At 41.9% G+C, this 143,529-nt stretch overlaps 6 protein-coding genes and 1 long non-coding RNA gene across 10 annotated transcripts in view; 4 read left to right on the forward strand and 3 right to left on the reverse strand.

The window, feature by feature from the left end:
* The window catches only part of rec8b (REC8 meiotic recombination protein b), a 13,914-nt gene extending 3,212 nt beyond the window's left edge, over positions 1-10,702 (reverse strand). The window contains exons 1-14 of one of the 2 annotated variants that reach the window (XM_037079661.1): positions 10,519-10,702; positions 10,291-10,359; positions 9,308-9,450; positions 7,998-8,073; positions 7,371-7,488; positions 5,854-5,929; positions 4,920-4,987; positions 3,874-3,955; positions 3,214-3,271; positions 2,359-2,551; positions 1,716-1,841; positions 1,165-1,240; positions 267-436; positions 1-4 (exon numbers count right to left, since the gene is read on the reverse strand). The exon at positions 1-4 is cut by the window's left edge and continues 36 nt beyond it. In XM_037079661.1, coding sequence (XP_036935556.1) covers positions 1-4; positions 267-436; positions 1,165-1,240; positions 1,716-1,841; positions 2,359-2,551; positions 3,214-3,271; positions 3,874-3,955; positions 4,920-4,987; positions 5,854-5,929; positions 7,371-7,488; positions 7,998-8,073; positions 9,308-9,450; positions 10,291-10,359; positions 10,519-10,574 — 1,315 coding nt within the window. In that variant the 5' untranslated portion in view covers positions 10,575-10,702. The remainder of the gene's footprint in view (positions 5-266; positions 437-1,164; positions 1,241-1,715; positions 1,842-2,358; positions 2,552-3,213; positions 3,272-3,873; positions 3,956-4,919; positions 4,988-5,853; positions 5,930-7,370; positions 7,489-7,997; positions 8,074-9,307; positions 9,451-10,290; positions 10,360-10,518) is intronic. The other variant, XM_037079662.1, reaches the window with a different exon arrangement.
* A 1,279-nt stretch (positions 10,703-11,981) lies between these two features.
* pdcd6 (programmed cell death 6) lies at positions 11,982-29,933 on the forward strand. Its single transcript, XM_037079713.1, has 6 exons — positions 11,982-12,218; positions 16,719-16,780; positions 25,841-25,885; positions 26,775-26,933; positions 28,345-28,454; positions 29,046-29,933. The coding sequence occupies exons 1-6, from the start codon at positions 12,136-12,138 to the stop codon at positions 29,142-29,144; spliced, it is 558 nt and encodes a 185-aa protein (XP_036935608.1). The 5' UTR covers positions 11,982-12,135; the 3' UTR covers positions 29,145-29,933.
* Positions 29,934-30,073: 140 nt separating this feature from the next.
* On the forward strand, positions 30,074-48,639 carry zgc:101569 (uncharacterized protein LOC449822 homolog). Of its 2 annotated transcripts, XM_037080140.1 has the most exons (7): positions 30,088-30,455; positions 32,386-32,556; positions 37,108-37,205; positions 37,969-38,113; positions 46,010-46,159; positions 47,388-47,503; positions 48,219-48,639. In XM_037080140.1, the coding sequence occupies exons 1-7, from the start codon at positions 30,314-30,316 to the stop codon at positions 48,324-48,326; spliced, it is 930 nt and encodes a 309-aa protein (XP_036936035.1). In that variant the 5' UTR covers positions 30,088-30,313; the 3' UTR covers positions 48,327-48,639. The 2 variants fall into 2 exon arrangements, with proteins under 2 accessions (XP_036936036.1, XP_036936035.1); XM_037080141.1 differs by lacking the exons at positions 46,010-46,159; positions 47,388-47,503; positions 48,219-48,639 and adding exons at positions 39,819-39,927; positions 41,068-41,341 and having other exon boundaries at positions 30,074-30,455.
* A 2,054-nt stretch (positions 48,640-50,693) lies between these two features.
* bmp6 (bone morphogenetic protein 6) lies at positions 50,694-101,206 on the forward strand. Of its 2 annotated transcripts, XM_037078828.1 has the most exons (8): positions 50,694-50,815; positions 52,413-52,881; positions 80,906-81,098; positions 85,351-85,499; positions 85,636-85,833; positions 97,172-97,248; positions 98,289-98,399; positions 99,355-101,206. In XM_037078828.1, the coding sequence occupies exons 2-8, from the start codon at positions 52,473-52,475 to the stop codon at positions 99,502-99,504; spliced, it is 1,287 nt and encodes a 428-aa protein (XP_036934723.1). In that variant the 5' UTR covers positions 50,694-50,815; positions 52,413-52,472; the 3' UTR covers positions 99,505-101,206. The 2 variants fall into 2 exon arrangements, with proteins under 2 accessions (XP_036934723.1, XP_036934722.1); XM_037078827.1 differs by lacking the exon at positions 50,694-50,815 and having other exon boundaries at positions 51,838-52,881.
* Positions 101,030-110,308, reverse strand: txndc5 (thioredoxin domain containing 5). The gene is made up of 10 exons (XM_037078826.1): positions 109,850-110,308; positions 108,376-108,528; positions 107,773-107,878; positions 107,008-107,104; positions 106,081-106,196; positions 105,272-105,358; positions 104,793-104,951; positions 104,452-104,534; positions 104,043-104,172; positions 101,030-103,106 (listed from the first exon to the last, which is right to left on the reverse strand). Exons 1-10 carry the CDS (start codon positions 110,158-110,160, stop codon positions 102,984-102,986), a joined length of 1,365 nt encoding a protein of 454 aa, XP_036934721.1. The 5' UTR covers positions 110,161-110,308; the 3' UTR covers positions 101,030-102,983.
* Positions 110,309-111,975: 1,667 nt separating this feature from the next.
* Positions 111,976-117,342, forward strand: LOC119008482. The gene is made up of 2 exons (XR_005071437.1): positions 111,976-112,102; positions 116,320-117,342. It is a non-coding gene; the product is annotated as an uncharacterized LOC119008482 (long non-coding RNA).
* A 9,477-nt stretch (positions 117,343-126,819) lies between these two features.
* bloc1s5 (biogenesis of lysosomal organelles complex-1, subunit 5, muted) lies at positions 126,820-130,540 on the reverse strand. Its single transcript, XM_037079712.1, has 5 exons — positions 130,212-130,540; positions 129,721-129,803; positions 128,908-129,037; positions 128,490-128,548; positions 126,820-128,245 (listed from the first exon to the last, which is right to left on the reverse strand). Exons 1-5 carry the CDS (start codon positions 130,228-130,230, stop codon positions 128,072-128,074), a joined length of 465 nt encoding a protein of 154 aa, XP_036935607.1. The 5' UTR covers positions 130,231-130,540; the 3' UTR covers positions 126,820-128,071.
* Between the last annotated feature and the right edge of the window lie 12,989 nt (positions 130,541-143,529).

A 143,529-nucleotide genomic window follows, 5' to 3' on the forward strand; every position in this document is an offset into this window, starting at 1 on the left:
ACATCTGAGAGAGAGAGAGAGGGAGAGCGAGGCAGGGTTTCATGAAATAGAAACAAGGTTTGTAATCTAATTTGTCTCACCACTGAACTGAACACTGAGTTGGCAGTCTACCACCGCAGGCTAGCTGGCTAATGGATAACCTGTATTAGTATAGCCACAGTTTCATAAATTCCTCCTCAGATTTTAACATGACCTGAAACTGGAGTTTGGTAAATACATCTCAATATAAGAAGAATATCTCTTAATATACCTCCACACAAACCCACCTCCTTCATGCTTGAGTATTTCCTCTTCCTCTCCGTCCTCAGTATTTCTCTGTCCTGCTCTGACTCCTCTTCATCTTCCTCCTCCCCTCTCTGTTCATCCCCGTGTCCAGGCGGGACAGCAAGCAAGGCATGCTGCTTCCATAGTGCCTGGAGTTCCGCATCAATATGGGCTGTGGACGGGTCAAACGGTGGGTTCTGTTATATCTTTGCTCTTCGAAGGAGGACCCAAATGCAGGACACCAGCTGAAAGCTGAATCCAGACAACGAAGCAGACAAAAATGGAGGGAGCAAGCTGACAGAAGAGAATACATAAAGTACAAGCAGTGATACTGACAAGTGACACGAGCAACAAACTCAGACAACCAGACAGCTGAAAGAGGGAAAACACACCCACTAAGTATAAAACAGACTAAAGAACTAATGAAACACGGAGGGAGGAGGAAGGAAAAAGAGACACATGGACATGTTTTTTTTAAACATAAAACAGGAGATAAGTAAACTAAAACCCAAAACCATTACAGGTTCCAGTTGGTATTTTGTATTTTCCTCCCCACAGCTGATGTGAAGGGTTTTTGGAAATCTGGTACAACTCAAATGCTCCTGTAAAGTGCTGTGATCAATAATAATAAAGGTGGTTGCTGCTAGCCTCTGTAATATGTGTCTTTCAGCACTATACTTTCTGTTTAACTCTGCTTCAAGTTTGTCTGTTTTTATTTATCAATCACACACATATCAAGCACATTTTGTTGATTAGCTTTCTGTTTCTTTTTGTTTTCCCTCTTATGTACTTTTTACTAATACTTCAGAATTGTTACATCCGACTGTATTTTCAGCTGCGAGATAACTGTTAATGATCAGTAAATAGATGCATGAGTGAAGTGTAGCACTTGGCACTGACATCCACAGGGGGCATTGAAGAGCTGAGCAGGAATAGCACGCTTAGTCAAGGAGGGCAAGTCCAGCAACACTTCGGACTGAAAGGAAGAACAAAATATTAGCTTGATGGTACAGCTTACGCATTGTTTAGTACACAGAGAGAGAGAGAAGGGGTAAAAGCCAATGTCAGTGTCTAAATGGAAATTAAAGACACATGGAAAGAGGGAGGGAGGAAGAAGAAAAGAAGGAAGGAAATAAAATCAATGAGAACTCTCCCATTGGGCTTTGAGAGCAGGGAGAGAAGTGGAGAGCTGGAGTTGAATTAACTGAAACCCTGGTGAATATATACTTTGACTGAAGGACTTTGATTACCGAATGGCAAATACTGAATTCAATTGGTAGTATATACATCCATTGGTTTAGTGTGTGTGGTTGAGAGAGAGAAAGGGGCTGATATATGTGAGATCAAAGAAAAATAACCCCAGGGTGCAATACTGAAATATTTAAATAATGTAAATATTGAATTTTAAGTCAGTGGATCTACTTCAACACATAAATTGTGTGCTCCTGTACCAGGTTGAGCGTCTCGGCCAACGGGTTTCCGATCTGTTCCTTCATCACTCTGTCAGATATCTGGACCTCAGGGTCTGCAAAGACCAGCTGACGCCTGCGACCCCCACCAGGTTTCCTAACAGCCACCTGATGGAGAAGAAACAGTGAGAAACACACAGCTTTAATGTAGACAGGACTGGATCTATAAAAGGGACATCACATTCCAGCACACTGGAAAATATGAATCTATGTGTTGACACACCCATGTGTCCTTTCCATTAGATGTTTCCAAAACGAAACAAGCTACTCATGACTCACTTTGTGGAATGTAAATTAAAGTTGACAACAAGTGTCACACCAGTAAAATGCTTTGTCACTGTCACCTGTGAGTTTCCTACAGGTCAGAATTTGGACAATAGGTTTTAGTTTCATAATGGATGTAGAAATACACCAAACTTGGGTGTGATGGTTTGTATTTCCATTCAGGCGAGCAGGGATGTAATTAAGGAACTAAGGTTAGTGAAAATGTTTGTCTCTGGTAATGACCATGTTTAGTTCATCTCAATTACTTGTTGCTAGTACCACCAGTCGACACATACTACTACTTTTACTACAAACTACTTCTGATCAAATTAGTGAATAGGCGGCATCACCTATGTCTCACCTCCTCATAGGGACTTTCTGTTGCTCTGTCTCCCTCTTTCACAGATTCCCCGGAGGGTGGAGTTGGCATGGCAACCTGCAGCGGAGTCAACTCTGGGGCAACAGCAGCCAGAGGAACCTCCAAAGGCTGACCCGTCTCTTCACCTAGCAGCCACAAACTGTCCCGATCTGCTCCCAGCACCGTCTCCTTCAGCCTGGAAACAATGACATACACACACATGCCTACTGTACACAACACCAAATGTATCTGCATCTGTTGTGTTACACAACTTGTCTGAGCTAAATATACAGACTGACTGAGCATAAAATATTAAGTCTCTGCAGTATGTTTTCACTCTTTCTTGAAATTACAGGATGAAACAGTTCTTTTGTCAAAATCTGTCTGCTTGTTAACTTGCTGTAATATACAGTGCGCAAAGACGGGCTGGTAGCCTCACTACTACTCTTTACATACATGCACTGCTACCTTGAAATTGTCTGAATGTTACCTGGAGGAACTGTATGTGAGTATCAGTTGAACCAGACTTTATTCTGCATGCTCCCTAGTATAAAGTCCAGGTAATGTCAGATTGAGCCGAAATAAAGCACGTCATTGTCTGGAGTGGACCGTGGAGATCAGAGCCAGGGTTGTAACAATTCAAATATATGAAGTGATAGCATCAATGTAAAACAGTCATCATTACATATGGGCGCTCCTCCTCCTGACATCCAAGCATCAGCCCTTGTCTAAACCAAACAGAGTCTTTCCAGTAGGTACAACATGTCTAGACCCGAGTTCATATGTGAGAATGACATATGACATTTACGTTACGTTTACGTGTTCTGAGCTGTCTAATTCATTTTCTACCAGACTCACTGGTCAATAGAGGACATGGCTCCTTCAAGTTCCCCTGCTGACCGCTGCATCTCCACCTCTATGTAAGACAAATGTACATAACAGAGAAACATTTACACAACACAAGGAAAGTACGCACATCATCCCCATAAAGATGTCCTCTGTAAAAGGCTTATTACAATTAAATGACTTACATTTTTAAAGAAAAAGTTTTCATTTTACCAAACCTCTGAACACGTTTCGACTCTTTTTTCTCTCTCACTAACGTTTTATTCCAGGTGAGATAACTAAACAAAACTGAACAAATGCTTCTGATATATTGTCTTGCTGCTGTCTTTGCCAATAAGTAGGCAGCCATGTTTTCTTTCTCAATTTCTATTAAAGCAGGGCAGGCTCTCCCAAATTTGAAATGATACCTCTCTATTCTCCTCCAAAATGAAACAGTCTCCTGAAAATAAGCTTTTTCTCACTTGTAGGAGCGAGAGCACTCAGAGAGACAGAATTGCTTTTTTTCAATTATAGCAGTAGCACAAAGGATTTGACCTGGCTGACTGGTGCAACACACAGAGAAACACACGGTGGGACAGCAAAACTTGCCAGATCCTTCAGGTACAAACCTGCAGAATGATATCTAAACATAAAGATATGTACAGTATGTGATACTTATACACAAAGACAGACCTCTACGGAACTGGTCTGGTTGATCCATCAACAAATCAATCTCTCTGGCAGTGGCTTCAGGGAGGTCATCTCCTTCAAAATACTGATACGTGAAAGAGAGAAGCCATACAAGGACAAGATGAAATAATAAAGAGATGGGGATACGAAACAAACAGAGACTATGAGGTTTGGACTGTTTGGTGTCCACAGTGTTAAATAATGTAAGGAAAGTGATATAAACACTGCAGGGATTCCACAGCAACAACCAAAACAGAGGGATAAACAAAGATGTGACTAAATGTTCGCATGCAAAGCAAAAGTCAACCCTAGGGGCTGACGAGGGGGGATGGAGGACAACCAAAAGTGAGCCACACATCTCTGCAAACAAACTGTGATTGCAAGATGATGTAATTAAGTCAGATCTTATCAAGCCAAAATGGACCTCATCAGCTGATCATGCTTTTGAGGGAGGAGCATTATCAGTCCCTAAGTGACAGAATGAGGAGGCTAATAGTGTGTGGAGGTACTGCTCACTGTAGTGAAACCTGGCTGCATTTTATGACAAAGAGAATAAAGCTTTGCCTTCCTTTAAGTACTGTGGACGTTGAAAGGTGAATTCAGGACAGTCACTGAGGCAGCAAGTATTTCATGTCTACTGCCTTCCCCACACCATTAACTTCAGTGTATTTAGAAATGTAAAGGATTTCTTTCAAGGGAAAAAATGTTTCTCATAAATTTGTTCTTTTTTGGCAAAAACCTCACATAGGCCCCACAGGATTTAGTTCAATTAAATAATAAAAAAAAACAACAAAACATCATTGCCACATACAGACTGGACAATATACAATCTGCACTGGCTTTAATGCCACTTCATCATCACACAGCGTGCTGCAAAGAGTGACAGGAGAGACAAACAACCAATCAGCTAGATTGTGACAAAGACCTTAACCAAAGCAGTTGTGGGCACACGGTCCACATCCCAGCTTAATGAATCACCAGGATGCCTGTTGTGCCTAAAAATGATGACTGGGATGTTTACTCTGACTGGACTGCAGCAAAGAGTTTACCTCAGCAGCGGTGATGAGCAACTGCTCCTTTTCTGTCATGGTGATGGCAGCTGGTCGTGACCTGAGACCTGGTTTAATACAGCAGGATAAATTAGGGGCCATAAACATTTGTGGCACATGAAGGGTGTGGGATGTGTTTGTGGCACTTGAATTATGGCTTTAGGGAGAAAAACAGCCAGAATCTGGATCTAGACTTGGCCTTAGACTGAGTGATGCGTTTTTAATTCAATACGTGTGAATAAAATGAGATTAACTCACTGATGACAGAGCATTTATTTATGATTTTCCTAACGGAGGGAATAGCAGCCTTACTGTGCCAATTATTAAAATCTGGAACAAAATCCACTTATGGAGTTAATTAACTGACCCATTTGTAAAACCTCTAAAGATAAATTATCTTGGCAAACATGAAAAATCTTACCAAGATAGCTATTATGAATCCGGATCAGAAAAATCTAAAGTGCATGATCACAGATGTCACAAAGAAATGTAGAAGTATACTGAAAAATCATTTATGAATTGCACAATTATAAACAATCTTAGGGAGGAAGTTGTGTCACATTTCAGATGAGGACTTATTCAAGAGAAAGTAATTACACAGGCGTAGCTTTTAGAGGATTAAAGGCTAGTGAGCTGAACCTGCACATCCTCCCTAAAATCTTTGCTCTTGGTATCACAGACAAGTTGGCAGTGGGAAACACATTTTAAGAACATAAACACAAAAAGGAATCTATGAACTTCAAAGTTCACAGTTCTGCTGGAAAGATTTTATCTTCTAGCTTATCATTATTATTATTATTATTTCAAGCCTTTGAAATGGGGCAGCATTATGAACCCATAATGACATGTTAGTTCTTAAATTGTGGACTTGTAGCAGCTGACCCTGAAATTGGACACAGGTACAATTTTTCAAATGTCAAAGTATCAGTGTTACCCTCTCTGTCAAGTGTGGTGTTGGGACTGGGCACCAGGGAGTGCTGTGAACCTGCCTCTTCAGTCACCATCACTGGCTAGAAATGCACATGACAAATATTATGCAAGACAGAACACTGAAACAGATTTATTTTCATTTCTTGGATGAGTGTGAACCTAATGAAAAAAACGTGGGCAAAATGTGTTCAAACATGAGGTTGGGATTGTTATAAACCAGACTGATTCATAAATAATATGTTTGCTTATTTTTTCTTTTGCCTCTGTGTACCAAAAGGATGATGTTGGTTCGCTTTGGTTTCATGTAGACCTGTGGTGAAAATTTTGGGTCATATGGGTGACATGTGACGGACCTCCGAATATGCTACTGATATTCAAAACAGAATCTAAATATACAGCTAATTTGCATTGTGAAAACCACAATCCACTGAAGAGATAGCACCCAATAAAATATTTTCATGTTACTGTCATCATGCAATTAACACTCACACATGTTTGCCCTGTTTGTGATTTAAGTCACACCTTGTATTTCCACATGGCAATATTACAATGAGGACAAAGTTCAGCCATGTCCGCTAGATTTACAGCACACAGAGTAAGAGTTATATACTATGATTTACTCTGAGAATACAAATGATTGTGTGGAGGGATGTTGCATACCCGCTGTGTTAGAATAGGAGTGACCTCACTTCTAATAAGAAAGGATTCACTTGTATGCTCTTGACCGGGAACACCGGGATAGTGAAGATTTGTTATTTATGAGGTATGTGACAAAAAATACTATGTTGGAGAACCCGGAAAAGTAACATCATAGTTAACATCAACCTACAGTATGTGGCTGTGTAGAGGATACAGGTGTGACTGTGTGTACATAAGCTCTATATTTGGACTGTGTGGCACTTGTAGCAGCTGAGCAGTTGTGCGGAATGTGGACACATTAACCTACTTACTATTTTAAGTATGTAATTTGAATATTTGATCTGTTCAATGCTGCATTGGACACAAAGTGTTAAATTGTTAGCATTACCAAAAGAGAAAAACCAAAGTCACAGACAGTCTTAGAGAAGAGGTCTTAATTACATGTTTTTCAGATGTGGGGCTATATCAAACTGCAGTTTGTTTGAGACATCTTCATAAACAAATGTAATATATTGTTGGTATTGGTTTTGTCTTGTATATTGAATACTGAGCATCTTGGGTGATGTTTCCTGGCTATATATATTTCTTGGCCTATTATGAGTCATGTTGACTGTTATCATAACAGTTGTATTATTGTGTCTACTGCTGCTCCTGACAACAACATCCATCCAGCCTGCTCCTATTTACAGAGTGAATAGTTGCTATAAAGTGCAGGCTACCTGGGGATGGTGAGTGTGCAAAAACAAATTTGATATTAGCTGACTTTTGTTGTGCTGCAAAGCAGAGACATTACATGTACGTTACACCCCATGTTTAGATATTCAAGAGCCACACATACAGATACAGTACATAGCTGCACTGGTAGTTGTATTGTTAATGTACCTGGTGTATATTATAAGGGCTGGGTAATTGGTGTGACTCCATAAGACCGAAGAAAGGGTCCTGAGCTCCCTCGGCCTCCTCCATCACGTACAGGTTGTCAGGAACATCCAAGGCCAGCCTAACAAGAAAGTGACACACACTGATGTTACCAACCACAGTATTCCTCACACACTTTGCGTGCTGTGCTGGCTAATGAAACACTACACACACTTAAACATGCTGTTGGTGTCATGGAGTTATAAAGTAATAAAATATTAGTGAAATAAGATCAATGTACACTGTCTCTAGAACGCAGTACGTGTTAAGATATATGGCATCTGCGGGAGCACAAGCACATACATTACCACTGTTCCATAACACTGCCTATCAAACATTTATGAAGTCATTCACATGAAAGTAGCTCAATTTGTCCATCACTCACTCAATAAAATGCAACCCTCTCCTTTTCACAGTCTTTACTGCCCCAAACAATCTGCCTCATAAATATTCCACCAGATGCTTCTGAGCTCAGACTTACTCAAACACATATAACCTCAGCAGAGTTCAGCTTCAAATCATAGGCCTGAGGATGCAAAACACTCTTCCACTGCGCATGATCCAATTGTGTGTGTGTGTGTCTGTTCAGACCTGTCACACTCAGCCATGTCAATGCGGATGTGTCTTTTACAGCGCAGCAGGCGGTCAATGGTCTGTTGAATTTCCTCTGAAAAACAGAGAAGGGTTCAAAGTTTCCAAACACACAACTTTTATTGTAGCAGTGCAGTAATGACTTGCAGAAACAGAAGCAGAGATGTCACATTTCAGGTTAAAAGATCTGACATGAAGGTAATGAATGTTAACATATAACCATTCTTCCTTGTATCCACAAGAGGAGGAGAAAATGAAGGAAACAAGATATCCTAGAAATAAATATTACTTTTTTAAGCATAAACTCTGGGTTTACTGAAATTCTTTATTTCTTTATTTTGAAAATTCACACTGTTGTCTGGACTGACAAAATATGTTCGCCGGGGTGCATCTATCTTATCCAAGCTGTAAACGCCACAGAAGGTTTCACATTTTAAAAGACCACATTATGAAACCAAGAAGACAAACAGCATAAACTTTATGCACTCTCAATTGTATGTGACAGCTTTGGGATTCTATTATTTTCCTATATGAGCAAATGCAGACAACAAACAGTGGTTGCTGTCTTGGCATTGCCTTCTGCTTTTCGTCCTGCATTCAATTTCACCATTTTCAATAACCATGACGACGGCATGATTGTGAATCTGTCGGATGCAATATCAGTGTCAGGGTGTAATTTAAGACTAGATGAATAGAGACTCTTGAGCTGCGTTTGATGATATTGCATTCATCAGCTCTATAGTGGCTTCTAAATCAGACTCGTCAGGGTGATTTGCAGATGTGTGACGAAAAGCACTGTTTTGCTTTTATAATGAAACTGCATTTCTGAGATGACTACATTTTGCAACTGACAGAGACAGTTTGTCTCCTGTGTTTTGCATAAGATGAACAAACAGCATTTTCACATTTCACCTGACCTTGCCTTGTAGGGCTGCCCACAAGACAATGAAGTTTCTTGTTGAACTGAAAATCCTGCTTACTGAATGCATTTCTGCAAATCCTATATCAGAAAGTGCCTGAAATATCATTCCCTTGTATATCTCCAACTAACTCATTCGACATTCCTTCTAATTTCTGTTGCCACAGTGAATGAATGCATAGTATATGAGCTTTATACAGCACAGAGCAGAGAAAGTCTCAATTTTGTGTGTTGTCCACTCATTTTATTTCCATTCTTTTCTTTCAGCTAGCAGGAATTTACAGTCTATTGTGTGCAGACAATGTAGCTTGGAGGAGAGTTATGGCTGATCATAATTTTCAGTTTCTGGTCTCTCTACTCTTGCTCGTTCCACTTTGTCCGTTCCACTTACCAAGCAGGAAGCCACACTGCCTGTGGTAGACTACAACCACTCCATACTGCAGCTGGGACGACAGGTAGAGAGAAAACCGAGGCTTCGGTAGGCTGGGCTGGGGTGGAGGAACCTGAGCTGTTATATAGTCCAAAATGTCGTTGCTGTAAACATTTGACAAAGTGTATTATTAAAATGTACATTGTATTCAATCTTAAATAAGCTGCAGGGGATCCCTAAAAATAACATACAACATGTTTAAATTCAAAGAGGAAATAACACATATATTCTATTTCATACTATTTTAGGTAGAAATGCAATGAAAGATTATATATTCAACTGTTTTTACTTTAAACTCTGTAGGTGACAATGCCTTTACACTCTGGGTCAATCAATGTGTTTTCAGGGCTGATACTGAGTATCATTCGTCAAGGAGACTGACAAGTGATATTTTGAACTGCTATGCATTTGCGGTAAAATATAAAATCTTAGTGTCAGATCTTTTAAGTATAATTAGAATTTATTCAAATACTGTACTTTAGTAGAATTTTGAGGTACTTGAGTATTTCCATGCTACTTTATACTTCCTCTCTACTACAGTTATATGATGACTTAAGTCACCAGTAACTTTGCAGGTTCAGATTATTCAGTGTTGCTATGCTATCACCTGTCATGTGTAACCAATCAGATAGTGTTGTGGTTGGGACACTGAGTGAGACCAAAGAATGGTGACTAGTAACAGAGAAAGGATGATGCCTCAGCACAGATTGCCTGAAAGCATAGTGCTGAATATGGACCCAAACACACTGGTAAAATTAAAAATAAAATTAAAATGCAGTTGTTAAAAGGAGATAGGGTGGTTGATGGTTACAGAAAGTACTATAAAATCATAAAAACATACAACTGATTTGGCTTAACTTACTTTAATCAAATTGAGCAGTCCTGGGAGTGACAAAAACAGACAGATAAGCTAACTTTAGCCAACCCTGTGAGCGTATTCTTACCATGTTAGCTTGACATTGACTTTGAGAAACTCTCTGCGAGTGACCCTGATACCTCTGGTGGCTGCTAACCTGAAAAACAAAACAATTACAAACAAAACTTAGCTGACAGGCTTATCTGTCATGTAACTAGGCAAAGGCACCTTGTCACACTAGCTGGCAAGCTATGTTAACACAAAGGCTTGCCAGCTTCATAGATAAAAGTTAATGAGTTGGCTTTTTTAAACTCACCAAATTGTGGAAAAACATCCTGTTTGGCGCTGGAGGACATTTGGGTAGTAAAACATATTTACTGCTTCTCTACAAAGAAGATAAGTTGCGGAAAATTGTTAAAGTTTAGGAATTTCTTCACTGGCAAATTGATAAAACCTTATCCCTGCCACAGTTTTCCCGCGACAAGTCAGGCTGACCAATCAGGACAAGGATCTCTAATTGAAACTAAACAATAGTGATGCATTTATGTAACTCAGGAAAATTGGAATACTGAGCTTTGTGTAATCCCGTTTTAGGTAGAAGGGAGACTAATGAAAATGAAACAAGTACAGTACATAATTACTGTACAGTCATTATTTGACAGTTATGTTCATAAATGGAAGTATCACTTACTCTGATTGTTGTATTTTCTTACAACTGGGAGTAAATACGTTTAATCAAATAGACTACTGCAGTATCTTTTTGAGTCAGGTGACTTGTGATTGTATTCAGTATTTCCATTATTGTGACTTTACACTTTTCAGTACTGTACTTTTTATGCCAGTGTATTGCCTTAATTTTCAGACATACAGTATTAAAATCAGTTTATTAAGCGTGGCTATGGAAAAATTCATCCTGCAATATAATAAAGAATTTAAAATGAAGTCCATATCAGCCAGACATCCACATTGCCACGGTTGTTTTAATGAGCAGCTCTACCTGGTCGCTGCTTGGAAGTTAATGCATTAAGGATAATCATTCCATAACATAACATTTATACTTGCTAAGTGATGGCCGTTACTGACACTGTGTTGCTATTACTTGTTGCAAAAGAGGTCTTGTTTGTCACCGTCATTGTCCGTTCATTGGTTGGTTGGTAGATGGAGATTATGTTTCCATCTGGATTTTTGTGATGTCCCACTGGTTGGCTGTTGCAGATCTAATAATCTCAAATAATGGTTAAGCAGTTAAGGGTAACTGAGTTAATTGGGGTGTTGGCAAAGATATGCAATCTATTGGGTGTCTTTCTAGAGTGCTAAGAAAAACTTGTAATGCAGTAATTTGCTGACATGGTTTTAATCTCCCACTGCTACAAATCAGTTCTAAACAAAAAGTGCAAAAATGACAGTAGATATCCCTTTACGTTTACAATTCAAGATCTGTCACTTTTACACTTTAGAGGACGAGAAAAGATTTTGATTTAAAAATACTCCAAAATTATTTTAGCACCTAATAGAAGATAAATTAGCAATTAACACAACAAGGTCTGAACTTGAATGCATATTTTTGTTTTATTACACTATGTCTTCAAACTTCTGGTGAGGGAATGTATTTATTTATTTATTTATTTGAATTAATTGTTTTCTTAATCGATTCAAAACACTTTCGTTTCTCTATTTCTAATCTTATAAAACAGGTTTAGCAGCATAACTATCACAGCTTCTATTTTTATGCCGTTGAAAGAAGAGGACCATGTGACGTCACCCTCCTTATGGGAAGTGGTGAATGATTGGCCACGCCTCTGTGTGCGCGAGGAGGCAGAGGCAGGTCGGGTGGTGGAGTCTGATTGAAGCCGTTCAGTGAAGAAACTACAGCGGGAGGAAGAGCGGTCCGTCGGCGTTACTTGCACATTTTTGACAGAGCACTCCCTTTAAAATGGCGTACCACAGTCCGTACAAGGCGCCGCCACATATCAACGCTCCTCCGGACCAGGGCTTCCTGTGGAATATCTTCCAGAGGTGAGTGGCCGAGAGAGGCGGTTTGTCTCGCTGCTGTGCGCCTGCCGCTCACTCCGCTCCGCAGTGGAAACTGCTGTCGTTAGAGGCGCGGAGAGGAACAGAGTGGGGCTGGGTGCTGGTGTTTTTTTTCTTGACAGCTTTCTCTTCACTATTGCTTCATTTCAAACTATTTCTAGGTTACGGAAGTGCCCCGCAGTGAAAATAGTGATTTGTCAGGTCTGAGGTTACCTCAGTTGTGGAGCTTCCTGGAAATACTACTAGACATAGGAAATAGCTGCTACACGTCCCACAGCTGGTCGCATTACAGTATATTGCATTACACAGGTAGTTTTATGTAGCTTTTAGTAGTGGTGTTAAATTGTGTTGAAATGAAGTCACAGGCAACCAGCTGGCTCAACCAGTGAGCGGGCTTCTATAGAATCGAGAGTTTACAAACTGGACCCAAGGACCTCCAGGAGTCCTTGAAGGCTTTTGTTCTGGTTTCTCCCAGTAATACAGAGGCACCTCAGTTTAATTCATTTGAAAGCAGAGATATTAGGGGGTGTTTTGTGAATGAATTCTTGTCAATGTCTGTATCAGCACTGAGCCACCGGGGTTAAATCGCCTCAAGATGTGGTCCCCTAAAGATTTCTGACAGTTGTGAGTCTAGATGACGCAGTGTGTATTTATCTATGGGACCCTTACATTAATTTATTGGTAAGCTCAGACCATAACAACAAAAAACTATATTATTATTAATATTATTATTATTTTTATCCTGAGCTGATTCCAAATGCTGATCGTCATCAATTTCACCATAGCCTGAGTCAAAAGTGTGTCAGCAGCTGAGAAGGTCACGGTTGTAGGCAGAGAGGGAAATAGTTGATATGTTTTGGCCCCCGGTAGTAGTAAGCTATAGAGTTATGTAATACTGCAGAGGATTTTTTTCCCTGCTGCTTTGCTTTCTCACAACATTGAGATGCTGCACGCATTGCAAGGCTCGAAACACCCGTAACGAATTATTTATGTGTGGCGCAAACCCCCCCCCAGAAATGAGGTTGGATCATGTACACACTTTGTCTCATCTATGTGTATTTATTTCTCTTCATCTCTCTCACACACTGTTGATAATTCATGACTGCGTCCACATGCTACTTTACGTCATACAGATATGATAACGTGACTGTCATGAGAACACACACAGTCATCCTCACTCACAGGGGCATGGTGCTGCAACATCTGCCGCCTCTTGGTGAATATCTGGCAGAGTGAGCGCTGGAATTCCCTCAGTCATGTGACCAGAGTCAATAGAGCATAGTTGACGCGGGAGGCCTCTCAATCTGTGTGACTTCCATACTATGACTCACCCACTGTTGCACCGCCTTTTGCTAATCCATTCAGCTTAAGTCACACTTTGTAACTGTCTTTATCCTCCTGTGTGATCATGGCTGGAGAAGAAGTGAAGTCACATTGGTTACTGAAGCTGTCCCATGTTTTTAGATCAGTTCAATTTTATGACTCGACATGAGTCATGAGGAAGCCATTGTCTTGTTTTGACTGCGTTCTAAAGAATGACATTGGCATGACAAATATTTCACCCAACCTAAGAACAACATAAGGCTTTGACTTGGATTTAGATCAGCAGTGCAGATTTGTTGCTATGCAAGCACAACAACATGTCTGCTGCCAGTATGCTACTGCTTGGCGATCTCAGGACATTTTGGAATGACAGCATATTCAAACTTGAAAGTAACAAATTAGAACATGTAGGGGAGGGAATTTGAATGATGTGAAATGAATTAATAGGAGTGAGTCAGATTTTTACAGACAGTTAAAGCAGATGTGATCACTGAAACATGCGGAAACAGACCAAAAATAATAAGACAACCAGCAATGGAAACTGACTGTTGGACACCAAGTTTTGTGAATCTAGCTTTTAGCTGGGAGTTTCTCTTCTCCTCTATGGGAGCCACAGTGACATCACCTCACTTTTGGACCATTTATGTGGAAAGTAGGGCAGCCTTTGTTCCACAAGCCATATTCCAACCGTATTGCTTAATAGGAAACAGTGAAACATGGGAAAATCTGAGCAGGATAACCGACTCAACCATGATGTTTTATGTTGTCCGGCTGTTTCACATAGAAAGATCTTTATTTGACAGCGTGAAAGATGGAAACGCCAGATGCTCGACAGTCTGTGCTGCAGGCAAGAGGGCGCTTTAATGAAGTTTTCAACTTTTCAGCTCGCTTCACGTGAAAGTGTGGTGTGGTAACTTTCCCTGAGGTTAAATGAGCGAGGCAGTAAGAGGGAGGTGGGAGAGAAAAATACACACAAACGTCTTTGAGTTAATCTGTGTTTGTGTAATTGGTGTTTGGTAAAGGTGGTTCCCCCACTCCCTGAACCAGCCTACCACTCCTCACTTTTACTGTGACAAAGCTCTCATTTATAGGGGTTGTTTTCTTTTTCTCCAAGGAGACCACCTTATGTTTATTTTTCTTTATTTAGGTAGGGGGAAGGTAAACGGCATATAGCTGATCGCCGTGTAGAAAGCCTTGAAAGCTGCAGACATGGAGGGATGATGGCACATACAGCGTCCCAGCTGGGAGCGGAAACCCAGCCCTCAAAGTCAGTACTGGGCTGGGCCTGTGCGTGTGTGGGGGGGGTTCCCCTGTCATCTCCCCTGCCTCCTCCCCTCTGCTGGTATTCACAGCGCGATTGTCGAGCATGCTCTGTGTCGACAGGTTGGGCCAGGAAGGTTGCTAAGGAACAACTGAGTCACTGGATGTTTGACTAATGTTCAAACTGTGAGGTCCGTTATGTATGTGTCACAGTCCAGCCTGTTAATGTTTGTATGTATTTGCATCTTAGAGAAAGATGGCTCTTGGCTTGGAGTTGGGCTTCAAATGCCTCGTAATAGTCCTCAGCTTTAGGGAGATGGTTTAACAATCAAAACAATCCTCTTAAGGTTTTCAGATTTTTATGTCGTATCATGCCTTTTAATCTGAAAGGGTTTCCCTCGTGACCTGTTATTGCAAATTACCAGTTTGTTGGTTTCATGACCTAAAACGGTTCGATGTTGGTAGAGGAGATGATGACCAGATAAAGATAAATGATCCAGAAAATATACTAGTCCATAGAAGTTTATTGGCATTAATTAAACCTATCCATACAGGAGTTATTAAAAGATCCTCTTGGAACGAAAGGACCAAACCTTTTACTCTCACTGCTAAGTATTTTTCCTTGATAAGTTGACAACCTGCTTATGATCATGTCTTCTTATGTTTTCTTTATTTTATGTCAGTCTGTGAGCCAGCTCCTCCAAAGAGTGGGTGTGTATTTCAGCTTCTTTAGTTCTAGGTTTAAATTTGGACACAGAATTTGAAAATAATCTCTGTACTTGCAGAAGAGGAGACCAACCCAGTACCACTTATTATTTTAAAACTAAACTGAATACCTTAGGGTTTTTGATTGTTGGTTTGACAAAAAAAGCAGATGGATTATAAATACGTATAAAACACACCAAACCTTTTGGAAAATGTCCTTTTATTCAAGAACAAATTACAATATAAACAACAATGCTAGAGGATAGCGAGCTATGCTGTCCATCAGGGAAATGTCTGGCCAAGTCCTTCACATGTAATGGTCAGGACTCCATCCTCCCCCAACTGAATTTCCAATATTCACTGTTGATTACTACATTAGCTCCGGAGCCCAAATAATGGTATTTGGGATAGCTGTACCCAAAACTGACAGATTAATCAATAATGCAAATAATCTGTAGGTGCAGCTCTGTTATTGATTAAACTGCCATTTATTTTCTCTATTAACTGATTAATCATTTGGTCCAAAAAATCATAATTTTTCAAAGTCTAAATTGACATTTGGAAGTATGTTTGGCATTTTTGCTCTGATCATGTTGATTAGTTGTGATTAAACAACTAATTGTTTTAGATCAAACTCATTGTGTCTGTATTTGATATAGTGATTCAGGATACTGGCAGGAATCTCAATACTTTCTGGTTGTATGGTCTTAACCGCTAAGCCACCGGACGCAGCTGTAACCTCTTTCATTTATTAATTTTTTTTTATTTGGTTTCACTCCTCCCTTTAAAAGCATGCTACACTGTCTGAGGTTGTCACAATCTGACACTATGCTGGTCGCGCTGCAAGTTACTTGAACAGTTGCCAACATTCACTTTCACTTTGCTGTCTCAGGCTCAACAAACACACACACACACACACACACACACACACACACACACACACACACACACACACACACACACTCACAGCTTGTCTGGCCCGTCTCAGGGGAGCTGCCAGCGTAAAGGCTGCCTTGTGTGTCCTAATCTTAGAACTCCATTCATTCTCAGTGAACTGTTGAAATACTGTCGACACGCGCTCCGAAGGATCAAGTTTCAGCTGGCGAGTGTTGATGCCCGCTCCCATTGTGTGTCAGAGCATGTGGGTGTGTGAGGTGGTTAATACAGGCATTATCTAATCTGCGTTTTCCTCCCCAGGGTCGACAAGGACCGGAGTGGAGTGATATCAGACTCAGAGCTTCAGCAGGCTTTATCGAACGGTATGTATCAGTCTGACGGTTCAGCCACTCCCTTTTGGGTGTCTTTCTGACCATTTGTGCTCTGTTCTCATCTTCCTCCTCTCCTCTTCAGTCTCCTTCCCTCTCAAACTTTTTCACACTTTTATTACTCCCTCTCTGCCTCTTTTTTGATGCATCCGTCTCCCTCCTGTCTCTGAGGTTACACACCATTGCTCCCCGACACTCTTTGATTTAAGCAACTGCCAAGCCTTAAGCAGGAAATGGATTGTGATTTTATTTTTATCCCGGAGTGGCAGGCGAGCTGTATAAAACATGAATGGAGTTTTATTTTTGTCCCAGGACAACAGGGAAGCAGGTGAGAAGTTCATCAGTTTAGCATCAAAGAGAACGGTTCGATGTGCCTCAGTGTCCCTTTGATGACAGCCTACTCAAAACTGTAACCACTGTTGGTTAGAATTGTAGAACAGACTCATCACTCCTTTTTTAGAGCCCTGCCATGATGAAAAGTAAGGAGGGTGAGAACAGAAATATTTTTTTTCTTGTATGTATCAGTTACCCTTTGTGGAGAAATTAGAATTAGAGTCAGAGATCTAGCAAGGTTTATCATGCAAGTAGTTGAATTGAATAGATGAACAAGAGCAATGCTTTGCATTGGATGGTGGCTTTCTTACCTTTAATGATAACATTAGATGCTCTGTCCTGCTAGTTAACTTTTTACTGGATTGAATTAACCTCTAACCTCAACCAAACCCATGTTCTGAGACAGCATTACTGTGCATACGATGAACACATCAGTTAGTCCTCGATGTAAAGTCTTTCCTCTAGTACTGTTTAAAGTTGTTCAGCCACGGTCTGGGTGAATGCTGAATTCTGACTGGACGCAGGTTGTCAATTAATTCCTGATTAAGAGGCACCTATACTGTCATGTGCCATAGCTTATATCTAAAATGAGTGACAAAACCTTCAGGCTGCTGCTGACAGTACACATGGACTATTGTTTGTTTAATAAAATCTTTATATTGATGTGTGGACGATGATGTGGGCTTTCTGGTTAATTGGCTGATAGCAGAGCAGACTAGTATAGGAACAACTTGGGTCTTTGAATCATTTGTAGTTTAGACCAGTTTCAGATTTTAAGCAAATCTTCCCCTGTTACTACTGTAAACTGCATATACACACTGTGCAAGAATGGAAAGCTTGACAGGCGTAGCTGCAGTTACTAAAGGGGTGCGGAATTGCAAAGTTGTAACCCAACAAGGTTTGTTCCTTTGGCTGCAGAAAGGGAGTTCATCTGAGAAAGATAGAAGACTGAGAGGAAATAACTCACAAACTGGAACATGAGAATTAGAGCTGCTAGTGATGGAAGTGTACTCGCTCTGGTCCTGTGAAGCTCAGGAGGAGGAGGAGGAGGAGGATTCGAACAGGATCAAGGCTTTAGTTCCCACCGGGGCCCTCTAAACAAAAAGAAAACCTTGTGATTCTGAGAGGCAGTTCTGAGAGCGCTGTTGAATAAATGATACAGCAGGTCATCTTCTCTGCTCCAATCCTGGCAAGTAAAGTCAGTTTTACTCCTGCTTGGACTGAGAAGAGCATCAGGCTGGTAAATTATCTGTTTTCATGCCAACGCACACAACACCGCACCAGCATTACTTCTTGACCTTCCTCACAATGAGACAGCGGGGTCGAAACATGGCACTGATGAATGGAAAGCTCAGTGAGTAGGAGCACATGAGGCCCAGAAAATGTAGCACTGGTTGATGTTTGTCTTCTCATTAAAATATAATACGTTCCCCATCAAGTTTATGGCTGAATCGCTCAGGCAGCTTTTCAAAGACTTCTGAACAGATTACTCTCTTTGGGAACCCATTTTTCTGGGCACTTCAGAGGGAAAGCAAAAAAAAGAGAAGTGTCGGAGCCAGCAGCAGTGAAAGAAGCTGTTATCAGGCTGCGCAGTGGCTCTGGCTCAGCATACTGATTAGTGTGTGAGTTTTTGCAAGCACGCATGAGCGCTTGTGTTTAGGCTACAATATGTATGTGTGTGTTGCTCATTTCGTCCGCAATCATTCCAAGGGTCAGTAAGTAGCCTTTTTGTTTTTACAGACTTGGCGTGTGTCTTTTCTTTAGTGTTGCGTGCATGTGTACCTTGCTGTGTGCGTGCTTGTGGTGAACGGCAGGTTTTGCCGGTCTGGTCTGCGCCAGTTCATTAGGCTCGCCGTGATATGAAACAGAGCCAGCGAGGCTGAACACACGCTGCATCTCATCCTGTCCCGCAGTTAAAGCGAGAGCCACCGAACCTGCCACAGTCTGTCTGTCGTCTAGGGCTGCAACTAACGATTATTTTCACTGACCATTAATTTGTTGATTATTTTCTCAATTAGTTGATCAGTGTTTTGGTCATGAATATCATTTCCTAAAGCCCACAATGTCACAGACAAGTAACAAAAAGTATTCACATTTAAAAAACTAGAATCAGATCATTTTGACCGATAGATACATTATCAAAATAATGATGATTTATTTAACAGCTGATTTAACAATAAATAATAATAAAGAGGTAAGACATAGAAATAGATAATAATCGTCGCTCTACTGTCGCCATGGCCCCGCTGACCTGCCACATGCTTCTTTTATCTATATCAGTTTCATACCATCAAACAACCTTTGCCTGCCATGTAGTTCCTCCTCCCTCAGGAGAGCAGAGTGCAGAGAGTATCAGGGCCCTGGAGGCAGGAGAGGTGAGGCAGGGGTTGTTGGTGCTTTGCTGATTACACTCCTCCATCCTCTGCTGTTTCTGCACCTCATACTCTTACTCTCATCTCTCCTTTCAGTACGCTGCCTTCAATAGCTGTCTTTTTGCAATTCTAAAATTTGTCAGCCATGTTTCAGTGATTTTTACTTTTGTTTTTTCAAACAATGCTTCTAAAGCTTTGTGCTCACTGTGAAGATGCTGTAATTTTGTCTTGTGTTACAAACTGCATTATCAGCTTGACACTGTCTCCTGCTGGCACATCATCCTTTTGCTTGCATTAAATGAGAAACTAACAAAATTAGAGACTGAGAGTGGATGGGTTTGTTTTGTGGCATCTACTCCTCCTCCTTTATCTTCTCTCATCTTTTATCTCTTTGTCAACTTGTCTCCTCTCTTCTATCCTCTCCGCCCCCTCTCCTCTCTTATTTCAACACCCCACAGTCCTCAGGAGGCTATGGCACCAGCTCAGTGCCCGCTGTGTCCTCTGTCTGTTTATCCTCTCTCTCTCTAACTTTCTCTCTGTGTCTCTCGCCCATGCTACCTTACTTAGTCTCCACTTTCTCTCTCTTCTCTTCCCTCTCTCCATCCCTCTATCGGTTCTTGGTTTGAAAACGTATCATCCCTGATGAGACGCGGATTGGCTTTGTGCCGCTCAAATGTATGTGCATGTTTGTGTTGTGTGTAGCAGCGCCATTTGCTATAAATATGGAATATTTTGGCCTCCCTTCGCTCAGCGGTGAGTAGACATCATACCAACTTGCCATCATGTTCCCCCTCTCTCCCGCGCACACAGATTTATACTCCTCCTCCTTGAGTTATTTATTTAAGTGTGTAGGAGCAGTAATAGCCTCGAAAATTGCTGATCCAATTGAGAGAGCACAAGCTTGCTGTGCAGATTGCAGAGTTGGCTGAATGGCTTGACTCAAGGAGCTCCTTCAACAACTCTCTTATATCCGTAGCATTTTGTAAAACTCTGCTACACTGGCGTTAGGAGGCAGCGAGCATTGATTTTTGTCAGCCAACTTTGCAAAAAATCTTCTCCCTGTTATCAATCTTCAGTCTTGCTCAGCCATTTCTGTTACAGCTGAGCAGTGGATGAGACGCTTCATGCGCTCATTGACTCTGTGTTTCACCCTGTGATTCTTATCTAATGCTTCGAGGCACCAGAGCTGATTATGAGTGACTGGATTCCTTGAGGCCAGCCGGCTGCTGTGTGTCTCACACATCACGAGTATTGTCTGGCAAAATGCACAAAAACAAACAGAAACTGAGAACGACTTGCTGCGTGACCCATTGGCCAGTGACTGTTTCTAATATTCCATGACGCATCCACGATGATTTGGCTGAGTCCTGGAGGTGTTTTTAAATCTTGCATGCCTCACAATCTCAGCTTTCAAAAATAGCACTTTTAGATCTGGAAACTGGAATTGTGACTGATCCAATACTGCTTATGGTCCAGTATTGTGTTCTGATACTGGCATAGTTAACTTATTCGATATTGGAGTGACCTCGCCAATTCATGCCGATCCGGAGGCCACCGTCTGATTGATTCCCAATTTCCCACTGGATTCTTTGAAATTCTCTCATCACTTTTGACCTCGTGCTTAGAAATCCACTTGGAAGTAGTGATATGCATCAAATTCAAATGTATTCCAAAGCAATTTATTTGTACTGTAGGTTAAGTATGCGTCACATACAAACAGGTTTAGGAGAGCAGATTGCTATGGCAGCGCCTTGTTTTGAGAAGCTTAAACAAGTCGAGTGCACATTTGTACAGTGTTTGCTTTCAAGAAATGCTGTGTGGTTTACTTAAGCAATATTACCCAAGAGGGTGTGCTTTAACGTCATTTGAGCAGAACAGTGATGTGGTCAGGCAGGCAGCACTGAAGTGCTCAAATGACGTTAAAGCACACCCTTGAGGTTAATATTGCAATTATACAACTAATACCAACAAAAATAAAATGTATAATCAAAATATATCCAGTTTGATTCACAATTTGCTCTCAAATTGTAAAGGTTTTTGCGAGTGTGCATCGTGAAATTATCTGTTTAATTTATCACATTTAAGAAGCTGGAATTGCAAAGAAAGTACTCAAACTGACAAACTGATGATCAATTGTTCTAATACAATGTTTGCCAAAGTTTTTACACCTTGTTCCACCTCAGAAAATATAAGGCTCTCCAAGTACAACCATTAGGATCAACATTAAAATAGTGTGTGTCACTGTTTAGTGCAGTTTGCTGCTAAGATATGCCGGCACCATGGACGCTTCCATAGCCACTAGCACTGGTGCTCATTCGCTGTTGTCAACTTCAGTTTCAACAGAGCTAGTTGAAATATTCTCCTCCAAGTTCCAGTTTGGTTCTAAAACCGGTCAAGTCAGAATAAACCTCATGTTGCTCATATGTGAAATGGCTCAAGTCTATAAAATGACTCTGCAGAGTGTATATAGCTGAAAATTCTGGCCTCTGGTCAAAGTTGATGCCCACGTGTGCTCACACATGTTGAGTGTGTGTGTCCAAGTGTCTCACTGAGCTCCAGCCCTACCGTTACATGCATGTGTACACGCTGTGGTCACCTCACTCTGTTTTTCCACCAGCCTCACCTCTCTTTTCACCTCCCAGCCTCTCTCTCTCTCGCTCTAGCTCCCTTCTCCACCTCACCACTGGCGGTTGGGCTCCCCAGTGAGAGAGCCCAGTGTGTGGACTGGACAGAGAGTGTATTGTACCAGTTAGGCTGTCAGACGCACACACAGATGCACACAAACATCTTGACCATACTGACCAGCTCACATTGGGCTGCCGCAGTCTGTCTGGCTTACATTGGTGACCTCGCAGCCAGCTACTGGTGTGAAAAGTGTGTGTGTGTGTGTGTGTGTGTGACTGTGTGTGACTGTGTGTGACTGTGTGTGACTGTGTGTGTGACTGTGTGTGACTGTGAGTGTGTGAGTGGGTAGAGGAATCAGTTTGGCAGTAAAGGTCAAAACTTGTTCTTCTTCTCACTGCCTTTGGTCATGTTTGTGACGGCTCTAATGATGGAGCAACATTGATTGCAACAGGCGCTAGAAAAAGATTTCTGATCCCTCTGTCTGTCTGACGGGCTGGACATCTTGCAGATTTAACTTGAAATGTAACTTTTTGAGATGAGTAATTCAGATGGAATACCAAGATCCTATTATGAGTTAAGAGGAAAGAAAGTCTGTGCATACTTTTGACTTTTTAATGATTTTTGTGGTGAGAGGGCAATGGTCAGATCTCAGCAGTGGGGATGTAACAGTAAGTTAATTTATGCAAGGGCTTCACTGATGTAAAAATATGAGAAACTTGTACTTTACTTGAGTTACCAGTTACTTTTACGTATCCAGATGTGAAACATCAACACCAGTACTTGGTTAATCTCGGTTTCTTTCACTTTCCTTCTTCACCTTCTTTGCCTCCTACATCATCAAGGTTCTTTTTCTTTTGCAGTAAAGAGTTTCCACAGTTATTTCAATCATTCCATCATGACTCGTGGATCCCGCGTGGTGAAAACAGTGCATCTTCCTGTTTTGTTTGTGCAATGGCAGTATGCTTTTGTTGTGCTGTAATATGATCTTCTGTGAATTATCCAACCTGGTGGCAGACCAAATAGCATAGTGAATGCGAGGTTTGTAGTGAACCAATCCTTACCCTGATGGTGTCCTTTTTCTACAGCCATTACAACGTACAGTCAATATTTACTACAGAATGATGCGTAGAAGCAGAGCTCAGCCGACACATCAGTCAGGCCTGTATATTGGCCGATATTACTTAATTGCAGACAGTAGAAAGATATTAGTAATTAGTCAGAGGTAATTTACAAACAGTTTGTCCATTGTACAGTTTTGGGTTTCACCAGACTGCACTGCAGCAAATAAACACACACTCTGATTTAGCTCTACAAATTAGTGTTGCATCAGTACGTTTATGATATTTTATGTTTGTTGCTTTCAATCAGGATTCCAATAAAAGCACAATATAAGAATATAGATTCTGGCCCAGACGCCAGTTCCAGCAAGAGCCTCAGGCCTGGTCCCAGACCAGCTCTACCCACAGTCCCAGACAGACACACATCAATAAAACAAACCTGAAGAGGAAGGAATGGTCGAGTATCTTGTTTTGAATACTAAAGTAAAATCTTTCCAAAATGTCTTGAAGTCCTAAACTCATCCATTTCCCATTTATTTGGACACTTTTATGGACATTTAAAGATGAAATCTAGGTAGAAATATATAAAATATAAAAAATGAAAAAATAAAAATTTGCCTACAACCTTTTTATTTAAATGAGGTTCTCGATTTCAAAGGGCTCCTATCTAAGCTCTAATGGCTTGCGCTGCAAACCTGCTTAATGCTGGCAAAGCTAAAGTGTGGAAAGAAATCAGAAACAAGCTGGAACAGCACAGCGTGAAAAAAGCTCCACACTACGCCGAGGTTAAAATCTTGCAGATGCTGTTTAAAGGTCTGTAGATAGAGTTTCAGGGAGATTTCTTAGGTCAGCAAAAGTAGGCGAGAGTTCAGGTTACTGCAACACAAACTAAACTGCAAATCTTTTGTGCACCTTCTCATCTCCCCTGGTCAATTTTCCTTTGTTGCTTCTGTTCATCTGGTTATCTCTCTTCTTTCTTCTCTTTTATGGGTTCTTTTGGTCTCTCTCATCTTGTCTCCTCCGCACCCTCCCATGCTCTCTCCTCTTTATTTCTGGTCCTGAACTGTTGGGCCTCTTGGTGATAAAGTGAGATGGTGAGTCAGCAAGGATTTAGATACCCTGATAAATCTCAGAGAGGTTGAAGTAGACTATAAAGTATAACCGCCCTGCTGAACTAAAGCACAATCAGTCTTATTCTGAGTGTTACAAGTGACAGGTGGATTCACATATGATTGAAGAGTTTGTCTTGTAGGTGAGAAATGACCGTTTTATGTGTTTAGGGGGATGAAAGGCCATAAGATGTCAAGATGACCAAACTTTCAAGTCTTTTTTTTGAAAACGATGCTAACTTAGTTTTACGCCTGCTGTGATGATTCGTCATCTACTCCTTCCTTAATGTCATTTCTTCTATCTGGTCAATGCTTTTATCCGCCTCTCTTGTGAGTGCATTATCAGTGTGGGTGGCTGCCCTGGGAGCTGAACATAACCCCTGCCTGTCATTTGTCTACACACAGATTGTTACTACTTCACCAACGAAATGCCAACCAATATAACAGACAGAGGTGGCCGCCTACTACCATTATTGCTCTATTAGGGGGGGAATCACCAGAGCCCCAGTATATCAAAATACTTGAGTCACAATATGATATTAGTGTGATTTTAAAGGCCCCCTTTTTTTAAGGTTCATACTTTTATTTTCGATGTCAGAAAATGTTTTCATTAGTGCTTTAATTTTCAAAAAACACATTATTTTCCTCAAAATTTCTATTCCAGTGGCATCTCTTTTCACCCTCCTTCAACGCTCTATTTTAGTGCGTGTCTCTTTAAGGCCCTCTTCCCAAAAAGCCCAGTCTTGCTCTGATTGGTCAGCTCTCACAGGCCTGAGCGCTTTGATACTTTTTTATGTCACCCAGCCCTGCTAAATAAATAAGACATGGAAATCTCACTTTGTACAAATGGGACCTGTAAAGATTTTGCTATTTGCTGAGTACATACACTTTATTGTTATATCCTGCAGTTGATAACCTTTTCCAGTTGTAAATTATGTAATTACATTTTCAGTCCGTTCATCTCACTTAAGTCATTCAGACAGTCAGACAGAGGCTATGCCATTTTTTTCGCCCCTCCTCACACATCTATGCAAAACAATGACTTTTTGTAAACAACATAAAAGATCCCACACACATTTATAATATTTGTCCTTGGATTAAGATTAACAATATCATCATCTTTTATAATGAAATGATTAATCCAAGAGCAAATGATATATCTTGAGAAAACAAGATCCTTTAATTGGTATCAGCAGTGGTCTTAGAAATAAATATGGGCGTCTTGAGAAAATGTTGTGATTAAGCCAAAATAATGAAATCTTAACCATCTGAGGATGATGGTCCTAAAAAAATATTAGCAGCTGCTCTTAGCTGCTGTATTTGGCAATCTAACAAATCTCTACTGAAAACTTACATAATGAGGTTTGCCTCATAATTGTGCTCTGTGGAGCTGGATTATCTGTCGTGTTTTATCACAATATCTTCTCCATCTTTATCTCTGCAATACAAGTGAAGTGGTACATGTTTTAATGTTGTTGTTCTTATAATAGATTCTAAAATAGCCCAGGTATCTCACTGGGTCGGTATGTATTTAACTGGTTTTGTTCTGTCTCACAGGCACATGGACTCCTTTCAACCCAGTGACGGTACGCTCCATCATATGTAAGTAGCTGCTAACAAAGACATGCTTGTTGTTTATTTGCCTGCTCTCCATGATGGCCCGATAAATAAATTCTGTTTTGAGCGGTCTGAGAGCAGAAATAAACTCATCTTGGCTTCAGTAAGTGCTTCTCTAGTGGAAACCTGCAGCCATCAATAAAAGGAGGAGGAGGGGAGAGCATCTGGAGGAAATGGGAAAGTTTGTGTCAAAAGGCAGCAGCCGATTGCCTCCGACTCCAAATAACGATCTGTTTACACTCGAGTTGTTATATACAGCTGAGGTTGAAAACTTTAAACTCTGCTGTGTGGTCAAGGGCTACAGCTTTTTAATTTTACTACTGTAAGTCAGACCACGTCAACACAAATAAAGCTGGCTTTGTACTTAGAGTTTTTAGGTGTACCTCTCTTTTTGATCTGAAAGAATGTGGCTGATCTGTTTTTTTAACTTGAACTCACATTTTGCAAAAATGATGCCAAAGATATCGTTCCCCAGGTCTCATGTGTACTTTGTTCCATTTTTGTTGTGCAACCTGCAGAGTAAATCCCTCTAATTCCATCGCCTCACTATCCCACTGTACCATACTCTGTAAATCTATTGTTTAATAGTCCCCTTAGCAAGAATCCTGTGATAACACTCCTTTTGTTGGGAGGTAATTGGATTGAACCGCACAGGGGTGAGTACTGGAGTACTGTTTGGGGGGATCAAGCCGTCTTATGGCAGGAGTCAGTCAAGTTTGAGACTTGCAGTTTACACTTCTCTGCTCTCTGACAGCCATTTAAAACTGTTCAGTGTTGTTGTTGTCACAGGATTGGTCCCAACTATGTGCTGGAGTCCAACATGTGAAGAGTTGTGTGTATAAACGTCTCTAACCTCATCCGCCTCTCTCTTCAGCCATGTTCGACAGGGAAAATAAAGGTGGAGTCAACTTCAACGAGTTCGCCGGTGTGTGGAAGTACATCACAGACTGGCAGAACATCTTCAGGACCTACGACAGAGACAACTCCGGCTTCATCGATAAGAACGAGCTCAGGCAGGCGCTAACTGGATTCGGTGAGCAGCAAAGTATGCTTATTTATTTCAGTCTGGTGACTGTGGTGGAGGGCTCCATTGCTGTCTGTAGAAGGGTCCTTTCTCTGGGTCAAAAGGTCAGGTTTTGTCTTTTCATCAGCTGTTTGTTTTTGGAAATTGTTTATTAAAGGAATAGTTTGGAATTTCAGTCACCACTCATGTTTTAAACACTTGATAGGTTTGCAAACATTCATTGTTATTTTGTGCAAAAACACGCTAATAGAGATGTACTGATGAGACAGAAGACAGATATTGGCAACTATTTTGAAACAAACGTAAGGATTTGCTGCTTTCTTTGCCATGTACGATAGTTGAATCTACTTGAAGATGTAAATTATTTCACATTTTATAGACTAAATGATTTATCAGTTATTCCTGAAAAACATCTGCAGATTAATCTATAATGAAAATAAACGTTAGTTGCAGCCTCTCACGTTATGTTTCAGACAGAAAACAGAATTTTCCACAAAAAAACAAAAAACAAAACGTAATTGTCAGAATTTGTTGCACTATTGTTATTGTTGTGAACCAGAATTTACAGATGAATACTTGCAACATAGAGTTTGAGGAGAAACTGCACAAATTTGAAATTCAGTTACTGTAAAAGTTGAAATTGTCATTTAAAGGTTGCTGTGGCCTCATTGTATTTTGCTCAGTTCACTGTATGATTTCCAAAATAACTGTACAAGACACATAACACACTTTTGTCCACTAGCACAGCATGCATAAAACAGGAGCAGGAAGAAGAGAAACTCATGTTACCTGCTGCTCTCTTAATGATAATAATAATAATAATAATGATAATGATAATGATAATGATAATAATAATAATAATAATAATAATAATAATAATGATAATAATAATAATGTAGAAATAACATAGATACAGATGGCCAAACCTTCTTTGTTTGTCTTAGTGTCACGTGTTTTTACTGTGGAAAAGCGCCTACAGCAAAATCCCTAAAGACTTCTGTTTAAGTTCGGTAAATGCCAGAGGAGCCATAATCAATATGTTGTTGAAACTGAGAGGTCGCTGACAATATATGTTGGTTAAAACTTCAGTAAAGTCTGAGTGATAAGGACGTATTGTACTGATGGAGGAAGTACTGTGAAGAAATCCTTTCATTTGACCTTACCATTCTTAACTACTGTCACAAGCTGTTCATTTGCTGCAGCCAGTGTGCACCAGCACAGCTCCAAGTCATGACATGGACAAGCTTTTTTCCACTTATGACTTGTTCCCTTCCACTACTGAGGAGCCTCATTTGCTCAGAGCAGAAATTTGGACACAAGGGTCACGTTTGATTCTGGAAAGCCGTTTGAGTGATCATACTGGAGAAGTTAAAATTTATGTCCAGTATATTGTTAATGTGTTAATTCCTGTTTTGTGCAGGGTATCGTCTATCAGACCAGTTCTACGGCACACTGATAGAAAAGTTCGACCGCCAGAGGAAGGGACAGGTTGCCTTTGATGACTTCATCCAGTGCTGTATTGTACTACAGGTAACAGATTCACACTGAATAAAAGAAAAACAAAACAAACTGAATGCACATATATGAATATATGATGTCCTTGGGTTTTGCACTTGAATCACAACAAGGCTACTCTTGTATTCATAAGATTCAAAGGGAGGGTTTAATTATGCAAACGCATTACAGTCCTCCCTTTTAGATTATTAATCTCTTGTTGGAGCTCCACTTGAGCCTGCTGCTTGTTCTGTTCCAGTAGTTTCACACGCACACACAGCTGAGTGGAAGCTGCCAAGTGTGACTATAACCTTTCATTAATACAGTAGCTGAAGCAGCTCTTTCAGGTACAAGAGGAGGGTAAAATAATAGCTGCTTCTGGAGTGCCCCTCTCAGGGTGTCACAATAACTCTAGTTCCGCTTTATTTGGCACTTCTCCAGATGTAGATTTGAAGAAGTGACCTTGTATTTTCATCTTAAATGTTACCAGATTGTGAATAAAACAACAAGATTTCAATATGACACCGAATTTGTTAGAGTTAATGTATTTTCATGCCGTATTGGAGACTTTGGAGCACTGGGAAATCAATGCATATAAATTCACTATCTTTTGCCTCTTTTCTGCAGAGGTTGACTGACGTGTTCAGGCGGTACGACACAGACCAGGACGGCTGGATCCAGGTTTCATATGAACAGTATCTATCCATGGTCTTCAATATAGTATAATGCACACGGATCACCACAGAAGAGCACAACTGGACACAACTGTGCCAAAGCTAGCGGCACCTCCCGGATGTTTGCCAATGGACACTACAAGATTTTTTTAAACTTTACTTCAGGCCAATTTAGCAATTTCACACACATTTATGAAAACTAACACACTGAAACATGAAAAACAAGACAGTATGTCAGTTGTTTTGAGGTCCAACTACAGTGCTTGATGCATTTAAAAAAATCTTGTAGTGTTAGATGACCTATCTGAGCTACATCTGTGTTGGGGTTGGTTAATCTGAATGGACACACCTTGTCTTTCTGTCTGTCAGTCTGTCTGTTATTGTCAATAACCTTTTTAATGTCTTAACTTTAATTGATACAATTAAAAAAAAAGAAAAAAAAGAAGAAGAAATCAACTCTGCTGAGAGTGAAAACGATGCATTGTAAATATGATTTAAGATGCATTGCATGCTTTTCAGGGAAATTTAGCCCCACGTCGAAGCATGCTTTCCCTTTCTCTTGTCTTTTCCTCAGCCCTGTTTTGCTCAAAGCCATGTTTACAAAAACAGTGAAGGCAGGTAATATTCTGCTCCGAGATTCACTGACATGCCAGCTTACATGCCATATTTGTACAAACTTATTTTTAACAGCGAACCTTCAAAATGTTAGAACCTATAATTTTTGGTAGAGGGTTAAGCATAATGCCTTTAGTATGGCTTATTTTTTGTGCATGATGCCTTAAAATGTGTAAAAACGACACAAAAAGAGAAATCTTTTATTAAAAAAAAACTGAAAATCCTTGGTGGAGTTGTCTTTCATTATTTACAGGCCCACAGAGCCACGTTGCACTGCAGGGGAAACAGTTGACCTGAACAGCGGCTCGATGTCGCCCTCTGGTGGACGGCGGCAGTTTTTACCACTGCAATGCACCAACGGGCCTCAGAACCTTGTGTCGTGTTGTTGTTTCTTAGGGAAGGATAAAGACGTTGTACCTTCATATAAAAGTCGTGTTGAAGTTAGCTCAGCGTTAGCTAGCATAGCATAGTACGTACATCACCTTCTATATTGAGGGGTTTTTGATTTAAGACGTTGAAATATCGCTTTAAATGCGAATTCACTTATTTTGTCGGGAGTGTGTAGTGATATTGAGCTTCTAGGTTTTTCATGAGTGACAGTAAGCAATGGCGCTGAGACGTTTCCCGACGTTGGCACCGGTTTTATGGGTTTCCTATCAAAGTAAAACATTTGGACGGTCATTAAAAGCGAGTTTTCCGACAGCAAAGTCCTACAGCACCACAGCGGGAGGTGAAAACGCAGGACGAGGTATGTGTGGAAACCTGCAGTGACTCAATCATGACTGTTGGCGGCAGCAGAGGCCGCCATGTCAGCACAGACACGACACACCTGACAGGCATCAGTACAGTCATTTAAGAGCCAACACACGACCCAAAAAAGAGGCAAAGCTCACTAGAAAAGCCAATAAATATTCTACGATTGTGTAGTTAAACACACGTATTATTTAACACTTGCTTAAATTACTATGTGATTGATAAACCTTTTTCAAACAGCTTGCATGTTGCAGAGTCATAAAGGAACAAGCTCAGGTTTAATAAATCGGATTAAATAAGGGCTCAGTTCCATTAAATGCGCCATTTGCACACATTCCTTGCCATATATGATAGCTGATAAAGAGTCTTTGGGTTTGGACTGTGGGTTAGGCTATTTGAAGGTGTCAGTTCTTTCACTTTCATTAGAATAAATGATAAAAAGTAATCGGTAGTTGCAGCCTTTCACATTAGTGTTTCAGACAAAAGACAAGACATTTCCACAACAAAAACAAATCATAATTGTATTCACAGGGTTGGGATAAGTGAGTACTTTGGCATATGTGAGATAGAAAATGGTATAAAGCCATTCTTTGGCTCCAGAAAAACCGGTTAACACACTTCATTGTGCAACATTGGAGGAATCAGACTCAGTGAGCCAGCAAGCGCAATACAAAGGCCTCGAAAGTGTGAAAACCTAAACGGCATTCAGTTAAAGGTTCACTATGTAGTTTATGGGAGGACATCTTAATCAGAAGAGAAAGATCGTCATTGACTGACTGATTTTTCTTTTCAGCCCATGACAAACTCAATAAACAAACTTGTTTTTATAAGTGAAAAAATGAACCAACCTTTATGGACAACGCAATTTCATACTGTTTTATGTTGTTTGTTTTTCTCCGAGCACAGCTTGTTTACTCATTTATGGAAACCAATACATATTTCTGAATTTATGTTTTTGCTTCATTAATATTATGAATATTAAAATGTTGAGTTTGTTGAGTTTGAATTTCCTCTCAAACTATACAGTTTCCCTTTTAAAGTAAGTCCCACTTGTACTTTTAGTTTTTTGTTAAAGCAGCTTTTTTTAATAGCTTTTTTGCTTAAGAAATGACATACTCGAAAATGATAATGACATTTTTAATTGACTAATAATTTTAGAGCTATTCTTAATTGCTTTTGCACTTTAGAAATGGGTTGGTGCATTATAATGAAATGAATCCCCCATCCAAAACAATTACGGCACTAAAATGTGATCCTAATGTTCAATATGCCCTGCTGGCTCGCTGCATGTTGCTCACAATAATAAGTCCTAAAATGTAACTGTGTGGTAAAATGAAATCCCAGCGCTACACACAGGTAGTTAAACCGTGGTTCCACTCCCTTGCACACACTGCGCTGTGTGATAATTTGTTTGTGGTGTAGCAGAGTAGAAATGGCTGCCTGAGACAAATTGCCTTTAGCTTCACTTCACCGGGTTTTGTTTAGCAGTCTCTTCTCCTTAGAATAGCTTGTGTGAGAGAGGTTAATGCATCCAGTGGCTTTGCTTCCCTGCTGTTCTCTCTTGGATGCAGTTGCCTCTGGCTGCGGTTGACAGCTGGATTCCCTGGGATGACCCCAACAATGTCAGGTCAACTGCTTGCTGCAACCTCAAGCCACAATCACTGGCACACACTGCCTTTTAAACACACACTGAGTGAGACAGAGTATAAGCCAAGAACCTCACCTCAGCCCAGACCATCTCTTTCATTGTTTCACCGTCTGTCGCTGTTTCTGTTATCAAGTCTGTCCACATAAAACGATTTACATTCCACCTCCATCCCTCCTACTGTGGGGCTTAAACTTAATGTCTGTGAGTTGGCCTCCCTCTAAGTGTTGTGGTCCATATTGGTTTCTGTCTGTGCATCTTTATCATTCTCTGTCATTAGTTGCGGGACAGACTGTGGTCACGGAGCGCAGGGGGTGCGTGGTTACCGTGGGGATAAACCGCCCTGAGGTGCGTAATGCGGTGAACCAGGAGACGGCGAGGCGTCTGCTCGAGGAGCTGGAGGCCTTCGACAGTGACCCAGACTTGAATGTGGCTGTCCTGCATGGGAAAGGTAAGAGAAGTTTCTTGCTCATTGATTCAGGTAGATTCTTACAGACATATCGCAGAGTCTCAGCCTGTCTTAATACTTGTAGATGTTTTTTTTGTCTCCTTCCCTCATTTTCTAAAAGTTTGGCTTCAAAAGAAAGGTTTGAATTTATGGGAATTATACTTTCTTGCAGATTAAGATGAGAGGTGTAACACCATTCTTATGTGTGTGTGGTGTATTTGTAATTAAGGCCAGCAGCCAGTTAACGTAGCTTACCCCAAAGATTGAAAACAGGGTGCAACAGCTATACTTGCTTTGTACAAAGGTAGTTTAATCAGTTTAATCTGTACAAAAACCAAAGCTTAAAACAAACACATTTATACATAAATATGCTTGTAGTTAAACAGTTAATCATAACATAATGATGCATTAGCTAAAATGTATATTAAGTTGATATAGTGAACACGACACATTTAACATCAAACCTTCGAGATAATTTATTTGTAATTATTCGTCACAGGGTTGCACAATGAAATTAAAGTTGTTCATTCATGCTACACACATTTTGATCATTTAATTTATGCTGATTTTGTAGCATCTCATTTCCTTTGGACTTTAGAAAGATGAGTATTGATCTTTTCTATCTATCTCTTGGCAAGAAAGGGAACAAACACATTTTCCAAAATGTCAGACTGTTCCTTTAAAGAGAATCATCAGGGCATTGGAGGCATTGTAATGGCTAGTTAGATTGTCCAGCACTTTAACTGAAATTTTAGTTTATTTGAGCATGCCGAGTCCAAGACACATCTCCCCATGGGGACATTAAAGTATATCGTATGTCTGAGTGTATTTTACAACTTCCTATCTTCATGGTTTGATAAGACAGCAGAGTCTATAGCCCGTTGTTATTATTTTTTGTATTAGTTGAAAAAAATTACATCACAGAAGTTGAATATTGCAGTTATAAACATTTGTTTTTCATCCTTCATCAGCCTTCCACCTCTTCCTCTCCTCTGTCCTCAGCACTACATCTCCATCAACTTCTTCTTTTCCATCTTTTTTTTTCCAGCCTTTGCTCCACAAAGTCTTTAGATCTTGCCGACATGCCGAGGTGACCAGACTAGTGCACACACAGAAAAAACACACGCACACACCTGTGAGGTGGCCTGCACTGTGTCAGCCGCCCAAAGCCAGAATCATGCCATGGCTCCTAATAACTCTAAAAATAATCATCAGACACACTGAATGAACTCCTTCCCTCAGTGGAAATAATGTCTTCAACCTGGATCAACCTGTCTGCAGCAGAAAGTGCACTGTGGCCTCAAGAGACACAAGTATATACTTTGTTTGGTACTTCAGAGGTTGGAGCCTCTCCAGATGACGACTGCTGAGTGCTACTAGTCTCAGCTGTGAACAGAAAACTGTGCGTGTATGTGTTAAGAGAGTGATTAGCTCGTGTTAAATGGGTTAGCACAGTAGGTCGTTCCAGCTAAAGCTGCTCTTCTGTGATTTCCACAATGTCTTTAATGCGCTTTTAATCGTCCCACCACACATTCCTGTCAGCAGGTCGTCCTGTAGCGCTGCTCCACTGTAACAAGAAGACTGACCTTCACTGGTGATTAGCAGTCTGTCTGTGTTATGAGATGACAAGCAGGGAGGTTCTGATTTGGATGTAGTGTTTCTGAAAACATAAGGAATCCATTTTGTTCATATTAGCGCTGACACGATCACTCTCTCAGCTCTCGTTTTTCAGTGTCGACATGTTTTTTTTAACTTGTGAAATTAAGAGTAATTGCTTTCTGCAGGTTTTGAGTATGCTGGCACATATTTAGAGAGTTTGGGATTCGGATTTCTGTGGGCGTTTGCGGTCAGGTACAATCTAGATGTCAGCCCAGCTGTGTCACTACAGGCACATGTTCAGCTGAACTGAGATGAAGCCACTTTTAATGTCGGTAAAGCCTCACTAGTCCCATAAAAACACATTGTTCAGCCCCGAAATTGGTTTTGATTTGGTTTTACATTAGCAAAATTCAGCTGCAGCAACTCATCTGAAAGAATGAGGTCAAGTCTCTGTGCCTCATTCTTTCAAGTTCCAATCAAGTTTTTCTCCACCAAACCGGTGTTTGTTCCGAGGAGCATAGGCCTTTTTCACAGGAGACATTTTGACTTGTCATAGTAAGAAAAGCACATGTTTTTACTAATACAACCCTGATTCCACAACATAAATGGAAACAGATTGCAATCATTTGCAAACAAACTGTTTGTGGTCCCGTGGCCATGTACTAATATCTTTACACAAAGTGTTTGATGAACCTCTTTGAGAGCGGGAGTGACACGCAGCAAACTCGAACCCGGGGCCGCTGCAGCGAGGACAAAGCCTCTGTGCACGGGACGCCTGCTAAGCGGAACCCGCAAAGTGTGTTTTTTAAGCAGTCTTTATTTAAGAATAAGCGTATATTTTAAAAATATGAATGTAATTAGGTAGAGTATTAAAGGCATCATCTTGGTGCTGTGTTAACCACAGCATAAGTGAAAAAGGATTATCAAATTATCATGTTTTCTTTTTTTTTATGTTTCACACAGAATTTCAACTTATTTTGGGGGTCAATTACTGTCAATCAGGTTTGTAACATTAAATCCTTTTGTTATTTTCAAGTGTCCCACTAAGTCACAACAGTGTGACAATGAGTCAGCACTGAAACTGAGCGCAGCTGAATGGAATTCAGCCATAATTACCAGCCACGACAGCGTAGGCTGGTAATGTTTTCAGTTTGTGAGTCTGTGTGTGTTTGTGTCATCATAGCAAAATGTGCTCCTGGAGACAACTGCAATAGTAGCAGAAGGGATTGTGTGTATTTTCCCAGGTGTTTATAGGGCTGTCTGTCTGTGGACACTGATTGTCACCGCAACACAACCAGGCAAGATGCAGTCATGAAACTCCACAGGATTGCAGTTGAGTTCAAATGAAGACGCAGTTCGAAGTTTGGCGAGGTCAGTGCAACGATCACTGAGTACTGTATTATTGTAGTGATCAGTACTGAGTAGTCATGGATCAGAATGTGACCATGTTGATTGTCATGGCCGGTGTGATCCCATTTTAAGATGGTTTCTAGTTAATTTAATGCTGTACACCTGTGCTCTTCCTTCTGTGATTCGTCAGAATGTCTATAATGAAAAAAGGCCTGCGGACATTTTGAAACCTGAGATACATCTTGTGACCTGGTGGAGGGCAGACAAGACTGTGAACATACTTTTGATCGCATCATGATCTTTCTATAGAAGTCCCTATGAAAACAATTTGTTGTGTGTTTAGCATGGAAAACATGTTTTTCTTTTATGATTAAGAGTTTATTAGTTTTTCCCGAAGATTTAAAGATACAAACATATCCATCAGAAAAATGAAGCAAGTATGCATACAACAAAATGGAATGAAAGGAAGACACAGCACAACCATAGACAAAAACTAAGCTAAGAAAATACATTTTATAAAATAAAAAATAGAGAGTGATGCACAGAGTACTTGAGTTTACAACCTTGCCTGTATATAGGTACAGTATTCTATCAAAATATATCCCTCAGTCATGTTTTTTAGTTAAATGCTATGTTTATGAGCCGGAAGGCCATTAAATGACCAAAGTGTACGAATGATTCTACCCCCATTTCAAGATGCGCTCCTCCACTTTATCAAGCAACCTATAGGACAATTGTTCTAGTCAGCTGACCAAGAAAACGTGTTTTATTTGAATAATTAGGCTTAAATTACTTTTTAATGCTTCAGCTTAGTCTCCCAATCATTGCTCTTTCATTGCAACATCTCTGATGTAACTGCACTGCACTTTTAAACTCCAAAGAGTTTATGTCTTTGTGTTCATCACTCAAATGATAAGTAAATAGAGTATCTGTCGGTCTGTTTTACCTCTCATTTCACTAACAAACCTCCTCGAAGAGTCTGAATAATGCAGTACCATCCACCATGAATGGAACAGCTCTACGTAGCTTCTGCTCCTTTTCTCCTACAAGGACAAAGGGGTTTAGGGAGCTCCGTCACATCGCTGCTCCCATAAACAGCATGACGCACTGTTTTTCTATAATTGCCCTGCGCTGACCCACAGCTGTAATCAAAGCTCCCAGTTGATGGGTGTTGCTGGCACATATGTTTGTTATAATCATTTTCATTACAGTTACATTAAGGAGAGAGGAGGATTTTATGAGTCCCGGGCTGAGCCTGTGACATAGTGTTTGTAGGCCTCTTGGGTAATGTTGTAATTACCACATGAATCCAACGGAAGGGGCTGTGGTTGAAGTATGTTAGTCTTCCATTAATGAGGATATTGTGTACGTGCATTTGTCTGTGCGTGCGTGTGTTTGCGCACATTCATGATCTGTGACTATGTATTGGATTTGGGCTCTTTAGGGAAGAGAAGCATTTGTGTGCCAGCCAGCCCAAAGCAAGCTGCTATCCAAATTGCAGCCCTCGGACTCCAGCTCAACTTGTTGTTTTTTTCATCCTCATCATTTTCCCTTCCTCTCTGACTTTCCAGCTGCCATACTTTGTAATTTTGTGGTCTCCTCCAGGAGGGAATTTCTGTGCTGGTTATGATCTGAAGGAGCTGGCCAATCACACAGCCTCCCTCAAATTGGAGCAAGATGTCACCAAGGGTCCCGGTCCGATGGTGAGCACTCATTTGACTGGGTGTGTGTGTGTGTGTGTGTGTGTGTGCGCGCACTGGTGAGGGTTATATCTATATTTTGTCATGATCTTAATAGAGGGCTAAAGGTTCCCACAAAAATATAAAGTAGAAGATGTGGGCTGCACTGATTTGGGACGACAGGTAGCGGTAAAGATTTGGGTTTAGGAACTGATATTGAATCAGGGAACTGCAGCTGTGTGTTGTTCATAACAAGCACATGCTGTGTGCAGAAAATCCACTGGCACACTGCATTTGCTTGACAAAGAATAAGGATCATATCACAAATGAAGTACTGTAAGCCATAAAAACTGCAGCCTGCATGAAAGCTGTTTGGTTTGCATGTCGAGTCTTTATGATTGAGTGGACCTCCTGTGCAGAAAATTATAGCACTGCATCTCTTACAGAATACGCACAGTGCTTCATTTGTTCAGCGACAGCCAGAACTTGGATCATTTGTTACTCTTTCGTTTGACTAGTTTGAGAAAGACATCGGGAAATAAAATCTGGAAAACTTTTAAACCATGAAAATCAAAGAGGCAAACAAAAAAAAGCTTGACATGCATCGTGAAAATATACATTCACATGGACATGCTTCAAATATGCTGTGGATGTATTCTACAGGAAGCGGTGGTGCTGCCTTTTTAACAGTGTGTATCCCTTCTGTGTTTACACGGTTTTAAGTTATACAGCTCTGTTTGTATAGAGTGTGTGTGTTTTGATTTAGTGATCTGGCCGTTTCCTCCAGGGTCCATCCCGTTTGCAGCTGTCAAAGCCGCTGATAGCCGCAGTCAGTGGCTTTGCCGTGGCTGGAGGGCTAGAGCTGGCTCTGCTGGCAGATCTGAGAGTGGTGGAGGAGAGCGCCGTCATGGGGGTGTTCTGTCGCAGGTTTGGTAAGTCTGACACCTCATGCTACCGCTGTCTTTATTCAGTGCTGCACTATGTTGCGCTGTACTTATACTAACAGTGGTCCTAGGACTGTTCTACTAATTCTTTGTTTAAAGATGCTAGTAGTGCCATTGCTGCCCAAAGCATTTAAAATGTATTCAAGGTGGTTCACTGAGACACTGGGGGTTACATATTTTTCCTCTTACCTGTACTTTTTATCCATCTAGGTGGTTTGGGTATTAGCGTGAAGTTTTTGGTGATAGAGGCCATAGAGGTGTCTGCCATCTCTTGTATATCATGGAACATAGATAGCACTTGGCTCATTGTGCCACATAAGCAGTTTTTATGTTGGAGCTATTAACATTAACATTAAGGGCTTTCCTCCACACCTCCAATGTTAGCCAGCTCAGTGCTGATGCAAAGCCATCCAAATGCATATAAAGCACTTCAGGTAAGAGGAAAAACACACTACCTGTTTTTAATTTTCGGGGTGAACTGTACCTTTTGAGGACAACAGAGTGATGAAGGAGATGGAAACACGGACCAACTGATCACAATTTCGCTTTGGTTAAACTTTCTCTTGCCTGCTCCTAACTGCTGCAGCAGTGCTAGTGTTGTTAGTGAAACTTTAATATCAGCCAGTATTATTCCTTCAAGTTTCTCCAACTGATGGTATTGACACTATGACAGCTATTCTAGAGTACTAACATGACAACAAAACACCACTAATTCACAACTACTGCTGTGACTAAATGTCACTAGTTGTTACAGTAGTAATATTGCAGCAGTTGTAGTATTAATACTCTGCTCCTATAACTACTGAGAAAACTTCTCTCTGCTTGTGCTAGTAGTATTATTACATGTACAGCCCCCACTGAAATGAAAACCGGTCCCTGTTACTAGTATAATTTCAGTCAAATACTAGCAATGCTGATGGGGATGCCCTTTATCTTTTAGTTCTGCCACTGTGAACACTGCCGGTAGTTGTAATGGGAAACATTCTGCTGTTAGCGTTCACGCTATAGAGGAACCAGCAGACCATCTCTCTTCCCTCTTACTCTCCTTCTGCCTGTCAGTGGAAGTATCATTGTTTTTCTTTGAATCCGAGCATACATCATCTGTCTCCTAATGCCAGGAAGTCTACGCTGTTTCTATTTTTCAACTTTGTTACTCTGTCCTCTGTTATCACCCCAGCCTTCTCTTGTTTTGTGAGGACGGAGTCACGGTACGATAACACCAGTGACTGTGACCTTCTGGCATCACAGCCAGAGTCTGCTGGGCAGTCTTGATAAGTAGGAGAGGAAGCCACCGACTGCCAGGTTTCCACTGCGGGGCCAAACAGGGCTTACATATTATTTATGTCACACAATTTCCTCATAAACAACATTTTCCTTTTTTGGCGTCTTGTAGCCTACTGGCACAGTTTGCCCGCTGACTTGGCTATAGTTTTAAAAGAACAAGTAGTACTTTGGATCTTGTGTTGTAAACACTTTAAGCTAATCCTGATCCCAGCAGGTCATGGTTGGCTTTATGAGAAGTGTCTCATGTCGGACCATTGCAGCATCTCTCATATAGCTGTCATTGCTTTAGCCATGCTGCTAGAGGGTTTAAAATACGACCATAGTGTTTATAAATACAACTGTTGTACTATAATTTACTGGCAGAGTGTAAACATGCAGGGCTTATCATCTCAGGCCTGTAATTTAACAGGAGAGCATCCTGGCAGTGCCGTCATCGTTCTGTCTGTCCGACTGTCCGTCCTCCCACACTGTCTGGTGGCAAGTCTTCAGTGCCAGGCCTTGCTCCAGTCCCTGCAGAGGTACTTAGGAGTCCATCTACCACCATTATTTCCAATGTTGAACTACTTTTGAATGATTTATACAATAACTAACCATAATAAATAATATTATTTAAAAACTGCCACAATTTAATGTTCTATATTAATGGGAAAACGGGGAGCAAGCCTGAAGTTAATCACCAGGGACAGCTGTTGAACTTCACTACTACTTAACAAATGATGTGTGAAATATCGAAATACATCAAGTACTGAAAACTGGCATCAGTAAGATTAGTCATCTTGTCCTGCCATTTGTATGGATGCAACATGACATGCACTGACTATCCAAGCACTGTTGCAGACCAAGATAGAAGTTCAGATTAGAGGACACACAGGAGAAGATGCAGAATGCCTTGGCTATAAGTTCTTTTGCTTTGGTTATGATCTGTGCATCTGCGACAAAAACTGACAGACTCTTTTTAACAGATTCTAAAATCTCAGTCTGAGCTCTGCGTGTCCCATCAGGGATGAAATTAATCCAACGCCTGCACTCAGACCTCTTCCATCAGCTCAAAACTATGTTTGGGAGGTAGAAATGAGCATTGCTGCGGTTTCAACACATTAAGTTGCACATTTCCTCCCAGTAATTAATTCTCTGGCTCTTGATTGCCACATATCTTCAAAGCTTGTTTGTCAACACATTTGCGTCGTTTCCCCCAGCTTAGTTGAAGCCACTGTGGTTTTTCATTCAGATGTAGCAGAGTGATTATTACTTTGACTCCTGGTTTTTAGCAATTTTGTACCCATGCTCTGCATAGTTGAATGCTGCACAACCAGCATCTTGACACTTTCAAGCCTGAAGTGATTGTACTTAAAATCCTGGGGTGGGTGAGGAAACAATAACACGATTTGATTGGGCTACATTTCACAATGAGACATTTCACACAAGTCCTTAAGTTTATGAAAAAAAAAAAAGATAGACTTCTTCACAGTGGAAAAGACACAGCAGTATGCATTTAAACTTTATTTCCCCAACATTAAACAATTGAAACTTCCTTGCCCATTTACATCAATCGCTGCACTGCTTTGTGGGATGCCCAGTTTATTTAAAGATCCTGTGTTTCTTACCCATTATTTCCTTTTAATGGTTGAATTCTGTAACCGTTTTGGGGTTGGGCACAGATGGCAGCAGCCGAAGGGAATCCCTGGTGGCTTTGGAGTCCAAAAACCCTCAGAGGCTCACTGCACTGCTCTGATGTGGGCCAATGGCAACCATAAGGATCTGACAGCTTTCTGGCACGTGATTGGCTGCCGAACCTGCGGCTTCCTGTCTGGGGCCCCTCTGCCCCGCAGAGGAGGAAATGAGAAGGAGGAGATGGTTGCGTCACAGGGGTCTGGTATTAGTGTCTATTCCTCGTTGAATTTTCAGAGACCTGAATGAAAAACCACCGTGCTTACCTAATTCCCTGATGTTATTTTGGTTTCTTAAACCAGAGGAACATCACACAGCAGAAAAAGAAGTTGGCACCGGAAAAGGAAACTTAAAATACTCCAGTAATTCTTCATTCAAGGATTTTTCTTTAAATGGTGAGGCTAAATCAGGCAAGCATGGAGGTTGTTCAGGATTGCTACGATAGTACTCCTCTGATTTTCCCGTTTTGAAATAGAGACCCTTCAGATGCACACACACAAATCAGTCATGTCCTTGTCTCCTCCCTCTTTTTTCCGCTCAGTTTTAAGTCCTGTCTCATACCTGGACAAGGGACAGATGAAGAGGGCTAGAGAAGAAGAAGAAGCCACATGTTGAAATGAAGTCAAACCTCAGGCCAAAGCTGACATAACATGGGCCAATTAAAACACCCGCTCAGTGAGTTTGAAACTGAGTGACATAGTCCAGGGGTTACATCATCTCGCCTCAAAACGGCATAGCTTTTGAAACTTTAGGTTTCTTTTCCAGAGTGAATGGACACAGCAGTGGAGTACGGAGAGGATTTTAAGAACATTAAATGATGGCAAAATGTAGGCTCTCACAAATAATGTCATGTTACAACTCACGCTGCCTAAAACTGCCTTAAATGTAGTGACTTTGGAGCAGATTTGGATGTAATCATGTTTAAACTTTGACGTGATGCTGCCCTTCTTACGAGGTGCTACACGTCCTCTGCCAGTTTCATGGTTTAAGGCCTTCGTTGCTGCCTTGGTGGTCTCACATAAGGGTTCCCTGCAAACTAAAGAATACACAGCCCTGGCATTAACTCAGTGGGTTAAATACATGAAATCATGTTAACTGTGTGGCACTCATCTTTGACTCAGCCCAATGGGAGCTACTTCCCTTCATTCCTAGCGGGTATTTCAAAGTGAGCCTCCAATTGAAGGCCTGCTCTTTTCCCTCTGTCCATTTAGTCTGGAGTTGTCCGGAAATCGTTAATCCACATCAAACTTAATCGCATTACCCTCATGGGAGGCTATTGTAGTGGGTCTTGCTTTGATGTGGTGAGGATACCAGCAGTACCAGCAGCAAACCAGAACACTTCAGTGTGTCGTGTTTCACACTCTGTTCACAGGTTATTAGAAGCTGTAGATGGTGGATGCGATGTCCCATGGAGTGTGGTCTCCTCATGTTGTACTTGGCAACCAAAACAGAAAAAGTCAGCAATTTTGTATCTGATATTGGTACCAAGTTCACAGTGTGTTGAGAGGTCAGTGAGGGGGTTAGCTACAGGTCAGAAGTCTTTTAGCTGGTGGGGAGTTGATAGCCCATTTTACAGAACTCCCAAGATACTGCTGCAACCAAGACTTGTTATCACATATGCTTTGCTATTTACACTGAACTAACACCACTGGCTCAAGGCCACCCCAAGTATTGCTTCCTGCCATCTTATCCACACGGACATCGATTTGGCCCTAGCAATGCCATAGTTCAGGTTTTCAAAAGGATTTTAAAAAGCCACTGTGCATTGTAGTCAGCTCTCCTTTCAGACCATCTAAAAAAACACCTGTATCATTAATCGATACAAGTTAGAGCAGTTATAAACTTCATATCATAAATAAATATGACTATATAAGAATTTCTTATAAATTGTTCAAGTATCAAAAATGTATTGTGCTGAAAAATGTGATGGAACACTTTAATGGTCTGTTTTAGCAAATGAGTCCTCATTGAGGATTCAAAAAACCCCAAATTCTGAAGAGGACTAAAAATGCAACTTTTTGCGATGACTCAAATTGGATTCGGGAAGAGCTCAATTGTGCTGTTATCAGAGGCTGACACATTATACCAAACACTGTAGCAAGGAGATAAAATACAATGTTTGTACTCTCCTCCAGACTTCTCCTACATGCCAGTCAGATAAGCTGTGATGGTCCTGTGATGCAGGAAGAGAACAATCTAATGATCTAGTTATTAAACAATAGGCTTTGCTGACTCATGTTCAGCCTTGTTAATAACAAGCCACAGTCTTGACAATGGGCTTATCTGCTTTGAACAAGAACACACAGGGCTCCTGTGCAAATGTTTAGCTCATTATTAAAGGCCAACAATGACAAATCCCCACTTTTGTTTTGCGGATACTGACTATCTCCTATCAGGATCACTTCCTAACATTTTCTTCTATGAAATTTGGAATAGGGGATCAAAACCACCTCTCTGCCCTCTCTTGCCATCTTCTTTCAAGCCAAGCATACCTTTTGTGTTAAACTACTTCAAGGAGGTGCATGCTCCCAACCTCCCAGCGCCCATTCATGTGGGACAAAGCACAGGTCTGTGTAAATTCCCTCAAACAGGACACATCAGAGACGGGACTATCTGACAGAGAAAGGAGGGTGAGGGTTGGAGGTGCAGGAGACGAGTGCTGTGGATAAGAGGGGAGATCCTTCCGGTTGCTGATAGCGATGGTGCCAACAGCAGCACCAAAGACAGACAGACTGGAGGTCAACCTGCCTCTTTATCTATCAAGAGCCAGGCTCTGTCTTCTCGGCCTCATTACACCTCAGTGTGCTGTTTACTGTTTTCTAGCAAGTCTCCTGTCTCTTTCTGTCATTCCTTTTTTATTCTTCTTTCTTTTCCTGCAGTAGGAGGGGGTGGTGGTGTTATACACAATCTAAAGAAGCTTTTTGCACAAACCAACTTTCTGTCACAGAGGACTTGTGCAGTGATTCCTCACTAGAGCTACGTGTACCCCAGAGGGTGCTCCTACACTAGGAGTAGCTCAACAGATTTGATAAACAAATACAAAAACACACAAAGAAACAAAGAACTTATGAAATAGTCAGCTGTAGAACATGGATTAGCTTTAAAGAGCAGAGAAGGCTTAACAGTAAGATAAACTTAAAAAGATTGTTCGCTTAAAGTAATGGACAAATTGTTAGCTAAAGGTAATGGATACATGTGTTCATTAAATGTAATGGATACAATTGGGAGACATTACTTTTAGCTAAAAGGACAATAACATTAGGGTACTACACACAATGTGTGTGTGTTTCAACTGTGCAGACTTTCTTGTATAGGAATGCCCTTGTGAAATGTAAGTGTGTGTAACTACATGTGTTTTTTAGGACAAAGCTCTACAGAGTAAAACCTTGGCTGAAACACACTTGGTTGTTGTCTCAGTCAATATTGAAAAGACCTTGAACCTCACACACACCTGCCCTGCAAGGATCTGTGCTATTCTTATGATTAAACTCCAGCAAAAGGGAATTCAGGCATTTCATCGGCTCTGCCAGTGTGCTCTATAATTCACGTTTCAGTAGAATACATTCCTGTAAAAGGGGGATGACTGAAAATTTGAGTGAAATCTAGTATTTGCGGACAGTGTAACACCCTCCTCCCCCACTTAATCACAGTCTTCTGTCTGTCAAAGTGCCATATGTGCTGACTGCCTGAACCCAAACCAGGCCCCTGGATTGGTCGCACATGTATTAACGCTGGTATTCCATGTATTCCAATTTAATTCATTTCAATGACATGGACAAAGTAGAGTAGCTTGCAGGGAATGAATAGAATCACAGTATTTCCATGGCTTCCTACAGAATGAGAGAAGAGAGAAAAAAAACCCTGAAAGCTACCATGATGATTTGGGGTTATGAAAACATGTCCGACACATGTGCTCTCAATAAGGGGCGGTCAAATAGAATCAGCGACTTGGAGGAATTAGGGAGTCGGGATTGTGGCGTGGAACTTGGGAGCGCTGAACGGTAGAAAGTATGCCAGTTCCAGCTGGTGCTCTTTAGAAATTAGGACAGATGCCAGAAGCTTACTGTACCTTGCAGTATGCTCTCTCTCTCCTCTTGTTTCTGTCCCTCGCTTCTCTCCCATCCTTCGTTCTCTGTGGTAGACTCAGTAATGCAAATGGGTCCAGCGAGACTGAGAGTACGGAGGAATTTTCGTTTTCACGTACTGACAGAAGAAAAACAGTTACAGTTGACGAGTGAAATTGTTCAAAACTTTGTTCCCCTCAGCCTAGAATAAAGCGTGCAGCATGTTATGTATTTCTCAGTGTTTCTTCAACTGTTTTCACATAGCTGAAGTGTCCTGAACTCAATTTAGTGACACACTGGCCTACATTTCCTTTCACCTTTAGCAATTAAGTGATCCTGATTTTTGTCTAAAAACGGCCACCCGTATTCTGGATAAACTTTTCACTTTTCACCTGCTCTTTTCATTGTGGAGCAGGAACTGTGAAATAAGATATGTCAAAATCAAGGAAAGTTGTCCGTCTAAGTTTTCTAGAGCCCAAGGTGACATCCTCAATTGCTATTCAATTGTACATTACAATAATGTAAAACAATTAAAAGTAATTAGTTTTAACAGGAGAATATTTGACTATGTATTTCTTGCTGAAAATGATAAAATACTGATTGACTATTTAAATAACAATGAAAAGGCTCTGTATGAGACTTTTGATGTGAACAAGTATAAATGCAGTGGTCTGAGATGTAGCATGAAATATTTTCTTGTCTTGTAAACATGTTTTCTCAGGGGCTACAGCTAAAAATCAGTTTATAGCTAACTCTTGTCCAGCTCAGACCCTGTCAAATAAACAAATAGTGCAGTGCTAAGCAGAAATCTCCTTTGGTACTCCTTGTGGCACAGAAACATGTTTTACACGGAGCATCTTTCTTTCAGGTGTCCCCCTGATTGACGGAGGCACAGTGCGACTCCCGCGTCTCATTGGTCTGTCACGAGCCCTCGACCTAATTCTGACTGGACGACCTGTCGGAGCACAGGAGGCTCTTGCCTACGGACTGGCTAACAGAGTTGTTCCTGATGGCCAAGGTATTGGAGTTAGTTTTGATTATGTGTTCATCAGGGCTGTGTCATACATTAGATAGGACTCATATTATCAAGGATCAGAAAGTGTCATGCTTTTTTAGGGTTTGTTTTACTTCATCCTTGATCAGGTGTTTCCAGATCAGAAGCAACTTTGACTCATTAAGATTTGGTCTGAAACTGGCGTAGAAGTGTTTTAACCCTGCCACTGTACATTGAGAAACTTGTGGTATTTAATGTTACAGACACATTTGTTTTCCTAAATGGAAAGACAGGCTGAATTACGTTTATCCAGACTAGAGTTATAAGTTATTTGAGACACTTGAAAATGTAAGGATTGTCAGTCCAGTGCACCATACAAGATGTTAGTGGTATGTTGACAGTGGATTGTAGATTTTATTATAGGACATTCGATGGCAAATGTTCAAGATGTGAAGAGCAGATACGGAGGAGACTGGAGGTCCTCCGTCTGTTGGGGTGGGAAGTAGAAATCATTATTCACCGTGAGGACAATTCGTGTGTATACCACAGAGAAACAGGCCTGTGACCCAGTTTCTCTCAGGAAACAGTTTTTATTGTCTTATAGGTAAGATCAGACAAAAATCATATATAATCTCAATTTGTTCCAGTGAATCTGTTCTCTTTATTTGGCTCCAACACCACGCTGAAGCCATAGCTCAGCATTAGCACTGTACTCTCCTTACGCATTCAAGCAGCAGTCTGAGGATTAAGCTATGCACGCATTTCAATATGGCATTTCCTCTATTATATTAATGCATGAGCACTCCCGTATCCTTAAATCCCAATAAAGCCTTTCCATGTGCGATTCTCACATTCCCTCCCCTCCCTCCTTGGACGTTAAAAGAAGATTAGCTTAATTCTTTTAGGAAGTTCTTCTTCCCACAGTCGAGCCTCAGCCTAATTGGCCTCTCGGAGAGATGATCACTTAGCGTGGGTTTAACATCAGAGGGATGCGAAGAAGTAGCAGCTCCCCAACACACACGTAGTGCATCAAAGTATGGCATCATGCGGCGTAGTTTTTTCCATAGGACTGATCTGGATGTGGTCCAGTGCTTTGATGTGGAGTGGCACGGGTAAAAGCTCAGAGGGACAAAGCAGCACAAAGGGACTGGTGGTTCTGGATTTTGTTATAAGAGAGGGGGTTATCCACCTGTATATATTTATTTGTTCATGTATGTGACTGTGTTGGACTGACTTCATGTTGCTATCACAGCTTTACAGGCTGCTCTGGAGTTAGCAGAGCAGATCAGCGCCTTCCCTCAGCAGTGTCTGCGGGCCGACCGCTCCTCAGCCATGTACAGCTGCTATGACGCTCTCTCCTTCACACAGGTACACCTCATGTAGGAATTATGTCATCATACCTGATCTATGACGCCACTATCTCAGATTCATATGTCATATACGTACAACAGAATGGCAGAGTTACAGGTTAGACCTTTCGCTAATTTACTGAAACAAATCCCTGTCATAATGCAGTGTATTGCATCAGAGATCGTTTTACATATCTGGTACACTGTGTTGGTTTCCCAAACTGTTTCTTCAGTTATTTTCTAATTTGGTAACTGTTAATAACAAAAACAATTATTTGCCTTATAATATTTTTTATCAAGTGTGTTTGTGAGAGCCAAAGCGCACATAAGTTCTGATTAGACACATACACAAAGCCCTCTTTTTAAACTTTCAGGATGTTGTGAACTAAAAGTTCGAGTGCTGATTTTTGCTCAGGGAGTCCTGACTCGAAGTGGTTGTGAAGCACTTCAAGGAATAAAATGTAACAATTTCCTTTTAAAATGGCAATTAACGTTGTTGGGTTGTGTACTTGCAGTATCCCAAATATTCTCAACAATGTTCAAACCTAGAGAAGTCCATACATTTGTTCAAGATTCAGGGAAACGTCAGATACTGAGGAAGGAAGCTGGCAAATTAGTCTTCCCAAATTGCCTGGTTGAGTTTATTGTGTTAAAACATTCTGTTATGCAAAATAGGGTTAGGGTTAGGGGTTAGGGTTATTTTTAATTACCTTACCTGTTTGTCCTCTGTCCAGGCCATGCAGTATGAGATTGACCATGGCGTTCCTGTGATCCAATCAGAAGCTGTCGCCGGAGCAACCAGGTTCACTACTGGAGCAGGGAAAGGAGGAAAATTCTCATAGGATTTAATTTACGGAGGCCTCGTGAATTGTGATTTTCAGGTGATCTAACATATCTTGCTGCATCCATGTTGGAGGACCATGTTTATGTTTTTAAACATACATTGAACTCAACCACGTCAACAATACTGAACAAACCTGATCAGTTTTAGACCAAATTCCCTCCGGTTTGATCTTGTATTCTAACACTGCCTGCTCGTTACTGAGCCATCCATATTAGCTTGTTAGCTATGCATCACTTCTTTTCAGAAGTAGATATGGTGAGTAGTAGTTCCTGCAAAGTCTGTACTGCAATAAAATTGTACTGAAATGGTTACAATGTGCACTTTATTCACCCTGTTGTATTTTAGGTTTGATTATTATTATTTAGTATGGGTGTGGGTTTCCCTTGTGAGCAATATGCTCAGTTGTATCAAGGTACATCTGAAACACCAGAAATAAAATACATCATATTTGAAAGTCATGATCTGTAATTGTTGTACAGCACCGTTTTCCTCATAAACATTCAGTCCCAAAGCCTTACATTTCATGTAGCAGCGTGTACACAGCTGTCTCCACATGAAGGCCGTTTGGACTCTGATGGCTGGGAGTGGATGGGGCTCCACATCAAGTATAGACTGGGTCTTTAACTTTCATTTTCTTGATGAAAAACACACACACAGCTTTGTCTGTGCTCCCCAGAACTGGGTTTAACCCAAATGGATTCAACTAAACCAAAGTGTATTTTTTTTTCTTCAACTAAATGTCCTCCTAATAGTTTGATTTCCATTATTTGTTAATTATGCATATGTCATTTAAAGAAATTGTCTTTCACCATCCCGAGTCATAAAGAACTATAGGAAGGCTGCAACCACAAAACTAATCCAACACAAAAGACTAAAAAGGCATCAAAAGCACAAAACCTGCAGCAGCTCGCCATTGTTCCTTTGACTTGAAGAACACTTGATTACTGGGATAAGACGTGCTTTGCGTTTGTGTGCGAGTGTGACCGAGTAACCATAGTGATATACTGTAATTATTGCAGGAGATTCAGCACTTCTTGTCAGATCTATGCCAGGTGTAAGCATTCCTATGGTTTTGGAGCACACTTCCCCTCAATTTAGTGTGTTGGGGGACGTGTGTGTATGTGTGCGAGTGTGTGTGTTTGTGTGTCATACTTTAGCACCAGCACACATGCAAAATTCTCTGTGTGCGAACTCTTTCGTGACCTTTTAATGCTCTTTAATAAAAATGTCTCGCAGGAAGACTGAAGACCAACTAAAATCCAAGATGTATGGTGACGTGTGTGCCTGTGTGTGCGTAGAAGAGAGAGATACAGACAGACAAAGACCTCATTAGGTCTAGGAGGTGTCCTGTCTAGACAGTGTGATGACAGGACACAGAACCTCTGTTTAATGTTTCCTCCTCCTCCCTCTGCTACCAATTCACCCAGCATTCATACACACATCACCTGCTCTGCCTCTGGGGATGCACACACACACACACAGTTGCTTAATGTCAAGGGAAATGTTAAGGACATATAGAAGTATTTAAGTGCTTTTTTTTCGATCCCTGTCAGCCCACAGCTTCTTTAGCACTGGATTGTTGTGTTAGGGAAGCACAAAGGAGGAGGAAGCTGGATGGTTTTGTGCTTGCTTGTGTTTGTTTAATATGACACATGCCCGAGGTTGATGTTCCATGAAGTGTTTAAAACTTGGATTCCATGAGGTGACTCGTACGCAGCACCAGAATCACCCATTTCCTTTCATAGTTTTATCCGCAAAAGGACTACTTCCCTTTTTTTTGTTTAGCGCTAGAGCCAAGAAAGCATTTTGAGGAAAACTCGCAGTTCACTGGATCGCTTCCAGTGAAAAAAGTTGCACAAGCCACTGAATCTGTATTATAAATCAGGAATTTAAGCAAATGGGACTTTGAGTCCAAAAGAAACTAAAAAAAGCTGATAAATGACAACCTTGAGAGCACCGGTTCTCTGTCAGCCCAGTATGGCGTCTTTAGTCATCGTTCTGTTATTTTAGAGCTTGATCAGTCGGCTTTTTCTCCAATACAGGCACACAGGTACACAAAGAATTTTGACTCACTTAAGTTTGAAGGCTCTGTGCATCTTTTTCATAGTGTCTAGACAGGATTTCCGCTTGAAAAACATTTAAGAATGTAAAAATTGCAACAAAACCTTTTAGTGATAATGACAAGAATCGGTTTAACATGCTTCAAAAGGACTTGTGTAATGTACAAATGTGATATTTTTGCTGTATGACAGTTAGATTTTGAAATCTAGCAGTTTGTGTGCATGCGTGTGTGTGTGTGCATGTGTGTGTGTCTTTTTTGGTGGTGGTATGTGCAGCTTTGATGCTGGTTCTCACTCTTCACATGCAGATAAGATAGGCTCTGGCAGCAGCAGCAGCAGCAGTAGCAGACACACAGAGATATGGACACCTTTGGGCCTTATCACCAGGACCATCACACACTGAAGGGACCGCGAAGACATAACACAGGTTAGGATGGGAGGAAGAGGAGGGAGAGGGGGAAATGAGGAGTTTAAAGAATTCCTTGAGGTTTCTGGGACATGTTCAGTTGTCATATCCTAGTATATAGAATAAACATGAGGCACTATAGCATGACATTTTGAAGCAGGCATTTTACTAGTTGGTGCGATTTGTTTGCTTTTAAAGGGGCACTATGTAGTTTTGGAGAAGAAATTCAAACTTAGAATATTAATGTTTCCTAATGAGGTAATGATACAAACTCAGAATGAACAAGCAAATCTCAGTGGAAAATAATGTTCCCAGAACGCAAGCTTCAAAGGTGGCAGGGTCCGCCAAACATAAAGTAAAACGGTATGCAGTTGTTTTTTCCTTTAAGGTTTGGTAAAAATCAGTCAATGGAGACGTTTCTCCTTTGATTAAAATGTCTTCCCCCAAACTACATAGTGCACCAGTAACAAAGACAGGTATTTAGAATGTGCAGACCCATCATGTCGCTGGTGATCTGGAGATCAGATCGCTTGTCCTCTGTCACTTGGTGCTGCGCGTCATTGCCTGCTGTTTCCCACTCCATCGTCAGGGGTCGTGCCTCAACTGGGCAACATTTATTCCGCCTGGTTGGAGAGGACGCACACTTTGGTTCTGGATGTGTAGAGATGCAGCCCGTGCTTGATTACGGCACATCTGACAATTTAAACTGCAGTGCGTAGTTTTTTTAAGATCGGAGCAATAAATGCAGCCATCCAGACCTTATGAAAGAGAAGTTGAGCCTAAAGAAACAACTGTGCGCATATTCTTCTACAGAAGACTAAACACATCTTGCCATTCTGAGGTTTTACCCCTATCAGATCACTGTCATTCAAGCTGGACTCTCGGATGAAGTCCTGTCACAGAGACTGTAAAGAAGTTCAACAGAAACTTCCTCAGCAGTGTGAATGATAGATGTGGAGTGACTCTGCGCTCTAACGACAGCAGTTATTCTGCAGCGGACAGAATATGGAAATATGATGTTGGAGTTGTCCTTGTAGCCTGAAGAGCTCCACCTCTGGCTCAGTGCGCACGGAGTGGGCGGTTTCTCAACACGCATACACACAGAGACGCACGTACACGCGCGCGCACGCATATTATGGACTGCAACCTGCGGATTCCTGTTACTCTCGCACACACAGCCTGTAGGAGTAGGTGACCGTCACTGGGACCGCGTTCCACTGTTAAAGGGCGGCTTTTGTCAGTGCGCAACGTTGGAGAATCCTATATTTTGGAGCGCAAACAGTAAAATGGCTTCTTTCAGAGGACTTGTGAGTCTTTTATTGAAGAACTTCGTGTCAAACGGTGTCTTTTGACCGACTTACCGGAGCGCTCAGAATAAAGTTTCACATGGTGCACTTTATCCTGAAGCAGCACAGCGCGCCACGGGAATCAGAAATGAGAGCAGGTCCGACGCTTTTCTGCGCATTTCTCTTTAGAAAGTATTTCAAATGGCTTGATACACGAGTCGTCTCTGCTTTTTGATCTGCGGCTGCGACAGATAACAGCGCGCTCTCGGACGGACTTTGGTTACCATTGCGCACATCTTTTTTTTCTTTTTTTTCCCTTTACGTTTGGATAGGCGACTGAAGCTCCAAGCCAGACACACTTGGGACTCCGGAGAGCACAGCGGGACAACACCATGACCAGCTGCTGGCTTGCCTTGGTCGGATTGTGGTGGAGCGCTTGTTACTGCATGTTCCTGGTCGCGGGGAGTAATTATTCACTGGATGGAAACAACGAAGTGCACCCGGGTTTCATCCACCGGCGGCTGCGGACGCACGAGAAGAGGGAGATGCAGAAGGAGATCCTGTCCATCCTCGGGCTGCCGCACAGACCGAGACCGCATCTGTCGCACGGAAAGTACAACTCCGCTCCACTTTTCATGTTGGACTTATACAACACGATATCTAGCGAGGAGAAAAGCCCGGTGGAAGGCGTGCTGGACCGCTATCAGAGCATGCGTACGACCCAGAGTCCACCTCTGGCCACATATCAAGAAACTGCCTTTCTAAATGACGCAGACATGGTGATGAGCTTCGTTAATTTAGGTAAGTTCCTTGAAATTATTTTACTCTATGGATGTTTTTTTGTGCGTAACTGCGAGATGTTTTTGTTGGATCGATGAATCACAGGAAATCTCACTGTGCGAGATTGAATTAAGGGTGAACAGGTGTTTGGCACAAGCAAGACCTAAGTAAAGGATCGCTCAGAGGAATCTTACACAGCAGATTTATGTCAGTTTATTTTGAAGAGGAAGGGATTTTTTCTTTCTTTCTTTCTTTCTTATTTTTTTTAAATCAAGCATCTTGAAATACATCGTTTGTAGTTTTCCAAGTTGGACCTGGAGCTCAAAGTTTACCCACATTTCAATTCAACATCAGTGAACACAGGACACCAGACGCGCATTTAGTAATGGAGCGTGAACCACCACACTGTGGGAGCCACACAGAGGCCTGTGACTCCCTCATGTCCTCTGCGGGTTACAAACTGTTGAGGTATGTATTGTTTCCGAGTAATTTATTGTTACACGTCCTCTCTCAGGATAGATCGGCCCTCCGCTCATTTATAGGACCGAAATTCTGTGGCCAGTCTTGCCGTGCAATCTACTGCATGATTTATGTCCCCGCGGGGAAAAATTGACCTTGTTTCCTCAGCAAACCATCAACCACCACCGCTGGTATTTGGATGTAAAGGGCTATTCCTGCCGTTGACCTCCAGCGGGGCAGTTGCGGTCTCCGTGCGTAAACTGCGTCGCATTGTTTGTGTTACCCCGCAGATTTGTCTTTAATTAGCCCCAGTGACGATAAAGAGGGACACTTTAATCATAACGAGTTTGGAACATAAAGCCAAAGGGCCTTCCTTCCATTAGCAGCTCCAGTGTTTACTGGGAGACTGTAAACAGAGCGCCTGAAGATAAACAGAGTCAGACGCTGGTGGACAAGGAGGCTTAAATCCAGATTGATTGTCATTCTCCTTGGGAACTCCGGGCATTGTCATGATCCGGCCATGAGAACAGTGGGAATGTATCACTGCTGAAGAATGTGCTCTCTCTTTTTTTCCCCCCTCTTGAAACAGGAAGTCCAGCAAATATTTAATCCCTCACCTTTATCAACTGTTTAATAGTAACCTAGTGCCACACATGAAGAAGAGAATTAGGGTTGAAGTTTGAAAAGGCAAATGTTTCTCTACTTATTGGTCCAGTGAGTATTGGTGTTGCAACATGCAGTGATGAAAACCAGATATTCAGACAGAAGGAGGCCGTCGTACTGGTATCAAATATCGAAGCCCCTCCGTTGGCTTCTGTGTGGGGGTGTGATGGTGGCGGCGCGGTGTTTGTGTGTCTGTGGTTTCGGTATTCCTGTGCTGTGTAACTTTGGGTTTATAGTCCTGTGTTGTTGCACATCTGGCTCTCCACTTTGATTAATCGCGTCCTGTGCATCTTTTGACGATTCCCTCAGATTTCTGCGGTGACCGGGGGATTAGGTTGCCATCTCCTCCAGCCGTACACAGAGTCCTAACCGCCCTGGAGGAGGGACGGCTTCCTCCCTGAATGTGATTGTAATTAATGTTGGACAGGCCAAGGCTTTCCATCTGCTTTGCAAATAAGGCCTTGCACGACTACCGTGTGTCATCGCCGTCCGATTGGTTTTTAATGTGTCTCTCGCTCGATTGGAGTGGTTTTAGAGCTATAGTAGAAAGAGGCCTGAAACTCTTCTGGGTGGTCCTCCTTGTTGCAAAACTGGCCGAAAAATCTGGGTATCATGTGTGGCCAAACTACAAATTAGAATCAAGATAAATGAGAGGAAGAAAAGGGAAGAAGCCAAACAATCTGTCTGAGACGATTTGAAAAATATGGAGCAGGATTAAGAGACCGGGCCTGAAGTGGACTTAGTCACTGAAAGGCACCTTCTCTGGATAATCTCTGTTTGTAAAGTCAAAGCAAAGCAGAAGGCGGCGGCTCTGTTTACGCTGATGATCTGATCTACAAACACCTTTTTTTATAGGCAAATCCTCCCTGTGTGTAAATGTAAGAATATCAAACTTTAAAGTGACCCACAGCAAATAAAAGGCTGACAGTGATTTAAGCTTCAGGCCAAACTGATGTCTTTCACAGCCAGCTGCGGCAGTAGGACAGATAGAGAGCTCATTTTCTGAGGGTACTCTCTCGGGACTCAGGTAGATTTAAGAGCCCCTGCGTTACATCCAGTCTCAAGTGCGCTTTGCGAACCATATGCCTCCCCCTGCATGATTCATATGGACCTCTTGTTCACTCATCCATTCTCTTTAGCTTTCATCACTCATTCAGAATGACCCATTGAAAAGCAAAAAAAAAAAGCCAAGCAAGTGGTGGAAAACTTTAAATTGGGGGGGAACAGAAGCATATTTTCCAGCTCCTTTTTCATCTTCATTCCTAGAATAGCACGTTCATCACTGTTTGCCTTGCGGACGTCCTGCTTTCCACTGAGGTCTAGTGAAGTGACACTCTGTGCTGAATGACTCATTCTGTGTGACACGCTGCAGCTCCGAACATGTCCTACTGCCCAGCAGGGTCCTCGGGTAATGGTAGCAGTCACTGTTAAAGCTGCCCTGTGGAGTTCTAGACCTGTAGTAGAAATATGCAGTGTTTTATGAGTGGGACACCATTTGTTTTGTCTCACAAACACATGCAGATAACAGTTTTTTTGTTGTTGTTACTCAAACATGCAGACACGTTGACTTTGAACATGAACATTTCTACCGATTTTATTTAGAAAAGGAAATCGATGATCTTACATTAAACAGACACATAAATGTGCTTATGTGAAGCATATGTGCAGAAAATTCCCTCTGGTTTTATGTGTGATAGCATCTTTTTCCTTATTTATATTTTAGGAGAACTCCAGTTGTGACACATTTAGGGGAAAAAGGAAGACCTTTTCAGATGTTGGTCACAGAACTTCTATAAATTCCTCTCAGTGTTTGTAGAGTGAGTGGGGGGACACTGACCATTATTGGTAAGGTGCATCCCAGTGAAAAAAAGCAAACAGAAGAGTTCAATGCTCACTCAATTAATGAGGGGTGACACATTGCTGAACAAATATCCGCAGACACCTTGAGGGCTATAATAGCCAGCAGGGGGAAATTTGCTATTCCTATCAGGTTTGGTTTTTGTGGCTGAGCTGTAAGCTCGTGGTTATGGTGAGTCAAGGATGCACAAAAATGGCTTTGGTTTCACGGGTCACAGAACAGGAACTCCAAATGTTGTTCCTGTGTCATCTGCATTTAACCGTGATGAGTTTGCTCCGGCGTTGCCCTCCTGTGCCAGCCAGGCAGACAGGTGTGGAGGCCTCTCTGAGCTTGGCTTGGCTCAGAGCGCAGCCCGAAGCTCCCGTTGCTTGTTTGCTCTCCCATCCTTTGCTGTTTGCATGCTGGGTTTTACCAGAGGGAAGGTCCCATAATAATCCGGGAAAATCCATCTGTGGTTTAAGAGTCAATCTTGTTGTACTTTTCCTGCAGTTTTATATACAATGATTAACAGGTGAGCTTGACTCTGCCCTTCTTTAATCGGCAGACTGTTTCTGTTCTAAGGCCCCATTTAAATGTGTCATTATTGGCTCAAAATCCAACTGTGTTTTTAGAAAGTTCTGTTTACACTGAGCTGTGTGCATCAATCAACCACAACATTAAAACCACTGACAGGTGAAGTGAATAAATTTAATAATCTTGTTACCATTGCATTTTTAAGGATGCTACTTTACACAAACCACCCATTCGAACACCATTCCCAAACTGCAGCGGTATTCCCAGCAGGACAAAGCATCCTGCCACACAACAAAAACTGCTCTGTAATGGTCCAAACAATGTGAAGAAGGAGGACGTTAACCCAATGCCACATTCTCCAGATGCATATTCCTATCATTCATCCTTGGGACATGCCGGATAATGTCTGGTCCACTGTGGACAACAGTTGATTGGACTTGACTCTGACCCATTAAGGCATGGACACTGGACCTCCCAAGTTGTCCTATTGTGTCTCAAAGGTCCCAAAGATGCTTGATTGAATTGGGACTTGAGGAAATTGTAGGCCAGGTCGACACCCTGAGCCCTTTGTCACATTCCTCCGGCTATTCCTGAGCAGTTTTTTGTGGTGTGTCAGTGCAAATTCTGCTTCCGGGGGACCACTTACATTGGGGATAAAGGTTGCCTGTAGTTGGTCTGCAACAGTGTTTGGTTGGGTTGTTGTTTTTCCCTGGTTACATGCTAAAATCAATGCTGTGTCTCACTAAACACTTGGTATGTCAGCGAGATGGGTGTGGTTTTGATGGTCGGGGCAGTGCCCGTTTTCAGTGAGCTCACTGACAGTCTTAGCCCATGCCCTTACTACATGTAGTTTTTCTTTCGTTTGTGTATTTGATCTCACATTTACATGAAAAGAAGTGATTATTTCTTGTAAAACAAGTTTGAGTGGTTATATGAGAAATTGTCTGCCAGAAAATATTAAGGAAAAGTATACCTTTAGTTGAAATAGTCTAAAGATGCTTAATAACTTTTCTCTCAATAAAGCATGTGTGATGAATAGATCTTACTCAACTTTAACATGGTCAACTCTCACTTTTGTTATGACCAAAGTGATCACAAAAAAAAATCTCTGGATTTCAAGTGATGCATTTTTGCAGTGTCTATACAGCTAGGGCTATAACTTGGCTGCACTGGCTTTGAGCTGGACTCAACCATGCTGATCATTCAGTGGTTGGACTGATCAGAGATCAAAAATACATGTGACAGGGAGAATGGTGGATCTTTTTCAGGATCACTTCAACACAGGCGACAAATGCTGACAGGCTGACCGTCAGAATTTCTGAAATGCTTCTTGGTTGCATACCCAGCTGACTCTTATGGTAACTGGCTACATATAAATGCAGTCCAAGTTATTGCTGCCAGTCTGAGCGTCTGGGCGTTCCAGTGTATGTCATGTTGAATCACAGGTGCCTCCTGCGTGTTAAATATTACAAAATTGTTTTAAGCTTTCGTGCACTTGTCTTGTCATCGTGACTACCCTCCTTTTCTTCTTCTTCTTTTCCCTCTCCTTTCTGCCTCTGCACACCTCGTTGCATGGCTATAGCTGAGCTGTCACTAGACCTCTTACCTAAATCAACAGCCAAGCTTTCTACTAGCCTACCTCCCACACTTTAAAGGCAAACAAGCCAGAAGCTTTAAGAAGTGGGTTTCAGGAGATTAGCCGGGTCCAGACAGCCCTGGGCTTATTCTGAAATGAAGTGCCCTTATTAAACGGCTGTTTTCCTTGTCTTATGATGCCTGGCTGCATTTCTCAATGCCTAAACCCAGGTAAGCCACTTCCTTTGCAGCGAAACGTGTCCCAAAGCCCCAGCATGATCAAATAATTAGTTGGCTTCGATCAAAGAGTCAGTTGTTTGATGCAGAAAGGAGCTTTGGAAAATTTTCACTAAACCGTCTTGAAACACTTCCTGCAAAGCCTCAGAGACCAGAACAGAACACAAGACCACCCGTCACTTCACCTCAACTTCAACACACCGTAAACAGTATTAGCCAGAAGTTGGGCAAGGAATTCAAGATATGCTGCTGTGGAATAAAGGATATTTTCTGAGACATAAACTTGGCAGCCGAAACCTTCCTGCAATGGTGAGAAAAATTACATTAACAAACTACAAACTCCTGTGTTTGTTTTCATCTGTTTACAATATCAGATATTTCACTGCCGCTACAAGTTCACTTGAACTTGCAGTGATGTTCGAGAACGGCCCAAGATATACAAATAATGCTGCTTATTGAGTTACAGTGTTTTAAAGTGCTTCCTTTTTCTTGTGTTTGGATTGTATTGGTTGTCAAGCTCTTTGGCAAAACACACAGCTGCCTCAAGAAACAAACAGGATTGATGGAGGAAACATCTCCGGTTTACCGTATTATGTCTTTTCCAGTCCAACGTCTTGTCTGTCATAAAAGACGAGGTGTTACAGGACAGCTCTATTGTCCATTTGACTTTCTGTGGAAGACTTTAAAGTGCATGAGTGTGTGCATGTCTCCTGACAGTATTATCCCCAGTAGGTGGAGGAATGGAATAGCCTCTTGCTGTTGGTGGATACATAGATGGAGGGGTATACACAGAAACACACAGTTGGTCGACCCCTAGGTCAGCAGATAACCGTTTATAAGAGAGCATTCCATTTACACTTGAAGTCACCTCTTCCACGCCCCCTGCTCTTAACACCCCACTCCCTCCAAGCCCACCCACCCTGATGATATCTCTCCCTCTCACGCCATAACTCTCCGACCTGACGAGATGGCAGCAGAGATTGGGGCTAAGTACAAAGATTATACCTCTCCTTGCCGTGTTTTCTCTCTGTCTTCATTTCGCCTCCCGTCCAGTCTCGTGTCTTCATTGGACATTCCAGTTCGGAGTGATAGTGGCGTGGGATGGCGGAGTGTGACGAGATAAGGAGGCGAAGTGAGACGCACTCGCGGCTGGTAACGATCTATCGAACGGAGCAGATAACCCTGGCGGAACATCTGATTAGGGCCCGCGGCTCATTTATCACCTCTGCGTGCAGGGATGGAGGAATTTGCACTGTTTGTTCTGCCGTGCTTCTCTGTCCTCTCGCACGTCTGTTGTTTTCTTCATAGCTGTCTGTCTTCACATGTCTCTTTTTCATTCTGTCTTTGCCCTGCGTCAAACGATGGCTGTATTTCATCTGCTGCATTTACCAAATCAGCCTGGAAAAACCTCAGGAAGGAGCCTTGACCACATACTGTGCAAAAAGCAGCAGCTAATCAGAAACAGGCTGATATGATGACATCCTTTGGGAACTCATAAACAGACAGCACATGATTTATCAGGCTATTGCCCTGGCATATTGATTACAGTATAGGTCTCATCAGAGAGTCTGGTGGTCCAAATCCAGGTTTAAAGGCTTTTCCAAACCCAAAAGAAAACTATTCTGCCATGAAAAGGCACCATTGAAAGATGCTGAAGGCTGGTACAAAATGTGAAAATGTGCACTTTTGACTGCAGTTGTAGTCTTGCTAGTGATCATTGTAACCTTTTGTATAACTCTGAGTCTGTGGGTATGTGCTTAAAATGATGAGACAAAGAGTGAATGAGTGAGTGTGTGTGTGTGTGTGTTTTACTCCTGCATGGCTCTTTCCTGCTAAAAGCGCTGTAAAGCTGTCAGCCTTTGTCTTGTGTTTAACTCTCTATGAGGAGGTCAGGCAGAGGAGATCATTAACCTGGAATTAGTGTGTGTGCACTTGTGTGAGTCTGTGTTTGTATATACGACGTTTGTATATGTGAAAGAGAGAGGCAAAGATGCAAACAAATGTGTCTTTGTTTTGATTCATGCATTTTCTGTGTTTCTGCATACAAATAAATCCAAAGCCACAGAATCCATTCTGGTGCAAGTTGAAAACACCTGCTGCTTGAGTTTGAGTTTAGGTCAGGGCTGGCCAAAATGTGGCCTGCGGGCCTTTATAAGTTTTGATTGATTTGGCCTTTCAGATTTCTTCTGTTCAGATTCTGGTGACAAAAAAGAAAAAAAAAAACATTAAAATAGGAATTGTTGCGGTTCCAATTTTTTGTGGGGTGGAAATGCACTGGAAACATGTAGGATCGCAATGTATGCATTTTTTTCATAACCTAAGCCTGGCGGGCAGACATGGGGCGAAACAAATTCAGGAACTTTGAAAGATGGTCCTGGCAAAAAAACAAAAAAACAAGAAAAAACATAAACATACTTAAAGGGGCACTATGTAATTTTGCAGAAGACATTAAAACATGGTAATAAAACAAAATCAAAAATTTAGTTTTTCCGTATCTGAATAAGCACAAAAAAACCCCAAGATCTGTTGAACAGCCTCACTGAAGCTGCAAAAGTGGCACGGTCTGCCAAATATAAACAAAGTATGAAGACTGACACATCTGCTTGAACTTGACTTTCATCATCTGTTTGCATAGACAATATGAATGAAGCAAAGCTGAGTATTTACATGAGTGACATAATAGTTCACACTGTCTTCTTACACAGTAATGCAACAGGCTGGTAGAGTGAACGATATAAGTATTTGTCACTATAAACTATGCCTGTAAGTTACCACAAATACGGAGTAACATCGTGTATTTTGAACAAATTGAAATTTAACTAAAAAAGAACGCTTATGATAATTAGCAATTTTATACTACAGACCCCTTGAGTGCAGAATACAATGCAGAAGTAAACCACTGGGACCCGCAGCTTTACTGAATGTTAATCCCTTAAACAGAAACACCTGAAGTCTCAGACCACTTGTCTCTGTGGTTTCTGTGGCATTCACTGCTGACTCCATGTCGTTATTTACAGAGCTCAGGAGGAATATTCTGCTGTGATTTTGCATTACCTTTAATTAATTACGTCAACTTAGTTACATTTTGCTTTTGCAAAAAAGACATTTTTAAAACCTGAATGTTACATTTGATGTTCAGGACTTCAGTAAACACTGGTTGATATGTCTTTGGAATTTCTGGTCCACCCCGGTGTTAGAAAAGGTTGTGAACCTGTGAACTGCTGAACTCCGCATCTGCCTGTCCTTGTATGCCCAGTAAACTCCATCCATTATCATAATGATCCTCTCGTTTGCTCTGCCGGAGAGGCTCGTTCTGGTAATGGACACGACTGCGGCCGTCAGGAATGGCGTAAATGTCATGGTAAACATTCCTGTCACATTCTTCTGTGAAGCCACCAGGAAACCTGCAGGGATTTATCTCTTGTAAATAAAAAAAAAAAAGCGGAGGACGAGAGAGAAAGGAGGGAAGAAAGGAAAGAAAAAGGCACACCCAGAGGATGCTTGAGGGCTGAGAAACTCTGGGACAGATGAAAGGTGATTTAAAGCCTTTGGCGACCTTGAAGGAGCAGAGGAAGGAGGGTGTGAGTGTGTGTTTGTTCTGGGAGCTGCATATACACATTTATGTGTACACAAATGTCTTTGTGTTTATATGAGTGCAACCTGAAGATATTTTATGGTCGGAAAAACATGATGGAAATCCTTTTTTAGCCATGTTAGCAGTGTGTCGGTCAGTTTGTTCACTGCTTTGGGTCCGACTGAAAAATCTCAACAACTATTTGGTGGATCGGCATAAAATTTTAACATTTAACCTCAGAGTGAATGTTGGCATTGTATGTTTCTGCAAATCACAGATATGTTGAAACTTTGAGGCAGTTCAGACCTGGGTTTGTTGTTGCATGAGGGGAAACTTGACAAACTCTGTGAAGTGGCTACACTAAATTCTAAAGCATTGGTGCTCTCGTGTAAAATAAGCATTAACTAGAATACATAACATGTTTCTATCCCGGTAAAAGGTGTCAGTTTGTTACAGCATTGTGAAAAGAAAAGACTGTTTTCATGTCTGAACTGCTTTGTACCATCGAGCAGCTGTTTGCTCTCTTGTAAATTTTCTGCAAATGTTATACATGTTATTTTACAGTGTAAAAATATGTATAATTTGTGGTATAGTGGTATAGGTGTATATTTGCATACAGTATAGAGCAGGGAAGTGAGATCTGATCACGAGCATGTTGATACCATATGTGAATGGCCTCCTTGTTTCTTTACATTACAACTTTCAGTCTTCGATTTTGCATTTTTTGCCACTCACGTCTGCAAACTGTTGTAACGTCTCCTCAAAAAATACTCAGTTTTTGTTGCTACAAACATGGAAAATAAACATTCCTGGTTTTCGGCTGGAGAGACCTCGAACAGTGCTCTCTCGCCTGGCAGCCGCCTCAGGCAGGTGTCGCTTGCTGTCATTAGCATCTGACTCTAAGCACTGCTGTTCCTAATTTAGGCCTACAGTCTCACATAGTTGCTACCATGGCATGGCATCTTGTTCATTTGCTGTTAGCCTCAGGACTTGGGTTTAAGGTTAATGTTAGGCATAAAATAACATTTTCCATTTTCCAAAATGCCTTGCACAGATGTAAAGCTGTCTGCAGATTTTTGGATGTTGAAGAGAAGAAATATTGGCAAATATCAAAGTCTTTTGCACCTGTTAAATAGTTTTTGGCCAGTTATCCTTATAAATTAGAAAAACGCACCGCTTTAAAACGAAAAAAGGACCAAGAAACCGGAAGTAAATCAACAAGTTGTTTGTTTGACAGTGATAAGTGTGTTGGGGTGGTGTTTTCCTACAAAGGTCAGGGTCAGGGGTTGGGGAATGAATGTAGTCACTTACTGGTGCAAAGTCTGTACAGTTACACAAACATGGTCATATGTGACTTGGCTTGTTTGTGTCTGCACTGATAATTGGAGCATATTGAATATACTTGTTAGACAACAAGGACTCCCACCTCGTTACACATGAAGTCTTCATCAAACACTGGTGGAAAGAGAGGAGAAAGCACCCCTCGGCCCCTCGCTTGTTCCCAGGCTGGTCGTCTCTCTAAAGAGGACGTGCCTGAAACAACAACCGCGGGTCCACAGTGAGAAAAAGGCCCCATGTGAGCGCAGATGCTCCTGACCCTCCCGAGCAAGTAGCCTCCCTTTCAACCGCGCTGCCGCTGACAAATTTACGAGCCCTACGCTGACCCGCGGGCTGACTTTCCAAACACGATACTGACAGGAAAACAGTCGGAGACGGGAGGGATGGAGGGAGGAAGAGAGAGATGAGGAAAAAGAGCACGGAGGAGGAAAAGAAGCAAGACATGTATATGATGTGTTTTTATCAGCCGATAATAAGCAAGTCTCATTCTCTTTAATACATCTTTGATATGATTTACTTTTACACTCAGTGCAGGCGGACAATATGTGGTTATAAGGAATTCCATACAAACCTGTCTGATTTTGCACTCTGTTTTCCTAATTCAATACATCATTTTTTGTAGTGAGTGGTGGAAAACAGAGATTGATGCCTTTAACCACGAGCACCACCAGAGAAAATGAAGAAATAAAAAAAAAAGAAATAAGATGAAGAAAATTTGTGCTATTTGTATCTCAGTCACTGAACTGTCCAGAGTTTAGGAGTCTGACTCCCAGTGAGGCCACTCTTAAAAAAATAATTTATCCACTCCCAGTGCCGAGAGGCTGTCTGGATAAAAGGATCTTATCACTAAGGATGTGCAGGGGAAACTCTGCCCAGTCCTTCCTCCTCTACGGACAGTTTCCACACCTCTGAGCAGTCGGTCTCCTGGATACCTTATCTGACTGAGGGTCCAGTCCAGTATGAATCCTTCTCCAAGAGGAAGTTTCACATTTTTCAAAATATTGAGGTCAATATGGTCCTTATGTTCAGAAATATTCCCTCGGTACACACTGTCATGCTGTACATACCGTCTGACATTAGCAGCTGTTAAGAGCCCAGCTGGTGCTGCGTGGATGCTAATAAGAATGTAACTCTGAGATTCATCTAATGAGGAAGACAGTTTTAATTATCCTTCTAATAGCTTCTCACTGTTATAGACAGTGGTCAAGAATGTCTCAGGCTTTTGTATTGGACAGATGGATATCTATTGGCCAAGTGAAACTGCTCTTTGAAATCAAACCTGACTGATGAAGAAGAAGAGTGATGATGAAGAGTGTTTTCTGGTGAATCATGATGTCTTGAATGAAGTCTAGATTATTTTTGTCATTGTTGTCCATGTGGTTTTGGATTTTACTGCAGCTAGTCAGAAGGATCAAATTAAGAGATAATGCCAGTATACTTATTACAAGGAGGGTCTTACGTATGTCTGTAGTTTTGTGTGTGATGTTTTTCCACGATACTGAAACATGATTTCCCCCCTTTTTATGAATGTGTTTTTTTCACATCCATTTTTCCCATAATCGTTCACAGAAGGTTTTAAAAACACGCTGGGTTGACTTCATCTTTAGTGCAGTGCAGAGGGAAGTGTTTAGGGAACAGTTCCCACTGGGGCTCCCCATATTGAAAAAACAAGTCACTCTGAAAGGCAGTTTTTGATATGCATTTCTGGCTTTCAGCGAAAACTCAAATAACACAAAGAAAGCCAAAGCGCTCTACACTTTCATCTCACCAATATTGTGTTGACATCGTGGACAGAAGTATTATTAGAAACTTTGATTATTTTTCTCCTGATTTTCCTCAAGGCCCACCTGCTTTTTGAATATCCAGGTATCTGGTTACCGTCGCTGTTTTTGGAGCTGTGCCTGTGTGTAAAACAAGCAGGAGGTCTTACATGTAAGTCAGCCCAGGGGGGAGATTGAAGCTGGCCCAGACTGATTTATCAGTGGATCATATGCTCTGCCTCTAAGCCGCTGAAATGCGCTGTGGTCACCACGGACTTTCCAAAGGGAATCGCACCGAGGATCGACTGTCTTCATGACAGAGAAAAGCGGAGGGGAAAGGCACGCAGACAGAGAGGTGAGGATAAGAAGATAGAATGGTGGGGAGGAAGGGAAAGATGTACGGAGAGAGAGAGAAGGGGGGGAGAGAAAGTGCTGATGGTGAGAAGGAGGGAAAATGGAGTACCAAACAGCATCACAGAGTGAGTCGGCCTTCTACCTTGTGGCTGTGGAATGCGAAGCCACCAATATTTTGACTTCTCCTTTGGAAACAGCTGCGTTTCCCTTTTTCAAAGATATTTTTTCCTTATTTATCGGATCCCTCAGGAGAGATCCATCTCCTGGCCATGACACCGGCTTCCTCCTCTAAATCTGGGACCAGACCGGCCGAGCTCAGACACACACATATACACACTCACGCACACACATGCACACCTGCTGCCCAAAAGCAGACATTAACCGCAGATCACTATAGCAGGCCTCTTTACTGCCTGCACTGCTACACATGGACACACAAGGCAAACAAGTATACGTGCCATCACACACACCAGCAGGGACACAGAGAACTACCCCTGAACACGCAGTCTACACACTATACCTACCAAGATTAGCACCCGCTCAGACACATGCCTGTGTGATCAGATTTATTCCCACAAAAGCCTGACAGGAAAATAAAAGAGAATTGACAACCATCAACCCTGTATTGGCCCACAGACATGTTTTGTTTTGCTCAAAATGGACTCCCCATCAAAAACCACAGGAGTACACCTTTACGGAATATTCACTTAGCGCTGAATGGTGGCAGATCTCTGAAAGAGAGCGTTCCTGAGTGGGTCTGTGGTCATGACTCAGAGAGGAGAGCAAGTACGTAGCCGTCCTCTGTCACATAAATCGCGGAAGAAACGAAGCCGATCATCAAGGACGGAGAAGGAAGAAGGAAAACGATCAGAGGTTTCTTTTTTTCAAATGATCAGACCCCCAGTATGTCATGGTCACTGATTTCCCCAATAAATACTGACTTTAATCACATCTTTGAAAACTATTACGGGTATACCTGTTGTCCTACATTTGGGGATTTCATTTTGAGACCAAGCAACTGTCAAAAATCCCTTTTTTTATTTTCAAAACCTGCTGATATATTTGCAGCAGCTTCCATTTTACAGCAGACAATCATCGACCCAGACGAACCCTCCTGCGCTGGCCGCCCAAATGTTTTCCCCCCGTATCCTATGGCAACCAAAGGACAAATCCTGACCAACTCTAAACCGTGTATCATTTAGTGTGCAGCGTACCGCGAGATTAATGATTCTGGTTTAAGACTGTTGTTGTTAGTCACATACGTTAGACCGTGAAGTGTTTTGGTGTCGCTGGTTTTTGTTTATGACTGCAGTGTTTGGTTGCGTTTATTTTCTTGTACATGTGTAAACGAAACAGCCAGTAGTGTTTCTGCCAAATGGGCCTCCAAAGAGAACAAGATGTCAGAGGAGAAACACAATAGACTCACACACCAAACTCCAGCAGAAATCTTGCACTATTATCCCTATAGGAAGCCACTCAGTCGTCTCATTTTGTAACTCAAAGCCATGCCGTGACCAAAGTGGCAGGACTAATCCTTACTTTTGTTCTTCTCTGAAGGATTGTAAAGAGTAGAAATAACTAATTATATCCCCTGGTGAACTTTGATTTGTGCCGTCTTTGTAGTTCTCTTCCCACCACTGAGGATTTGAGAAGTCGTCTGGCCCTTCCGTCCACGAGAACCTTGTGTGAAGACCGCAGATGCAACTTGAAGCAAAGTGAGGGCCACCATTAGTCTGACCAGAGGCTGTTGTGACAGCTGTTCTGCTGTAGAATTACATTTTTATTAACATCCCATAAAGTGGAAAGAAATATTTTCTGCGTTGTTTCTTTTCCAGCTCATTTATGTCCTGATTTCATGGAATTTCCTTATAAATGTGAAAAAGATGTTGCACCGTCTTTTGTTGACAGCTCATTGGCTCCAATTGGTGTCCAATGAAACGAACGCTTGTTTTTACAGGGGCTTCTGGGGGAAATCGCAACTGGCCATTAATGTCAATAAGCTTTTCTCTGTGGCCATTTAGACCTTTAAGTGTTCAAACAGACACAAATGTTGTGTAAAGATTGATTACAGACATGGGTGTAAAGGTTGAATGTGTGCAAGGCTCCTCCCTACACACACATTTGTCTTGTGAATCCTGTGAGGTCTCTCATCCTTATCTCCAAACTCAGCCCTCACCAACTTTGCGAAAAAAATCCATCTGCAATTGCACAATGAAATCTCGTCATATTTTACTAATTAAAACAGAAATTTCCTGGATGCGGCCCGTCCATTCATATGCAAGAGCCCTGCAGGACTTGCAAATTTGTAAGAAACACGGGTTTGTGAAACACAATGCTGCCGTGATGATCTGTGAGCAATGCTTACAAAATTGCTTGTGTAAACCGGTGCCCTTGAAGCTTAACTCAAACACTGAACCTCAACTCATACAGCGGATCTAATCTAATTTAAACCACTAAGCCCAAATATCATTCCTCAGAAAAACTGGGTAATTTTTAAAACGCTTTCAGCTGCAAAAATGTGACAACTTGCGAGTTCCCATAACCTGAACTTTCACAAATTTGTGAGGTTTTGTCATTTTTGCAATTCCATTGTTTGTTGTGTTCTCAACAGAGACACTTTGGAAATACAAGATGACAGTAACCTCAAACATCGCAGATGGAAGACAGACTTTTATTTTGTGGTTTTGCTCAGCTGTGCCTGTTGTTGACCTTGATGTTTGGGTACGGTAATCTTTTTTTCATGTTTGAAGTATTTTCCTTGCAGTAATTTGTTATTCAGTGCTTCTCGGATTTTTGCAAATACTTTGACGTCCCTTGGTGCACGTTTTACAGCTGGTTCAAGCACTCTTTTACCCCGGTTGCCTGTATCAGGTCTTGAATTTTGTCGTTGAACATGCATATTTTACAATTGGTTGTTATTACCATCACCAAGGAGGTTTTGTTTTCACCTATGTTCTCTACTGGGTGCCATTCTAGTTTCAGATGTGTTAGTAAATGGTGTTTGCAGCAGTAGTCTTTGATGATAATGTACCAAAAATATGGAGCCAAAATTAGGTCACGTCAAGCCACTTCCCTTCCCTTATGTTACGTTAACTTACATCATGTTACCATTATGGTAGACTGCATTTCTGTGTTGGAACAGGGGCATAGCAAGACCAGAAAAACACAAACATTCACATACCCTTGCTGTTTAAATGCCCCCTGCAGTGGATCCACATCTTAATCCTTGGTAATGGCGCTTGTAGAGATGGAATAAAATCTCCTATTGACACACAGGTATGACACATCCAGCTATCTGGAGGCCAACTGGAGACTCAACAGAGAGCTGATGACTGCTACCACTCAGCTGTCAGTCTGTCGATGGAAAATACTGATACTACACAGTCCAACAGCCATACCTTGGATATCTATCTGTTAGCAAAGCCCCAGTAGAGGGGCAATTAGAGCAAATTATCCACCAGCCCTCGGGCTTAGGTACACACATACACACACAAAAACCCACACATGTTGCGGACTAGCTAGAAATCTCAAAACGACATAAGATAGATGTGTGTCCAGACTTCATTTTATCATCTTGTATGGAATGCAGTGCAGTGGTGATAGAGCTTGGGGTGGAGGGAACAAAAAACCAAATACTCGTACTAACTCTGGATGTGTGTTACTTTGTGTGTGTCCTGGAACAGTACGACTGACATTGTGTGTCATGGTTTTGGATGGGTAGACAAACCCAAATGGTTTTTCAAGGATTATATGGAGGATGATGGCTGTAGAAAAATGTGATTATATGGTTCAAATGGGGCCTTTGTTCCTGGGGATGCCTGTCCAGTGAGATCATTATGTACTGTAACCTGTGGGAGGTAATGGAAGAAGAGCAGGCTGGATATCCAGGCCATTGATGAGTTTGTGTGTGTGTGTGTGTGTGTGTGTGTGTGTGTGTGTGTGTGTGTGTGTGTGTGTGTGTGTGTGTGTGTGTGTGAAAGAGAGGGAAAAGCAGGCGAAATTGTCAGCCTCTCAGGAAGGGCTGTACAGTGTTGTGCAAGTTCACACTTCACAAGAGCTAACTCGGCATTCAGCTCACACAGATTCCAATGAAATGGATCATGTTCATTGATAAAAATTTTGAATTTTAGATAAGATTTAGATATTATCTTATATTGTTATGCCTCAGCTTTAGCGGCAGCAGTGGATGAAAACAGAATGTTTTCAGGTTGTCTATGCATCCCGTTCTGGTGAACGCAATATCTCGAAGGGTCCTTGAAGGAATTTCTTCAGATTTGTGGCATAGGCTGAACCTTATAATGCTATAGTTTACATACTGGATGGATTTGCTTTTGGTTAAACAGATCGGGAAATCATTCATAACATCCTGTATATAAAGTGAGGTACACGTTTTGAGGTACTTTGCAGCTATTGGCTGGTGGTTTTACTTTTTGTTGATGATTTCTTGTCATCATCATTAAAATGGTGCTACACTGCTATCAATAATTTGATATAATCTAAAGTAAGAGGAAAAACATTGGTTGAGCAATTGAATCTATATAAGTAATTAATTGGGGCGCAAATGTCTAGAAATGTATATTGTGCCATAATGGAAAAATCATTACATTAAAGCTCCCATCGAACATGAAAATGCATTCATGTGCAACCTATGAGGAGACTGTAACATTGCAAATCTTACTATACAATTTAATGTATTGCTTTGACTTGTTGTAGTATTCTAGGTGGATATGTAGCTCAGTCAGAAGTTAACAACTGAAACCATGGTTGCTCGTGCTAATTGCACATTTTGTCATCTTTGCATTTTTTTGTAAAAGACATTGTGTGAAGCAAGTGCCGGAGAAATGACTCCAAATAGTAATAGATCTGACAGCTTAATCCCCCGAGCACCACCCCTATCACAGCCGTCCACCATCTTTATTTACTTTAGACCTATTTCAACTTGTCATTGCAGGAAAAGCAGTCATTAGTGATGGCCTGGTGCTCAGAAGCCATGACAGTGTGACTGTGAGCCAACATACACAATAGCAGAACCCAGAAACCTGAGCAGAAAATGGGATTCAGCCATCAATATTTTCATATTATTATTTACAAGTGTGCTTTACCCACTATGACATATAAAAAGGTCTTTATGAGAAAGGCCTGTTGCCCCTGACATTGCACAAGTCGTGTCATACTTGATTTACTTGCCCGTTCAGAATGAGGAACAAGTTTATGAACACTGAAAATGGCTCAAATTAGTATAAAAATGTTAAATTCGAGAGGTTTCTCTAATTTAATTGTAATCAAATCACCAATCAAGATAACATCTTTTTGCTTTAATGCTTCTGAACTGCATTTCCCAAAGATCACCTGGTGATGATGGTGATGATAATGAAGGTTTTGGTCAAGCTAACTATTGTCCCAGGCTCCTTTTTTCTGCACTTTTCAAACCTTTCTTGAAAACACAGAAGAATTCCCCAGTGAAAGACACCCAGCACAAGCTGTTTGGAGCAGTACACATAAAAACCTTCATGAGGCAGCTGTGCAATGAATTACTGTTTTTGTGGCAAGACTGACATTTATTTATGTAAGATTGTTTCACGTTGTTACTTACACTTGAAATATTGAATAACTTTACAAGAGTCTGGCCTGCTGAGTATCAAACACAATTCTTGGGGCTGTTTCTCAGCTGTCTGTCAGGAACACAGAACAGTAATTATGAACGTGCTAAAATCGCTGTAGTGATTTCTGCTTGACACTGAGAGTAAAGCTGTGGGCTGCTGCTCTGTGTTTACTTATGGGGCTTGACAGTCTGCAAAAGGGCTGGGCTCACTGCTTCATATCTTCGCTATGGACTGATGCTGCTGCCTTGGCAATGACTTCTCACACCACTGACCTCTGGGACTGTGTGTGTGTGCATCACCGTGTGTGTGGGAATGTTGGTGTAAGCCCCTCCGTCCTCTTTTTTTTTCTCACATGTGTGAGGTCCTGTGTGTGTTTTAATTCTTCGCTTTGACGCTTACATCTGTACGTGTGTGCATGTCAGCGTCCATATGCATGTAACTACCCCTGCGTGGATGCGTGTAAAGGTCTGAAAGGTGTGTGTGTGTGTGTGTGTGTGTGTGTGTGTGTGTGTGTGTGTGTGTGTGTGTGTGTGTGTGTGTGTGTGTGTGTGTGTGTGTGTGTGTGTGTGTGTGTGTGCGTGTGTGCGTGCTTACATGCTCCGGACATAAACTCTCGCTCTTTCCAGTGGCCCTTGGCTGGTCCTGTGGCGCTCAGTGTGTCTGCTTTGATGCTGGGTCAGGGGAGAAGATCAGAGCACAGGATGGGTCTCCAAAGACTCACACACACACAGTGTTGCTCAAAGTTAATGATGACTCCCAGCGGACCTCCAGCCCCTTCGTCTGTACCTCGACCCCAGGAGCTGCCCTGCCAGCTGCCTGACTACAAAGAGCCAAAACACTCAGCAGAAGGCGGAAAGAGCTCCTGGTGGCAGCCAAGCATAGTGGCAACACCTTAGGCAGCTCACACCACTGCTGTGTGCGTGTGTGACGGTGTGTGTATGTGTGGGTGTGCGATGTAAGCTGCCAGTATCCATCTGCTTTGCAAAAATCAACAGCTGTCTCTGTGTTTTATCTTTCCACGCTGCATCGATGCCAAAGGTTAAAGAGTTTGAAGCACGAAATTTGTCTCGAGCCTCTTCAGAGAGAAAAGTGTTTACAGCATCAAGATTTCCACTTAATGAGATGTTTTTCTTTTTGAATGAAATAGTGGCAGTGAGTCTGAGGAGTCGTGATTGTATCAGCTTTAAAAAGTTTCCAGCAAAAGTCAATCTGACGGGCCAAACGGTTAATTAGATGGGACTTTGGAGGAATTAATGATCAATGGAAGATATGGACATATCTGACTTATCCTCAGAAACCATCAAGTCTGAGAGAGAAACCAGAGAGATTATGGGCTGTAATTATGTAAACACAGATGGATTCTTCTCATGCCTTCGACGTCCAGAACATTTTTTATCGGTTTAGCCATCCACAGCGTCTTTAACAACGTTGACAGGTTCTTGATGTGTAAAAATGTAATCGAAGGTTGTTTGTGAAAATGTCTTTTCCATTCTCTCATTCATTTTCTTTTTTTTTCACCCTTCCCATAGCCTCTTTTTCAGTGTGATGCATTATGGGTCAGAGGAAACAGTAAATTACAGATTTAATTAGAAAGCAGAGATTTTTATGAGGGTCTCAGGGATTCAGTTTTGGCATGCTCTATGCATACAAGCCCCACAGAGCTCAGTTATTGAGAAGATACTGGAATCTTTGCCGTGCTGCAGAGAAAAGCTGCGCTTGTTTCTCAGCTACACTGGCTTCTTGTTCCCATGTTAGTTCAACAAGGTCAGCGGTTCTGACGGCAATCATCCTATTTCTTCCAGAAGACAGTGAGTGGAAAGCCTAAAAACCAAACATTGCCTGCTGCAAGGACAGTAAGCCAGAGCATGAAGTTGTCTTTTAAATCATACTTAAACTGTACCTGTCTTACAAATTAAATGTCAACATCCACCCTTTCCTGTTGGGAGGAAGAGGAAGAGGCAGAGTAAACCCAGAGTTGTGTGGTGCTTAAAATAATCTCATGAATTTTGTCCTTATTAAGGGATTCTGCGCCTCATGATTTACGCCCATTGAAATTATAGAGGCCTTGTAGCATGTCTCCTCAATCTTAACATAATGTTATTGCTATCCAAGGATATTATACTTATCAACAAAGCATGGTCTGCTTTGGTTGATTAATAAAATACACTCCCCTTTCTCCAATAATTTTAGAATGATTAGTTATTCCAAGCAGAGCTATTCACAGGTTAAGTTATCCAAGTGAATTTTTTTCTATATTTCAATACATATCGCTGAAATCCAAAATATTGCACTGTCATTTTTTTACCGTGCAGCCCTAGTCTGCAGAAAAGATGACAAGTGAGACAGGATGTCAATAAATGTCAGTAAAGGTGAAGTTGAGTGGTAGTTGGAAGCGTATCTGTTGCGGCAATTTTCAGCACTTAACAGAGCAGAGTGGAGGGCTTGAGTGAACACAGTGACATGAAAGACCCACGTCAGGCAGGGTCGCTTGTGTGTGCTTACTTCTGCCTGAGGGTTGGGTTGCCAGGTACCACAACACGTATCCCACACAGAAACTGAGAAACATCCATTTGATTTGTGTCACTATTAAACTGGGAGTTTCATGGGGTGAATTACAACAAGCGCAGCAATAGAAAGCGTTAAAAGTCGGGACACTCCTGCATAAATGAGGATCAGGTGTGCTGCTACTGACTGAGGTGGAGGGATCATCCTTTGTGTGTTTTACATGTCTGCAACTGTACGAGGTTGGAGAAGATCTGTTTAAATTTCAGTATGGACCAAATCTATCTGCCTGTCCTCAGATTGGTACTTAAGATCTCACTGACAGATCTAGTAAGAGCTCTCTTAAGACTCGAGTATCTGGGTCACAGGTGCTCTTTTCTCTGCTATCTGTGTTGCAGCTCTGGATACTACAGCACAGTCAACAACAGTGACATTGGCAAATATGCTAGTGCGAGGATACTTTGTGAAGATGCACTTGATTGATGATTAAGAATCTAGTCTGTAAATGACTGTGGACTAGAAACTGTCACATGTCTATTCCAGTGGTTCCTTGCACAAGCCTCAATGCCACGATGGAAAAGTTAATTACTCCTCTAGCTTTGAGGCTAAAAGCTTCCAATAATCCCCTCTTTAAAATGGATAGATATCTGACAACATAATTACCCTTTGAGAAAACCGTCCGTGATGTTCCCTTCAGTTAATTTTACCAGCTGAGTGTTGATGAAGGGCGAAGGAGTATTTCGGTGAGGGAAGGTGGCTGCCGGTTGTTTTGCTCTGCGGCTGCGGGACGTGTGAGGGAGAGCAGGAGGGATTTGATGCAGGCGGCTGTCGGCCAGCTGTCCCTCCGGGGGATTGGCTGGACACCGTCAGGAGTTTGAGCGAAAAGCGCTGACCACTGACCACAGACAAGTCAACCACCCCAGGCCCTTTCCTGCACAGTCCTGCTTTTTCTGCTGCGCATCGAAGAACACTCCTCCTCCCAACTAGTTCATTCCCTGTTTACCTTTAAATGTGTCTGTCTTCCTTCCTTCTACTTATAGATTTCATCCCTCTCTCTCTCCTTACCTCTCCTCAGGTACTTTTCCATCATACCTTCCAAATTTGTGATTTCATCCTCACAAACATTTCAATATGTTTTAATACATTCGTTCAGTTCATTTTAATACATTCTTAATTTTTCACTCCAGAGGGTTTTGGTGATCAATCACTGTCAGATTATTTTTCGTCTCTTCTTCTATCTTGTCCGCCTGTTTGTGTGCTCATCCGTCCGCCTCCCCCTGCACAGACAGACCTCTGGCTTAGAGTTTCACTCACTCGTCTTTCTTTCAGCACCTTTTCCCTTTTTCCTTCCTCTGCTTCTTAAAGGGGCATGCAGTTTTTTATAAGGCAGCCACACTTCAGTGTCTGTCTGTGTGACTTCACTTCTTCCAAAGCTGGTTTCTATAACTTTTATTCTTATGCATAGACTGTTTAATATTTGTTTTATATAATATCAGTAAAATTATATATTGTTCAGAATTCAGAGTATTTAATAAGATATTGAGCAGATCCATGCATTATTCCCTGAGAAATTTTGAAATTTTTTTTGAAAAACACCCTGTCTTTTGATATCAAGAAAGTAAGAAAATAGATCCTAAATTCATCCCTTTATCTGGATCCACACCAAAAGTTAATGTGGTCTAATTTGGGCCAAGAACATCCCCTGGGAAATCCTTTCAGTTGTATTTGTTTAGTCCTGTTAACAAACTGACCAACTAACCAACTAATCAATGGACATGAGGGAAACATAACCTTCTTGGCAGAGTTAACTAGGATGGCACTCAGTAGAGCGCATACCATCGCCAAGGCCCGACAGCTGGTTTTTGCACTTACCATAGACACACAGCACCTAAATAAGCCCGATGTTTGTCATCATCATGCATTCTTCCCTGAAAAACTAACAAAAAGTTAGAAAAATGTCTCACAATCTTGATGAATATGAAATATATGAATATGTGTGTGTGCATATATATATATATATATATATGTATATATATATATATATATATATATATATATATATATATATATATATATATATATATATATATATATATATATATATATATATATATATATATGTATATATATATATACTGATTACCTCTCAGGCTGTGAATATAAGAGCCATATGCATACAAGTGATGGCAAAGTGTGCTTCTGTGTGTGTGTGTGTGTGTGTGTGTGTGTGTGTGGGTTGCCATAATACCTCCAGCAGCAGGGAGAGGACAGCGGCGCCAGATGTTGCGCAGGTGGAAACGAGAGAACAGCTCCTATCAAAGCGTCCAAGTGGATCTGCAAAGCGTCCGTCTCACTCTCTTTCTGTCACTAACCGTCTCCATCTCTCCTCCTTTCATGGCGTCCTAGACTCCAGACTTTTGTCCCTTTGGTCTCTCGATCTTCCCTTCTGTGACAACCGACTGTCTTCCTCCGTCTGGTGTTGTCATCTCATCCACCGCTCACACGGTCATTTTCTCCACCTGTGTTATTTTAAAAGACACAAACTTTTTTATTTACTATACAAATGAGGCTTTTTTGGGGGCTGTATTGCTGTTTCCATTCAGGTTATCCGATTTGATGCATCATCTGCAAAATACTTTCTTCCCTTCCAAAAAAATCCTTAATCCATTTCCCGCTCTTTTATCATTTCTTCCTCTTCCTGTTTCTCTTTACTTCTTTCTTTCAACACTTTTCTTTCAAACTTCCTCTGTGTATCATCTGTCTTTACTCTGTTCTATTTTTCTTGCTTTTAATATTTTACCCCCGAATGCTATCTGTCTTTCTCAACCTTTTATCACCCTTCAAGCAGTCATTGACGATCATTCTCCTCTCCTCTCCTAGATCAATCTCCTCCTTTTCTTTCTCTTTCTGTCTCTTGCGTCTTTCTGTTTCTTGTAGCAGATGAAATCAGTGTTTATGTTGGTGAATCATCACAGAAATTTCCCACTATTGTCAGGTCTTCTGGTTAACCATGGCTGCGTCTGTGTGGTCAGTGAGAATGAAAGAGAATATAGTCAACTGTTCCGGTGAAAGTGGGGAATTTTCTCATGAACTGGTGACCAACGATGAGAGTGTGGTAATAAAATAAAGCCATAAATACACCTACAGATTAGCAATGACACACATGTGACACATAAACACTTTTTTTCCTGCGGTTACCATTAAGCACTGTCTGCACCAGGTCACTGATATAATCAGTCTTTTCACATCTTTAGAATCACTCTGAGTAAATTCCTCTCTGAATCATCCAAATCTAAATCCCTTTTCCCTTCTGTGTATTCCTGTCTCAAAGCTCACGTCATGGTAGATTAGTGCAGAGGTTACACTCCCTGTACGCACTGTGTGAAGACTTCCCTTTGATTTTAGATGCGAAACCTCTGTGGATTTCAATTGAATTTCAAGCTGAGAAGGTGGGGAGGCAGCTGGAATGCTACTTAGCCACTAACGCAGTGGCTCCAGAGTCCCTAACGCAGAGGACTATGGTGATAAAACGTACGTTAACGTGAGACTGTGGCTGTCTTCATACTTTGTTTTAATTGTTTGTCTTCATCTGATCACTACTGAAATAACTCTCCTGTCTGAGATAGAAAACAAAGTTTGATTTGGACTAGTGAGTTTTTCAGTGAGCTCAGGGGCGCCTTGAGAATTTTGTTTGGATGGGAGGAAAATAGATGTCTAAAAGAAATGTGTCCTGCAGATTTCATTAAAGCCTAATGAAATCAGTGGATATACTTTTCTCCTTGGCCTGATACTCTTTTGCATCCCTTGTGTGATGTAGTAGGTGTTATGGCATTTTTCAGAAGATTTGACAAGATTTGACACTTGAATTCTAGCGGCGTTGTTGCTTAATGGAAGATCAGGGCTATACTGAACAACTTCCAGTTTTTGTGTTTGTGACTGTCTTGAAAATCTTTAAAAAGGTCTGTATAGATGTCAGTGCTGAAGCTGCGTTCACATTGTATTACCAGCTACCAACTAATCAAGTCAGCTCACGAGTGCTGCTACTCATAGACTTTATAATAGCTGATGGAGCTTTCAGGTGAAGCCAATGCAGTCGTGCCTAAAAAATACTGCATTCTGTCTTACGGGCAGCAGGGAATGGCTCCCCCGGTTTCAAAAGGAAGTCTGATTGTATGTAAGCTTATAAGAAAACAGCCATCTGAATTGAGTTCCTAATAAGTTAGCGGTCTCAATTGCTACTTTCAACTCTTCTCGTTTCAGCTCATCCACAATTTCTCAATCCTACATTTCCCATAATGCAACCAATAGTATAGTATCGTTAGACCCTCCTGGCTTGGTATGTCTTTCATACCCCACACCCTCCAGTCTGTAACACATGTTTTTCCTGATAACAAATTTTAATCTTCAAGCCCATAATCACATAACCCTGGTGACATCACTATGATATCATCTGGGTCGCTTTCTCAAAAACTAACAATGCTCAAGTAATAAATCAATGAACTGTGAGAAATAATCAGCAGATTAATTGATAATGAAAATAAATATTAGTTACAGCCCTGCAAGTAATATGACCTTGGTATGTACTTTGGTGGAGTGCACATTTTAAGATGAATACATTCTGGCTGATCAATTGAAAAGTTATGTACTGTTTGTATCTAGTCGTTTGCTTATTAACCACTACAAATATGTAACACAATGAAAATATCTCATTTAGGTGCAATTTCAGTGTGTCTGGTGTAACCACAAGGCTAGCACAGGAATAACCATCTTTGAATGTTGTGTTAACGTTCCCAAAATCAGAGAAACAGGTGGTTTATCCCAGTCCTCTCTGTGAACTCTCCACACTCCTTCCAATAAACCCACGCAATGGGAAATCCGATAAAGATTTACCTTTGATTGGTATGATGCTTGGCTTGGCAGCGCAGTCTCCCAAACATGCTCGGCCGTTCTGAACAGCCAGGTGGCTGATATTTTGTGCATTTAACATGCAGTGCATTGCAGCAGTTGTAATAAATATTTGATACATATGAAACTCTCCCTGACCTTCTCACCACCTACGGACAGTTTATCAAAGAGCCTTCTTGCCAAAACGTCAGTTGATTCTTAAATAGGGAATATAAGATTTCAAGCTGTCTGTCTTTAAGCCCAGAGCTGTTGAAGGGAGTGTTGTAAAGTCATTTAGAGTACCATGACCTCTTGCTTAAGTCCTCCACACACAGACACACACAAGCTGAGATGATCTATCTACCCTTCAACACAAGACCGGACCCGTTATCACACAGAGTTACTGCGACATCTGTGTGTGTGGGTAGTTTACGAACTACGATGATGAAATGGTCAGTGTCACATGTGATAAAAGTCACAGTGAGGCTGATGGGAATAACATCTCATTCTTTATAGGTGGTTTCCTTTGCTTCAGTGGAAAGTGTTGTGAGTGAAGAGAGGCACAACTGGCTCACACTTCAGCTGAGAGGCTTCAATTATTGTAATTTGTTTTGACCAAGTCCCTGCAGTCCGCCTCAGGATTGGACTCCACTGATTCCCCTCAGAAATGCAGTGAAGCTACAAAGACACGCCTCCCCTCCTCGCGTTTTCTGCTCAGTTTCCTACTTAGGTTGAGCGTTCATGTAACTTGGAAATGTCTGGGGATGAGGGGAGCTTTGACCTTCCTGGGTGTGGGTACAAGGTGGGGCTGGCACTTTTGGGAGAGTCTGATTGGTTCCAGTGTTCTCACATCAACACAATTTTCTCTTCGGCTATGACTCGGGGAACAAAATGTGTCATTGGACCACTTTGGGTGGGTCCCTACATCATAAAATTACCAGAAAGTTTTAACAAGCCTGGCTCGGGTACAAAAATAAATTCTTCTTACCTTAGCTGTGGGCTGTAAAAGTGCCCAAATGAATCTTGAGAATGAAATAAAAGAAAATATTTATTTGAATAAAATTTTTAAAATATTGGCTTCAAAAATGACTGTCAAATATAAACAGTCTGAAGCTTCTGGACACGCGTTAATAATGAAGCCATGTGTTGTCTTGTGAGTTAATGTTGGCAGGAGGAAGACCTTATGTTTCTAGAAGACAGAAAATGTCTCCATATTACCTCACTTTTAAAGTTATAATTTGTTGTAACTATTTCTTCTAGCGCTGCAACTAACTTTTATGTTAAATGTCGAACTGCTGAAAATGTCCCCAGTTAATTGATTAGTTGTTTGGTCTGTAAAATGCCAGAAAATGGTAAAAAAAATATGTCAATCAGTGTTCCCCAAAGTCCAAGACACAGCCTTAAATGTCCTGTTGTTACAATCCAAAGATATTCATTAAGTATTCACATTTAAGAAGATGGAATCCGAGAATTTTCACTTTTCCAGTTGTAATACTAAGCTAAGGCAACCAACTGCTATCTCCAGTTTTATATTCAGCTCACACACACAAGAGCGGTATCAGTCTTCTCTGTTCTCGTCTGAAAAGCAAATGCGAGTATTTCCAAAAATATCGAACTATTCATTTAACTAAAATCTGTTGGGCCAGAGCAGCAGGATTAGGAGTAGTAGAGGACAGATAAAGGCAACTTCACGATGTTGTATGTTTGGGCCGACTGCCGGCAGTTGTATACATCCAGCTCTGGTTCCCAGTGGGTCTGCACTTACAGTCTGTGGTGGTGACACCGCAGCCTGTCGAACCTCACTGCCCTGAGTGGAGATGATGATATAGTATGTGTTCACTGTATGTGCAGCATATGATAAACTATTTAAGTGAGTGAGAATTTGATGGCTGAAGAATAGTAGGAGTGTGTCGATGTGAGCTTTGGGCTCTTGGGCATCTATGTCACCAGTTTTTTTTTGTGTGTGTTTTTGCAGAATACAGCGCATATTTGAGGCTTAGCATGTAGCGTTTATGTCTGCGCGGATATTTTTGTACCCGACCTTCTAATTGCACTCGACATGCCCCTCTTTATTCATTTCCCTCTTCTCACTCTATGTGACCATCGACAAAGTGACTCTGCAGGCTCTTTGCTGTGGGAGCAAAACCTCTAGCTGAGACAGGAACCAAATCCCCAGAGAGCACGTAGTCATTATGGTGCATATTGCACTTAAAAGCATAGAAGGGAGCACATTTGTTGGTTTTTGTCATTTCACGGCGTCAGAAGTGGTCGCAGAATATCTCTACATTTACTGCCGCTGAAAGAATCATGGGCTTTTGCTTCGGACTGAAGATAACAGGGGATTATTTAGGGAAACTGGAGGCCACGAAACCTATTAGACCTTGAGTATAAATCACGTGTGATTGTTTTAAAGGCTTCTCTGGTTGACGTCTGCACAGTGTCTGTATATATTTACACATGCAGTTTGATCCTATTTATAGAAAAGGCTAGGAGGAAAGGTTAAAACAAGCAATGCTGCCTGTAGAGAAATAATATAGGTGAGAAGTAATTGATGTGCTAAGTACAAGTCATGTAAACTCATGATTTCTTCTGATGACGAGTAGAAAACCTAAATGCCAACATTTAAGTTTATGCTGTGATTTTTTTATTCTATTTTTTTTTTTTTGTGTGTGTGCATAATTTCATGATCCTATCTTATATGTGTGTGTTTGTGTGTGTCCCACAGTGGAGTACGACAGGGAGCTCTCTCCACAGCGGCGTCACCACAAGGAGTTTAAGTTCAACCTCTCACAGATCCCAGAGGGCGAGGCCGTCACCGCAGCAGAGTTTCGCCTCTACAAGGAGTGTGTGAGCCGTGCCTTCCGCAACGACACCTTCCTACTCAAAGTCTACCAGGTGGTCAAGGAGCACCCTGATAGGTAACACACACTTAAACACACTTACACACAGGTCAGATCTCTCACTACTGCTTGAGTTAAATGATCTGACCTGAGAGAGCATGATTAAAACTGAATTCTTTCCTGTGTAATGTCAAATATATGATTAGATCTTATATATCAAACATCAAGGTATTTAATCACAGCATTATCTGTATTTCTACATGCACACTTTCCAACACATGATTTATGCAAACTTTCAAGTTAATTTCAATAGCAGAAAAAAAGACAACAAATGCTAATGCTCTAAGTTTATCCTGATAAAGGATGGTGGCCCTTAGAACTCAGCGCACTGCAGTCTACAATGGTTATCCTGTTTTTTCATGCATTAGTCCCTGAGAAATAAAAGAAAATGTCACACACTGTTAGAGAAGGTGAGAAGAAATTCCTGCGTCTGAAACCAAAAGCTAATGGATTTTACTCGAGGCCCAGACCCATCCTCCATCCAAGTTTCTCGAACAAATGGGGCATAACCTCCATGGTGGTGGAAATTAAGAAAACGTAGTGATGATGCATAAACAGAATTTAGCAGAACGCTGTAAAGTGAGAACAAACAACCAAACACAGAAATTATTCTAGGTGCATAAATAACAACAGAAACTGTTTCCAGGCGATGAACATGCTTGGACATGACTGCGACTTGCTTGTTATCCCACCAGAAAACTAACAATTTAGCTCATTTCCACCTCCACTTACAGATTATAGTGACATCATGAGTCAGAATCTGTGGCAAAAACAAGTGTATCCCAGCCTTGTGCATCACGTTTTTAACATTTTTTTCGTGAACATCATTTCAAACACATTTCTCTGTAATTCAGCCTGACATGTTTGGTGTCTTACTAAGCTTTGGCACATTGAATGGAATCTAAAATAAAGTTCTGTGGATTTGAACAGAGCTTGGCCACGCAACACGTGTGTGCATTAATCCGCCCTTGGCTGGATGAGGTAAGTTTGCGGAGGGGTTGCGCTTAGGTTGTACTGGGAATCAACAATTCGGCAAGAGATAGGGTGTTCCTGAAAACAGCAAGCAGCAGCTCAATTGACCTCTTCTTGAAACAAAAAGGTAAAGTTATGATTAGAAAAAAGTTCCCTCCCCCATTTATTCTCCCTATCATGCTCCCTCTGTGTTACACAGAGTCCCGGCCTTTGCCGTGTTTATATTGTAAAATCAAGCAAAACCACGTCTTTCAGAAATAGCACAGCTTCAAAATCCTCCTGCCCCCCAAATGAGTGCAGCTAATACATGCCAAACATTTACATTACGTCGGCAGGGGCAGATAAACATCCAGTCAGATTTCTGAATGATATTTGTGTTTACTCAAGCCCGCCCAGTGAGAACATGAAGAGAAGTTTCTGATATACATTTTTAAGCTAACATCTTATGTCGCCCAGTATGTTTCGTTTAACACTGAAGTAAGTTTCATTAATATGTTATTGTGTGTGGAATATCATCAAGTAACAAAACACCTTGAGGTGAGGTCTCTAACACCAAATGTTCTCAGACTACAGTCCAAAGCTGAAGCTGATCCACTTTGAGGTCCACGGATTGAGAAAGTATAAGAGCGTTAGTTATAGATGTTGGCAAAGTATATTTTTCTGTCTGTCAAAGGGTTTCTAAGGGTATCAAGAGCTACTTATTTGCTGCATTCCTGTATCCCTACAATGGGTGGTTTGTGCTGTCCGGCCTGGTGGTAAAGCCTTTTATTTTTGGAGATATTTGGAGATTAAAGGGTCCATATATCTCCAATTTCTGTGTTATTGTAGGACAGGTTTTTTACCTTGAAGAAAATTACAGCCCGGACGGTGTGCTCTCAGGTGGAGAATATCTGCTCGCGCTGTGTTTATGCCTTGTGGGGGTAAATTTTATGGCACAACATCAGGAACCTCTACGCAACATCGAGCATGTGTAAGGTCAGAAAGTTTGTATGAGACAATTGCTTTGTTGTTGTTTGGCCCGTTTTCCGCCTTTTACAGAAACTTTACCCTTTTGTAATCGCCCAATCAGCAGGGAGCCTATTAACTTTCTCGCGCCCCTCCTTCCTGTAAAAACCCTCGACTCCTGTTTTGACTTGAAGCTGTAATGATAGAGCGCTTAATTAGCCTGACACCCTTTGTACTTCTCATTTGATTGGGGTGGTTTCGCTAACAGCAGGCAAGGAATGTAAGAGGTGACAATGGCAAAAATGTGGCAGGCCTGACATCGTGTTGAAGAGGGGCAGGTTGCTGCAACGGCTGGTTTTACTGATTAAAACCCATTCAGCAGCTATAGTACTTTACCTGAGCAGATGATTTTTATGGCCGTTATTCCTTTTACAAGTATCTCAGTTATTGCTTGCATTATTATTGCCATGATTCTGATTCTTCGAATTTTGATTAGGCACATCGGCATTTAGATCCCCCTTCTCTGTATTCTTTCCCTCCAGATGTTTGTCTTACATATTGCTTTTCCAATTTCACAAATGCACCTTTTCAGCAGTTTACAAGATGAAAGCACCTGAAACAGCCAGGCCAGCTGTGAGCTGCACTCTCCCACCTTGCGTTTCATTTTTAACTACACTCACTGACAAGACTTATAAAGGAGATTTATTGTAGCAAAAAAACACAACCTTCACCTTTGACCTTATTATTCCAGTTCATTTAAGCAGTCAGTCAATAAGAAGTTTTACAGTAGGGTCTTGGTAGCCTTCGCCCCTGCAGGCGGCTCTCTGATGGACCCCCTGCCGTCCATCGTCGGCCGAACAGCGACCGTGGCGATGAGGCGGAAACATTGGTACACCGGCCCACGCTGTGACAAACGTGTGAACCTAGCAGTGGGGTGGAGTGTGTGTGCATGAGGGAAAACAAGGAGTCGCGGCTCATACGGAAGCTGTCAGAAACACTCTCATTAATGACCAATAAAGAGGGGCTGCCGATGCATGACTGCAGGGGCATTCTCCGAACACCTGGATGATTGTGAGGCTTTGATGTCGGCTGTGGAGGAGGGTCGGACAGACCCGACGCTGTGTTATTACTACTGTAATGGGACAGTGGGAGGACAGGCCCTCTTATCACTCACACTCAGTCTTTTCCTTACAGCTCCTCCGTTCTCTTTTCAATCATTAGTCAACAGTTGTATAATGGTGGTCTTTCTCTTCCCTCCGTTTGACACATTCTTCCATTTTGCAGCCTGATTTCATTCACACAAAGTATTGTAAATGATATTAACATGCCTGTAGCCTGATACCAAGGATTTAATTCCGTCCTTTTTTCCTGTCCCTCAGAGAGGTAGACTGTATGGTCAGCGCTACAGCGGAGTACAATACACTGTATCCCAGCATTTTCTGTTAAGTGCAGCTATCCATCTTTCTGTCATTCTGTTATGATTCTGTTACCCTGATACAAACCAACACTCTTGTGTTTCCCTTGGTTTTTTTAAGAGGTAGATCAGTCCTCTGGTGTTCTGAGCTAGAACAACGCTGCACCGTATATGCCTGTATTTTATGCTGCAGTCTGAATGATTCATCTTTTTAAACGGCTATACATAGCACATTTATCAGCATCAAGCACACTAGATAACATAAAAATGTCTACATTTCCCGCATTTTTCTCTCCATTTTCAAATGTTGGCTATGTGCATCATCTGCTCGTCATTTATCTTCCTCTCTGTGTATGTTGTGTACTTTGCTACTTATCTGTCATATTCCCTCTTAGAAGCTTACCCATATTAGTCTGTCTCTCTGTGTTCTGTGGACTTTATCTATCCAGCTAACTAAACACACTACATTTAATAGTGACACTGTAGGCTGTGTGTAGTTTCACAGTCTTTTAATGACTAATGGACAGTTTGATAGTCCCCTGAAAATGCAAGCTGCAAACTTTTTACTTTGGGGGGAAAAAAAAGCCAACAGGCTCACTAACTAGCTTGGCTATTTTGACCCTTAAAGGTCACCTAGGATAACTAGTAAAGGGGCTCTGTGCAATTTATTTTTTGTGCTGGAAGTCACGTTAATATCCACTCACTAACGGCTGTGATTAATAAAAGTAAATTGCCACTAATTATTACATTTTTAACTTTGATTGTTTTGACTTTTGATCTTGTCTGGTCTTTTACAGTTAATGCTGAGATGCTAGGCTTAATAAAATTAGCTTACTTCTGTCCTACAGGAGGGTATCATGTTGCAAAAATGTACCCAAAAATGATTTGGCTATGTCACAAAAAAATAATTGTCCACGATCATCTCTCATGTTCTTCCAGAGAGGCAGACCTGTTCCTGCTGGAGTCTCGCAGGCTGTGGGCAGCTGAGGAGGGCTGGCTGGAGTTCGACATCACCGCCAGCAGCAACCTGTGGGTGATGAGCCCGGTGCACAACCTGGGCCTGCAGGTCAGCGTGGAGACCAGCAGTGGTAAGAGATTAAATTATATATATGTTAAAATACTTTATATGAATAAATATAACTGACTGTTGAGTGTAATCAAGGCAACTTGTGCAAATCAACTAAGCCATTGTGCAGTTTATAAGTTCTGTGTCTTCTGAAACAGGGCAGAGCATCAGCTCCAGGGATGCGGGTCTCGTAGGACGTGACGGTGCGCTGGAGAAGCAGCCTTTCATGGTGGCGTTCTTCAAAGTCAGCGAAGTACATATCCGCACCTCCCGCTCCACTGGTGGAAAACGTCGCCAGCAGAACCGCAACCGATCCACACAACCACAGGACGGTTCCAGAGGCTTAGGCCCAGCAGGTCAGTCTGATGTCTGCTACACAAACACTGAACCTCAACTGACCTAATCAAACAACACAACCATGAACACAATCAGACACACAGCTGACCTCAGACAAACCCTCACTATGCGTAACTGATGTGTAACCTGTTGAGATCAGTGGATGGAGAGCATGTGTTTGAAGTATTCTTTCTTTGAGACCCTTGATAAATTGGTCCTGACCTCACCCGGACCTTTCGCTAATCAGCTCTGATCAGTTGAAAATCCTCGCCCAGGGATGATGTCCAAGATCTGTTTTCACTGTGGTTTCTATGTAAAGATTTGGTGTAGTGAGGTGTATCCTGAAACCTGCATCTTGAGGGAATATGGTGTTTTTTTTGTTTTGTTTTTTAAATGGGGGATTTGACTTGAGGCTATAGCTAAAAAGAGCAAAGGCTATGAGATAAATGGGCGGTGTTGGGGACAAAGTATAGAAGAGACAGGAGTTTAAAATTCCAGTTGTAAAACGCGAGACAAAAAATAGTGGCCCAGTGAATATTCAATGATTTAGGACGCAGACGGCAAATTCGTCTTGACAGGTGACCTCATCCTCAACCTCCTCATCCAGTCCTCCCCGCTTCTCTTCTTCCTCAGCAGATGATGTAATGAGCAGGTATAAGCCTGATGTTATGAGCTCTGCAAGCTTTTCAAATTAAATCAAACCCTAATCCGCCCACCTTTCACCTGCTGTGTAATTCTGGCCAGACTTTATAGCACTTAAAGCTAAGCTGCTCCTGTGAGGCTTCATTGTGTGAGGAGTGCGGTACATAAGGCTAGAGCTCAGCGGGCCTGCTGTTAGTATCAGGCTGATCCTCAGCTAATTTGACAGATGAAGCATCGTGTTAATATTAAGCCTTTACGGCTCAAAGCTTTGACTCTGCTACATATTGTGTGCAGCAGTAAATAAAATGTCTCCAGCAGGAAACCACCTGTATATATTTCAGTTGCTGATGATATTTCTAAGACTTAATGTATTCAGACTTTTCTTATGTGTTAGGTTTTTTTTTTTTTTTAATATTTGCTTTCAGAAAATAGCAAGTTATGGTTAGGTGATTATGATTCAAGATTATGATTGTGGCAAATAAACAACAGATAAAGTGTGTTTTAGGTTAGACAACTGAAAACATTTAGTCAGGTTTAATAAAAGATCATGAGTACGGTTAGAGGAGCAGAAAGATGGCAGGGTCCGCCAAATATGAATTTTGTTTTCCTTTTAGGTCACTTTGTTTATTCAGTTTATTTATGACAGTAAAAATCAGTCAATGAAGATCTTCTGATAGAAATTCCACTCCAAAACTAGAGTACAGAAACACTGTTCGAGTTCATGTGTAGAGACCCTGGTGATACTAGGAAAATTCGGTCAATCTTAAAAGTGCCTCTTTCGTCGTAATTATACTTTTAAACGAACATTTGACTCGGATACATTCACAAAAAGACCCTAGGTTGCATTTTGGCGAGAGTTTCACTTAAGAGAAGCTTTCCACCTCCTTGTATAAGGGACTTTTAGAGGAATCCAATTAAATCACTTATATCAGTCAAAAAATGTTCAACTTGTATAGTCTACAATCGATTAATATGAGAAAAATAAGCCTCAACCCTTGTTAACCTTGATTCCACAAATATAAATATGTAAATCTGAGTAAAACACTGTAGAATAAACCATATGGCTGTCTATCTGCTCAGCCTCAGGTAGCAAAAACTGTTTGTCCCCACAGCGGCTGAGGCTCGGCACACCTGCTTGCTGGTCTTATGTCAGACTTGTGATAAATGACCTGCGAGAATCAGCCCAAGTATACTTGCGCTCATTCCAGGGGTTGACAGTGGTCCAAAGCTAGCACGAGTGCTGCTAACCGGAGCTGATTTTCAGCCCAAAACGGCTCAAGTCTGCACCCTACAAACCCGGCAAAATATGGGCCAAAGTGGGCTCGCATGACACTGACACACAACTGCATGCAGCTTGCCTTGGCTGGCTACCTGGGAAGTGATTTACCTCTGCTTTGCTACTTCTGCTGCCCCGTTTAATGGCTCTACCATCTGCATGGTATACAGAAGTATTTGCGGGACAAGTTGGGTTTGTTCTCGCTGCTTCTCTCAAGACTCCTTGCTCAGATTTGTTGGCTCTACTTCCTGTTTGTTCTCCCTCTCTTTCTCAGTGGGTTACAGCGTGCCGCTGTTAACACAAGAGGTTGTAAGTTGAAATCCTGCAGGGCTTTTCTTCAGTAATTGCATTAGATGAAAGCTTTGGCTGACATAACAGAGAACAAAGACTCATCATTTGTTATGCTAAAGTTAGAGTTAGCGTGTACCACATGTTCAGTTTTGGCCCCAGACCGGCGCTCTCTTCTGCCCAGCTGTCTTTGGCTCGAGATTTCTGAAGACTTTAAGTCAAGATGTCCTGAAGATGCTGTGATACTGAGGTCCAATACTGAAACAGAGAGCTGAGGTGCACACATAAGATTACACTGTGGCGTAGCATGTTGGTAAGGGATGTCCTTTCTGGTACCTTTGTAATATATGAAGGAATATTTTCATCAAATGTGAATGAATTCAAAATCAAAGAAATCATTAAATGCTTCCTATTATAAGCAAACTGTGAACAAGGTACGTGGACTCCTTTTTTGTCTGTCCAGATGAGGAGGATGAGAAAACTTTCTCTGAGGTGAATCTGCTTAAAAAATCTCCTCTAACAAGGACAATCTGTTAAATATGCGTCCTGGAGGATTGGACTTTACATAACCCAAAACATCAAGACCTCTCCGCCTCGCCACTTGGGACGACGGGGAGTGTAAATATTTAGATCCTGCACAGGAAGCGGGGAGGCCCCCCTCGCGACAGCCGAGTGTCCGCGGCCAGCAGAGGACTGCTGGGATTGGACGGGATGGGAGGATCCGTGAGGAATTCAGGAGGGCATATGGTTTCAATACCGCATCACTCACTCCAGAGACAGGGAGGAGGACAGGATGGATGGGGAGAGCATCCGTCTTGTGGAGCGCTCATGGGGAGAAACAAAATGTGGACGTTGTCCCCCAGTTTGTGTCTGGCACAGAGCTACAGTACATCAGTTCAGGCCACCACAGCTCCCGCTAAAAGGAGCATTTCACCGATAATTCACCCTGATACTTTTTTTCTGAAAAAACATGAGATCTAAGGCCGGAAGGCAGCAATGTGTTTGTTTTTAATTGCCCTAGTGAGCACCGGCTTTCACATAGAGGCTTTTTAAAAAACATTCAGCAGTTACTTTGCTCTGTGTGTGTTCTAAAAATAGTTTCCCTCCTCTGCCCAGATTGTACACTCCTGACCTGTGTGGTTAACCACTGCGCTGATTTGACTGCATCCTTTTTATCAGTTTAAAGTAGAATTGACACTGAGTTGAGAACCGTATTTGCCAGTTTTCATTTAGATTTCATAAGTTTGACTGCTGTGCTTCGCCATAAAATGGCAATGCCTTTCTCAGTCTGCTGGATAAAAAAACAACCTTTTAACTATGAAACTTTATTTTCCCCACTGTATTCCCTGTGAGGCCTTGGACCTTGTTATTTTCTCATTTTCACAATTTTGGTGAGCTGGATTTAAAAGGACATGTGATATTAAATATCTTCCAGATGACAAAAGAGGATAATTTGAGCCAAATAAATTTCCGCAGCTTCAGTTTTGAGTTAATGATGTGATTATGTGTGTAATAAATCATCTTTGTTTTTCATTTTACACTCAGAAAAAACAGACATTTTTGCAGAATGGTAAGAATAATGTCTTGTTTTCTTATTTCTTGGGCAAATTGGGTAATTTAGTTGACATTTTTTCATGGATTTAGAGTTGTGAGTTGGATGCATGAATATTTTTGTCAGCATGATGCTTCCGCCCCCTCTGGGTGTGTCTGATGTGAGCGCAGTGGAAAATGCTGCTGTGTACTCTGCCAAAAGAACAATGCGACACCTTTAAAGGTAATTTGGGGTTTTTTGGGGGCGAAGAGGGCCGGGGAGGTAATGGGAGTCGGGTCGGGCTTTGGCTGTGGGGGAAGTTAACAACCATCCGGGGAAGGAATATCACATCCCGGCACAGCACAGGCGGCCTGTAATTAGGCCTAGCCAGTCATTAGCTGCACAGCTAAAAGAGTGACCACGCTAACAGTAACGCTTAAAGAATTATAATAACACGGCGCCCGGCCAGTGGTGTTTTTTCATGTCTCTCCTCTCCTCTCCTCCCTCCTCCCCCTCATTCTCCTCGCTCCCTCCCCACCCGAGCTCCTTTTGTTTACCGTTGGAGTAATTAGACGTGGCGGAGCTCCCTCGAAGGGTTTAATAACCTCTGTGATGAAAGACAGGAAGAAAGATAAACTTCAGTAATAGTGGGAGGGAAAAGAGAGGAGAAACGTCAGAGACAACAGTGACATTCTTCTTTCATGTCTTCACAGCCGTTGGGACTCTAACCCTTACTTCTTCTGGGTTAAGGACCCAGGTTATTTTAATTTGGGCCTATATAACCCAAGATTTCTGTCACCACCACCTCTGTGGGAGTTCATATAATTGCTACTGTAAAAGCTGCAATCTTTTCGCGCTCTTGATTTGAGAAATTGCTTTAGCAAACGGTAGAATTACAGTGAAGCGTTTTGAAAGATTGCGGCTGGCTGGGGTTTGAAATGCCTTTTTAATGTCTCACGCACACGTATACAGTCACGCACACTTCCTACAGCAAACACCCAGGTTGTAACGTCTGAATTGGCACCATTTAATTCTTATATTTTTGGAACAGCTTGTGATAAACATGATTTACAGCATTTTCCTCCCGACAGGTGCTGGTGAAAGTGTTTCTGGGACTTAATGAATGGCAGGTAGTGTAGTGAAGGGTTAATATCAGCCGCGGACTCATACAGTATTACGTTCAACGGTGTTTCCCCTGCTATTGAATAGACAGGGTGGGGAACCGGCGGCAGCTGCTGCTCCACCTTAATGAACTCGATGTGAATCGGTTTTAGTGGAGAGTTTTAGTGTCGCACGGTCAAATGGGTGCTTGTCTACTCACAGACAGTTCCAGGTTAAACACTGCTAGGTAAGCTGCTGTAATATGGGAGCACAACTCAGTGCCCCCGGCTGCATTCAAATTACCATCTCAACACAGGAAATCCTGATTCCATTTCATATTCAAATATTTGGTCCTGAAAGAAGTTCAAGAAGCAGGTGAAACTTCACTCTTTAGTGCTGCCAGTGTTTAAAAGAATTGTTTGATATTTTAGGAAGTGTGCCATTCTCATATCTGTTCCACTGACTGTATAAAACACTGACTGAGCTTCAGGGTCTGAAAAGTGAAGCCGAGGCAGAAGTGTCTTAAGCCTTCATCCTTTCTAATGGCCAGCATGCGGTGACTCCACCAGTTGCAAAAAGTAGCGTGATAGCTTATGAGAAAATGACCTTACTTCTCACTTGATTTTTTTACCTCAGTAAATAGTTTCCTAATGAATGTATGGTCTCAATCACTTGTTTAAAGTCTTCTTCAGCACAGCATAATGTCATTTTTGTAAATTATGGTCCTGCTCAGAGTATAAAAGGAGATAAAGCAGGATTTGCTTGCAGATGGGGCTACTCTGGAGTGACAAGTTGCTACCTGGCCATGTCCTCGTGTTTCTCAGTGAACCTCATCCACATATGGCCACTGCTGGCACCAAAAGAACCAAGATGGCTACAGCCATAATAGCAGACTCAGGGCTTCATAACAGTAGTCCATAAAAAAAACAATGGGTGACTGACATCAGTGCGGGTTTACACTTGGTCTGTCTGTTAAACATGAAGTTACAACCAGCTGCTGGTTAGCATGTCGTTTTTGCACATTGATTCTGTAGATATTAAAGGTGCAATATGTAAGAATTGGCTTCCAGTTGAGTTCTTACTTAAAACAAACAGAGGGCAGCGTAACACCAGAATAACTCCTAAATGTAGTTACCATTAGCTAGCTAACTCATTTAGAGATGCAGTTAGCAATTCAAACTGGGAACACCAGGGGAGTGTTTTCACACACCTAGCACAGGTGCTTCAGACCGGACATAATAATATCAAAATTGTTCTCCAAATGTCGAACTATTCTTTTAATGAACAAGTGTCTTAAAATCTGAATGAAGTTGTTTATCTATGATAATTATGTATTCATTTGTTTACTTTTGGGCAAACTTATCGCTGATCTGATATTAACTGTTGTAAGCACTATCTTTTAATCACTGTAGTTGTAGATGGTGGTGTACAAATACGTTTTTTTTCACACTCTGACTCCCACCTCAGCTCTCTGTCTAGGAAAGGAAAAAGAAATGAATGGAAGGGCTCATGGGAGCCGGAGCTCAGCGGTAGCTGTGTGGCATTAAATTTTTACAGGCAGGAAGGGGAGATGTGGTTTATGGGCACCACAAATCTGGGCCTTTACACTCAATGAAAGCCCACAGTAAATATCAGCTTTATTCCTCTAAAAGAGCCCCACAGACTGTAAATGCTGATGGCTTTGAAGGCCAAGAGGTGCAAAGAAAATGAGCTGTGTGTAGATGCATGCGTGTGTGTGTGTGTGTGTGTGTGTGTGTGTGAGAGAGAGAGAGAGTAAAGAGAAGAAAAGGCTATATGTTGCTTGACACTAAACCACAGAAAATGACTTTAAATATGTGTTGGTGTGTTGAGTTAAATATAATGACTTTAAGAAGATGTTGACAACTACAGAAATTCACCCCATAATCACAATAATCTTGTGTTGTCATTCCTGTGAATTTCAAAAGTACTGGTGCCTTTCATTTTATATAATTTTTTATAATAAATAGGATAACATACAGACAGTTTTTCTGTCCCGGCACAATTAATCTAATGAAATGATCAGCTATTGCAGCCCTGCCTGCACCCATAGCCACCTCATGAAGAACTATACTAATGGCTGCTGGTGTAGAAGTCTGACTAGCGCGCGGGCCGCTTCACTCACCCTCCACCCTGGGCTGTGATTTGACCCGAAGCTGAATGTCACGCACCATAAACTAGAGTCTGTATGAAGGAGCCGGGGGTCTCTGTATAATATGGGTGTGTTCACTTTTAGCCGGTGTGTAGGTCATGGTATAGTGTGTTGCTCACAGAGACATGTTGACTGGCATCCAAATAAGAAGCCCAGAGTTATTATATATTCCAACTTGGACTCATAAATCTCTATACATTAACTGTGTGAAACCTTTGTCGTCTTACAATGCTGTAATGTGTCACTTCCTCCCTCTATAAACATCACCTTGGGTTCAAATCAGGTCAGCCAAGTCATCCAGCCACTCGGCAAAGTTCTCTCAGTGGCACTTTTCCTCCGTCCTTGGAAGTTTCCTGTATATAAACATTGTACACACTGCAAATGTAAGGGGAAATAAAACAAGTGGATTTACTGTTAGAATCAAAGGAAAACAGCCACTGGTTCAGGACCAGCCTGTTTTCTCATTTGTGAAGCTCAGTACAGTAAATCTGTTCAGTCAGAACGTTCCCAGGTCAAGGCAGGACGAGCACATGGTGTCACGGCGTCCATGTGTATCATCTACGCACATACATTTAGACGCAGACATGTGTACATGGAGCCAAACGTGTGTGCCTGAGTACACGTGCACCCATAAAAGCACACACACACACACACACACACACACACACACACACACACACACACACACACACACACACACACACACACACACACACACACACACACACACACACACACAAACATTGTATTTCCACATTAGCAGACGCCCAGTGAGACGGCCTTCCTATTGGAGAGGAAGGAACCCTGAGCGGGGGAAACACCTGACTGTACTCGACAGTAGAGGGTGACCGTTCGACCTCACCCCGCAGCCTCCTGTCGTGACCAGTCTCACCTTTTATTTCCTGTCTCCTGCAGCATTAACCTGTCCAATCAGATGCCATACACGCGTTCTGCTGCAATCAAAATAAACTCGATTGTTGTTCTTGTTCAGGGAAAATTTAGATCACACTTGCTCTGCATGGTAGAAAAGAAGTAGTAAAATGGTAGATGGTTGAAAAGTCTATCCACCATTCTAAAATTAGATATTGTGAATCTTTGTTGTGGCATAATTACAAGTTATCATTAATCTCATGAGGCTGCATAACTCAATTTCACGTATTATTTTATATGCTGTTTTTATACATGGTGCCTTATATCTATACTTGCACATTTTAAAGGCCAAGTTGACCCCAAAATCATCATTTACTCACACGCATGCAGATTAAAAGTTTCCTAATCAAACATTTCTGGAGCTTCACAGCCAAACAGTGCAGCAGAATTCCACTGAACATATGAAGTAGATGGGAACTGTAAAAGAAAAATGTCAAATTGATCCATATAGCTTGTCCAGCATAATCCAAGTCTTTTAGATGATCATCTCCAGTGACTTCAGCTTAAAAAAAGTTTAAATAACAGCTTTTCATACTAAATTGGGATCCCTGTGCTTCCAGAGACCTGAATGAGCTGTGTTGAGCCATTCTATGTTTTTTTGCTCCAGCAATGTTTTGTGGACTACGAGACTTCACCTGAATTGCCATCGGCGTAATGATAACTTGATGATGACATAATTTTACATAATAATAATAATTTTAAGATTCGGGTGAACCTATCCTTTAATCAAAGGCAACTGCAGCCCAAACCCGGGCAGTGTCAGCTCTGTGCTCCAGTCCTCTCCGTCTATTTTCTCTTTCCCTCTCTGCTCATTTACTTCGAGCTGAGATGAATCCAAGTGACAAATCCAAGTCGCTCCCCCTCTCTCCCTCTGCCTGTCTCTCCCTCACTCTCCTGTATCTGTCGAGAGGCCAGCTAAAACACATGGGTCTGGGCAGTGCGGTCAGTGCGTCTGTTCAAAATGAAATTTGATTTGATGATGAAATCTTAATGCAACCAGCGCCGGTGAGTTTAAATGACAACTCTCCCTTTTTTTAATGAGTGGCTAAGTGGATTTGGCTGTTACATGGATAAACATCAGGTCATTTGTGTGTGTGTGTGTGTGTGTGTGTGTGTGTGTGTGTGAGTGAGTGTGTATTTGTTTATGTACTGTAGGTGCCAGTGGTAATGAGTGATAGACGTACAGATTTAAGGACACCAATGACCCTTACATAATTGTTTGTATATACAGTGTGTCTAAGTGTGTGTGTGTGCGTGTGTGTGTGTGTGTGTTTGCATCCGTCCAACTCCAGCTGACTAACCACGGCTGCTGTTGGCAAGTTAGTGATGTGAGTGGCTGGGTGGTGGCTGTGACTGAGCGACAAATCCCCGCCTGCTGTCTGACTCACTCTTTTTCACAGACAAAATTTCCTGGTAACAAAAGAAGACGGATGATGTGAACCTAAAACTACACACTTATTATTTGATTTTCTATGCATCTATCTGTAATGTGCTGCCCATTACTGTGGGCAGACAAATCCTCTCTATGTATTGCCTCAGAGAAGCATATAACCATGTCCGCATGGCTTGGACAGGATAAGCTGCTACATCAACGGGCCAACGAGGCAACGAGCGAATCTGAAAAAGCAGCAAGTGATGAGTTTTGAACGTGAGAGCGGCGCTCAAAGCTGTAAATGTTTTATTCCTCGCAAGCTGTAAAGTTATTGTAGCCCAAATCTCTCAAGCACCACCTCCACTAGGCTAAACATGGAGTCAGAAACCAGCACCGTAGCCCTAATGACAAGTGATGCATAAAAATATCCAAAATAGGCAACCACCAGTAGGTCTTGTGCCAAAACAGCTCAACAGTTTTATAATTAACTTTGCGATGTGAGAATGTGTAGACCAACAACCAACTACAATTAAAACCTCTTAAGGGCTTAAGGCTGAAGTGTTGCTTAAGGCATCGTGGGGCCATCAGCAAGTCAAGCTTAGTCTGCTTATGTCTCAGGGTGGCTGTTACAGCAGCGACAAGGAACTTGGTTTTCTGTTGATCCTGGAGACCCCTGTGGAAAAAAGTGGTACAAGCACCACCGCTTCCTGTCATAAAGACCCAGAGCTGGCTGGTGAAGTGAGTGAAAGACAGGTGCAACATATTTTTAATACTTTTTTTTTTAATCCAGCTGTATGTTCGTTTATAATTATACTTAGCCACAAATAGATACATTACGTTATTGCTGTACATCCTGCAAAGAGTCATTCATACACTTTGGTTGGCCTGCATGTAATCTTACAGCTAACAGATGAGTTGGTCTGTAATGGTAAGGACAGGCATGAAGACTGACTGTAACAAATATACAGTAGTAACAATAGTCAATTTCTTCACTGATGCCATTGTTTGCTTATGTAGTTCAAAGAGAGATCAGTATTTAAAAAACTTGGTAAAAAAACTCCTTGTATACATGATCACACCACAGGACTTTCAGGCAATTTAAGCGATTTGAAGAGTTTGGTATATGCCACAGTTCAGCCCAGTTTTTCAGGTAATGAGTGGTTAACAGATCCAGTCTCAAACCTACCAAAATGTGTACAGACTCATCTGTGCTGCCCCAATAAATATCCAATGTTTGTCAAATGCTGTGTGCACGTTTCTGATTTGTGAAAAGAACATCTGTGAGGATTCTTTGCAATTTCAAAACAAATTAGACTTTTGCATCTCATGTAGTGTGAGCCCGGCCTAGGGGACTACTGCCACACCACATGGGTCCTCCTGGATGAAGCTCCTTTGAGATTACAGGACTTTAACCAGAACCAAAACTTACATTATTCCTGCTGATTGTCTTTCTCCGGAAGGCTTCTAAAGAAAATAAAAATCACAACAATAGAATCAATGAGGCGGGACAGAGAGCGAGCGAGAGAGAGCCCTCGAAACATCCCTGGAAAGACTGCGTCACCGTCTTGACTTCAGCCAGCAATGACCTCTTCAACTGAGAAAACCAAGCATATACCTGGGACTGTCTGCAGCCGTCCGCCCCGCTGCTGCACAGCGGAGCAGAGATAATTAAGTACAAACTGCAGGGCAGGAGAGTCCATAAACACAGTTGTCACCGTGTCACCACTTGCGCTCGGGCCAAGCAATGTTTGAATGCTGATGAATTCAATTAGGCGAGCGTTCAGACGCATTAGACAGCAGATGAATGTGAAGCACGTTGAGCGCAGTGACCGCTGTCATGAGCATTTGTGCCTGTGCTCTGGTCCACACCCTGTCATGTGTCTCCACCCAGTGCATTACATGAGGCAGATTGTGTTATTCTTCTCTCGGATTCTGAGTGCATTGCGTCACTTCCATGAGGTTTAATTGGGATTTTTTTTTTTTTTAAGTCGTTTACCCAAGGAAGGTTTTTGCTGACTGTGGCTGTCTTGTTTTTTTTTCTGTTGCAGATTACAACAGCAGCGATCAGAAGACAGCGTGCAGAAGACATGAGCTCTACGTCAGCTTCAGAGAGCTGGGCTGGCAGGTAGGGAACATTTTCTTATTCAACACGTCCAAACAACTGCAAGTATACATGTGTGAAATGTTCACGGGAGGAGTTGATCCTCACAGTCTGACTCTTGAGGGCAACTTTGATAGAGTTGACTGACAGCTAACGTTACTGTATGTAGGAAGATTCTAGAGGCTGACACAAATAAAATTGTCTTTTAAAAGTTAGATTCACTGAGGAGCTCTTTCTATACGTACATGCAAGTCTAGCAGGCACACAAAGAGTTAATACAGGAGAATCAAGACGAGGAAATATAATGCACACGTCTTCTTTAGAGTGTAAATTTAATGACCATTTTATACATTTACCAATAAAAAATATCATTCGGTACAACAGCACCTTCATAAATACAAATCCCAGGTCTGGAGCAATGTGTGTGTGTGTGTGTGTTGTGTGTGCTTGTGTTTACAACACAACTGAGAAAGATAGAGAAGGACAAAGTTACGTACATCCTTACAAACAAGTTGTGAGCTGTTGACACAGCACTGACATCTAGAGGGAGACTGCCAGCACTCTATCTCACTCACACACACACACACACACACACACACACACACACACACACACACACACACACACACACACACACAGGAAGGGAGCTGGACAGAAAGAGAGTGACAGAAGGAGAAGTGAGAAGAGAAACACAGGGAGAGATAATTGACACAGACAGGAAGGTACGCTCGATAGAAAACAACCAAAATAAGTGAGAGAGAGGCGAAACATGCAGAGACTGAGTCAGAGCGAAACAGTAAGACACAGAGAGGAAGGAAGGAAGGAGGAGAGAAGTATTGCTTCCCTGAGCGATCCCACAGACACAAGTGTTTGAGCAGGGATTTGTCCTCAGAGATGAGGTGAACACTGAATTTACCAACAGGAGTTAGGTGGGCTGGAGACTAAGACATACTGTCCTACCCTTCTGATAGACTTGTTTTTAAAAAAACAATATATTACGATGTTTTATTTACTCTGCTCTGACCATGCTGCTTTTTATGTTCATGGATATGTGTTTCTCTCAGGACTGGATCATTGCTCCTGAAGGCTACGCAGCCAACTACTGTGACGGAGAGTGTTCCTTCCCCCTGAACGCCCACATGAACGCCACCAACCACGCCATTGTACAGACACTGGTAAGACCAGCCCACACACGTTTACCACGCTCTGTATATTCTTCACACAGTGTAAGAGAAGTTCTAAGTCACCACAGGCAAGGTTTATGTGATAGTGCTCGTACTTAAGTAGTACTTTAAGCATTTTAAATAACCACAACAAATGACGATTATGTACTCATCAGTATTGAGTTTCTTGAAATGTGGATTTCTTGAAGTCATGCCAGTGTTTTTAAACCTGATTTGTTTATTTAATTTCTTTTACATGTTTCTGTTGGAAATTAAAAATACTTCCCAAAAGTTTTTAAATCCGTCCAGCAGATCGACAGAATACCATCCTTTTTGTTAAACCAGAAACACCCCTTGTATCACTCTCTCCAAAGCCACCAGAGTCAACTGACAAAAACACTCATTTTATCTCACAGAACACTGGAGTTGCTTTACACTGCTGCCTTGATCACTTAGTTACTTTGTGTTATTGTGCGACTTTGTTGTTTTAAAGGGTTAGTTAATATTTGAACTAACGCAGGACAAAAGTTTGCACTTACTGCTCTGTAAGTAAGAAAATAGTCATCTGCGTCATCTTGAATCAGGCTTAATATTTTAAATTATTTAACTGAAAACATTTTAGCCTGGAGTTTTAAAGATGCAGGCATTTAGCAAGAGTCCAGAAGAAAATATTGTTGGGTTGCATTATGCAAATTGTAATGTTTCTTAGAGTATGACCTGTACTAGGGACTAAAAGTCAGGAGATCTCATCTTCCACTACTTAAATTTAGACTATTATGTTTTAAAATCTGTCACTTCCTCAACTTAATGAGTATTATGCTGAAATGCTGATGGCCCCCTTAAGACAGTATCTTATCTCCTGTTTATTTTAAATAACTTCTGTGAATAGTTTACATTGGCTGTTATTCAATGGTGGTTTGGTGGAAACAGTGTTATAGATCCTTAATGTATTTCTCTTGCTTTTCAGGTGCACCTGATGAACCCTGAGAATGTACCAAAGCCCTGCTGCGCCCCCACCAAACTCCATGCCATCTCAGTGCTCTACTTCGATGACAACTCCAACGTCATTCTGAAGAAATACAAGAACATGGTGGTACGGGCCTGCGGCTGCCACTGACACCACCGCCACCGCATCGAGGGCTGATAATGCTCGATTGAAAGTTAGGTTGCGACCAGTGACTCGTGGGTGCTGTTCACTTCGGCTAGACACCAGATTCCTGCCCAAATCCTCAAACCTGCAAGGAATGTCCACCCCGAAAAATCATTACCATGTTCTATTCCAATAATCTTGGACACTTCAAAACATCCATCTAATAACATGAACATCTGTCTTCATCAAACTATGAGGGGACCATCGCAAACGTGGCACCACATGGGTGTCATCTACGGGCAACTTCACCCTGCTCCAGTGTTGAGCCACCACGTTGTCTATCACCTTCTCTGTTAGCTGTGGAATCTTCACTTCATGAACTGACTGAATGGCTGTGAGTGTGCGGGGAGGATGGAGTGTTTGTATATTATGTGTGTGTATGAATGCCGAAGAGGCTACTGCACCCTCTCCCTCACTGAGAGGGCGAGGGCAAAACTGAACTGTTGTGGGACCAGTCCGAGTGCTGCTTTCTTTTCCTTCCCATCTCCCCTCTCAGAAACACACGGTGGATCAGTTCTCAGATGAGGCTCGAACAATTACTGCTGAACAACCTCCCTACGGCACGTGATGACCCGGGGGAGTTGACGCGGTGACAACACCTGGTAAAAAAGACAGAAAATTTGCAGAAATGGTTTGAGCGAGTTGGGAAAAAAATACAAACCAAGTTTCCTTTACTGTGCAAATGTTAACTCAATCTACTACTAAATGATACATGGAGTCAGTAGATTCATATTTCCTTCCTCTTTCCTAATGTATTTTCTTCTCAAGCCATATTTGCCCTCCTAAAATATAATACGGACTGAACCAAAGTGACCGCAGGCTATTTTAGTAGTGCACTGCTCCAAATATCCCATGTCAATATTTGCCAGGCTCACGCTGAGCTGCGATTCACCAGGCTGGTTCAAGATGATGCATGTTGTGGCTAAACTGATGTTTTTCTCCAAAGAACCGAAGAATACAGCCTTATCCCTCCGACATACCACAAATGGCCATTTCCATGTCGCTGCGCTCGCAAAGTTAACAAATGCTTCCACCCCTGACAACCCATCAAGAGATTGTGGAAAAACATTTAGCGAGTCAAAAACAGCCGGCAGGACACTGTCTGTGCCAGCTTTCTGAAATTAGCCCTTTGCTTTTTCAACCCTGGGGAGGGGGGGGGGGGGGATCATGTTGAGATTTGTGTCCAGTGGCAGCATCTTTCCAATTCGAATATGTTACTGTGAGCTTTGAATGACATGGGCGTTATTTTAGAGAGCATATTTTAATGAAAAAAACTAATACCAACAAGAATCAAAATACCTTATGTGCCTAACCAATCATAAATTACAAAATATACCTCTGGTAAGCTGCTGTTTACATTTGTGATCATGTTTAGACTGTTTTGTAAATACTTGTACATTCTCAGCTTATTTATTGCACCTTTTATTAAAAAGAAAATCACATACCTTATTAACAGAGACAGATGCAAGAACAAAATGAAATTACAAACTTATTTTTTGAAAAAAAATTTATTATGAAATCTCATGTTACAACTTGCCATTATTCACTCTTTTTTTTTGTACAAAATCCATGGGTAGTCACAACCCATGACTCACAAGGAAAAAAATACTTCTGTCACTGGAGTTCCTTAGACCATGTGCTATCCATAAAAACTTTTACTGACAAAAAACTGCTGTGTCTGACTGTTTGTGTACCTGGGTTTAGACAATAAATGGTGCCCTGCATCGTGCAGCACATACTTCTCACAAAACCTGGGTCGAAGAGCATTTGTAGCGTAAAGGGAGTCAGAGGTGAGTAAAGGTATAGAAAAGTGCGCTGAAAAGACTAGCTTAAATTGACGGATCATTTTCTTGGCCCTTGACTTGGACCTGTGGGATCCAAGGTGGTTATTATACAGTATACGGCAGACTAAAGAACACTTCAGAATGGGTTATTAAAACCAGCAAGTAGCAAAATTAGGCTTTATTTTTGTTGCATTTGATAAATGATGCTACTATGTCTAGATCATTTTATCAGTTAGTGACATCATCCCACTATCAATGCTGCTTAAGCTATACCCATCTATTCGGTCCATAGTTTTTGGTGTCTTAAGACGTTAGCTGCACATCATTTTTTTCCCACTGTCAGTAAATATAGCATGTTGAAATGATACTTGAGACCAGGAAAAGCAAACAATACAGACCAAAGATGCAGCTGGTTCCATCATCAAGGTAAGAAAAGATCACAATCATAGAGGCGATATGATGCTAGCTAGCCCACCTGACCCTGAGCTGCAGTGAACGTTTGTCTCAGTTCCAGCCTCACAAACATTATTACAAAAAATATCCAATCACAGAGGGAAGCTTCTAAAAGCTGAAAAGATGAACAGGAGAAGAGCTCCATTTCTCATGCATAAAATCAGGTTACAGGTTCATGAACGAGCCTGGCCTTAGAGACAAAGCACAAACACTATACATTCACACTTCTTCTGTTACATTGGAGGATAAAGTGAAGAGCCAGTTTTAAAGATTTCATACCAAGCTGCACTAGATGAGCTGCAGTCTACAGCAAACAGAAAACAACAAAAATTAAAGCAGTAGTGACTCTAAAGATGTTCAGTGTTGGAGATATGGGGCAACATGGTCCAGGCCTGAGACCCTGAATGCTAGGAGGAGTCGGGAGGGATGATTGAGAAGGAGTCAGAAAATGTTTAAGACGCACAGATGAACCAAAACTGGTTGTTATTCCCAAAAGAAATTCATGATTGAGAGAAAAATCAGACTCCATCACAACTTCCTCTAGCTTTCCTGGGTGTTTCCCTGAGAGTTAAGTCAGAAAGGCCATCGCCGGCATGGATAGAAAGGACCCTCAACTTAACACTCAACTTCACATTCGGGCAACGCAAACTTTACAAACCTTCGAATGACAGTACCGCAACTTTAATGGCTTATGATTAAACAACAGATCCCATGTATAAAATTTAACATTTAAAAAAGTCAAATGTCAACAGAAGTTAATCAGAAACAATTGATTTTGAACAGGCAGAAACAGGGACATCTGTCCTCTACTGCCACCCTTTGAATAAAAAAACAGTTTTTATATGTGCGAGGAATTCTGGTTCTGATTGACTGAGCAGTGCTTGCAAAGTGGTTGTCAGACATATTACTTCATTCGTAAACCCAACCACTATGATAGTTCTCTCCATAGTAGGAGGGTTAGGGTTGGGCAACAGCAACGAGAAATACATTCACATCCAAAACTACTGAATCATCAGTCCTTGAACACTGGAGAGCGATGACAGACTACATCAGTCTGTCATTGGCTGACTCCTTTCTGAAGAGAACCATAGTGGAGAGAGAGATAGACAGAGGTTTGGCTACTGTAGGAAAGAGAGTGGTGTCCTACTGGCCAGCTATGCAGTGTGGGCGAGCAGAGTGGTGGAGAGTTGAGTGCTGACTTGACCGTTTTTACAGCTCGTCTCTCGCCTGCCTCATCACAAAGCTGTGCAGGCTCTCCAGGTCCCGCCCGCCGTGATGCTCGTCACCCTGAACCCCCGCTCTGAAGATGAGCAAGGTCGGGTAACCTCGCACCTAAAGATGGAAGAGAACAACAACAGAGGCTTAGTCCATGTACATATTCTAATCAGCTCTTACTTGATCCTTTCTGTTCACCAGAATAATGGTGTCAGTAGAAAGTGAAATTTGTATAAACATTTCTTCCATATGAAAAGAAAACAACAAAACATAAAGGTCATATTTCATCACAGTGAATCATCACTCTTCAGAAAGATAACTCAACTGTGGAGCTTGAACCCTGATGCAGCAATTCAGCAGTACAACATAGTATGCGGTGACAAACTGGCTTCATGATTATCCATTTGATTGTAAACAAATCTAAATGGGACATTTTAAGTTATCTGACTGAACTTTTTATTACTTCATTATAGATGAGCCGTAGATTTCCCTAAATCAACAGGTCTGTGTCAAACACCTTCACACCGTTTAATTCTAAAACCATGTCAACATTACATAATGACCTGGGCTTTCCTCTAAATGACATCATTGAGATTCTGCAGCCAAACAAAGCTGATAGTTAATCGTAGACGGCTTGTCCGCTGGGGAAGAAAAGCTGATTTTTGGGTCAGCGGTTAGGGTTAGGCAAGTAGTAGTTATGGTTCAGATACATCTCCATGTAAGGTCCCTAGTGACCTAAGTCAACATGTGTATGTGTGTGTGTGTGTGTGTGTGTGAGAGTGTGTGTCAACATTCTTTCCCCATGTGTTAAATCTGCTTTAGGGTTGCAGTCTGTAGGATCTAATTAAAGTATGTGGCAGTTGTATTGTTTTATGGCTCTGTGATAAAACCACCATCTTTGTTTTATTACATCCTGTACAGCGCACTAAATCTTGGAGAATGAAATAAGCTGACAGCTGGATATGTGAGACAAAGAAATAAGAGTGCTACATGTTTGGTTTAGATGGGGGCTTGTGCAGTAGAACGACTTGTGGATGAAACCCAAGTACTTACAGAGTACTTGTTGCACAGTGTGCGCTCCACAGTGCAGTCCACTTTGGCTATCTTGACGTCAGTGAGGCCAGAAAACTCCTTCTTGGAGAGATCCTCCCATGTTGGAGCAAGGTTCTTACAGTGGCCACACCTACAGCGGACAGCAGGTGAACACATGAATTACCATCACAGTGATAGAGAAGCTGCCTGGAGTCTGTAAAGTGAGAGTTTCACTAAAAACACATTTATGCACTTGAAAAGTCGTCACATGTATTTGTGCTATTAAAGCTCACACCAATACTTTGCATCAGAATCATACATAAAGCTGGGTTCAAGCAGAGGTTACATAATTTGCAACTGCTGCATGCTGGAGCTAAACTACAAAAAGTTCGTTCAAGAGGTATATATGAAACTATACATTCAACCTTACCATGGAGCGTAGAATTTGATGAAGGTGATGCCCTTGGCCACAGACTCGTCAAAGTTGCTCTCTGTCAGGGTCAACACACCGGACTGCAGAGAGGAAACAATCTCTTGATATTAAAACTGTGCCATGCCATGCCTACTTTCTGGTCCCTCTAATACCCACATCATCTCATTAAAAGACGGGCAGAAAATAGCTAGGCTAATCATAACTGCTAGATCAGAGGTGCATAGTTGAGTGGGTGCTAAGTTCTGAGACCTTTACTTATAAGCAGGTAAAGATGGCTGCCATATGTTTGATGATCCACTCTAATGAAACATAAGTGTGCCATAAACTCTGATCCCCACCTTCACCTCCTCCTTGGCTGGCTCGTCAGCGGGGATCTCGTTTGCTTTTTGTTCCTCACTTGGTTCCTGCTCTTGCTTCACGGCAATGGCAGCCTTCAGCTGGTTGTCCACGAAGTCTTTGAAAGAGTCCAGGTCTCTTTTTCCTTTGTACTGGTCTGTCTATGAAACACACCATAATTAAGAACCAATGACACTCTGACACAGAATACAACATGTATTGAAACCAAATACTATGATAACCAACACAGTTTTAGCTGAAGCAAAATATTTAGCTCAATCTTAAGTGGCATCAATATAAACTTTAAATCATGACTGTTGTTATGAAGATGCCACTATTTTTACAATTTGTATATGTATTTAATCATCCCAGTATGATTTCATGTCATGGAGGTTGTTACAGCTCGCAGTCAAACTTGAGAGGATGTTGAGTAGAAACATTAGTTGACCACATTAGCAGCAGTCCAAAACCTCCTCCATACCTTCTGTCCATTGTTGAAGAAGAGCAGAGTGGGATATCCCCGTACGCCGTTCTCAGAGCACACCTCATAGTGCTGTGTACAGTCCACCTAGGTCATAAATGTACACATGTCATTAAAACAAGATGAAACATCACTGCAAACACTGACCCTGTGAATTTGCTTAAGGGGTATTTGTTAAATAACCCAGTATGCAAACAGGTAACTCTTCATATGACCAGCATCCTGTTCTGTCAAATGGTTAACAGGATGATCATGCAGGTCACGTCAAGTGAGCAGAGAGCAGATGGCATACTGCTTCAACACTCAATGTTACTGCAGGTTGCCATCAGTAGTGTGCCTTTATAGTAGCCCTGTTTTTAATTGATGTAACAGTATGTGGTGTTCTAATGTTTTATGTAGTTTCAGCAAAGATTCAAAAATTCAAACTCAGAATTGTAATACTTCCAACATTAATGAGGTAATAACAAACTTAGAAATAATTATTCTTTCCATAACCTAATAAACAAGCTGTTCTAAGAGGAAAATAAGGTCCCCAGAACACTGTTTGAAGTTAGACAATGGCAGGGTCCACCAAATATAGATGTAAAACAGTATGAAATTGTGTTGTTCTTCAACGGCAGTTTGTTAATTCAGTCATGAACACAATTTATTTTGTATTTAAGCATTAAAAAATTAATAAATCGGTCATTGTAGATCTTAGTCTTATGACTGCAATCCTTTCCCCTAGATTACAGTGTGCTTTTTAATATCTAAAGTCTAAAAAATTTGAGCAGTTGAACCTGTGTACCAGTACAAACTGAAGGACACACCTTTCCTATCTTGACATCATCAGAGTGTTCAAAGCTGGTGGCCAGCTGCTCCCAGGTTGGAGCCATGGCTTTACAGTGACCGCACCATGGAGCAAAGAACTTCACAAAATGAGCACCTGAAGTGAGATATGAGAAACTAGATTAGAAAAAGAAAATGCAGAGAACTAGTAAGAATTTAATACACATGAAAAAAAAAATACTGTATCTAACACAAGTAAAGTACCATTTTCTCTATGCATTTTTCATGCTGAAGTGAGGCTGAACAAGTATGTGTTTTGAGCAATGTAAGAAGCAGATTCCACTTCAAACTCATCAGAGCCTGCTGAAAATGAAAATATACACCTCTCACACAGAGGTTACACGCAACCAATTACTCAACGTTTATTGCCACTCCATTGCCAAGACTTGAAGGAGGGACCAATAAACACAGTTTTTAAAATGCCTATGTCATATCCTGCCCTTTTTTGTCTCCAAACAAGAAATCATTTATTTTTCTTCAAAACCAAAACATTTCAACTTCAGTGAGCTTTACAGGCCTCCACTTCAACGAGACAATTATCGTAAGCACCGTTTATTTTTACAGTCGCTGTCTGAAAAATCCAGGAACGTGAGGCGTCAGGAGACAAGTGTTGTACAGTCAGTACGAGTTGACTGACACTGTGGTTTGCGGCTCAGGTACTCATGCTGAAATGTCAAGTTCTGTCAATCAAGGCAATGAGGTGTTTCCATTCTCTAACGAGGGATCTAGAAACATAACTGAGTGTGGCTGAAAACTGAAAGTACAACTGAAAGTAACAGAAACAATTTATCTGTTGCAGGTGTGATGCAGCTGCATAAATACACAAGATGAATTTAACCATTCATTTGCCTAAGAGTATTACCACAGCACTTTCATGAAGCATTATAAATGTTCTAGTCGAGCTTTACCTTTGGCTACGTGCGATTTAAAGTTGAGAGCAGTGAGCTCATACATGCCCTGTTTGGGCTCTGGGGCTTTCGGAGGCTCCAGTTCAGTCTCAGGTTCCTGGAGGACACAAGAAGAAGCATCTATGAACAAGACCCATATTGCATTATAGGTCCACATCCACACTAATACATTTCATTTGAAAATACATGATTTTTGCTAATTTGTAGGGGCGAAAACAAGATGGATTTTCACGTGTGGATACTTTACTGTGGACTCCAATCACGTGCATGTGACTCATTTTCATGTGTGTTAGTTTTGAGACAAATTAAATTCTATAGAGGAGATCTATTTCTCAGTCTTTTTCAGTCTTTTCTTTTTGGTGCAGCTGATTCAATGCCACGTTTCCATAGTCCAACAAAACACCAACAATCACAGAAACCTGACCAAAGGCATTCGTATATGGAACTGGACATCGATTACCATGGCAACGGCAGAAGCTTCAAAGTATTGGGGTCCTCCGTAAATAAAAGCCAACGCTGACGACATTCATGTTCATGCAGTCATGTTTCCCTGCCTTACCAATTTTTACTTGTTTTGTTGACCTGTCCTGATGGTCTGCATCCTTTGTGTGTGTGTTTTCAGATGTGTTACTTACTATTGGCGCTAAAATACTTATCTGGATAGAAATTATTTTTATTTTTAAGTGAAAATATGTCGGTGTGGATGCAGCATGTGGGTCAATGGTTTATAAACTTAAAGTGTTAAGCGATTGAACCATAACTCACCGAAGGCTCCTCCTGGAGTGTCTTTAGCATCCAGGTCTCCAGAGACTGCAGATCCCTGGGCCCCTGGTACTTAACAGCCTCCTGGTCTGGCTTAAACAACTTCAATCTAGAAATAAAACATTTTTTTTATTTAATGAATTATGGCACAGCAGACTGATGATTCAAGTTTGAGGTTTACACAAGAAAGTGCACTGAGACTAAATGACCCATGCATGCAAGCACACTTTTCTAACTAGTCTATTCAATCATCATTAAAAGCTGTAAGACCCTGTAGTTTGTTATATTATTGTTGTAAGAAGTTCTGTCAATCATTATCCAGTGACTGCTGTGTTTGCAGGTATACTGTGCTGTCAGCAACATCCAAGATGTAAGTGGTTGTCATTAAGATAGTGGCAGAATATTCAACCAAATGCAGGTCATGTGTCACTTCTCTGTACTCTGCACTCCGATGTTGTTTGCATTAACAGTTCAACAGCCAATTCATTGTTTTGTTTGCTTGTTTTCACATTTAATTGACCTAAATTTCAAAAACCATCTACACTTATGGATTCCAACAATTTGATATGAATCAATGACTCCAAGGACTGTGTGACGAGTACTTACGTGGGGTAGCCCCGAACCCCGTGGACATTGGAGCAGAACTTGGTGTCCTGGACGCAGTCTACTTTTACCACATATGCAGGGGGCTCGTCCATGCTGTTGTACTTGTCTGCCAGTTCATTCCAAGCTGGCTGTAACCTCTGGCAATGGCCGCACCTGGGCACAACAGACAAAAATGCTATTAGTAAAAAACAGAAGTTGATCTCAAGGCTTTCACTTATTTAGATCTGGTCACATAAATCTTTTGTCAAAACTACTTTTTAGTCCTCAATTGCAAACAACTACTCTAAACTGACCACACAGTGTATCACAAGTGTATGCACACTAATTCATCTAGTGTATAAAGCATTTCTATTGTATTTTATCCTCATAGTCAAGTCCTACATTGCGCTGCAACTTTTTATCATTTGCAAACAGCTCGTCCACTGGCACTGCAGCTTAATTGCTCCTATCAGTAAAGGTACATCTTATCTTCCTAAGATGGTGTATGAGAGTCATTTTATTCTTAGAAATGGGATGGCGCAGGAACAGCCTGATACTGGAGCATTCTGATACAGGAGTTTTATGAAATAATTTTATAATGAATCAACAATATTGTTGTGCACACTGTGTCTTAATGCAAACAGCCTAATAGGTTATACTGCTTTGTATAAGAGGATATTTATATTTATATTCTATATTTATTTAGGCCAAATGTATTGTAACCTTAGTGAAGACAGTACCATATTCCGTATCAAGAATACCCATCTGAGTTTTACAAAGGCTTGATCCCATAGCCATGAGAGATCATTGATATCTAGTGATCAGAGAGGCTGAACTTCGAATCTTATCTCACAATCTGTCTTTATCTCCATCTCGTTTCCCAGTCTACACTAAATAGGGCGACGATCAACGTGAACTGCACTTTTCATTGGGAATTCCTGATCCCCTCCTCTAGGACCTCTGGGGGGTCCGTGGACCCTAATTTTGGAAACGATGACATAACATCGGTCAATCAGTGCGTGCCACGTAAGCACAGCGCCCCAAACTACCATTAGAACTTTGAGCAGTGATTCACGCCAACAGCAGCAAGCGAGAAGAAGCTCGGCGTCACGGAGCTGTGTTTAAATAAACCTTTTTCAACGTGCACTGGGAAGTTTTCATACTACTCTTCATAAGCTACTGGCATTGTTAGCCCCACGGCCTTATGTGAAAAGCTCCCATTCAGCTGCAACTGCAGTCCGCTAACTCTTGCTATGCTAGTTAGCCGCTAAGCTAACGGCGCCGGTTGACCCAAGGAACGGGGCTAGGCAGCTAACTAGCTTGAACGCCGACTAGCTTGTTTGCTAACTTGCCGGCTAGCTCTAATCCAACTCCCGACAGCCATTTTCCCCCGTTTTCGGCGAATGTGCGGGATGCAGAAGAAAGACAAGTGCTGCTTCCTGTCCGTCTATTCAACGTTGTCTGCAAAAACTGCGAAAAATAACTGTTAACTCACCACGGGGCGTAAAACATGACAAAGTGGGGTGCAGTGGGCACCGCCTCGTTGAACATCTCCACCGTGTACGAGTGCTTGGCATGCTCGTCTTCTTCAGCGTCAGCGTCAGCGTCGCAAAGCACACTTGCAAACAGTACGGAAATATAAATAAAACACAACATAACGGGTGTGCAATTCAGTGCTGAGGCCATGGTGAATCTCTCCCGGTGGGTGAACGGTGTCCCAGCTAGTGTGAAAAAGACCGACTCTGAACGTGCACGCCCCTCTGGCAGCCTGGCTTTAGAGGAATGTGGAGTGTGGATGGGACACATGCAAATGGAGAATCCAGTTGTTGCGGCCGGGCATGCAAACAGGACGATGTTCAGATCTGTGCAAGCCCGCAAGCGCCTTTACGAGCCCCGTCCAAGCTGACGGGTCCAGGCAAGTGCCATTCTCTGAGGAAGTATGGAAGCCTGTTTGGAAAAAAAGGCGACTTGACTGAATGGGAGATGGTGATCTATAATTTACTAAAAGAAGACAGTGCATTGATCCCAAATTGGTGTGTGCATGTGTGCAGATGTCCCCCATTTTTATCTGGCATTTAATCAATGGTCTTCATCACCATCAATAGTGATATATTTTTGTATGTTGATCATTTTGCAGCCCCTTCAGTTTAAGGCACTCCCCTGGGAAAGTATCCAGAGAGGTCAAGAGGTCAAAGATTTCGCTGCAGAAAATATACCAGTTTGCTTATCTTGAAAATCATCACCCTCGGTAAATCCTTGCTTCTGCATGCTGGAGACTGAGCTGACATTAGGGAAGCCTGTAATGAGCACGAAGTTGTCAACAAGGTTGACTGGAATAGTGGACTATTAATTGATTACTGTCAGGTAAATCTTATTAATTCCAACCCAGGAATACAGACATTCAGTCAGATTGTGGTGAGCTCCATAGTAACAAAAACTGTACCAACATCCAAAAACAGAACAATAACTCATTTTCACTGAGTTTGGATGCCACTAGACTATGATTTATATGTTTTTTCCCCCTGTTAAAGCAAAGTTTTTCTAAATCTTCCCCCTGTATCCAACAATACAGGGTGTTATATGCTGTGAAGATTGCAAAGCCCTTTGAGACAAAGTGGCCATTTGTAGTTTAATAAAACTGGTCGTGAGTGGATTCTAAACTGTTCTGACTGAGGACGGCATACTGTAGGAGTTAAGTACAAGTCTGTGGTTTATTCTAAAATAGGTGTTTTTGACTTTTTGTTGACAGCTGTGCCACTTCTCTACCTTCTGTATTTACGGCGACCTTATGCAACCTTTTACATACAGGTAGACTTCAGCAACAGTTTGGCGCCATGTTTAGGAGGTGATTACTAAATTAGCCCAATTTCAATGTGAAAATTTAAAGGAAATTCAATAAAGTCGTATTGGGAAGCTATAAAAATTCAATCAGGATACGATTTGAGAGACACTCCGGAGAGTTTGTTCAGTGTTGGTAAGGTAGGGTAAAGCCGAATTGGTTTACTATAAATTATCCAGTAAGTAATGGTCGACTGCACCGCTTTGGCAGGCGCTCTAAGTTTCCTGCATACTTGAGGCTGTCCTTCTAGAACAAACTGGCTGTTCTTAGAATGCCTAATGTTATAAACCTATTCATTTTTTATGAGATATGATGAAAATAGACTCAGGAATAAGAGAACAGAAAGTTAGTGTTTTGCTTAAACTGTAAAAATATGGACGCAACGGCTCAGGTGACGGGCGACAGATGTCGGTTTTCATCACCGATGGGCAGGTGTGAGTCAGAGTCGCCCCCTCAATGAGAGTGAGAACATTTTTAAGGCAAACATAATTAATCCAATATATTACATTGGATAAACAGTGCCTCTTGTGGGGGCTGTAGTCTGGCGTAATGGAGACAGCCTATATAAATCGCGCATCTATTCCCATGACGGGGTGTGTTTGTCTGTGTCTGCTCCTGCCGGCCTCGTGGATTGACAGCCTGCTGGCAGGTCCTCCCTTTCTCCTCTCCTCTTCACGTTTAATACAGTCGTGATTTTCGTGAAACTGAATGGAGACAGCTTTCATATGTGCAGTATTTCTCTTTAATCATCCCCCCCCCCCTTTTTCCTTTCAACTGGACAACAGGAAGAGTGGGAAGAGGAAAGGAAGAGGTTACAGCATGGAAACAGACAGAGGTGGCGCCCGGAGCAGCACTATGGAGCTGTATATAACACTATTCCAGATTGTCACAGCTCTTTCATGAATCCAGGTTGGTCCTCTCGAATGTCTATATACTAAAAGTGGGTGAAAATGAGCCTACCATGCACAGTCAGTGTCTGAAGTTATATATGTATATATATATATAGGTTACAGGCCGAGGTGTTTATGAAGTCCTGGGTGTGTCGGTGTGTGTGTGTGTGTGTGTGTGTGTGTGTGTGCTTTATTGTCAGGAGATTGTCCTGCTGTTCCCTTGACAACCATTGAAATTCCACTGTTAAACACACATGTGCGCACCGATTATTTAGTCCGGAGGGAGCATAAACCGTCGATGGCGAGGCAATATACTTGTAAGAGACTCCCTCGCAGAGATGGATGATGCTACACTGACCTCAGAGCTGACAGGAGGCGATCTTTGACCTTTGAGTGTAAAAACTTTTCTCTTTGAAGAGCCTGAAATGCCTCGTTCTTTGGCCGTGGCCTCGCTTTCAGAGAGTGAACTAGGACAAATCCTAAGCATGAGCAGTCTGTGGATTTGTATGCTGTTTGAATTGTGCAATCGGATCATGACAGATGTTTTGGCTGCTCCATAAGAAATATACAGCGGTCCTCCCTCTCTCTCATCCTGTTTCCTGCCATTTCTCAGGTTGTCCTATCAAATAAAGGCCCCAAAAAATACTTCAAAAAACAAGAAAGAAATATACAGCAGTTTGTTTCCATGTGTGTGGGCCTGAAGACAGATTCATTCACTTTCAAGCATGGAAATTGTTTGACATTTTGTGAAGTAAGCTTCTTTGCTGTCTTGCTTAGAATTTCATAATTAGATTGATACCACTCTGGTGTAAAGGTAAATATGAGGCCACATCCAGCAGGAAGTTTGCGTTGCTGTGAAGGGAACTATAGAGATGCTAGCAGGGGGATTTTATTAACTTTGGAAAAACCTGGGCAGGATCTCCAGTCTTAGTGCTGAGGATTTATGTCTTATGTCATCAAGTATGTCTGAATGCTGAAAATGTAGCTCTCCAGTAGTGAGCATGCCGTTGTCTGTGGGCCTATGTGTTCAGCCAACTGTAGCCATGTCTGTACTATGAATAAATGGATTGGTTTAAGCCAAGATATTGCCACTGCTTACACAGGAAGTTGATAATTTAAGCCTTTAGATTGAGTCATGAAACCCAGAAATAAGTTAGTATATTTGCCCTTCTGGTTCAGTTGTTTGAAAGTCAATGGATTTCCTTAGCAGGTTTTCGGTTAAATGCCTAAATAGACTAAGATCTGTGGTTACGAAAGCTTAAGATATTTTTTTACATTTAGTTCCACAACCTAAAATAATTTACATGTACTTTTACATGTATTAAAAAAGGTTGTTCAGAACACAGAGACTCAACTACTTACTAATCTTACTAAAAAAAAAAGGTCTTCATCTGTGAGGATTGTTTTGCTAAACAGAACATATAAGTATCATTACTTTGTATTCGACACAGAACTTTATTTTTGCGATCCGAAAATCCCAATCCCAAGAATCCAAAATTCCAGTTGAAAAATCGTATTTGCTTTCTGACAAGGTACCCAGGGCGATGCTAACATCTGGCTTTGCCTACAAAATGTTCCATACCTGCAGCACCCTATTGACGTGCGTTGATCAGACATATGGATCAAAACTATTTACAGAACAGCCCCATAATTTAGCTTCAATTCAATGTTTCTGTTTATTTCAGTCAGCACCCCAATGAGACTTTTTACTTCATCAAAAATACAAATATTGGCACATTATACTTGGATGCTACTTGTACTTGTAAAAAAGCACAAGATCAGATACTCACTTCAGCTGAGTTGCTCTGCCTGCTGGCACGCATCTTATTATATAAGCTCATCCTGAGGACAGAGGAAAACTGTAAGCCTGTCCAAAAGAATCAAAATCTGTCCAGCAGCAAGTCTAAAGGTCACTGCTCAACACATTTTATATTGCTTGCTTGATTTCTTTCTAAAAACAAAGTTTAAAAATGACATTTTAAAGTTGTCAGAACTATTTCCAAGAGATTAGGAGATCATCTTGTGCCAGGCACGGGCAAGACACACAGCGGGCTTGGCTTGAAGACCTAAAGTGAGCTTAAGAGGTTCCCGGTTGGCGGATTTTGTTTCCTTTGTTTTGTTTGTTTCCCTCTGTTTCCAGTTATGCCTCGTTAAAGCTAATGTTGCCTTTTTCTTAACCGGACAGACAAGAGGATGGAATCAATCTTCTCATCCCAGCAAAAGAGCAAGTAAACATATTTCCTAAAGTGTCATACTCGCTCTAACTTTTTATCAGATTGATGCACTCTCACAGTACCAATTTTACGAGTAGGTGTATTTCCCAAAATATCTATTCCCTTTACAAAACTTCGACCCGCGTACAGTATATCCCACTGAGTAAAAAAACACAGTGAGTGCTGCCTTCTCAAACGCTTTCCAGTCGACATCAAAGATAAATTTAGTCTGGACTGTTATGACTGCTATGACCATATTCCTGCTCTGATTTATTCCACTGTGCTGACATGAAGGTGTCGGCAGTATGAGATATACCACCCACTGAAGTTTATTTGAGCTATTATATCAAAAAATGGCCTTGACATCCACTTGTGACCCGCAGTTCTTGCTACGCTCTCATATTCCAGCTGCTGCTACAGTGAAACACAACTGCCTTTATAGTTAATTAGGAGTGAAGAATGATATATGAGATTATTTTTCTTGAGTTTTGCTAGTTCTATAAATAACACCTACACACAGGCCCGACTCTCCCAAAGGGACTCTATTGTTACCATGGCCAGCCAGCAACCACACATCACTATTTAATCTCAACATGTCATTTAGCCGTGGTAAATATGACCAAATTGCTGCTGACACATTTTATATTTTGCCCGATGAAGTGGAGGCCGCATAGTTGTGGGTGTCTACTGGTTACCCATTGTTGATGGTCAGGCACCTTGCCAGGCCGGCTACAGCATGGTGTAATAGGAAAAAGAAAGATTAATGGACCCCGGGGACCCGAGGACATTCTGTTTATTTTCTTAATTGCCTGAAGTTCGTGGCTGAGAGTGAGAGAGTCGGCAGGTGGTAAACAGAGCAAAAGTGAGAACCAAAAGACTGTGAATAGCAGAAAGGGGGAGTGAGTGCGAATTTGAAACTACTCCCTGCTATGGCTGATTCTGAAAGTGTGCAGTAACTGGAGGCAGGGTGCTAACTTCACCATGTGTCTTCATGATCTACAAGCGCATATCCTCAATGCAAAACTGCTCAGATCAGAACAAATACACTGTCTTTTAGGCTTATACGGGATATGGAAAGGACACCAAAATAGTTCAGTAGATAGTGATCATCGTGATTCTCTCAGACTTGCTGTTAAAAAAGCCAGTTATGTCTGAATACTTACTCCCTACACTCGTAATAACCATAAAGATCTTTTAAAAAATACACTTGCTCAACTTTACCCTTTTTTCTGGTAACAAGGCTAAAGTTCAAAGTATGAATTCACCTTTCTGCCAAGAGTTACATGAGAAGATGGATACCACTCATATATGTGTGAAGCCTGGCTTTGTCCAAAAGTGGAAAAATCCACCTGCCAGCATCTCTTGATTTTGCAATTAAACATGGCGTATCTTATTTGTTAAATCGCTATAAAAACTGAAGCCTAAAAACAACACCGGCTACTGGCTGTCACCTTATTTTTTAATGAATGAAACCGCTCTCACATTTGTATGTCAATTACAGGTGGCAGCAATTAGCTCTGGTTAGCATGAAGCTACTGGCCTGGCAAGGTTATGTCTTGGGCTATGAGCGGTGAGCTCATTAAGAAATCCCACCCCCATAAAAGTACAAGTTCATGTTTCTGCACTTGTTTTCTTTCTTTTTTTAATAGATTAAATAAATAATATAGAACAGGTTAATTAGCTGCAGCTGCTGGCAGGATGATTAGAAATGCTTGAACAGAGCCAGGCTGGTGGTTTTTCTGTTTCCCTACTGTGCTATAGGCCAGTAAACTGGCTGCTAGCTGTAGGAATTTCATCATTTTATGCCAAGGCCAACTGTTTCACTTTATCTCACATAAAAATATCAGCTAACTAGCATACATTAGCTGGCGTAACCTTTGTTAACATTTACTTAATGTCACAAACGTTAACGTTAGGCTATAATTGCAAACTTATCACTTTCTTTAATCAGGGTTAGGGTTTCCCTGATCACCATAAAACTCAAACAAATTGCAGAAATGACTCTGACTCTCCTCTCCAACAGCTGTGGGCTACCTCTCACAAGCAGTATCTATATCAACGTTGGGTCTGCTTTTCAACACTGCCAAGGAACACACCGAGAAAACCCTTCAGAAGACTTTCTGGAATAAGAAGCTATTTCTGACCAAATCCAATTCTGTCATGTAAACTTATGGGAATCACCTTCTTGGACACTCAACCGCTCTGTAAAAATGTTTTTAAGCACCGTCTTCCCATTGTGCAATCCGAAGCCAGACGTGTTTCCATTAGGAACTCGACTCATGGCAGTATCATATCCGGGACACAGGATGTGACCAATGGAGGGGAACCAATGTCATTAACAGACGGCTTAGTAAAGCCGCTGCGGCAGGCACCTGTGCTGGGAAAAGACAGCGGGGAAAGGACTCTCCCACGTGATTGGAACAACTCCAGAAACGAACGTCAAGGGATGGAAGTCGGAAAACGCCTTGTCTTTTCATCTGGGTGGCTAAAAGCGGAAGAGAGGAAGTACGGTGTGTGAGAAGGAAGAATAAGAGACAGACAGTAGAAAGAAAGAAAGAAAGAAAGAAAGAAAGAAAGAAAGAAAGAAAGAAAGAAGTGGTGATTGTAAAACATTTTCAGGAGAGGGAAGAAAGGTGTGGGATAGAGAGTGAAACTGGATAAATGAGGGATGGGGGATCTGGGAAATGGTTATGGTGGTTATGGATTACCATGACAACTCCTGCTGTATCCCAAGTGTTTTTATGTTCGACTGCTCTCTGCTGGATCCAGTCGGATGACTTAAGCCACGCCAAGTCTCCTGAGATATCTACATTATTGGAATTACCATCATTTTCCACAGGACCAGTGTACATACGTATCCTGCAGTTTTCCCGCTGCTGGAAACGCCACACTGAAGCTGTAAACAGCTCGGATATTGACAGGTGCGACTGGAAATTGCTGTTGTTTGAGAGTTAACATGTTCCTGCAAGAAAAAAAAGAAAAGAATCACACTGAAATTGTACATCAACAGGCATGTAATCATTAAATTGATGCAAGTATTGGCAAAGGATTACAATTTTGTACAGGAGATGTTTTCCTGACAACAGCGGCAGTGCATGACAACAGGACGTGGTGTTCATCTGTACGATTTATTCATTGAGGACGAACATCAGAGATTGACTCAGTTTAATGCATTCAAGACATGTTGATGTGTTTGTTACTGGTCCACCACTTTGGTCTTGACTGAAAGCTACTTTCAGCTAGTAAATATGGCATCCCACAGAGAGTGATATCTGTTAAGAGTGAATTCTAAGGTCTGTAATTAATGGAAAATGTTTATGGCACTGGTTTTAGGTTTTACTTGGTATTGGATCAGAGAAAAAAAATCAGTGATATCGCATATCACCAATATGTCGTTTAGAGATATTTATAGAAAATATATGATCTCCAGAATTTTTACTACAAGTTCAACCGACAAGCCGGATTGAAGAAGTCGTCTTTTCATGCCCGGATGACCAATTATTGCCTCTCACACCAAATTATTTTCTTCGCCACGCCGTATAGTTTCATTTCCTGCGCAGAACACAAACACATTGACTCTCTGGTCCTGTTCACACATCGCTCACGGTGCCTGTGCTGCACTGCAGTTTGTTAAGCATTTGGACATGTCACCCGAGGTGAGACGTCACAGGTGGTGACAGGACCCACCTCGACTTGGACTTTGCCTTCCACGGACGCTTCTTGGTGGAGAGCCCTCACTGTAAAAGCCCCACTTCCTGCTGGTAAAGCCATCAGAGTATACAGGCCAGGTTGTGCGGGGGCTGATGTGGGGCAGAGAGAGCGAGAAGGCGGTGGAGAGTAATAGAGAAGAGGAGAAAAGACGCACACATCCTGGTGTATAGAACTAGACAAATAAGTAATTCCAATTTAGGGGCCTTTGGAAACTTGACGTGTTAAAGTTGTGACACTTTTTGTTACTCAGATTATATATGGACGGCAGCTTGAGATGTGTTACGTCTCACAAATCTTTTAAAGGGTTTAGTGAGGTATTAATCCATCCCTTTTAGCATTATCAAATAGTATATGCTACATAAATAAATACCATGGTATTAATATGAAGAGAGACCTCCTTGAAGCCCACACACTGGAAAGCATCCACTCTGCTAAAGAGTCCTTGAGCAAGTCATGAAATGAAATGCTACCAGCTCCATGGCTGCCGCTTTGAAGGAGGGCCCAGCTTCTGAAATAGAAAACAGAATTTCCCCACAAAGATCAATGGAGGATTACATACTGCTTGTGTCCAAGAAAAGAACATGCTAGGTCGCTCCTACATGCATCCAAATGTCACCGACAACGTACAAATCAAGCGGCTGCCGCGAAGGCTTGAAGCGACAAGGAAAATAGGGCTCTAAAGTGATATTTCAGCAGACACTATTTCATGTGAGACGAGCCATAAATGTCATCAATGGCCAATGAGGCTTCACTTTGCCTCACTGAGCAAAAGCCGTATATAAAGACTGTCCACGCTTTTATTCTTCTTGGAAATACTTCAAGACACGTTAAGAGCGCCCCAGTACCTGCCTTCATCGCGTCAAGGTTTGTTTTTATTTTTCTCCGCTTTTTGAAAAAAAAAAAAAAAAAAAAAAAAGAAGAAATTACAGATGCTGTCACCCACTTACTGGTACTCCCGCTTGCTCTCATGGAAAATGTAAAAGGGGCCCAGCCTCGTTGAGGTCAGGCTGACATTGCCAGTGAGAGAGGTGGCCAAGTCACAAAACAGATGTTTACTGTTTTTCTTAGGATGATTTGTTCTCTGCTCGATATTGACTCGGGTCCAACCATAACCCAGGTCTCTTTCACGGAGCGCCGCGTTGGAGTGGGCAGATGGGGGCACAATGCTCGAACCAGGTGTTAATGTTTTATTGTAAAAATGCATTTTATTATGCGCATGCCTCGACAGTCCGTGGGTACTCAGAGTTTATGATTCTGACAGGTGCCTGGATTCGTCCGCTCTCGAGCAGATGTTGCAATAAAACGATCTGATGGATCACACGTAGGAAAGTTGTGCCTGTGCGTGTGCGCTCTCCTGGATGTGTCACCCTGTGTAAGCAGTGAGTAAGGACGAGTTTTTTAGGAAGCCTTTGTGCGTTTCTGCGTGTGTGTGTCAGTGAAGCCTCAACTCCGAGCGTCTGCAGAGGCAGTCATGGGCCCCGGGAAAGGTCTCTCCACAGAAGCCATTAAGCCGTGCGTCTGTTGGAATAATGTGTTTGACTTGGCTCTGGGGCAGCAGCAGGTGCTGGGAGGACCGGCCTGGAGCTGCTGCTCACTGCCTGCTTTGATGTGCAGGCCAGGGACCAGTCTTCCCTTCGCTGTCTTTCCCTCCCATCACTGTCCTCCTCCTTCCTTGTCTTTGTTCCTCTCTTCCTCCCTCCAATCTCTCAGTTTTTCCTCACTGTTGTCATTGCGTCCATTTCCTTTGTCTGTTTCTCTATTTTTAGTGGCTCTTCTGCTTCTTCCGCTGTCCTTTTAGCTTGACTTTTTCTTAAAAGACACCCCCCCTTTCACTTTTTCCTTCTTCCAATGTCGTTTGTCTTCTATTCTCTTTGTGTTTTTCTCCCCCCGCACTTTCTCCTATCCCCATATGATAGCTGTCAAAGAGCTTAGTTCTAGCCCTCAAGCCCTCCACACATCTGCTAGACCTCAACGACACTGCTGGGCGCAGAGCATTGAGTGCAAGCTTAAATTTATGCATTCAATGGATCATTGAAAGCGCAGTTGCAAAGGCCTGGAAGTCGCTAACAAGGACGCTTTGCTGATTCATTATGCAGGCAGTTCCTTTAGAATGACCGAGTGGATAGTAGGTGTAATGCTGTTGTCTTTCCTCAGGTTTGAAAGGAATTTTGTCATGTGTCAACACAATTGTTTTGCCCATGTGAAATAGCGGTCGTGGGTAACTTGTTTTGCACGTGGTGAGGTGAGTGTCACCACCAACAATAATATTAAAACCTGGATACAAGTTTGGAGAGGAGGCCCCGTTCATTCCTATAAAAGCTGCTCAGTGGCGCTTGAGTGAAGGTGCCCATAAAAGATGCTGAAAAGAGTTGTGTGGGCCATAATGCACGTGCACCAGAGACTGCCTTCAACCGAGCTGGCTAACCTTTGGTTTTGGCGCCCGTGAGTCAGAATATCTGAACATTTTGAGAAATCGTATCATTGGTTAACTTGCTTAGATATGATGAGAAATTCAGTACCACTCTGACATCTACTGTACGTGTTACATGTGTTACATGTGAAGATAAAGCTAGCAGCACTTAGTTAAGCATTAAGACTGCTATTGGAAAAAAAAGCGAGTCCACAAACCAACACCTCTAACACTCTAGGCAAGAAAACAATTAGCGTAGTTCCCAAAATGTCAAACCATGTCCTCAAGATTATCCAGACTGTTCTGAAACATCCAGTTAAAGATATCTTTAACCGGAATGATAATGTTAAATGTGATCCAGTGTTACCTGCTGAATGGTAGGCAAAACCACGCTGTGCTCTAACAAGATGTCATGAGACCCAGTGCCCAGCCCAGTTAACATGGGCATGCAGTAGGTGAGTCATAATTTTAGGTCTGGACTCCTCCCTTCCTCTGTGCCTTTCTCGCTCAGCCTCAAGGTAAACCCATTACGCTTGAAACGAAGCAGCAGCAGTAGCAGAAGCAGCAGCCCACTTGGGTTCAGGGAGACAGGGGAGGGAGACGATGAAAAGGAAAGCCCAGGGCCGTCCTGGGGCCCTGAAAGAGAGTTGCCTTTATTGAAGGAGCCCACTCCCATGCATTCCTCTGCCAAGAGCCCGGGCCTCCCTGGAGAAAGCCGGGATGAGAGGCTGACTCACATTCGGAGGGGGTTCACGGGCTGGAGCTGCCACAAACACACACAATAAAAAAAAAAAAAAAAAAAAAAAATCACATCTACACAGAGGCACAAACAAGTATGCAATCACACACATTCTTCCTGTACCTTGCTCTGCCTTCTGCTGTCTGCCTCATTGTTCTGTCAGTCAGGATGGTTTTTTAGCTGTGATCCACAGCAGGGATTCTCTATTTCCTGAGCGGGTAACACACGCAGGCTTGTAAAGCACAACTGATTGATTTATTGGGTCGCAGGGGCTGAGGTAGGTGGGATATTAGATGCTCCTCTGGGATCTCATGGTGAGATCTTTGAGCAGGAGCGGAGGGCTTGTTCTGAGAGCGACAGGAGAGAAATTCCACTTTCTCAGATCCAACTGACAATGGGAAAAGTGTGTGTTTTTTTTTAAAGAGCGTTATGCTTTGTTAGCTTTGTGAAATGCTCAGCTTGTCCTTTTCTTCTATCAAGCCTTCCAGAAATGTTCAAGCATAATCCTGTTTTTAAGATGCCCATCATTTATCAGGAGCTGAGAGGCATCCAGAACGGTGGGTACTATAATCATTGTTATACAACCAATACACACTTTTCTTTGCCCAGATTAGATATGCCTACTTTGATTTTAAGGTTGTACTGCTGGGCTGTTAATTCAAATTTAATAACAGCAAACTGAAGTATCTCAAAGTATCACATTCCAGCTGATAAAAAAAAATCACAAAGTTTGCGTTGGAATGTGTAGTTTAAAGATTATTTCTGTCTTTCTAAAGTGACTGATGGTAAAATAGAGCTTATCAGTGAGAAATTATGGCTGCAAACATCTTGTCCAAATCTGGAAACCACCTGTTTTGCCTTTTCACGGAGAATGGTGTCTGATTTTATGGACCTTTTAAACTTTTACAGCTATATCGGTTTTGTTTTATAGTATTCCTAACAATGCGCTGTGAATATTCCTTTGGAAAAGCCCTGTGGGTATGTTCCTACAAAGCCACATTCGGGAACTGGACACAGAGCTGATGAGTGACACACAGTGCTTGGAAATTTTCGAGTGTTCCGTTTTTTAATTTTCAATTTGTTCTGTATTCTGCAACATCCCTGCTACTTCAGTAACTGAGGCCTTTAATCGTCCTTTATATTGCTTACCTCTCTCCTCTCTGTTCCATGACCTATTTCCTTAAATCACTTCCCAGACAATGAGTTATAAATAACACGATCAAAAAGGCTCAGATCAAATGGTTTTCTCATGACCAGCGGATTAGATTTAAATCATGCTCTTTATTTCACAACGTCAAAGCAGGAACATTTCAAGGAAGAAGTTAGTAAGTAAATCTAGAGTGCAATCAGTTGGCAGGAAGCTTGTAGCTTTTAATGTCCGGTAAATTGACTAAGGTTAAATCTCTTGAGGTATTTCATATTAAAATTGACTGCTTTTGCAGCCTCTCTCAACTCTACGGAGCATTTTAGTGTCGTTGTTGTAGTTTTATCCTTTTGGCTCACTCTCCCCGCTCTCATGATGACACTCCCTGTGGAGACTTCCTGATCAGCGCCAAAATTAGCAGCTATGTTGAGCAGAACAAGTCGAGCTTCCACCTGCTGAAGAGCCAGATATGTCCCTCGGGAGATGGCTGGTGGAGACCAAAAACAGAGTTAATAGTGGACTTATTGATTGGATGGAAAGACACACAACTCCAAACAAATGCTAACATTGCTTTATATCTGCTACAAGGGTGCTGGGTCTGTAAAATGACTTAAAGCTCCTTGTCAATGAGATAGTTGATTTTTGAGTCTCATTCCCAACTCGCCAAATACTGACACATTCTTATGGCAGCTGACTCGACCCACAATCCCAACGCATCGGTATTAATATCAAACCAAGATGGGCTTTGATTAAAGAGTGTAGTCTCGACCTGATCCAATTGAAAAGAACCATGAGAAAACCTTAGTTTTGAATGGGTGCCATATAAACAAAACAGACCTGAGAAGTCTTTTTCAAGAGCCGTGAGGTGAAATAACAGTGCAACGTTCCCGCCTTGAGCGGGCTGTGTAAAAAGGGCAGAGAGATAACATCGGGAAAATACCTGTCTGGTACACAATACAGGGAAAATCAAGTCCAGTGAGAAGGTATGTGGCTGGCAGCGAAGCCAGACATTCCTCCACAGTTCAAGAATCTAGACGACAACAAGCCTCGCTGCTGCTGGTGGCCACCGGCCGACGACAGACCGTTCTCCGCATCCTCTCTGGCTATTGTTTGCCCTGTGATTGAGTGAGGAAGGTGTTTGTTGTTGCTGGACTCTTATCTGTGTTTCTTGGACCTGAGCTGTTGTATTAGTGAGGCTGCCCGATGAAACTGAACAGGCACAAAACATCACGTACAGTTCAGCTAATTAGACCTCGTGTTGCAACAAGAGATGGCAACGGAGCGCGTGTCTTTCAAAGGGAGATTATCAGATCAAGACATCTGGTTAAGAAAGTGACTCTGCTCACTGTGCATAATAAAAACTGACATGTTGCAGAGTCGGCCTTCACCAGGGAACATATCAGTGCGCGCTAATAAGGGAGTGCTGGCAGTTATGGTGAAAGGTGGGACGTTTAATTTCCATCATGTTCCTTTCCAGTGATTGCTTTTATATGCCACCCAGTGCTCATTTTCTGAGCTGCCAGGGCCTGAGACTATCCAGCATGCCTTTCCCTCAGAGAAATATCAATTTCTTAATTTGTTTCACTGCAGCTTTGAGAGCTCTCCCTCTCTTATTTAGCGATCCACTGGGTGAACGTTTGCCATTGCCAAAGAATTCATATTACCACCTGCATTTCAATCCGCGCAGGGCCCATCACCGGCTCCCTGGGGTGGTTTTATGCCGGATTATTAACTTGGAAGCGAGGTGCTTTTGTTCATTGGCATTTTCATTTTGGACCCCTCGGTAATTGAGTAACAGGGGCCCATCACGCAGCACAAAAGAAAGGGAGCGAGCATGCAGAGGCTGAAAATTCTCATAAGCTGTCAGTGAATGAATGCCTCCTCCCTCTCTATTGTTCAATCACAAAACAGTGAAACTGTGTTTCTATTAGGCCTGCTTTTTCTCATCAGTCGCCTGAGATGAAGGGTGATCAGGCCAAGGAGAAAATGGTGGTGATGCCAAGATCGCCGTCAGCTGCGCAGAAACTGTAGCAGTCCTCTGGGCTCAGGTGCATTTTATTTGTTTTGCTCTGGGAAGTTCTGCTGTTTTACTAGTTCTTAAAAAGTGCAGCAGTAAAGACGGGTGAATAAACATTTAAATATGAGCTGTTCTTGACCTTTCCGACACTCGTTAAAAGTGTACATTGCACCTTTTATCATGATAAAGCGGCCAAAGAAAAGAATCCACACCAAATGACCTTTGGTAGGCTGTCCACTAAAGTGCTTGATGGACAAAACTCAGGGGGGAGAAACATGAATGAATTACATCAAACATTATCATATAACGCTAATGCAATCCAGATCAGATGGTCTGAGTGTAGACCCTGTGTAAATAAGTATTCACAGATTACTATAATGCAGAATTTGGTTTTCTTTACCTTATAAATTTCACAGCTGTCACAGATGTTGGTCTTAACAATTGTTTTACATACTAGCTTCAAATCTGGTGGTGGCTGATAGAACTAATCTCGTATTAGTTCACACACGATGGAATGATATTTTAGCCAGTTTAGCCAGCTGGAACGGTCCAATCTCTAAAAACCAAATGACTTCCTCCAGGCCAGCCTGTTGTTGTGTGGTCTGGTGGTGTGGTTGGAAACTTTTGGTTAAGATGCTGGCCGGCGATAGCAAAGTGTGAGGCAAGCAGAGGATTTGTCAATGTTACAAGCAGATGTTATATCATGCCAGAACACAGTGCGGAGTATTGTTGTGCACTGATAAAACTGACTGATTGAGCTGAACTGCCGCTGGACAGGGTGGCTTGGTAAACCTGGAAACGTCATTCAAGCTTCAGCCTTTCTAAAGCCTCTCAATGAATGACTCAGATCACATCCTGTTTTTTAAGCGAATGTCTTCACGTAATCTGCACGTTTCATCCCTGTCATACATTCCATTCTTTTCCAGTGAATGTGGAAAGCTCTTTTTCAGACAGAGCATCAGATTGCATTCACCAGCACACCCCTTATCTGTGTCCCTCGGCCCAGTGGGCCTCCAGCTGGGTGCTGCTGCTTCCTTCGCCATTTATGTTGGCACGGGGGACCGGCAGCTCTGCGGCCCGAGAGTGCTGCTCTCCCTTCAAAACAGGAAGAACACACTGCTCTCTGATGAACACTGGAGACACAAAAACACACCAGGGGCACGAGGCAGCAGGCTGAGGAGGATGATAACATTTCAGCTGGTGCCCAACCCCTTTCTCTGCGCATGGAGTCGTCTAGAGGGGGGGATTCTGTGCCAGCTGTCTGAGCACATGGGATGCTCCGTTTCCTCTTAACGTTGGACGGCTATCCGTTCAGATGAACCAGATTCTATCCAAAATGCAAGATTCCTTCAGCCCATTTGACTTCTCCTGTTTTGCGCCACAAAACGAGACACTAACAAGGTTGTTGATCAATACAAGTCTCTCAACGATTACTTGACCAGATGCTGAGATCTCTGGCTCAGGCTTTCGAAACCCAAATTCCCATGAATGTCGAAACCTGTTGTTGTTGCTAACCCTCGGTTGCAAACAGACATTGATCTAAATCCCAGACTGCGAAATGTCAATTTAGCCTGGATAAGAGTGCATGATTGTCCACAGCGCCGGTCTCGCGCTTTCCCACACTGCCTCAGCCTGGTCATCGGGCAGGTATTTTATGGTTTTGTGGATTTGAACCAACAAAGAGCAGGCCAGGCAGCAACCAGAGACATGTCAGAGTTATGTAACTAGATCTGCATTACATGTAAATGTACTGTAAGTCCTTGAAGAACCAGCCCTATGTGTTCCCTTCACTCTGTGGGAGTTCATGCACACTGTCAAGCCTGAGCCGACTTACAAATCAGTTCACAAATTTAGCCGACCTTGAATTTTTCTCTAACTCTGACATAACACGGCCACGTCAAACTTAATTATAACAGCTATAAATCCTGTACTTATCAGTCCAAACAAGTATTACCTGTGAGCTTATGGCTGTGCTCATGAATAGCTAACGCTCACATGGCTTCAGCGGTGACCTTTCGTGTACTCGGGCTGTTTTTCTTTCTTCCCAACGAAAGCCCAAAAAATAAACAGGGGCAGATGAAAAGGTGCCTTGCTGGCAGAGGTGGGCCACGTTTCCGTATTGTCGCTCCTCGTTAGCCGACGATGGGCTGTCTCCACATTGGACAGCTGTGGTGCGCACACAAACACAAACACGCACACACGCATGCAACTGCTGGCACCACCGTGCCCTCTCTGATCTCTGATGACACGCCAACCACCCCGTCCTGCTCTGACGCCAGCCATCCCCGACTCTGTCTCTCTCTCTCTGTCTCTCACACACACACACACACACACACACACACACACACACACACACACACACACACACACACACACACACACACACACGTACAGTATGCACAGACGCAGGCAGAGTAGCTGTGCATGAGAGCAGAGGGGCCAGACGGAAAAAAGCTGCAGCCTCTGTGAAAAGGGGAAACAGAACTCAGTTCACTTCAGCGGTGTTGTCACAGATTTATTCCTATTTTTCTTGCAGAAACTCTTTTTCTTTTCGGATGAGGGGGAAGTCTCAACTTGCTCCTTCACGTGGGATGTTTGACAGTTGAGGTGTGGGCAGTTTAAAGCAGTGTGTGGTGGGGATCTTAAATATTTGTTCTATTACATTTTCTGAGATGAGCTCTGTTCTTAGCCATGCCAGGAATGCGCCCAGTGTGCCCACCCATCCATTAACCTGTCCGACAACACACCATTGTGTGGAGCAAAAACAAAACACTGCATTTAAAGTGTTGCGAGTTTAAAGATCAACCTCAGAGACAACTTTTTTTTTTTACATTACTGTGCTTAAGAATTCAGTGTTCACTCTGGCACATGCCTCTGTGTGCAATTAATCCAATAAACAGAAAAGGCTGAACAGAAACGAACACTTGGATTGTTTGCTTATCACTGTGTTCCTTTTAAACAGCATGACAGGCACTAAAAACTAACAGGACTGAGAAGGAAATTCAAACCAGACGACCAAAATCTGATGTACGTTTCTTCTGTGTAAACAGCAATGAAAATATTGGATATGCGACTCATTAAAATCAGATTTGAAGTGGCAAAAAGCAAAAACAAACAGCTGCTGCTGATCATTCAAAATGGTGTCAGCAAAAGCCTTTTGTAATAAAAGTTACTTCACAGACAGCTGGTTTACTTGAAATTAATGTCAGAGGTCAGATGTTCCAAACACAGCAGAGCTGGTGAGGGATGACTTGATCCGGAGACGGTTCTGTTTGAGCTCGTTTCTACAACACTTGACCTGCGCTTTAAACACACCTGCTCTGAGGGGCCTTTCTGACATGTAATGATCCTGCTCTGAGTGCTTAGAATATCTCCCCTCGGTGCCAAACACCTGAGGCTGGGGCAGATTTATCATCGGCACCCTTCAGGCAGGCATCCATTAAAAATCTTGAAATGTTGAGAACTTCACGGCCAGGGAACAATCAAATGATTGCTTGTTTAAAAAAAAAAAAAAAAAGTTCCTGGCATTTTTGGGAGCTGCGAAAATTCCATTGTACTAAAGACATAAACTTGTGAGTCTGATGGGTTGTGAAAATGTAACATTGTTAATCACACTCAAAAAGTCAAAAACAGCCCAAAGCCCATAGCTTTGTTTTGCACGTGCAGGGCAGATGTTCCTGTCTGTAATAAAACAGTGTTCCTATAATAAGAGATGTCGTGTTGGTTCATCAGCACCCTCACAAACAGCGGCTGATTAGAGGGGTTGAAACTTAGACAAGTCCTTCTTCATTTCGCAGTATTTAGTGCTGACTTGTCCTACGGCCTTGGCGTGCTCTTCATCCACCTCCTCCTTTAATCGCTGCTGCTCCTTCAGGAACTCTGCCCACTCATCTTTCAGCCGCTCCATGTTGGCCTGCAGCTGGGTGCTCTTGAAGAACGCAGGGAGACGAAAACAAAAAAAACAAACAAAAAAAAAGGTGACAAAAAGTTATTTTTCTTAAAATTTTCTCTAAGCTTTTACAGTGTATATTTCTATTCTTGAATGGGAACAACTATGACGTGACTCATTAAAGTATTTCTGATCCAGAATCTTCAATCCAATCTAATTTTTAAGGATGTCACATAAGTTTTGATCACCTGTGATCAAAATCTGCAGCCTGGAGTTGTTTTACCTGCTGAGCCTCTAGCTCCCTCTGCTGGACTCTCACTGCCATGTGATTTGCAGCCTCCACTGTAGAACGGGAGAAAAGCAGAGAAATGTTTTATGTTTTATATTGGAATTTACATCTTCATCAGAACATATAGAGTATTGTCGAATGTCTTAAACTGTAAATTTATGTATATTTTACTTAATGCCTCTGCATTTTTAGATATGAAGCTAGGTTCACAAAATACATAGCTGTCAACTGACAATCAGCACACTGTTTTATAACATTCTTAACACATATTACATTTGGAAGCCAGCCAATACTAAATACAACACTGCATTGAACATGTCAACAAATACAAAAGTTTGATTAGATGTCAGGCCAAGCGGGATTTTAGATTTAATACAAAGTCTCAGGTGTGAATCTGAGAAAGGAGACTTACACCGTTTAGTGATGTCGGACAGCAGCTGGTTCATGGATTCTAAATTTGTGGGCAGCGTTTGCTCGTTTGTTTCCAGCACCATTTTATTGAGGTTCTCCAGCAGTCTGCTCTCCCTGTGCCCACGTTTCTCCTAAACAGCAGCAAAGGAAAACATAGCCTTGTCACACACAAACAACAAAGTACAAAAATAAAAAACTTAACTGTCGTGTCGCCCAGCACTGGGTCTTAACACGTCGCGTTCAGTTGAAATAATTTCCTGGCATTGTCTTTTTCAACAATGAGAGACAATACTGTGTTTTTAAACCACTGAATCTGTCAATTGTGGCACAGTAGTGTTCGCACCTTTAACGTCTGCCCTGCTAACCCACCCATTTTTTTTTCCTTTATGGCAGGAATTTTGATGTGGACATTTGTGCACTCACATGACTGAATGTGCCTCGCTGATTATTTTCTAATGCAGAAACATCATGGCCCTTAAATTGTTTTGCATTTACCTGACTGAGCCCAAAGTCAAAACGCCGAGTCACAGGGTCACATCATCGTCACAACTGTGTGTATATCTTGGGTTTTAAAGTTGACTACAGTGTTATAATTAACAGATATTGATCATGCTCATGACAAAGAAAATGTGATGACAAAAATGATGAAAGACAAACCTGGAATCTATGTGTGACGTTTGGATCAGCAACAGCACAGTGTGTGAACATATAAAAAAAGTGTGTGTGTGTGTGTGTGTGTGTGTGTGTGTGTGTGTGTGTGTGTGTGTATGTATATCTGTTGATAAGAACAGTGCCACATCATGACTTCAACTACCTCAAACTCTCTGACAAAGTAGCGGATCTCAGCATTGATGACTGGTCTGTGGTCCAACAGTCTGGACTGGATATCACCCACATCTGCAGGAACAACACAGTTCAAATTACATTCAGAAGGATACAGAACACACAGGAGAGAACTTCTTTTAAATTATTGTGATAAGTTGTGTTTGATAGGTGGTTTCTATAAAAAAGGGTATAATCTTATCATTATCCATATAATTCCAAGTTTCACCAACCCTTTTAACCGTGTCGTGAATGTAAGGCGATACATATATATCAGCATCTTAATTGATGGATTTAGTATTTATTTTTCAGAAAGCAAACAGACCTTCACCTATATTACATCGAATGATATTTCTAACAGCCTCTCATTGACCTGTATCTCATTAGAACAGCTGCAATCTGACATCAGAGCATTAAAAGGAAACATCAAGGCAAACAAGACGACAACGAAAACGATTTCTCCTTTTGTTGGTTTTCACTCACCTTGAGCAATTTTGTCCATGTTTAGAAACCCAGCTGGCACGTTGATTTTAGTAGTTAAACCAAAGTTGTGTCTCCTGTTAAGCAGCTAGCTCAATAAGTTGCTAACTGCTAATCACTTGCTAAATGTTTCAAATGCTAAGCTAACTGGGTACTTATTGTGAAAACGACCTGCTATAAACTATGAGTTATTAACGTGGCCTATGCTTTAATGATATAGCGATACATATCAGCTACAAAATGAAAAGAATGTTAATGCTAATTGCAGTCAGGTGAGGGAACTCAGCTGACTGCGATGTAAATATTTACTACTACTTCCGGGTACGAGGGCGAGGACTGAACCAAGCGGCGGATAGAGAGGGGTGTCACATCTTTGGTTTGAGGTTTATTTTTATTTTTTATTTTTTACCAGTCCACGTGAAATACTGTTCTTTAGTCTCGCTTTGAGGTAGATAATAATTTTTTGAGGTAGCTTTAAACGTCGGCAAGGTTATTTGAGAGAGATATGATGACGGACAGCAGTATGTAGACTAAAGGAAGTTGGTGCAGACTGAGGCTTTGCTTGCTGAGGACAGCAGATGTCAGTCTTGCTCTGCGGTGGAACAAAGTTACATCAAAATCCTGCTTTTTAAACTCATTTCCACACATCAACCCATGTTAAAATACATTCAGTTGACCTTTGATGGAGGAATATGAATTACTTTTTTTTTTTTTCCTTCAAATATACTGTACTATATTTTGCACTTTCCCTTAACTGGTTAATTTAAATCCTTGCAAGTGACTTTTAAAAGGGGTTTATACATTTTAACAATTGACTGTAAACACTACTGGCATTATCCAAAGCTGGCAACTCATTTACTTAAGCTTTTATACAACCCTGTGTTCTAAGAAAATTTTGGGAGTTGCCAGCTTGTAAAATATTGCTGTAGGTGTATATTCTACCTCAGCAAGACGCAAGAACTTCTTACCTGCAGATTATCTTAACCAAATTCCATTATTTTAACATATCTTTGTAAAACCATCTATTATTATAGATCTGATGAATAAGAAGCAAGTGTAAAAATAACACATATTTATTGATGAATTACCATCAGTTCCAACTGCATTATTACCAAACTGAAAAGGAAAAAAAACAAAACAAAAACAAACAAAAAACCACCAGCCAGGGGAATATTTCACAACCTGGCAACCCAAAAGTGGCTATTATTGATGTCTTATAAATTAATAATTTGTCTCTTTTTAAAGGTTGCCCCTTTCAAATGTGGTATGCTATAATCCCACAATAATCTTCAAAAATCAGTCAGTCTTAATGTTATTGTCCCTATTGTATGTTCAGCGCACATGGGGACAATCTTTGTCTTGGTGCTTGAAAGCTTTGTTTTGAATTTTGTCCTACTGCCAAGGATTATTTTGGTTACTGTCAGACCAGTTAGGAATTATCGTATGATGTTTTGCCTCAGGAGATAAATACACCAAGAAGCATGATAATAACTCACTAAATAAACTAGCAAACACACTTTAATGTTCGTATGAGTGGTTTGAAGGCTTTGTTGACCTCTCAGCATCTACATTAGCACAGTTAAATTAATATTAAGTATACTTGTATGCACAACATTTGCATCTGTAAAGACGCCATTATCTTAAGATTAGCCACAATAAGGTGTTTAGATAGAGAACATTTATAGCGTGTATGAAGGATTGTCTTCATCACAGTCACCACAAGATGGCACCAAATCCCTCACATTATTTTTTTGAAAATCCAGGGTTGGCAAAGCCCCCATGACCGAATTATCTTGGATTAGTAAATGCTTTTATTACACTTCATGAAATGCAAATATATTGGCATAAATGTATTAGTAAACAGGGCACTTGTGGCAAGAGCAAAGTACATGCAGATATTCAAGTCAGAGTGAGAAGGGGCATTGTTCGGGGCAAGTGTTGCATATTAGTTGTCAAAAGTTTGTTTGTGAGCCCTAAATTCATTAGGACTGTCATGCTCAGTTAAGAGAAAATCATTAAGGCACCACTTAAGTCCCTCCACTGTCCACATTGTTTAGTTAAAGACTTATTACATGCACCATTAGTTTTGATTTGGGCCTATTAAAGAGATTAAGTGATTGATCAACAGCCGAGGGAGGAAAAACAAGCCCATCGCTGCAGCTGCAGACGCACCAGAGGATCTCTGACAACAGAACATGTCAGACCGAGCAAAGGCCTCCGTGACAGGAATGTGCATCCTGTTGTTTTGTTTATTTATGACTCTGCAGGGTGAAATTAAAAACATTAAGATCAACTCTGAGTGTGGGAGAGGGGCTAGTTGAATGCAGCATTCATTACCATATTTAAAGCACAGAAAGCAGAGAAACATTAATATCTAACTGGTGGTTCAGAATACTAAAGAATCAAAGAAGAGACATGTTTACAAAAAAATCATAATTTAAAAAATGAGTCATTTTGACCAATTAGAAATAGGAATTCATTAGAATTCTCCAATAAATAAACTGATGTTCCCTTATGTGTTTATTATTATTATTATTATTATTATTATTATTATTATTATTATTATTATTATTATTATTATTATTATTATTATCATCATCATCATCATAAAGAAAAATCTGGCATGTGATCTTGACCTCTACAAAATGTGAGCTCAAATCACCTCTTACTTTGAAATTGAACAGACACTCAAATGAAGCTCAAATAGGATAAAGAGAAAAAGGAAGCTCAGACCTCTGCTACTCTAAAAACTTATCCAAAGTTTAGATTTCCACGGCACTAAAGAATTCGGAGGGCCAGGCCAACATCAGCATAACGAGGAAATATCTGTCCCCCTGCATCAGCATCTGCGAGCGTCCTGATGTTGGGCTGCAGTTTGCATGCGAGAGCTCGTTGCATGAGAGCGGATCATGTGTTTCTCCTCCGTGTTTCTGTCCCACAGGTCTATTAAGTGAATTCTGCTTTTTCGTTTGACACCCCTGCGGAGAGCACAAAGTCTTTCTGGGACACTCGCCAAAATTGTCACGGAATAAAGAGAAAGACATTGTTCAAAGTCATAAGAATGAAACTTCATTAGGTGATACATTTCGTCAGTAGCAGGATAAGATCACTTTGATACTGTTCAGCCTTTCGTAATAGGTTTATTGATAACATTTATAATATTTCTGTCTGATAAATTGTCAAGTAATATTGTATTACAAAAGTGCCTTTTAAATTAAGATTATTGAGACTATTTAATTGTTGAAAATGAGGCTGAAACATTGCTCACATTTTCCCTCTTGAACTAAATAACTCATACATTACATTAAATACACATTAAAATATGTATTTCCTGTTACAGAGTCTTCTTTAATTACCCATGAGCTCAAGGCACAAGGGTCCATTAAAGGTGCACAATGTAGTTATGAGACAATTTAATCAGAAGAAATAGAAATGGCTGTTTTTTTTTAGTTTTTTTTTCTTAATAAAATAAACAAACTCTTCCTTTTCATGACTGTATAAACTGCCACCTTTCCAGCTTCAAACAGTGTTCTTGAGACCTTATTATCCTCTGAGGACAGCTTGTTTATTCAGTAATAAAATAATCCAAACACAATTCTGTGTTTGTATTTCTTCTTCAAAAACTACATAGTCCCTCTTTAAAGCCTGCTGTAGAATCATTCTTACATTTTCACCGGGAGTTAGAGTTGAGCGTATGGACACGATAAACACTTTAACCACGCATCCATTTTCCCTGTCATATAAGATACAATCTCTCCCCTTATCTCTTGTATTAGACTTCCACATATGATCTTGCACGCAGGACTGAAAGCAGCAGTGGTTCGACCCCCAGTGTGCGTAACACACTCGCCGGCATCCAGATGATCTCCTGCAGCACTTCCACAAACGGTGCTTCAGCAGTCCAGTGGGAGGTCTGTGAGTGTGGTTTACCAAACATGCCCACTGGCCCTTGCGAGCTCGCCCCGGTGACGCTCTTACCTCCGCGTCTCTCTCTCTCTCCTCCCCGGCCCCTGTAACGACGGTGCTCGCATTACCCACTGGGTATAATTATTCTGCGTTTTGCTGCTCTCTCCCTCTCTCATGTTTTTCCCTGCCTCTCTCTCTCTCAGCCTGGCTGGGTCTTGACACCGAGGTCCAGGCGCAGGGCCGCGGGGCCACTGCTTTGTGCTCACAACGCGCTGAATGCCACTCACTGCACCGTGGCTCCGAACAGGTGGGGGGGTTGGTGATGTGAGAGAGATGGCGGGGAAGGGGAAGGAGGGGGGTGTTACTCACTGCATGCCAAGGCCTCTGGGCTGGAGGGGAGGAGGGGGGGTGGAGGGGTGGTTGGAGAGGACCTGCTGCCCAGCAACCCACCTACCCGTTCCTGCCCTTCTCTCTCTCTCTCTCTCTCCATATCCAGCCTCTTATCTCATTTTCTGTCTCTCTCTCTCTCTCTCTCTCTCTCCTTCAGTCCCTGGGCTGCAGGCAGGTCGTTCGTCCCGGCGCCACCACTTTCTTGTCCCTCTGCCCGCTGGAGGCGAGATGCTTCAGAGCTGTCCACCATGGAGGAGAGGTGGGGGGGGGTGAGCTAGGAGGTGGGAAGCAGAAAATAGAATCAAAGGTAGGCAGTAAAAGAATGGAGTTCAACAGGATGGTTATAACCCAAATAAACACACTCAAGGCCCTTATGCAGTGGCACTTTAGAAGTCGCTGTGTAGCGTGACACCATCCCGCTGTCACTCTGTCCCAAGGCCTGATGGGAAGACACAGTGGCGGTACATGGCTCACAGCCTGAAAATCAACATATGTACTCATCATCCTGCGCTTTTCAGGGAAGGGAAAGACTTTTTTTTTCTCTTTCGCAGCAAAACAGAGCGAAACCTTGTCAGGCTCATCTTGCGTTGACGGTGAACTGCCCCTTTTTCCTTGGAGCCTGAGATCAGCACTGGACTGGAAGTGTGTGTGTGCTCGTAAGGGGGAGACCAGTGTGTCGGCCACGATTAGCGTTCGCGGCAGGCCCCTGCCGCCATTTCGGGGCTCATCCTGGAGATTAAAGGGAACCGCACTGTCATTTTTCCCATAGGGGGCTGTCCCCCTGTCCTCTCCCGTCCTAGCATGGGGAGGGATCGCCTCTTTCTCCAAGAGGCAGCGTCGAAGTCGACTGAGGGCAACAGGCTGGGGAAGGCTCCAGACCTGTTGAGGCAGAGCGTCCTGCAAAGTGGCCGCAATCAAAGTGACAGATGTTGGAGCGGAGGGAGCGCCGGACGAGGATATCTCTGCGTTTTGCGGCGGGCAAATTCATCGCCTCTCCTGGCTACAGCATCTCAAACACACATGTGAACTTAAACAACACATACACATGTATGCACACACACTGCGACTGGAGCGGAGGGGGAGCAGAGACTGCGAGGTGGAGGGGAAGCGTCGGCTGAGCTCCACTTGATGGTTTTTGAAGTTTTTCCTCAGTTTGTGTGTGTGTGTGAGTGTGTGTGTGTGTGTGTGTGTGTGTGTGTGTGTGAGTGTGCGCGTTCGCTGATATTTGACATGGGACAGAGCAGAGCAGAAAGGCAAGGAGTAGGAAAAAAGGGGGTCTGCCCTGGGGTCACGCACACAAACTCAAACATACACACACACGCACACACACACAAACACACACACACACACACACACACTTTTCGGGCTGCTGTGGCATGTTTGGAGCAGTGCCTCGTCAGATTAGGGCCATGCTGGCTGTGTTTGATGGCCAACCTGGACAGACAAGGCCTGCCAGGCACAAACTGCTCAGGCACATGATGTCAGGGCGGACACACACACACACACACACACACACACACGCACGCATACACAAAAATTATCCCGCGCCAGACCAAAGAGACAGATGACACCCAGCATGAAGCTAAAGCCAAATCTGTAAGCATCCGCTGCGATCCAGCTGGCTAGCCCTAGGGTACCTGTCTCTGCGAAGTGGAATCAGCGTCACCCCCGTGAGCTGTCAAATTAGCTCACAGGGCTGGAAATGCTGAAGAGATTTGGCCCCTCGTTGTGGAAGAGCAAAAAAAAAAGAGGAGGGGGGAGCAGTTGAAGGGAAGGTGGTATTAAGAAAATGTTATTAATTCATCCTCCTGTTGGGAGAAATGGTTCAGCTCCCAACTACATAAAAATCAAGTAAGGTGGAGTTATTAGTGTCAACCTGTGTGTAATGAAGACTCACAAAGGACACATGTACACACACACACACACACACACACACACACACACACACACTGTTCCAGCACCAACAAACACACACATGCACGCACATACATGCTAATTTCTAGTAGATGCACATGCTCAGACACAGAAAAAAACAGTTTCACACATACACGTATGCACCCCGCGTGCACAGTCACACACCACACACACACACACACACACACACACACACACACACACACACACACACACACACACGCACACACACACACGCCATCAGCCAGGGGCGAGTTTTCAATTACTGCCAGTGCTAAGCAGTCACCTGGGAGAGATGTACCATGTTTGAGTGGAAAGGCATTTCCACCAAGGTTTTTTTTTTTTCTTTTTCTTTTTACCTCTTCTTGTCCCAGTTGTGAGACAGCTGTGAATGCCAGGCACATGATCAGAAGTGACATTAAACAAAACATCAAATGTTTCCTCGCTCGAACATTTACATCACAGGAAATGATCAAGGAAAGCCTGTCTGAAAAGTGAATTTGAAACAACTGTTGAATGAGCAAAAAAAAACAGAGTTCAAGATGGAAGGCCCTGAGGACAAAGTTGTCCATTTAGTCAAAATTAAATCATGTAGTTAGTGTGAAAAACTGAAAGTGTGGAAACATGAAGGGAGACATCACGCCCTAAATCAACTTAAATACGTAAAAGACACAAGAACAAATTTTCCAAGTTATGTGTTGTTGCCGTGGTCGCGTCATCACTAAGATATGTGAAATGCGTTTTTTTTATATTTTAAAAAGGAGGAAAATAGCAAAACCTGTTATACAAACACACCACCCTCACCATCATTCACATATTTTCACCACTGATAACTAAAACTGCATTCGGAATTTATGATGATGCAGCCAGGCAGGAACAATAACTTTGACATATCCTCCGGCTGCCCCTGATCATCACATAAATCATTCCATGTCACTTTTTAAAGGTGCAGTGCGTAAGAATCAACCACTTGTTGAGTTCTTGTGTAAAACAAATGGAGAGCAATCACAGAACAGTCCCTAACTGCGTCCAACTGTAGCTGCTGTTAGCTACTTAGCTTAGTTAGCCCTGCAGTTAGCAGTCAGGACAGGGAGCTTGGAGCACCAGGGATTGGGGATGGGTTTTTTTTTTCACTGCTGGCAAGCAAAACAACACAACTGCAACACAAACTTGCATAATGAAGAAACTGTTTCTCCTTCACACTCACTCTGTTGATAATTGCAGTTAAGCTTTGAATGTTTTCAACCAAAATGCTCACATGTGCTCGCACATCTTTAATCATTTTTGCTATAAAAATCACAAAGGAGATGAAAATAAACACACAAGAGATTGTGTTGTCTCTTATGATCTCTGCCGACAACCGGAGGAAAAAAAAAACACTGCTCTCTTATGTTTGTAAGAAATAAATAAATAAAAGATGGCTGCCAAGTTTGAACCAGGCTGAAGTCCTTCTGGGCCCAGAGTGTCCCTGCCATGCTGGCACGCTAATAGCCGCAGCAGGTCTCCTGTGTGTGAGGTGACATGGACAATAGTGAGGAGGTAAGGACTGCCAACAACAACACTGCTCCCTGGTGTGTGTGACAACATGTTGACCCCTTTGGAAAGCCTGTCCGGTCCTGAGACAGACCAGTGTGTGTGTGTGTGTGTGTGTGTGTGTGTGTGTGTGTGTGTGTGTATTTGTGCGTTTGGGTGTAAGATAGAACCTGACAGGAGTTTAGCGCTGATGACCACCACGGCGAGAGATGGCAGCGCTCCTCCTTCAGGGAGATACTGTCACTCCTCGAAGTTTGAGTGTGGGTGTGTGATTGTTCTTTACTGGCTGAGCTTCTCAGAAAGCGACACACTTCAGGTTAAGAACATGTTTTTACAGAGCATATCTCAGAATTGCTGAAAAAATCGTGAAAAAGAAATTCTCAAAATGTCTTTCTGATCATTTGAGAGTCCATCCACTGACTGAAATTCTGGTAGGATCAAATAACAAATGTAATGTATTTAATGTATTTAACCTTTATTTACCAAATTCAGTCCCACTGAGAATGGAAACCTCTAAATGTAAAAATATTGATGGAGCTTCCAGGTCTGAAAAAGTGAAGCCAGCGTGGAAGTTCCTGAAGCCTGCATTCTCTCTAGTGGCCAGCTGGGGGCGACCCCACTGGTTGCAAAAATGATATTAGTTTATGAGAAAAGGACCCTGCTTCTCACTCGATTCATTACTTAAGTAAACAGTGTTCTAATGAGTTTGCGGTCTCGATCCCTCGTTTTAAGTGTTCTGCAATACAGCACAATGTTCATTGAGGAAAGTGTGGGCACATTGAAGGTGGGTTTCATCAACAGGGATTCATCTCAGAAAACTAAATGTGTGTTTGACCGTTTAGTGTACCCTTGTTAGCACACACTCTTTGATAATACAGCCCGGAGGAAGAGTGTTTACAGCTGCTCTGCTGATCGGTCGTCACAGCCACGGACCGGCCTGCTGGTGTGAAAATGTCTTGAAATGTCTTCCTGTCAAGACAAGTGCTCTGTAGTTACAGTCACACCTTGAAGGAGGTCGCCCTGTTGTGATGGAGATGTAAATCCCAGCTGCGCTCGTCCAATGTGCCAGTCAAGCCGAGTTAGAGCCAGGCTAGCACGTGTGGGACTGTGAGTTAGAATTCTGCTAACTCACGGTTGCGGTAGCTAACTCGCATGTGTCAGTGCCCGTGTTCTCTAAATTCGTCATTTCAGCAAATAAAATGTCCACGCTGATAAACCCCGGGTGCATTTTCCATCACCAACAGCATGTTGAAAAGCTTCATAAATGCCACTATACACACTCTGTCATCTTTGAACGTGCTGAAAGTTACGGATTGCAGCTTTAAGGCACCTTCATCATTCAGCTCTTCTCTTCTCCCTTTCCCTCGTCTTCTTCTACTTCTTCTTCTTCTCTTCTTCTTCTCTCGGCTGATGTTTGTCCCTGGAGGTGCTCTCTTAATGTCTTTGACTAAACTTCAGCCAGTCTTGGCAGTGACGGTGCCCCATAGGAACACAGTTGAGAGGAGACCAATATGATTGTAATGGAGGGTTTGCGGGCAGGGTCTATCACACTGTGTCACCTATAAAAAGCACAAAAGCCAAGTGGCGGGGTGCATAACACTCCTGGCTACAGAGGTTTAAGAAGGAAATCACATAAGCTACTCAACTGTTCTATAGAGACGCCGCCGAGAGAGGGGACATTTTCATTTTGGTCCTCCTGTTGTGTCACACTCACCACTGATGCAGCGAACACTGCGGTGTCACATCAGCGGTGGAGGGGACTTTTTAGCATGAAAGCCTTGTCGGAAGTTGACATCTTCATTTGAGTGCCATAATGAAGAATGTGCTCATTTTGAAAGCATGTTAGGGTAATTTCGTTCGACAAAATCTTCTGGGCTGATGAATGCACTGCCTTTATCTGCAGTGACTGGAAAAATTTCAGTCACAGATGATGGATTCTGTTCCGATTAAAGTGCATCGGAAACAAATCTTATTTGCATTATTGACGGTGTAACAGGTTCAAAATGATTTCTGATCAAATCTCATGAAAAAACCCCCCCCACAGAATTTTGAAATAGCCTCACACCTCTCATTACAGCAAAATATATAAAAGGCAGGACATAATTAACCCTAACACAACACACCTCCCTGATATGATGCATATCATTAGCATTGCAATGGCAATACGCAGTGTGAAATGACAGATAACACACTGCATTAACACCATGTCAGCTGTCGGCGAGTGTCTTAACTTATTCCTTGTATCTATGCATCTGTGTACATTATCTGTGTGCGCGTGTGTGCGTGTATGCGCGCGTGTATGTGTGTGTTTGTGAGGCATCATCACATGCTGCTGCCCCTGAGGTGAGCGGATGAATGAAGGCTGTAAAGAGGAGCATGACAGCTGTGAAAGTCACAAGGGGAGTCCACCAGCACCGTAAAGGAGGCAAAGTTTCCCCCCTTCTGGGTATGACCTGAGTATATGTGTCTGTCTGTGTGTGTTTGTGTGTATGTGCGCGCGCGTGTGTGTTAGTGAATGTATCTCTGTATCATAATATAACTTAGTGTACATTGTGTGTGTGTGTCTGTGTTTTTTTTTTTTTTTTCTTTTTTAAAAAAGGCAGACTGAATGTATGCATGCGTGTGTGAGGTTGCTCCTGAAGCTAAACGCCACACACTGGAGTCTATTGTGGAGCCTATCAGCACTCTATTAGAGCCCCACATCCTCTACCCCCTCCTGCCGCATCAACGGCATCTTTCATCGCCGCCTCTCCCTCCCACCTTCACCCCTGAGGGAAGGCAGTGTGTGTGACCGTGCGTTCGTACCCTCCGGAGTTCACTTCAAAAACTGGTGGTTTCAGATGGGTCAGAGTTTGTGAAATGCTGAGGCATGTTTGAGATAGATAGATAGTCCTGTGTGTGTGTGTGTGTGTGTGTGTTCGAGGATCAGGAGATACAGAGATGACTTTGTGTTTTCCTGTCCAAATGTCGATTTCACACCGCCCGCGTTTTGCGGCTGCTTTTCAAAGAGGCCAGTGATCAGCTGTGTGTCATGTGCTGTTAAATTTAGCCCGGAAAAGAAGTGTTTTCTGTTCGTCCCTCAAGATCAAATGATGACAAACGCTCTTCTGAAACACGCTCCTCATGAACCAACGCAAATCATCCACTGTCCCTGTGGGTCACTAACCTTAGGCAGGAACTTCACTTTCAACTTTTTAAGGGCTTACTATTAAACTTAATCGGTTAGATTTATCTATCAAAGTAGCATGCCTGGCTTCTTCTCAGAATGTCTCTTCTTCTGCAATGAAGCTCTTCTGGGTGCAAGTTGAGGGTTTGAATGGAAGCCCCTGGCCGCTTCACGTTTGACAACACGGCCCACTGGCTATTGTATTGTACGGAGAGGCTGTAATCCATTTCATGGGACAGTGAAAATGAAAGCGGCCCTCACCAGTTGGCAAATTGGAGAATTAGCTTGCCTTTAACCTTTTAGTGATCTGTTTGTCTTCTGCTTATCCATGCCTGTCACTGTTAAACACACACACACACACACACACACACACACACACACACACCCCTCCATGCAGAAAACACTCGGCCTAACCTTAAGCTGAAGGTTTATGACTTCCAGTAAAACATTTGACCTGATTTTTTTTTAAAGAACAGAAGCTATTCATTGATTTATAACGAGGGCCTTGGCTTGTGCCATAATTCCAATGTGCCACTCCAGAGGCTACATCTCCGAGATGACCAGTTTAGGCGTGGTATAGCCTGCTAGCACTTGATTGGCTGAAAGGAAAGTGGGGCTTGAAGGGTCACACCCTGTGCAAATTTGATATCTGAAATATTAACCGCTGGACATGGAGGAGGCGATCAGCTGAGGAGCTGATCGGTGTGCTGACAACAGCAGCAATTAACTTCACTCTGGGGCCTGTTTGTGTGACCTGATGTTGTGAACTTTAACCCCCCACTCGCAGTTCATTAAAAGGTGATGCTGCTGTTGCCGCTGCGCTATTGACACGTTGGTCTGACAAGTGATGGTGCACGTCGACAGATTAATAAGTACAACACCAGGATATGAAGCGATTGAGTGATTACAAGTGACACATAACGTTACTCAAAGAAATGTCCGCAGTGTTGCTGCTGTCGACCCGTTCACACGCCCCACATCCACAGATGAAAAAAAGCATTTTAACCATTACATAACATGTCCGATGTGCTTTTGGCCATTCATTCATTCAACAATAATCATAATAATCATAATTATGTCAACTGATTTTAACCATGTTAGCTAGCATTGACAAGCAAGCTAACCCTGGCTTCTGTCATCTGTGGGCTAGCAGCCAGATTGCTTGCAAGAGTAAAAAAAATCATCTACTTCAGTCATCTCCTTTTTGGTATTGATTGGTAGACTAATCTGTGCTTGGTCCACAACCTGGAAATGCAAACCCAAAAATGTGTTCAGTGTAACCAGAGCGTAACTGTTGTGATGTTCAGGAAATGTAACCTTTGAAAGTCATCATATTTGGTCATGGGTTTATTTAAAAACCAGTTGGTTTCATAAGATCTTAGTCATTCAACATTTAAAACTGCCCCCTTATTTGTAACAGTCACTTCATCCTGACAAGGAGTTACTTGCATCCCCGTGGAAACACATCATTCTGACTGATTTTATTTTGGATCACTACATTTTGAATCACAGGAACACAAATATCCCATGTTTTTCAGTGCTAAATATAGCAAAATATAAAGGAAAACATTTTTCATCTGCAAAACCTCTTGATTTATTTAGTCGGTCACACTTACAATACAATACAATACAATACAGTTTATCCAAATGTAGAAGAATCTCCCAGTTGGTTTATTTTAGTAAATCATCAATATCTACTGTATACCCCTCATTTCTGAATGATCCAGGAACTATTTATCATATAGATTCAATAACTATCAGGTCGTTCCTGATCCATTTCTCACTCTCCACCAACACCTTTAATTCACCAATAAAATACAAATTAAAACCACCAATATTATGTGTGTAAAGTCAGTGTTTATTTCAAGTTATGACAAAAAAGTAATCATGTATGGATCTTTGTTTATCACAGCAATTTAATCTCACTGTGTATTGATTTATTATAAATGAATATTTTTTATGTCACAAGATACAAACGAAGAACTCATTCTATGAGTTTGTTTATGAGAGTTCAAGGGATCAGTCGGTTCTTCATCCTCCTCCTCCCGAGTGTCTCACCCATCCCTCCCCTTCTCTCCCTGATCATAACGATCCAGCCTTGTTTGTCTGTGGGATGTCATGTGTATGTTTCTATGTACTCTCTGTTTGTCTGTGTGTGAGTGTATGAGAGTGTGTCCGTGTGTGTGTTGTTGGGGGACTGTCTGTGCCAGATTGCAGCTTCATGCCCTCAGTCCAGTAGATAACCAGTCAGCAGTGAAGCCACCCTCCTGACACACACACACACACACATGCGCGCACACACACACACACACACATATACACACACACACACACACATAAGGAAAGTAAAATGTGTGTTTCTGCTTCATAATCACGTCCTCAAGATTAATCAATTAAAGTACAGTTGACTGG

Source organism: Acanthopagrus latus, chromosome 19, assembly GCF_904848185.1.
Source record: "Acanthopagrus latus isolate v.2019 chromosome 19, fAcaLat1.1, whole genome shotgun sequence".
NCBI classification, from domain to species: Eukaryota; Metazoa; Chordata; class Actinopteri; order Spariformes; family Sparidae; genus Acanthopagrus; species Acanthopagrus latus.

Bases quoted from the DNA above. Each gene is read 5' to 3' on its own strand.
- bmp6 (XM_037078828.1), top strand. From the start codon at position 52,473: ATGACCAGCTGCTGGCTTGCCTTGGTCGGATTGTGGTGGAGCGCTTGT. The intron at 81,099-85,350 runs GTAACACACACT...ATGTTCTTCCAG, and splicing joins GTCAAGGAGCACCCTGATAG to AGAGGCAGACCTGTTCCTGC. The intron at 98,400-99,354 runs GTAAGACCAGCC...CTTGCTTTTCAG, and splicing joins ACGCCATTGTACAGACACTG to GTGCACCTGATGAACCCTGA.
- zgc:101569 (XM_037080140.1), top strand. From the start codon at position 30,314: ATGGCGCTGAGACGTTTCCCGACGTTGGCACCGGTTTTATGGGTTTCC. The intron at 32,557-37,107 runs GTAAGAGAAGTT...GGTCTCCTCCAG, and splicing joins GGCTGTCCTGCATGGGAAAG to GAGGGAATTTCTGTGCTGGT. The intron at 37,206-37,968 runs GTGAGCACTCAT...CGTTTCCTCCAG, and splicing joins CCAAGGGTCCCGGTCCGATG to GGTCCATCCCGTTTGCAGCT.
- txndc5 (XM_037078826.1), bottom strand. From the start codon at position 110,160: ATGTGTCCCATCCACACTCCACATTCCTCTAAAGCCAGGCTGCCAGAG. The intron at 104,952-105,271 runs GTATGGAGGAGG...TGTGTTTCATAG, and splicing joins TCTTCAACAATGGACAGAAG to ACAGACCAGTACAAAGGAAA. The intron at 104,535-104,792 runs GTGGGGATCAGA...TCCTCTCTGCAG, and splicing joins CAGCCAAGGAGGAGGTGAAG to TCCGGTGTGTTGACCCTGAC.
- pdcd6 (XM_037079713.1), top strand. From the start codon at position 12,136: ATGGCGTACCACAGTCCGTACAAGGCGCCGCCACATATCAACGCTCCT. The intron at 25,886-26,774 runs GTAAGTAGCTGC...CTCTCTCTTCAG, and splicing joins GACGGTACGCTCCATCATAT to CCATGTTCGACAGGGAAAAT. The intron at 26,934-28,344 runs GTGAGCAGCAAA...TGTTTTGTGCAG, and splicing joins GCAGGCGCTAACTGGATTCG to GGTATCGTCTATCAGACCAG.
- bloc1s5 (XM_037079712.1), bottom strand. The intron at 129,038-129,720 runs GTAGTTGAAGTC...GCTGCTGTTTAG, and splicing joins ACTTTGTCAGAGAGTTTGAG to GAGAAACGTGGGCACAGGGA. The intron at 128,246-128,489 runs GTAAAACAACTC...GCGTTCTTCAAG, and splicing joins GGGAGCTAGAGGCTCAGCAG to AGCACCCAGCTGCAGGCCAA.